The 144,179-nt window shown below is 47.2% G+C and overlaps 2 long non-coding RNA genes and 1 other non-coding gene across 3 annotated transcripts in view; 2 read left to right on the top strand and 1 right to left on the bottom strand.

Annotated features, from left to right (window-relative positions):
* LOC139273716 (uncharacterized) overlaps positions 1 to 4,873 on the top strand; it is a 16,922-nt gene extending 12,049 nt beyond the window's left edge. The window contains exon 3 of the long non-coding RNA XR_011595322.1: positions 1 to 4,873. This exon is cut by the window's left edge and continues 617 nt beyond it. This is a non-coding gene — a long non-coding RNA (uncharacterized lncRNA).
* Positions 4,874 to 60,551: 55,678 nt separating this feature from the next.
* On the top strand, positions 60,552 to 87,457 carry LOC139273710 (uncharacterized). Its single transcript, XR_011595306.1, has 5 exons — positions 60,552 to 60,632; positions 61,414 to 61,500; positions 71,172 to 71,286; positions 79,601 to 79,689; positions 86,389 to 87,457. It is a non-coding gene; the product is annotated as an uncharacterized lncRNA (long non-coding RNA).
* A 16,899-nt stretch (positions 87,458 to 104,356) lies between these two features.
* On the bottom strand, positions 104,357 to 104,470 carry LOC139274415 (U5 spliceosomal RNA). Its single transcript, XR_011595474.1, has one exon. It is a non-coding gene; the product is annotated as a U5 spliceosomal RNA (small nuclear RNA).
* Positions 104,471 to 144,179: the final 39,709 nt, after the last annotated feature.

The raw sequence follows: 144,179 nt of genomic DNA, 5'->3' as shown, positions 1-144,179 counted from the left end.
ACCTGGCGACATTATTGTCAGAAATTAAAAGATGCATCACTTCTATCGAGTTGGCAAACAATGCTATTAAATTAGGACTTGCATTGACAGAGGGAACACATGTTAAAACTGTAGACGTCTTTAAAAAAAAAGAATGAATGTGCGCACGAGAAACTTGCTAAGAGATCCTCTGGGACCTCTGAGAAAGGTATTGATCAACTACAAGTTAAAATAGCTGGCTTTGTGTTAACCGAGGCTGATGATGAAATTGATGAGTGGCCACTGACTCAGCGCCCAACGGCGCCTCCCGCACCCCCTGGCCTCTTGCTCCAGTCCTCTTCCCAACACCCTCCACCTAACACTCCGGTAAAAAGAGTTAGGAACAACCACATATCACCAAAGCAACAAACCCAAACTGACTCCTCATCCTCTGATAGCGATTCGGATCCCCAGTTTACAAGCAATACAGCCGAAAGGACCAGATCTCACACTCGAAAGGGCAGAACTATATCTCAACATCACAAACAGTCCCGTAAATCTTCTAGTCAACCTACCAGTCCAAGTTGTGAAAGACATAGCAAACACCCCCGCCGATCGAGACGCAGAACTGTCAAGCAGTCAGACAGCTCTGAAACATCCTCCGGCCTGGAAATGATTTCCAAGATCCCAAAGTCCCGACACCAATTCCCTGTCAGACCAATGCCAAACCCTGATGCACAACAAGCTGCAGACCACCTCTCTATAGATGTCTGTGATCTTCAAACAACTATTTGATTGCTCACGCTATCCGGACAGATGGAAAGGGCAGTTAAATATTATTGGCAGAAAAAGAAAGGGGAGGGGGGAGGTGCGCCCCCAACCCGGGTCAAAACTGAATACGTGACTAGAAAGGAAGAGCCATCTCGGGAGGAAGGATCAATAGAACCGCAGTGTTGCATACAGGATTGGATGGATAAGCAAGGATACGGTTATACTAAACAACCAAACGGCCCGAGCCCTGCTAATAAACCTCCCTATTGTCCCCGGCATGGTATGGGAAGAGGCCGGGACTGGGTAAGAGGAATTGACTGTTTTAATTGTGGGCAGGAAGGACATTGGAATAAAAATTGCCCCTACCGTCAGCATGGAAAAGGAAGAGGAGGAAGAACAGGGGGGCAAGGGGGGAGAGGAGGATCTTACACTAACTTCTCCCAGAACAACCCCTTTGGTCAATTGTCCCCCGATTGACTACGCAGCTTGATTGTGCAGGGATCCTCCCCGGACGACGAACCCATTCTGAATGAGTGGCAACCCTTTTTGATAGATACGGGAGCCTTCATGTCTTCTGTACAATCAAAGCTTAAACTCCCTGCTTCTACTGAAACACAGGAACTTTCAGGATCCCTGGGACAAATCTCGACATTCCCAGTGTCAGAACCGGTTAAAATGGGTTACCAGGAAGAATCGGTGGAACATCGAGTTGTTATCACAACCAATCTGGACTGTAACTTGATGGCTAGAGACCTCCTTTGCAAATTCCAGTTGCATTTGGAGTGTGGAGATAACGGGATTATTGTAAAACAGGAAACCCTTAAGCGGCAGTATTATACCACTAGAACCCCTCAGTGGTGGTCTCTGGACCTGCCGCAGGCACCCTGTCACGTGACCCTAGCATACGATCCCAGTGGAAAGAATCAGGACCTGCAGAACTTTTATCAGGATCACGAAGGGGAAGTGAAGGGAATTCTATTAAGGGCTAGAGTGACTGGACTGGAAAGAGAGGCAGATTTTGTGGAAGTGGATAAGAATCTGTGGAAACAGCCCCTAACAATGGCACCGCATATTGCTTGTGAAGTATTAGCCCCTCACCATGCTAAAGATTTGGGAGTTATGGTACGCAAGGCCATAGATGAGGCTGACCCTACCAGCCGGGATGTGCAAATTTCATGGGGACCCCGAGAAGGTCTTAACGACTCTACAGCATCATACTGGCTCCGGCATACCTGACTATGTGTGGGCAGAGAACCCCTCCCAAGTGGGTTATACTCCCATTGATCCGATTGAGATCTCAGTGCAGGGCAATCCGACAGAACCCACTGAAATCACAGGCAATCCTAAAATGACTTTTTGGCACTATACTGCAATTAATCCGGCCTGTTTTCTTACTGAGCCACCCCAAGATGAGGAAGAACCCAGTCATGATTGTTTATGTTTGTTCACGGAAGTACTTCTATTAATCCAGAAGATAGACGAATCTCAGGATACGCCATAGTAAACCAGGAGAATCAGGTCTTGGAATCTGCTGCTTTGAAACCGCCTATTCTGCTCAACAAGCTCAACAATTCGCCCTCACCCAAGCCTGTATCTTGGCCAAAGATCTCAAAGTCAATATCTATACCGACTCTAGGTATGCCTTTGGGGTGGCGCATGATTTCGGACAATTATGGAAAAATAGGGGATTCCTAACCTCACAGGGGAATGAGATATCTCATAAACAGTTAGTATCTGATTTGTTGCAAGCCCTCATGTTCCCCAAACGCATTGCCATTGTACCAAGAGGCCAAACAGGCCTCTCATGACCAACAGATGGTAGTGCCCAAAATTATGAGTCAGACTAAAAATCCTGCGAAGGATAAGTTAGCCTCGGAAAAACCAATGCCAACCATCCAAGATGTTATAAAAGCACAGGGGGACGCTCCTGAAAAAGATAAACTGTTGTGGAAATATTATGCATGTACTTATGACAATGTTTCTAAACTCTGGACCACTCCCGCGGAACAGACTTGCATGTCTGACGAGTTGGCTTCATGGGTTATAGAATGTCTGCATTTTGCTACTCATTGTGGAGCAAGGGCAACAAGTGATACGCTTTTGGCTACTTGGTGGCACCCTAAACTCCAGGCGCTCACCCAGAACATCAGTAGTCGTTGCCTGGTTGGCCAGCAACATATTCCAGGGAAGGGAGTCCCCTGTGATTGGGGTAAAACGCCCCTACCCGAAGGTCCCTTTGAGACATTTCAGTTGAACTACATTGAGTTGCAAAAAGTTCAGTGTTACAGATATGTGTTAGTAATAGTAGATGTGTTTAGCAGATGGATTGAAGCCTACCCTAACCTGGACGATAAGACTCAGACTGTTGTTAAGGTGTTAATGAGGGAAATTGTTCCTAGATATGAGATCTCAGCTAGACTGATGACCACCTATGTTCTTTCTCTGACTCAGGCTCTGCGACTAGTTCACAACCAGGTTCAAGATGCTCACCTCGACCTCCCAGTTTTACCTGAATTGTCCCTCGTGGCACCAGGGAAGTATGGATTCGGAAGGGATTAGAGCCACAATGGGAGGGGCCTTTTTAGGTGTCACTCACTACCCCCACTGCAGCCAAGGTTGAGGGGAAAAGTGCCTGGGTTCACCTGCACCACTGCAAGCTCATCACCATTTAAACAAATTTTGCTGGTTAGTCTAATTCCTGTTTCTGTTCCAGATCTCCTCCTCCCTATAGCTGAACAAGGCAGTTGAAGGAGGATCAGTTTGAACTCTTACCTGTCAGAAAGCCAAATACACTGACGGAGACCTGAAGGGAAACGTGAAAACAGAACTCTTTTTATCAGCTAAATAATTGGACTATTTATAAGATGAGACTGTGTCTGTATGCTACTGTCTGCATAATAGTGTTGATATATGACAGTTTTGGTGAACGGGAAGGAAGACAAAGGCGAGAGCTCCATGTAAACACCTTTTTGTATATGTCTTACGTTTATGCGGAAAAAGGGCACTTCACTAGATGCTGGGTGTGTTCACATATCCCTATACATTCCAAAGGGGGAATTCCTTTGCGCACCGTTCCCCTGACCCTAACTGAGACTGTTAGATGGATTCAAAGAAACGATATTGGAACAGGTAGCTCACCGCACTGCTGAGGCTCTGGAGGGCATCACAGCTGAAATGGTAGCGATAAGGACCGTAGCATTACAAAACCGAATGGCCCTCGATTACCTGTTAGCTGAGAAAGGGGGAACGTGTGCCCTGATAGGATCTGAATGTTGCACTTACATTCCTGATAGTTCAGAAAACATAACCCACCTTGCCGATCACATAAGGAGGGAGGTGAAAAAGTTATCCACACCAGCAAAAGAACTTAGCAGGTTTGATTGGTTTCTGGGTGGATCTTGGAGATCCTATCTAATACATGGGGCAATTGTTCTCATCATAATAATTACCTGCTGTTTGATTGTTGGTTGCCTTAACCTCTGCTGTAAAGCAATGACAAGGTTAGCAGACCCTCTTGTGGTCAAGGGTTCCCGGGTTATGATCCAACAAACTAGAGAACTACTCAACAATGCAATACTCATAGAATGATCCTAAATGTTATCATAGAATGATAAAAGGGGGGATGTGGATATCTGAACGGAATATATGGAATTAAGGACAGTAAAGTAAACGGGATATATGAAAATGTATAAGCCATGGAAGAATAGCTGGGAGAATGTCAGATTGCAAATAGTGCAACATCAGCATAGCTAACAGTCTGTCTCAAGGTTTCAAGTCACTAATCCTGCCAATAATATATAATTGTAACATGAAATACATCTGCAGAATTGCAAGGTCTCAGTAAATAGTCACACCATTAGATTGAAACATTTGGAGGCAATACTTGAGCTTTCAAGAAGAACATCTCATATAGATTGACTAATGAGTGGCTGAGTTAGACTGTCAATCCATTTGTATTTTGTTATCTGATTTCAAAACTGTATAACTGTTAACGCTTTACGATGTAACTTCACCTATCCGTAGGGAGTGTGTACGCTCTATCCAGAGAGTATATCTTCTGTCTGATAGGTCTTACTGGCCGGTAATAAAGACTGCTTTGTTCAAAGCACAAGAGGTATTCGACTCAGTAATTTTACTGAACCAGATTGAAGTAAAAGAATCCAGGAATTAACAGGGGTGGCTCAGTAAGAAAACAGGCCGGATTAATTGCAGTACAGTGCCTAAAAGTCAGTTTAGGATTGCCTGTGATTTCAGTGGGTTCTGTCGGATAGAGGGCCAGTCCACATTGCCCTGCACTGGGATCTCAATTAATGGGAGTATAACCCACTTGGAAGGGGTCCTCTGCCCACACATGAGGATCCACATAATCAGGTATGTCCAAGCCAGTATGATGCCGTAGAGTTGTTAATACTTTCTCGGGGTCCCCATTAAATTGGACTGTTCGGCCATGTTTTACAATTTGCACATCCCGGCTGGTAGGGTCAGCCTCATCTATGGCCTTACGTACCATAACTCCCAAATCTTTAGCATGGTGAGGGGCTAATACTTCACGAGCAATATGCGATGCCATTGTTAGGGGCTGTTTCCACAGATTCTTATCCACTTCCACAAAATCTGCCTCTCTTTCCAGTCCAGTCACTCTAGCCCTTAATAGAATTCCCTTCACTTCCCCTTCGTGATCCTGATAAAAGTTCTGCAGGTCCTGATTCTTTCCACTGGGATCGTATGCTCGGGTCACGTGATCGGGTGCCTGCGGCAGGTCCAGAGACCACCACTGAGGGGTTCTAGTGTTTTAATACTGCCGCTTAAGGGTTTCCTGTTTTACAATAATCCCATTATCTCCACACTCCAAATGCAACTGGAATTTGCAAAGGGGGTCTCTAGCCATCAAGTTACAGTCCAGATTGGTTGTGATAACAACTCGATGTTCCACCGATTCTTCCTGGTAACCCATTTTAACCGGTTCTGACACTGGGAATGTCGAGATTTGTCCCAGGAATCCTGAAAGTTCCTGTGTTTCAGTAGAAGCAGGGAGTTTAAGCTTTGATTGTACAGAAGACATGAAGGCTCCCGTATCTATCAAAAAGGGTTGCCACTCATTCAGAATGGGTTCGTCGTCCGGGGAGGATCCCTGCACAATCAAGCTGCGTAGTCAATCGGGGGACAATTGACCAAAGGGGTTGTTCTGGGAGAAGTTAAGTGTAAGATCCTCCTCTCCCCCCTTGCCCCCCTCCTCTTCCTCCTCTTCCTTTTCCATGCTGACGGTAGGGGCAATTTTTATTCCAATGTCCTTCCTGCCCACAATTAAAACAGTCAATTCCTCTTACCCAGTCCCGGCCTCTTCCCATACCATGCCGGGGACAATAGGGAGGTTTATTAGCAGGGCTCGGGCCGTTTGGTTGTTTAGTATAACCGTATCCTTGCTTATCCATCCAATCCTGTATGCCACACTACGGTTCTATTGATCCTTCCTCCCGAGATGGCTCTTCCTTTCTAGTCACGTATTCAGTCTTGACCCGGGTTGGGGGCGCACCTCCCCCCTCCCCTTTCTTTTTCTGCCAATAATATCTAACTGCCCTTTCCATCTGTCCGGATAGCGTGAGCAATCAAATAGTTGTTTGAAGATCACAGACATCTATAGAGAGGTGGTCTGCAGCTTGTTGTGCATCAGGGTTTGGCATTGGTCTGACAGGGAATTGGTGTCGGGACTTTGGGATCTTGGAAATCATTTCTAGGCCGGAGGATGTTTCAGAGCTGTCTGACTGCTTGACAGTTCTGCGTCTCGATCGGCGGGGGTGTTTGCTATGTCTTTCACAACTTGGACTGGTAGGTTGACTCGAAGATTTACGGGACTGTTTGTGATGTCGAGATATAGTTCTGCCCTTTCGAGTGTGAGATCTGGTCCTTTCGGCTATATTGCTTGTAAACTGGGGATCCGAATCGCTATCAGAGGATGAGGAGTCAGTTTGGGTTAGTTGCTTTGGTGATATGTGGTTGTTCCTAACTCTTTTTACCGGAGTGTTAGGTGGAGGGTGTTGGGAAGAGGACTGGAGCAAGAGGCCAGGGGGTGCAGGAGGCGCTGTTGGGCGCTGAGTCAGTGGCCACTCATCAATTTCATCATCAGCCTCGGTTAACACAAAGCCAGCCATTTTAACTTGTAGTTGATCAATACCTTTCTCAGAGGTCCCAGAGGATCTCTTAGCAAGTTTCTCGTGCGCACATTCATTCTTTTTTTTTAAAGACGTCTACAGTTTTAACATGTGTTCCCTCTGTCAATGCAAGTCCTAATTTAATAGCATTTGTTTGCCAACTCGATAGAAGTGATGCATCTTTTAATTTCTGACAATAATGTCGCCAGGTTGCAATTAAATTTTTTATCCCCTTTTCCTCGTCCCCTTCTCCAAATTAATCCCTGTGCTTTTTTTTTTTTACCTCTACGCTTCTAGTGTCACTTAGAGGCCACTGGTCATCCCCTAATAATTTGTTCAGGGCTCCTGATAATTTTCTAAAGTCTTCAGCTCTTTCAGGAAAAGAAAGGAGAGGGGGGAGGTGCGCCCCCAACCCAGGTCAAGACTGAATACGTGACTAGAAAGGAAGAGCCGCCTCGGGTGAAGGACCAAAACCCGACCCAAGGTGATACCAGATGGAACCGCAGTGTTGCGTGCAGGGTTGGGTGGATAAACAGGGATACGGTTATATCAAACACCCAAATGGCCTGGGCCCTGCTAATTACGGACCACCCTACTGTCTCCGGCCTGGTATGGGAAGAGGTCGAGGCTGGGAAAGACGAGATGGATGCTTTATTTGTGGGCAAGAAGAACATTGGAATAGAAATTGTCCCTCCCGTCAGCACAAAAAAGGAAGAGGAGGGAGGCAAGGGGGGAAGAGGACGGGGATCTTACACTAACTTCTCCCAGAACAACCTCTTTGGCCAACCGTCCCCCGATTCGTATTGACTACGCAACTTGATTGTGCAGGGACCCTCCCCGGATGACGAACCGATGATATTGTTAAAAATTCGGAATGAGTGGCAACCCTTCTTGATAGATACGGGAGCCTTCATGTCTTCTGTACAATCAAAGCTTAAACTCCCCACCTTCACTGAAACACAGGAACTGTCAGGATTCCTGGAACAAGTATCTACATTCCCGGTGTCAGAACCGGTTAAAATGGGTTACCAGGAAGAATCGGTGGAACATCGATTTGTTATCACAACCAATCTGGACTGTAACTGTGAATGTTTAAAAATGTATAGAGACATTGAAGTTGAGAACGTGGGAATTGTATAGGGACAGTATAAGCTAACAAAGAATTCATGGAGGAATAGCCATGATATCTCAGACTCGAGACTGCAAAATGTTACAACACTAACACATATTGAAACAAAACCCACAGCTTGCAGAAAAACCTCAAGGTCTTATTAAATCATGTTATTAACCTGAAACATTAACAGAAGGTCTTTGTTTAAAATCAGACCATACTTAGGTCGGCTTATGAGTTGACAAAGGGAAAGAGGGATCAAAAGGGATAGGCTGAACTAGGATGTCACTCTGGCCCTATCTTGTTATCTTTTGCCGAAAATGTATAACCGTCGTCCCTTTACAATGTAACATCACTTGTCCGTAGGAAGTGTGTACGCTCTATCAAGAGAGTACTCCTTCTGTCTGATAAGTCTCGGCCGGTAAGAAATAAAGACTGCTTTGTTTAAAGCACAACGGTATTGGACTCAGTGATTTCACTGAACCAGATTGAAGGAAAATAACTCAGAAATCAACATTGTACCTGCCTTGTGAGTGATTGATGGGACACTGCAGAGGGAGCTTTCCTCTGTATCTAACCCGTACTCTACCTGCCCTCGTTGTGTTTGATGGGACAGTATAGTGGGAGCTTTCTGCTATATCGAATCCGGACTGTACCTGCCCGAGGAATGTTTGATGGGGCAGTTTAGAGGGAGATTTGTTCTACATCGAACCCGTGCTGTACCTGTCCTGGCATTGTTTGATCGGGGAGAATAGAGGAAGCTTTACCCTCTGCCTAACCCATGCTTTACCTGCCCTTGGAGTGTTTGTTGGCCGGTGTAGAGCAAGCTTTACTCTGTATCTAACCTGTGCTGTACCTCCCCTGGGAGTGTTTGTTAGGGAAATGTAGAGGGATTTTTACTTTGTACCTAACCTGTGCTGTACCTGTTCTGGCATTGTTTGATGGGCCAGTATAGAGGGACCTTTACTCTGTATCCAACTTGTGCTATGCCGGCCCTGGGAGTATTTGATGGGACAGTGTAGAGAGAGCTTTACTAAGACCCGAGGTTGCAAGCCATCAGATCCAGGGGGCTTTTCCACCTTTCATCCCATTATTTTACTGAGCACTTTTTCTTTAGTGATTGCTTTAAGTTCCTCCCTCGCTATAGCCGCTTGATTATCTATTATTGGGGTGTTTTTAATGTCTTCTACCGTGAAGACTGATACAAAATATTTGTTCAAAGTCTCTGCCATTTCCCTGTTCCCCATTATTAATTCCCCAGTCTCATCCTCTAAGGACCAACGTTTACTTTAGCTACCCTATCCTTTTTACATACCTGTAGAAGCTCTTTTTATATTGCTTGCTAGTTTACTCTCATAATCTACCTTCCCTCTCTTTATTATTTCTTTAGTCATCATTTGCTGTTTTTAAAAACATTTGCCAATGCTCTGGCCTCCCACTAACCTTGGCCACTTTGTATGCCATTGTTTTCAATTTGATACCATCCGTTACTTCCTTCATTAACCGCGGATAGTTCTCTCGTCGCTTAAAGTCTTTCCTTCTCACCAAAATATATTTGCTCGTGGCTCAGGTAGTAATCCAGAGATTATTGCCTTTGTGGTTCTGCTTTTTAATTTAGCCCCTAGCTGCTCAAAATCCTTCAGCAGAACCCCTTTCTTTGTTCTGCCTATGTCATTGGTACCTACGTGGACCACGACAACTGGATCTTCCCCCTCGTACTCCAATCCCTCTTCAGCCCAGAGGAGATGTCCTGAACCTTGGCACCGCGCAGGCATCACAGCCTTCGGGACTCACGCACTCGGCTGCAGAGAACAGTATCTATCTCCGAAACTATACTGTTTCCGATCACTACAACATTTCTTTTTACTCCCCCTACTTGAATAGCCTCCTGTACCACGGCACTGTGGTCAGTTTGCTCATCCTCCTTGCAGTCCCTGCCCTCGTCCAAACAGGGAGCAAGAATCTCGTACCGTTGGACAATTGCAAGGACTGAGGCACCTCCATCACTATCTCTTGGGTCCGCACAGCTGCCTCGCTTGTAGCCACACCATCCTGTCCCTAACCACGGACCAAACTTAAATTAATTAATCTAAGGGGTGGGACTGCTTCCTGGAACACAGGGTCCAGGTAACTCTCCCCCTCCCTGATGTGTCGCAGTGTCTGCAGCTCGGACTCCAGCTCATCAACGCGGAGCCGAAGTTCCTCGAGTAGCCAACACTTACTGCAGATGGGGTCAACCAGCTCCCACATGCAGCAGCAGTAACACATCGCCTGCCCTGCCATCTCTAATGTATTTAATTAATTTTTCACATTTTGAAAGTTTAGATTTTTAATCCCAGCTCTTAATTTAAACCAATGCTGAAGAAAAGAGAGAAAAACTGACCAACCAATCACTTCCCTGCTTTTCTGCGACATCACATTGTGAATCTTTTTACTTCTTATCCTCCCAGGTCACTTGGTGCTGTTTCGGCTGTCTGCTCGGCTGACTCACGCCCTTTGTAGACTTACCGCTGCTCCCGCTCTTGTGCCCTTTCCAAAGGGATGGGCGCAAGTCTTTTTTTCTACTCGTGTTGGTTCTTTCATCATCTGCTGCAGGCACAGTCTAGCAGCTGTCCTTCAGCACTCGGCCAGCTCAGTCAGTAGTGGTGCTACCGAGCCAGTCTTGATGGACATTGAAGTCCCCCACCCAGAGTACATTCTGTGCACCTTGCTACTCTCAGTGCTTCTTCCTAGTGGTGTTCAACATGGAGGAGTACTGATTCATCAGCTGAGGGAGGGCGGTGGGTGGTCATCAGCAGGAGGTTTCCTTGTCCATGCTTGACCTGAAGCCAAGAGACTTCATGGGGTTTGGAGTCAATGTTGAGGACTCCAGGGCCACACCCTCCCGACTGTATACTACTGTACCGCCACCGGTGGGACAGGACATACCCAGGGATGGTGATGGAGGAGTCTGGGACATTGGCTGAAAGGTATGATTCTGTGAGCATGACGATGTCAGGCTGTTGCTTGACTAGTCTGGGCCATCTCTTCCAATTTTGGCACAAGTCCCCAGATGTTGGTGAGAAAGACTGGGCTGGGTGTGCTGTTGTCGTGTCCGTAGTCGGTGCGGAGGTCGATGCCGGGTGGTCCGTCCGGTTTTATTCTTACTGTTTTTCGTAGCGGTGGATTAATTGATGAATCAATATGATCTTATTGAATGGTGCAGCAGGCTCGAGGGGCCAAATGGCCTACTCCTGCTTCTAGTTCTTATGTGCTTATTCCCTAACCCAGATCCTGTCTCTATATTAAGAGCAATGATCCCAACACTGACCCTGGGGGACACCACTGTTTACATCCCTCCAGTCTGAAGAACATCCATTAACCACTACTCTCTGTTTTCTGCCCTTTACCCAACTTCCTCTCCACGCAGCCCCACTCCCTTTAATACCATGAGCCTTAATTTGATCAACAAGCCTCCTGTCCGGCACCTTATCAAACAATCCATATGACAATCCATCTACACAACATCCACTGTATTTCCTTTCTCACTACACTGTGTTATTTCCTGCAATCATCCCTGCTGTCTGTCCTGAATGAATCCCTTTTACTACCAAATGTTGCAACGTTTACTTCTGTAACCAGAATCTACCCGCGCAGGGGTAAAGCGCTCTATCAATGACACCAGGAGCCCAGACACGGGACCGGGCTGTGCTCTGAACAGGCGCATTGCCAGTGGTGGAGGTGGTCTGAGGTGGAAGAGACATTCCGCGAGTCAGTAGGAGCTTGTGGGCTCAGCGGAGGAATTAGACCCCTGGGTGGGCTGGGCAGCTTCATAAACACCTGGTGTAGGCCCCAGGCACCTAATATGAGCCGGCAGGACACATGTTTGACCCGCGATGATGGACCCGACTGCTCGGGGTAAATAGCTGAATTCTTAGACACGATCAGCGTGCCTGCGTGGCCATCTTGGTACAGGAACAGAGGGTGGGCGGGGCTTTAGGGTCTCAGTGACCTCGAGAGAAAATCATTTCCTCATTTATTCTCAGTCTGCACAGACGGGATGTAGAACTGAACCCAACCAGAGAAGAGGAAGTGAGAAAACTGCAGATGGAAGAAAGAAATGATGGAGGTGGTGCGATGAGTTTGGATTTCAGCACAGGGTGGAGGGAGAGTGTGTGGGATGGGAATTTACAGCTTTGGGGAACAAGAGAGGAAAGAATGTTCCATAAAAAGTAGGATTGTCTGTCCTCAATTTCTATCCTGCACTTCCAGTGCTGACTTTCGTAAACACCTTTTACAGGATATTAGAAGAGGAGGATTTACAGACAGAAAACTCAAATCAATTATATCAAGATCTGACAGAGTCACTCGATTCACTTGAATATCATCGGCCTTTGAATGTGAAAGGAGAAACGTTTGTCTGCTCTGTCTGTGGGAAAAGATTTCAAACATCAGTGTGACTGGAAAAGCACTGAGACACACACACCCGAGTGAGAGTGTTCCAGTGCACTGACTGTGGAAAGAGCTTCAACCAGTTACACAGCCTGAAAAAACATCGCATCATTCACAGCGGGGAGAAACCATACACGTGTTCTGTGTGTGGACGAGGCTTCAACTGATCGTCAAACCTGGAGAGACACAAGGACACCTGCACCATGGAGAATCCTTGGAAATGTGGAGACTGTGGGAAGGGATTCAATTGCCCCTCTGCACTGGAAACTCATCGACGCAGTCACACCAGGGAGAGGCCGTTCACCTGCCCCGCGTGTGGGAAGGGATTCACTCGTTCATCCCACCTCACTGAACACCAGCGAGTTCACACTGGGGAGAGGCCGTTCACCTGCACTGTGTGTGGGAAGGGCTTCACTTATTCATCCAGCCTGCTGGCACACCAGCGAATTCACACTGGGGAGAGACCGTTCACCTGCTCCGTGTGTGAGAAAGGATTCACTTGTTCATCCAGCTTGGTGAGACACCAGCATGTTCACACAGGGGAGAGGCCGTTTACCTGTCCCGTGTGTGGGAAGAAATTCACTGCATCTTCACACCTCATTGAACACAAGCATGTTCACACTGGAGAGACCGTTCGTCTGTACCGTATGTGGGAAACGGTTTGCTAAATCATCTCATCATCTGAGACACCAACGCATTCACACTGGGGAGAGGCCGTTCATCTGCTCCGAGTGTGGGAAGGGCTTCACTCGTTTATCCAACCTTCAGTCACATCAGCGAGTTCAAAAGTGACTGCAGGGGTTGGACTCTGCTTTTATTGTTGCCGTTAATCACATCCAGGACTGAACCATGTTCACTCAGACAGTTGGAGTTTGTTGCTGCTGGTATAATTAATCCCTATAACTGGGCTGGAGTTTAATTTTCTGGATATCATAGAATCATAGAATGGTTACAGCACAGAAGGAGGCCTTTCGGACCATCGAGCCCGTGCCGGCTCTCTGCAAGTCCCACTCCCCACCCTTTCGCTGTAGCCCTGCAAATGTTTTATTTCAGGTACTTATCCAATTCCCTTTTTGAAAGCCACGATTGAATCTGCCTCCACCAGCCTTACAGGCAGTGCATTACAGATCCTAAACACTCGCTGCTTAAAACAAAGTTTTTTCTCATGTCGCCTTTGGTTCTTTTGCCAATCACCTTGAATCTGTGTCCTCTGGTTCTCAATCCTTCCGCCAATGGGAATATTTTCTCTCTACTCTGTCCAGACCCCTCATGATTTTAGAGCACCTCTATCAAATCTCCTCTCAACCTTCTCTGTTCTAAGAAGAACAACCCCAGCTTCACCAGTCTATCCATGTAACTTAAGTCCCTCATCCCTGGAATCATTCTTGTAAATCTTTTCTGCACCCTCTGTCAAACAACGATCAAATAAATCAGCTTTGTTTCCTACATACAGTGAGTCGATTCCTTGATTTCTCCACGAGGAGACTAATTGATGTCCTGTTATCGACTGTTCCTTTTCTCCTTTGTATTTATAAAGTGCCTTTCACGGCCTCTGTTTTAGTGATGTTGGTTGAGGGATAAATGTTAGCTTGGACACCAGAGAGATTTCTTCGAAATAACGTCATGGAATCTTTTATGCCCTCTTGAGAGGTCAGATGGTTCTGATTCTCAGAAGATCAAGATGTAGGTCAGTTTGGGTGGAGATAAGAAATAATAAGGGAAAGAAGTCACTGGTGGGAGTAGTCTATGGGCTCCCTATCAATAGCTACACTGCAGGACAGCATATATATGAAGAAATAATGGAGGCTTATAAGAAAGGTACTGCAATAAGCATAGACGATTTGAATCTTTATATTGATTGGATATATCAATATAAAGATTAGGTGGCCTTGAGGAAGAGTTCATAGAGTGTATTCGGGATGTTTTCTTAGAACAATGCGCTATGGAACCAACCAGGGAGCAGACTATTTTAGAATTGGTAATGTGTAATGAGACTGGGATTAATTCATGATCTCATAGTAAAGGATCCTCTTGGGAAGAGTGATCATAGTATGGTAGAATTCCAAATTCGGTTTGAGGGTGAGAAACTTGGGTCTCAAAATAGTGCCCTGAAAAATAAAGGCAATTACAAAGGAAGGGTAAGACAGTAGATAAGGAGTGGCAGACATTTAAGGAGATATTTCATAGCTCAGAAAAGATATATTCCAATGAGAAAGAAAGACTCTAAGAAGGATGAACCATCCGTGGCTAACTAAGAAGTAATGGGTGGTATCAAATTGAAAACAAAGGCATACAATGTTGCGAAGATTAATGAAAGGCCAGAAGATTGGGAACTTTTTAGAAAATAGTAAAGGACGACGGAAAAAAAAAGGGAATAGATTGAGAGTAAACTAGCAAGAAATATAAAAACAGACAGTAAGAGCTTCTACAGGTATATAAAAAGGAAGCGAGTAGCTTAGTTGGTCCTTTTAGAAGATGAGACTGGGGAATTAATAATGGGAAACAAGGAAATGGCAGAGAATTTGAATAAATATTTTGTATCGGTCTTCACTGTAGAAGACACTGAAAGCATCTCAATAATTGATAATCAAGGGGCTATTGGGAGGAGAGAACTTAAAACAATCACTATTGCTGGGGAGAAAAGGTACTAGGCAAACTAATGGGACTAAAGGTGGACAAGTCCCCTGGTCCTAATAGCCTGCATCCTCGGGTCTTAAAAGAAGTGGCTGCAGAGATGGTGGCCACATTGGTTGTAATCTACCAAAAATCCCTGGATTCTGGAGAGGTCCCAGCAGATGTAATTCCCCATTTAAGAATGGAGGGAGACAGAAAGCGGGAAACTGTAGACCAGTTAGACTAACATGTCATTGGGAAAATGCTAGAGTCCATTATTTAGAAAATCATTATGCAGTCAAGCAGAGTCAGCATGGTTTTATGAAAGGGAAATCATGTTTGATAAATTTGATGGCGTTCTTTGAGGATGTAACGAACAGGGTGGATAAAGGGGAACCAGTAGATGTCATGTATTTGGATTTCCAGAAGGCACTCGATAAGGTGCCACATAAAAGGTTACTGCACAAGATAAGAGCTCATGGGATTGGGGGTAATATATTAGCATGGATAGAGGATTGGCTAACAAACAGAAAACAGAGCGTAGGGATAAATGGGTCATTTTCAGGCTGGCAAACTGTAACTCGTGGGGTGCCACAGAGATCAGTGCTGGGGCCTCAACTATTTACAATCTATATTAATGACTTAGATGAAGGGATCGAGTGAATGTAGCTAAACTTGCTGATGATACAAAGATAAGTGGGAAAGCAAGTTGTGAGGAAGATGCAAATAAAGGGATATAGATCGGCTCAGTGAGTGGGCAAAAGTTTGGCAGATGGAGTATAATGTGGGAAAATGTGAGGTCATCCACTTTGGTAGGAAAAATAAAAAAGCAAATTATTATTTAAATGAGGAGAGATTAGAAAATGCTGCAACACAGAGGGATCTGCGGTACTTGTGCATGATACACAAAAAGTTAGCATGCAGGTACAGCGTAATTAAGAAGGCAAATGGAATGTTGACCTTTATTGCAAGGGGGATGCGTATAAAAGTAGGGAAATCCTGCTACAACTACACTGTTGTTGAGACCACACCTGGAGTACTGCGTACAGTTTTGGTCTCCTTATTTAAGGAGAGATATACTTGCATTGGGGGCAGTTCAGAGAAGGTTCACGAGGTTGTTTCCTGAGATGAAAGGGTTGTCTTATGAAGAAAGGTTGAGCAGGTTGAGCCTATATTCATTGGAGTTTAGAAGAATGAGAGGTGATCTTATTGAAACGTATAAGATTCTGAGGGGGCTTGACAGGGTAGATGCAGAGAGGATGCTCCCCCCTGTGGAGGAATCTAAAACTAGGGGTCATAGTTTCAGAATAGGGGGTCGCCTATTTAAAATAGAGATGAGGAGGAATTTCTTCTCTCAGAGGAACATGAACCTTTGGAATTCTCTGCCCCAGAGAGTTGTGGAAGCTGGGTCATTAAATATATTTAAGGTGGAGATAGACAGATTTTTGAACGATAAAGGAGTCGAGGGTTATGAGGAGCGGGCAGGGAAGTGGAGTTGAAGGCAAGATCAGATCAGATCAGCCATGATCTTATTGAATGATGGAGCAGACTCAAGGGGCCAAATGCCCGACTCCTGCTCCTATTTCTTATGCTCTTATGGGGCCTCATGTGAAAGACGGCACCCCTGACAGTGCAGCGCTCCATCTGCACTGCATTGGAATGTCGGCCGAGATTTTATGCTCCATGCTCTGGGGGTGGACTTGAACCCACAACCTACTGACTCAGAGACTACCACTGAGCCATGACTAACACCGCATTGCTCGGGATTATTTGAGTTCTCTTGCCGTCTGTTACTCCCACAGATAAGTCCGAGCTCCCCATACCTTCAAGAGTGCCTCTCCTAGCCTTGCAATCAGAGAATCATAGAAATTTACAGCACAGAAGGAGGCCATTCAGCCCATCATGCCCGTGCTTGCTGACAAAGAGCTTTCCAGCCTGATCCCACTTTCCAGCTCTTGGATCGTAGCCTTGTAGCTTACGGCACTTCAAGTGCATATCCAAGTACTTTTTAAATGCTATGAGGATTTCTGCCTCTACCACCCTTTCAGGCAGTGAGTTTCAGACCCCCACCACCCTTGGTGAAAATATTTCTCCTCAAATCCCCTCTAAACCTCCTACCACTTACTTGAAAGCTATGTCCCTCGGTTATTCAACCCTCTGCTGAGGGAAATAGGTCCTTCCTATCTGCTCTATCTAGGCCCCTCATAATTTTATACACCTCAATTAGGTCTCCTAAGCCTCCTCTGTTCCAAAGAAAACAACCCCAGCCTATCCAATCTTTCCTCATAGCTAAAATTCTCCAGTCCAGGCATCATCCTCATAAATTTCCTCTACCCTCTCTGGGGCAGTCACATCTTCCCTGTACTGTGGTGACCAGAACTGCACGCAGTACTCTAACTGTGGCCTGAGTAGTATTTTATACAGTTCAAGCATAATCTCCCTACTCTTCTATTCTGTGCCTCGGCTAATAAAGGCAAGTATCCCGTATGCCTTCTTAACCACCCCCCTTTGTCCCTCTACACTTCTCAGTGTCCTACCATTTATTGTGTATTCCATTTCCTTGTTAGCCCTCCCCAAATGCATCACCTCACACTTCTCCGGATTGAGTTCCATTTGGCACTGTTCTGCCCACCTGACCAGTCCATTGATATCTTCCTGCAGTCTACCGCTTCTTCATTATCAAGCACAGGGCCAATTTTTGTATCATCTGCAAACTTCTTAATCATACCTCCTATATTCAAGTCCAAATCATTTATTATATATATATATCAAAAAGCAAGGGACCAAGTACTGAGCCCTGTGGAAGCCCACTGGAAACTGCCCTGGGATGGTAGAGAAGGAGATTTATTCTGTATCTAAACCAGGCTGTAGTTGGCCTGGGCGTGTTTGATGGGGAGTGTAAAGGGAACTTAACTCTGTACCTTGCCTGTGCTATATATGACCTGGGAATGTTTGATGGGACAGCGCAGAGGGAGCATTTACTCTGTCACTAACCCATGTTGTATATGCCCTGGGAGTATTTGAAGGGTCAATGTGGAGGGAGCTTTACTCTGTATCTAATCCCTGCTGTACTACATGTCTTATTACATTAATATACTTGCAGAAATGGCATATAATGAATTTCAACATTGACAAATGTGAGATATTGCATTTTGGTAACAGAAATAAGGAGGTCACATATTAGTTGGAAAACCAGAATCTAAATGGGGCAGAAGAGCAAAGTGATCTCAGAATACAAATGCAAAAATCACCAAAGGTAGCGACATAGGTTAATAAGGCCGTTAAAAAGAGCAAACCAAGCACTCGGGTTTATTTCCAGGTGGATTGAATTGAAAAGTAGCTAAGTTATGCTGAACTTGTATCAAACCTCGTTTAGACCACATTTGGAGTACTGTGTACAATTGTGATCTCCATATTATAAAAAGGATAGAGGCATTGGCGAGGGTGGAAATTAGATTTACAATTATGATACCAGAAATGCGAGGTTATGCCTATTAGGAAAGAATGAAAAGGCTGGGTCTCTTCCTCTTGAAAAGAGAAGGTGACTTTAAAAAAAATTTGTTCATGGCAAGGCCAGCATTTATTACCTATCCCTAATTGCCCTTGAGAAGATGGTCGTGAGCCACCTTCTTGAACCGCTGCAGTCCGTGTGATGGAGCGGCGAGGTCAGGGCGAAGGAGCGGCGAGAGATTGTAGAGGGACATGACCGTGGCCCAGGAGAGGCGTGAGTTTGGGGCTCAGAAGAGGCGAGGGCCCAGGGGCAGCACAGGCCGTCCACACTGCGACATACGTGCGCATTAGGTCCGTGCAGCAGAGCTGGTCTCCAGTCGTTTTGGTTAATCCTTGCCACTGGACCAAGACCTAGCTCTGTCAAGCCCGTGTGGTGGCTGGTGTGCAACGGTCACCACACGTTAAAAAAAATCCACGTACAGGCATCTTTCAACCTTCAACATGTAGTACGGGACCTGGTATTTTAGGTCCTTCATTGAAACACCTGTGAACTTTTTGACTTGGAAGCAAGTCATCCTCAATTCGAGGGACTGCCTATGATGATGATGAGGGAGGGAGTGCCAGGATTTTGACCCAGCGACGAAGGAACGGTGATATTCTTACATATCAGGATGGTGTGTGACTTGGAGGGGAACGTGCTGGTGGTGGTGTTCCCATGTGCTTGCTGCCCTTGTCCTTCTAGATGGTAGAGGTCGAGGGTTTGGGAGGGGCTGCCGAAGAAGCACTCTCATATCTCCACCTGTTTCTTTCTCAATTTCTCTCTCTCCCCCCACCTTGTTCTCTCTCTCTCTAATTCACATTTGCTCTATTAAGAACATAAGAAATAGGAGCAGGAGTAGGCCATTTTGCCCTTTGAGCCTGCTCCGCCATTCAATAAGACTTCTACCTCTCTCATTTCTCTCTGCCTCACTGTCTCTCACTCTTTCCACCTTTCTCTTCTCTGCTTCTCTGTTCCTCTTTCTGCTATGCTCTCAGTCTACCTCTCTCCGCCTCTTTTGCCCCTCTCTCTTTTTGCCCCATTCTCTTCTCCCTTGCCATCCCGGCCAATACCTTCTCTTCCTTTCCTTTCTTTCTCTGCCTCATTCTGTCTCTCCCACTCCCCCTTTTGGATTTAAGTCTCACTTACTTTGCTGTCTGTTTGATCTCACTCTGTCAGCTCTCTCTCCCTTCTGTGTCAATCTTTGTCTCACTCATTCGCTCTCTCTCCCTTCGTGCAGATTGGAAGGTACCAAATATAACCCCACTATTTAAGAAAGGAGGGAGAGAGAAAACAAGGAATCACAGACCAGTTAGCTTGACATCAGTAGTAAGGAAAATGCTAGAATCTGTTATAACGATGTGGTAACAGGGCACTATTAAAAATAATAACAGGATTGGGCAGAGTCAATACGGATTTATAAAACTGAAATCATGTTTGACAAATCTGTTAACATTTTTTGAGGTGGTAACTAGCAGAATAGATAAGGGGGGAACTAGTGGATGTGGTGTATTTGGATTTTCAGAAGGCATTCGACAAGAGATAATTAAACAAAATTCGAGCTCATAAGATTGGGGGTACTATACTCGCATGGATTGAGGATTGGTTATAAAATCATAAAATAGTACAGGACAATATAAGCTTAAACCAGAGTGAGTAATAGAATAGGTTAGATTATAATGTGTGATGTTTATACCTATAATTATGAAACTATAAGAAATAACTAACAGCAGGCAGGGGAGTTTAGGGATAATCAGAAAATTGCTGAAGAAAAATAACTGCTGGGAACCAGGGAAAGTGTCCTTGTAAATCACAGATTAGAGAAGTTCCAGCTTCTTTTCCCAGCTTCCTGCCAAAACCCAGCAGAGAAGACAAAGAAGAGTCAGGTGCCAGAGATGGATCACTGCAGGGTATAAAAGTGAGGGGAGACTGATGTAAGGGGGCAGTCGGGACTGGAGACACCGGAGATCAAGCTCAGGGCGCCCGAGGTTCCATCCAGCGGGCTGACCTTGTGTCATTTACTGTGGACACGAGCATGGATTGAGGATTGGTTAATGGACAGAAAACAGAGTCGGAATAAACGGGTAATTTTCGGGTTGGCAGGCTGTAACTAGTGGAGTGGTACCGTAGGGATCAGGGCTTGGGCCCCAGCTATTCACAATCTATATCAATGATTTGGATGATATCCAAGTTTGCTGATGATACAAAGCTAGGTGGGAATGTAATTGTGAGGATGATGCAAAATGCAAAGAAACTTCAAAGGGATATAGATGGGCTAAGTGAGTGGGCAAGAAGATGGAAAATGGAATATAATGTGAAGTTATCCACTTTGGTAGGAAAAATAGAAAAGCAGAGTAGTTTGTAAATGCTGAAAGATTGGAAAATGCTGTTCAGAGGGTCCTGGGTGTCCATGTATATGAATCACTGAAAGTTAACATGCAGGTACAGGAAGCAATTAAGAAAGCAAATGGTATGTTGACCTTTATTTTAAAAGGATTTGAGTGTAAGAGTAAAGATGTCTTACTGCAATTACATACTGCCCTGGTGAGACCACATTTGAAGTATTGTGTACAGTTTTGATCTCCTTGCCTAAAAAAGGATATACTTGCCATTGAGGAATGGAGGTTCACCAGATTGATTCCTGGGATGGGGGATTGTCCTATGAAGAGAGATTGAGTAGATTAGGCCTATATTCTCTGTAGTTTAGAAGAATGAGAGGTGATCTAATTGAAACATACACAATTCTTAAAGGGCTTGACAGGGTAGATGCAGGAAGGATATTTCCTCTGGCTGGGAGTCTGGAACCAGGAGTCACAATCTCAGAATAAGTGTCGGCCATTTAGGACTGAGATGAAGATAAATTTCTTCACTCAGAGGATGGTGAATCTTTGGAAGTCTCTCCCCCAAAGGGCTATGGATGCTCAGTGTTTGAGTATATTCAAGGCAGCTTGATACATTTTTGAATATTAAGGGGTGAAGGGATATGAGGAAAGTGGAGTTGAGGTAGAAAATCAGCTATGATATTATTGAATGGTGGATCAGGCTCGAGGGGCTGAATGGCCTGCTCCTATTTTTTGTGTTCTTATAACATAAGTGGATTGGAGTCACTGTTAATCTAGTGGAAAACTTGCTTTAGGTTCTAACCTCTGCTGCACCTCTGACACAGTTGACTACTCCATCCTCCTCCAACGCCTCTCCATCAATGTCCAGCTAGGTGGGACTGCACTCGCCTGGTTCCATTGTTGCCTATCTAACCGTAGCCAGAAAATATCGTGCAATGGCTTCTCTTCACACTCCTGCATTGTTACCTCTGGTGTCCCCCAAGGATCTGTCCTTGTTTCCCTCTTATTTCTCATCTATATGCTGCCCCTTGGCGATATCATCTGAAAACACGGAGTCAGTTTCTACATGTACGCTGACGATACCCAGCTCTACCTCTCCACCACTTGTCTTGACCCATGCTTGGTATCTAAATTGTCAGATTGCTTGTCCGACATCCAGTACTGGATGAGCAGAAATTTTCTCCAATTAACTATTGGAAAGTCCGAAGCCATTATCTTTGGTCCCCGCCACAAACTGCGTTCCCTAACCACTGACTCCATCCCTCTCTTTAGCATCAATCTGAGGGTGAACAAGACTGTTCACAACATAGGTGTCATATTTGACCCTGAAATGAGTTTCCAGCCACATATCCGCGGCATAACTAAAACCACCTTTTTCCACCTCCATACCATTACCCACCTCCGCTCCTGCCTCAGCTCTTGTGCTGCTGAAACCCTCATCCATGCCTTTTTTACCTCTAGACTACTCCAACTCACTCCTGGCCGGTCTCCCACATTCCTCACTACGTAAGCTTGAAGTCATCCAAATCTCAGTCCCCCATGTACTAACCCACATCAAGTCAAGATCACCCATCACTCCTGTGCTTTCTGACCTCCATTGGCTCCCAGTTAAACAAAGCCTCGATTTCAAAATTCTCATCCTTGTTTACAAATCATTCCATGGTCTCGCTCCTCCCTATCTCTGTAATCTTTTTCAGCCTCACAACCTCACAAGATATCTTGCTCCTCAAATTCTGGCCTCTTGAACATCCCTCATTATAACTGCTCAACCACCATTTTCCAATTCTCTCTGGCTTTAGATATGGTGCTGGAGGACTACTAATGTGGTACTTTTGTTTAAGAAGGGAGATAGGGATAGGCTGAGTAATTACAAACCAGTCAGCCCAACTTCAGTGGTAGGAAAATTATTGGAAAAAATCCTGAAGGACAGGATAAATCTTCACTTAGAAAGACACGGCTTAATCAAGGACAGACAGCACGGATTTGTTAAGGAAAGGTCGTGTCTAACTAATTTGATTGAATTTTTCGAGGAGGTAACCAGGAGGGTGGATGAGGGCCAAGCGTATGATGTAGTGTATATGGATTTTTCAAAGCTTTTGATAAAGTCCCACATGGCTGTTTGGTCACGAAAGTAAAAGCCCATGAGATCCAGGGCAAAGTGGCAAGTTGGATCCAAAATTGGCTCAGAGGCAGGACGCAAAGGGTAATGGTTGATGGATGTTTTTGTGACTGGAAGGATGTTTCCAGTGGGGTTCTGCAGGGCTCAGTACTAGGTCCCTTGCTTTTTGTGATATACTTGAATATAGACTTGAATATAGGGGGTATGATTAGGAATTTTGCAGATGATACTAAAATCGGCTGTGTGGTTGATAATGAAGAAAGCTGAGGACTGCAAAAAAATATCAATCAACTGGTCAAAACTGTGGCAAATGGAATTTAATCCAGAGAAGTGTGAGGTAATGCAAGTGGGGAGGGCTAACAAGGAAAGGGAATACACATTAAATGGTAGGACACTGAGAAGTGTAGAGGAACAAAGGGACCTTGGAGTGCATATCCACAGATCCCTGAAAGTAGCAGTACAGGTAGATAAGGTGGTTAAGAATGCATACGGAATGCTTGCCTTTATTAGCCGAGGCACAGAATACAAGAGCAGGGGGTTATGCTTGAACTGTTTTTTTTTAAAAAAAGCTGAGTACTGCGTGCAGTTCTGGTCACCACATTAAAGGAAGGACATGATTGCACTGGAGAGGGTACAGAGGAGATTTATGTTGCCGGGAGTGGAGAATCTTAGCTATGAGGACAGATTGGATAGGCTGGATTTGTTTTCCTTGGAACAGAGGAGGCTGAGAGGAGACCTCATTGAGGTGTATAAAATTATGAGGGCCTAGATATAGAGGATAGAAAGGACCTATTTCCCTTAGCAGAGGGTTCAACAACCAGTGGGCATAAATTAAAATAATTGGTAGAAGATTTAGAGGGAATTTGAGGGGAAATTTATTCACGCAGAGGTTTGTGGGATTCTGGAACTCACTGCCTGAAAGGGTGGTAGAGGCAGAAACCCTCACCCACATTAAAAAAATACTTGGATGTGCACTTGAAGTGTCGCAACCTGCAGGGTTACAGCTGGATAGCCTCTTGTTGGCTGGCACGATGTGCCAAAATGGCCTCCTTCTGTGCTGTAAACTTCTATGATTCTACTTCCAATATAAATAGCTGTGACGTGGTGCATTTTGGTAGGTGGAATAAGGAGGCCAGGTACTCAGCTGTGTCAGCTGTGGCTCAGTGAGTAGCACTCTCACCTCTGAGTTATAAGATTGTGGGTACAATTCCCACACCAGGGATTTGAGCACAAAAATCTAGGCTGACAATCCAGTGCAGTGCTGAGGGAGTGCTGCACTATCAGGTGCCGTCTTTCAGAAGCGACGTTAAACCACAGCCCCATCTGCTCCCTCAGGTGCATGTGAAAGGTCCCATGACACTATTTCGAGGAAGTGCAGAGGAGTTATTCCCGGTCTCCTGGCCAGTATTTATCCTTCAACATTACAAAAACAGATTGTCTGGTCGTTATCCCCGAGAGGATGAGATGGGGAATTAATAATGAAGAACAGGGAAATCGCAGAGATGTTGAACAAATATTTTGCATCGGTCTTCATGGTAGAAGGCATTAAAAACATCCCAATATTGGATAATCAAAGGACTGTATGGAAGGAGGAACTTAACACTATCACTAATGAAGTAGTATTCGGTAAAATAATGGGACTAAAGGCAGACAAGTCCCCAGGACCTGATGGCTTACATCCTGGGGTCTTAAAAGAGGTGGCTGCAGAGATAGTGGATGCATTGGTTGTAATCTACCAAAATTCCCTGGATTCTGGGGCGGTCCCATTGGATTGGAAAACCGCAAATGTAATGCCCCTATTTAAAAGAAAAAGGAGGCAGACAAAAAGCAGGAAACTATAGACCAGTTAGCCTAACATCTGTCGTTGGGAAAATGCTAGAGTCCATTATTAAGGAAGCAGTAGCAGGACATTTGGAAAAGCACAATTCAATCAAGCAGAGTCAGCATGGTTTTATGAAAGGGAAATCATGTTTGACAAATTTGCTAGAGCTCTTTGAGGATGTAACGAGCAGGGTGGATAAGAGGGAACCAGTGGATGTGGTTTAATTGGATTTCCAGAAGGCATTCGATAAGGTGCCACATAAAAGGTTACTGCACAAGATAAAAGTTCACGGGATAGGGGGCAATATATTTGCATGGGTAGAGGATTGGCTAACTAACAGAAAACAGAGAGTTGGGATAAATGGGTCATTTTCAGGTTGGCCAACAGTGAATGGTGGGGTGTCGCAGGGTGCTAGGTCCTCAACTATTTACAATCTATATTAATGACTTGGATGAAGGGACCGAGTGTAATGTAGCCAAGTTTGCTGATGATACAAAGATGGGTGGGAAAGCAAGTTGTGAGGAGGACACACAAAATCTGCAGGGGATATCGATAGACTAAGTGAGTGGGCAAACATTTGGCAGATGGAGTATAATGTGGGAAAGTGTGAGGTTGTCCACTTTCGCAGAAAGAATTAAAAAGCAAATTATTATTTAAATGGAGCAAAATTGCAAAGTGCTACAGTACCGAGGGACCTGGGCATCCTTGTGCATGAAACACAAAAAGTTAGTATGGGGTACAGCACGTAATCAGGAAGGCAAATGGAATGTTGGCCTTTATTGCAAGGGGGATAGAGTATAAAAGCAGAGAAGTTCTGCTACAACTGTACAGGGTATTGGTGAGGCCACACCTGGAGTACTGCGTACAGTTTTGGTCTCTATATTTAAGGAAGGATATACTTGCATTAGAGGCTGTTCAGAGAAAGTTCATTAGGTTGACTTATGAAGATGGGTTGAGTAGATTGGGCCTATTCACATTGGAGTTCAGAAGAATGAGAGGTGATCATATCGAAACATACAAGATAATGAGGGGGCTCGACAAGGTGTATGCACAAAGGATATTTCCACTCATAGAGGAACTAAAACTAGGGGACATAGTCTCAGAATAAGGGGCCCATTTAAAACTGAGATGAGGAGGAACTTCTTCTCTGAGGGTTGTAAATCTGTGGCATTCTCTGCCCCAGAGAGCTGTGGAGGCTGGGTCTTTGAATATCTTTAAGGTGGAGATAGACAGATTTTTGAGTGATAAGGGAATACAGGGTTACAGGGAGCGTGCAGGGAAGTGGAGCTGAGTCCATGATCAGAACAGCCATGATCTTATTGAATGGCGGAGCAGGCTCAATGGGCCGAATGGCCTACTCCTGCTCCTATTTCTTATGTTCTCACCACATTGCTGTTTGTGGGAGCTTGCTGTGTGCAAATTGGTGCTGCGTTTCCCACATTACAACAATGACTACGCTCCAAAAGTACTTCATTTGCTTTAAAGCTTTGTTTTGAGATGTGTGGTGGTGGTGAAAGGTGCAATATAAATGCAAGTACTCCATTTTCGGGAAAAAAGTATCTAAATGGTGTTGAGGAGCAAAGAGATCTAGGGCAGGGGGGTCAATTATTTGGGCTGGAGGGCCACTTAACAAAGTTTTGGTGAGCTGTTGAGTGCCGCCTACCAATATTCCACCAATCGCTGGGTCCCGCACAGACTGATCCCCAGCTCCTGCCACTGGAAGAGACACTGCGCATGTGCAGCTGCATCGTGCCCGGCTGTGCAGCACATTTAAAGGGACCGTGCACAAAAAAATAAAACATTGCATAAACATAAATTCATGTAGTAGTCAGATGCTATCTTACATACACAACTTGTATCCGGTACTGCTTATAAATGAAACATAGAAACATAGAAAATAGGTGCAGGAGTAGGCTGTTCGGCCCTTCGAGCCTGCACCACCATTCATTATAATCATGCACTTCAGTACCCCATTCCTGCTTTCTCTCCATACCCCTTGATCCCTTTAGCCGTAAGGGCCACATCTCATTCCCTTTTGAATATATCTAACGAACTGGCCTCAACAACTTCCTGTGGTAGATAATTCCACATGCTCACAACTCTCTGAGTGAAGAAGTTTCTTCTCATCTCGGTCCTAAATGGCTTACTCCTTATCCTTAGACTATGACCCCTGGTTCTGGACTTCCCTAACATCGGGAACATTCTTCCTGCATCTAACCTGTCCAATCCCGTCAGAATTTTATATGTTTCTATGAGATCCCCTATCATTCTTCTAAATTTCATTGAATATAAGCCTAGTCGATCCAGTCTTTCTTCATATGTCAGTCCTGTCAGCCCAGGAATCAGTCTGGTGAACCTTCGCTGCACTCCCTCAATAGCAAGAATGTCTTTCCTCAGATTAGGAGAACAAAACTGTACACAATATTCAAGGTGTGGCCTCACCAAGGCCCTGAACAACTATAGTAAGACCTCTCTGCTCCTATACACAAATCCTCTCGCTATGAAGGCCAACATGCCATTTGCCTTCTTCACCGCCTGCTGTACGTGTATGCCAACTTTCAATGACTGATGTACCATGAAACCCAGGTCTCGTTGCACCTCCCCTTTTACTAACCTGTCATAATTCAGATAATCTGCCTTCCTGTTTTTACCACCAAACATTTATCTACATTATATCGCATCTGCCATGTATTTGCCCACTTACGTAACCTGTCCAAGTCATCCTGCAGCCTCTTAGCATCCTCCTCATAGCTCACACTGCCACCCAGCTTAGTGTCATCTGCAAACTTGGAGATGTTACATTCAATTCCTTCGTCTAAATCATTAATGTATATTGTAAATAACTGGAGTCCCAGCACTGAACCTTGCGGTACCCCACTAGTCACTGCCTGCCATTCTGAAAAGACCTGTTTATTCCTACTCTTTGCTTCCTGTCTGCCAACCACATCAGTACATTACCCCCAATACCATGTGCTTTAATTTTGCACACTAATCTCTTGAGTGGGACCTTGTCAAAAGCCTTTTGAAAGTCTAAATACGCCACATCCACAGGCTCTCTCTTGTCCATTCTACTAGTTACATCCTCAAACAATTCTAGACGATTTGTCAAGCATGATTTCTCTTTCATAAATCCATGCTGACTTGGACCGAATCAAAGATAAAAGTTGAAAATGTTGTGGTATCTTCTGGTCTCTGTAAATCAGTGCTGTGAAATAGAACTGTAGCCCCTTTAGAGCCTATGTCAGCATCATTTTCCCACCTCAGTCATCATTATGTCCCTCTGCAAAGATTACTAATGCCGTCCCAATTTGTGCAAGATGAGAACTCCCCTGCCATTGTACCGGGAGAAGAAAGATGCAGCGCCAGTCACTTTCTTCGGTAAAAGATTTGTGGAGATGAGCAGCCATGACTCCACTCTAAATTGCATAGGGCATATTCTAGTACGCAGTGCATTCTGGGTACTGATGTCTGCCATTGGCGCCTAGAATTACTCAACGGATCCTTTTTAAGATCAGGCCAGAGAGAATCGCTTTGGCGAATTATTAATTTAAATGAAGTATTACTATGTTTTTTCCTTGGCTGCAGTTCGGGTCTGTCTCCGACTCATGAGAAGTGAAAATGGATAGACGAATTTGCAGCTCGAGATCTGGCTCGCGTTCTATTTCTGTCCCATCCAGCAGGACGGATAGAATGTCTTGGGCCAGATATGGCCCATGGGCTGTATTTTGCCCACCAGTGATCGAGGGGAACAGATGCACAAATCATTAAAAGCAGGTTAACAAGGCAATGGAAATGTAAATAAAGCACTGGGTCTCATTTCTAGAGTAAGAGAATTACAAAGCAGAGAAGTTTTGTTAAACATATATAGAACTTGATTAGACCACACTTGGAATACTGTGTTCAGTTTTGGTCTCCATATTATGAAAAAGATATACAGGCACTGTGGCTGTTGCAAAAAAGATTTCCAAGGATGACACCAGAAGTGAGAGGTTATAAGTATCCAGAATGGCTGAATATGCTGGGGCTCTTTCTCTAGAAAAGAGAAGGCTCATAGAGATCTTTATAATTATGTAGCTGTTTGTTAGGGTAGATGTAGAGAAGATGTTACCACTTGTGAGGAGTCTAAAACTAGGAACTAAATATAAGATAGTCACTAATAAATCCAATAAGAAATTCAGGAGAAACCTCTTTACCCAGAGAGTGGTTTGAATGTAGAGCTTGCTAGCACGTGGAGTTAAGGTGAATAGCTGAGCGCCTTTAAGGGGAAGCTAGATACGTACATGAGAGAGAAAGGAATAGAAGGATATGATAGGGTGAGGTGAACTAAGGTGAGAGAATGCTCGTGTGGAGCATAAACACCGTCATGGACATGTTGGGCAGAACGGCCTGTTTCTGTGAAGTAAATACTATGTAATTTTATAGTGAATTCTGAAAAGACATGGTACAGCACTCGAAACAATCTTCAGCAATGAGCTGGGTATCACAAAGGGTCAAAATACTGACCTTTCACCCCTACCAATCTGAAGGACTTGTGTAAAATGAATGTGGTGAGTTCAAACAGAGTCCTTGGTGAGAGGTCAGATTTGTACCAAACCAGGCCCGAAATTGGCAGATGGACTGACGAACAAGTGCCTTTAAAAGTCTGCTTAATCCCTTTCAGTCCACCTACACCCTTCACCCATGTGTGTGTTTCAGCATGTTTGTGTGTGTTTGTCTTTGTGTGTCAATATACAGACACAGAACCCAACCTAACAAAAATCAGTCAGTCTGAGTCTTGAATGTTTCAGTTGAGCTCCAGCTTTTTGGGGGAGAGATTTCCAGATTGCGACTGACTTTTGTGTGAAGAAGTGCATTCTGGCCTCACTCCTGAATGGCCTAGCTTTAACTTTTAAGTTTATTCCCCTTGTTCTGGACTCTCCCACCAGATGAAATAGTATCTCTCTATCATCTTAAACGTGTCAATGATATCATCCTTCATTTTCTATCTTCAAGGAAGTAAAAGACTTGTCTATGCCACCTGCCCTCATAATTTAATCCTTTTAGCCCCGGTATCAATCTGCTGCACCCCCGCCAAAGCTAATACATCATTCGTGAGGTCCAGAACTGAACACAATTCTCTCGATGGGCTCTTCCTTTGCATGGTTTAGTTTGCGCGGATGCAATTCATCCAGTCCTGAGGATTTATCGTTTCTACATTTTCCTAGTTTATAAATTCAGGAACAGAAATGGTCTGGAGTAGGGCTGGGGACAGAGTGACAGTAGTAATGCCAAGGTAATGAGGATGTGCCCTGGGAGTGCTTGATAGTGACACTGGAGATAAACTGGAGGAAGGAACATCGGAACAGGAACAGGCCATTCAGCTCCTCGAGCCTGTTCCCCCATTCAGAGAGATCAGGGCTGATCTGTCTCTTAACTCTGTAGATACTGGATTCTTTTCCCTTCAATCTGTTTCAGCGAATTCACTGACACACGAACACTTTTAGTCTTAGCAACATAAGACCTTTATTAGAGATTCTCCGGCCGGGACCTGTTAATATAAAGGGAACACCCTCGATTTGAGCCTGTCCACCTCTCTCCTGACAAGGCCCGTAACAGTACAAAAGCTCAATATTTATACATTGTTACAGCAGAACGTATTTGAGTGACACTCAGTTTATACAATCATTGGTCGACTTCCCCCAATAGCATACCCAATTGCAGGCTAACAACTCTCCAAATAGGGCGGGCTCCAGGGATGTGTTTATAGTTTCGATTTTACATAGCATTTCCCTATTTTATGGCTGGTTATTAGCAGCCCCTCGTCTGACTCATGCCTGACTTTGCTTTTTGCGTAACTCGTGTTTGACCACAACTCTGAGTAACCCCTTTTTGTGTCGACATTGCAAATATCTCAGCTTGACATTTTCTTTTAGCCATCTTCCCATGATCCTATTCAACTGACACATTCACAACTCTTCTATTCACATTCTCAACTCCTTCCACCTGCTTTACCTCCGTATCCTTTTATACCCCTCCCCCGAAAAATCTCTGCTCATCCACAGCTCCGAGCTTCTCGCCGTTAGAGAAGTGTATGTGTGTCAATCTTTGTAGCTGTGTATGTGTTTATGTATATATTTTGATATATGAATGTGTACGTGCTTGTGTATGTGCTTCTGTGGGTATGTCTCTACGTGTGTGTATGTGTCTGTGTGAGATTGTCTCTTCCTCCTTGTTCTGTTGCTCACTAAATGCAGTTCAGTATCAATGTGTCTCGGCCATTCACCTCCCCAGAAAGTGCTGATTTTCTGTTTCAATTGGTGCATTCTGATTCTGGTATTTAACAGCAGAAAACAACTGCTGTAGAGTCTCAGCAAATGAATCTCTATTTGGATTATTTCACCGGTCCTGGCAAGTGCTCCATAGGAACAGGAGTAGGCCATTGAGCCCCTCGAGCCTGTTCCCCCATTCAATGAGATGATGGCTGATCTGTGACCTTACTCCATATACCCACCTTTGACCAGATCCTTTAATACCTTTAGTTAACAAACAGCTATCAATCTCCGATTTAAAATTAACAACTGATCTAGCATCAATTGGTGTTTGAGGAAGCAAGTTCCAAACTTCTACCACCCATTATGTGTACATGTGTTTCCTCATTTCACTGCTAAAAGTTCTGGCTCTAATTTTTAGACTGTCCCGAGTCCTAGAATCCCCAACCAGCGGAAATAGTTTCTCTCTCTCTACCCCATCTGTTCCGTTTAATATCTTAAACTTCGATCAGATCAGCCCTTAACCTAAATTCTAGGGGATACAGCCCTAATTTGTGTAATTTTTCCTCATACCTTAAATCTTGGAGTCCAAGTATCATTGTGGTAAATCTACGCTGCACTCGCTCCAAGGCCAATATAACCTTCCTAAGGCATGGTGCCCAGAACTGCTCACAGTGCTCCAGGTGTTGGCTAACCAGGGCTTTGTATAGCTGCAGCATAACCTCTACCCCCTAGTATTCTAGTGCTCTAGATGTAAAAACCAGCGTTCCATTAGCCTTTCTGATTATTTTCTGGACTTGTTCATGACATTTTAATGATCTCTGTACCTGGACTCCCAAGTCTCTGTGGACCTCCACTGTTTTTAGCTTTTTACCATTTAGAAAGTACCCTCTTGTATCCTTTTTAGGTCCAAAGTGGATGACCTCACATTTGTCTACATTGAAATCGATTTGACGCAGTTTTGCTCATTAACTTAATCTATCGCTATCCCTTTGAAATTTGATGCTTTCAACTACACTGCCTGCAATGCCATCTTTTTTTTGTGTCAGCGGCAAATTTAGATATATGACTTTCTATTGCCATCAACTAAGTCATTAATAAATACTGGGAATAGTTGAATCCCCAACACAGATCCCTGTGGGACACCACATCCTGCCAACTTGAGAACCAACCTTTGTCCCTACCCTCTGTTTCCTACAGCTCAGTCAATTTCCTAACCAGGTCAATAATTTGCAATGAATTCCTACTATCACCAAATTCCTCCACCCTGCTTGCGATCCACTTATCTGTGATGTTACAAGAAAAAGCTATATTCCAATCTGGTGATTATTTACCTTACTCACCGAATACCTACCAGTGAATTCGTACTATCACCAAATTAATCCACTCGGCTTGTGTGAACGATCCAGTGATGGATTCCCACAAGCCCGAGCTCTCTCTCTAAATCTACTGGGCCTTGTTTTCCATTATTTTTGACAGCCCGTGTCTGTTTTTGAAGCAGTTTGGTCATTTTGTGCATTTATCTGAAACTTTTGAATAATCGGCAAGCGACACGTACTGATCTGCTGAGTTTATTTCCAGAGGACACCTATGCTGCGAGGGAGCAGGTTTCATAGACAGGTTAAAATAGAATAAACCCAAACTCACATTCCAGAGATTGACGGGTACAAAAAAAACCTACACTCTCATACTAGAAGCTGACAGGTAGAGTAAAACCCGCACTCGCATAGCAGAGACTGACAGGTACAGAATTAAACCCACATTCCCATAGCATAAACTGATAGGAACAGAATTGAACCCACACTCACATAGCAGAAACTAAGAGATACAGAATAAAACACACACTCACATAGCAGAGACTGACAGGTACAGAATAAAACCCACACCCAGTTATCAGAACAATAATATGCAGCAAGTAAAACCCATAGTCCCCTATCATAGTCCCTGACAGGGACAAACTCACACACCAGAGACTGACGGAAAGAGTAAAACTCTCTAGGAAATCCCACTCCAGTGTCCGGCTCACCGAATCATTTTATTGGTAATTCGGATTATAATTAAAATTCTCTCAATGTGGCCCATTTAATTAGTGATAAAAGCAACTTGTGAAACAATCCCATTTTTGCTGATTTAAATAGTGACAAAAAGATGGTCTGAGCATGCACTAAATACATGCTGCTCCCCCCTCTCACCGCCTAGTGTTTAAACCGACGGGAAGGGCCCATGTGAGCTCCCCTCCCCCAGCTCTGTCAGCGGCTGCCGTTTCCTCTGTACTGGGCTGATGATCGTTGAACACATCAGGGAGCGGAGATATCTCGGGCCCGAGTAAGGGAGCAAACAGCAGCCTCCTTACAGCAGCTCATCACATTGGGACTGTGTCCACAGATGGGCTTTGAGTCGGGGTAAGTTCAGCGGCAGTCGGGGGCTGTCTGTAAGAGGTGGTGTGGAGCAGGAATTAGTTCTGGAACATGGAGTGAGTGGGGGAAGGGAGAGGCCATTCTCGAGCTGTGTGTGTACGGTGTAAGGTAACAGAGAAAGTAAATCACCTCGCTCTTTCAAATCAGTGCTGCTTTCTTTCCCCAAATCAGTAGTGAATGTTCCTGATTCAGTTCCAATCTCACAGTGTCTGTTGTTCTTGGACATTGAACAGTGGAAACACAGCCTGACTGAGGAGTGTCACAAAGTGCATCTATTGCAGGCACCAGGAGAGGAGTGTGAAAGGAGACATTTCAATAATCGGTTATTTTGTTTCGGTGTGTTGAATTCTCTAGAACCGTGTTGCTGGTGATCGAGAGATACATTGTCGCTCCCTCAGATACATCTGTGACATTCTGTTAACTGTACAGGCTCTCGGCTCTGTTTCATTAGACTGAAAACAATTGTTGTACAGCCCAGATACCTGTGCTTATAATCCAGGAAGCGATTCAGAATTTTACAGATTGTCCCATGGAAGTGGGAGATATAAACCTGGACTGTGCCAGTCGGGTGTTCCCATTCATGGACCAGTGCTGGGTTTGGGTTGTGTCTGGATGCTGATAACTTACTATAGAACCGTCTGACACAGCTGGTGTGGGGAATCTGATCACTCGCCACACCTCCGCCACGACCGTCCCGCTCCTCTGCTCATGGTCGTGGCGGAGGTGTGGTGAGTGATCGAGGTGGAGGGGCATTGAGGGATTGTGGCTGAGATTCAGTGGGTGATCGTGGCGGAGGTTCGGCGAATGTTTGGTGTGGATGTGCGGTGGGAGATCATGGCGGAGGTGCGGCGAATGTTTGTGGCGGAGGAGCGCGAGAGATTGTGACGGAGGTGCGGCGAATGAGGGTACAGGGCCCAGAAGAGCTGATGGCCCAGGGGCAGCACAGGCCAGCCCACACTGGGTCTGTGCGCACTAGGTCTGTGCAGCCGAGCAGGTCTCCAGTCCTGGTCAATCCTTGCCACTGGATAAAGTCCTAGCTCTGTCAAGCCTGTGTGGTGGCTGATGTGCAACGGTCACCACACGTTAAAAAAATCCACGCACAGGCATCTTCCACCCTTTCAATTGGAGTCAGGACTGGAATATCAGGTCCTTCATTGAAACATCTGTGAGCTCACGTGGAAGCAAGTCATCCTGGTTCGAGGGACCGCCTATGATGATGATGATGATGAGAGTATCTGAGTGCCGCTGTACTGCAGTGAGGTCAGACAATGTCACTGTTTGTATCGCGCATTCCTCTCTCCAGATACTTTACTTTATTATAAAGAAACACATTAATTATAACTTTATTGTTATAGTCTACAGGCACCTGTCCATGACTTGTACCTAATATTTTTCTCATATTATTATTCTCAGAGCAAATTACTTCACCCCCAGAATAAATGTGATCTTTCCGCCACCTGGAACACAAGGAACAGTGCAGGCAGCTCCTTCTCACACACAGTAAGTATATTATCACTCACAGAGCGCAGAGACACAGAACTGACCTCAATCATATTGTCACAGGTAGCAGAAGCTGTCTAGTCCCACAGTGATCCGAATCCCAGAGTTACATTATGAATCCCACAGTCACTTGGAACAGTACAATAAGATGTTGTTTCAAAGTCCAAACATAACGCTCTGAGAGGCAGATCCATTTTCACTCCCTTACTCACACACAAGGACTGACTGACACGGTGTCAATCCACAATGGGGTCTGTACACTGACTCTCAAACCCAGCAACTAACATACAAGAGCAGAGAAACGGAGGTAATGGACTGAACCAAATCTCCTCCTGAGATAATCACAGATAATCTCAAACTAGCATAGGCCGAAAGAAGGAACAGAATCCAACAGTCACACAGCAAGAATAGCTGACAACAAGAGACTGTCAATTACATAATAACTCTCGCACTCATACACATCACCATTCTAACAGAGACATAGTGAACCCCACACCCACAAACAGTGCCAGGGATTGAGAGACACAGAATGGACCCCACACCCACAAACAGTGCCAGGGATTGAGAGACACAGAATGGACCCCACACCCACAAACAGTGCCAGGGATTGAGAGACACAGAATGGACCCCACACCCACAAACAGTGCCAGGGACTGAGAGACACAGAATGGATCCCACACCTACAAACAGTGCCAGGGACTGAGACACAGAATGGACCCCACACCTACACACAGTGCCAGGGACTGAGAGACACAGAATGGATCCCACACCTACAAACAGAGCCAGGGACTGAGACACAGAATGGACCCCACACCTGCACACAGTGCCAGAGACTGAGAGACACAGAATGGATCCCACACCTACAAACAGAGCCAGGGACTGAGACACAGAATGGACCCCACACCTACACACAGTGCCAGGGACTGAGACACAGAATGGACCCCACACCTACAAACAGTGCCAGGGACTGAGAGACACAGAATGGACCCCACACCCACACACAGTGCCAGGGACTGAGACACAGAATGGACCCCACACCTACACACAGTGCCAGGGACTGAGAGACACAGAATGGATCCCACACCTACAAACAGTGCCAGGGACTGAGAGACACAGAATGGACCCCACACCCACACACAGTGCCAGGGACTGAGACACAGAATGGATCCCACACCTACACACAGTGCCAGGGACTGAGAGACACAGAATGGATCCCACACCTACAAACAGTGCCAGGGACTGAGAGAGACAGAATGATACATACTCTCGGGCACAGTGAATGACGGATTGAGATTGAATCACAATCACATATGGTAACACACTGACTGACTGGCAGATATCGGTTAAAATCCACACTCACATATCGAAAAGTGACTGGTGCAGAGTAAAATGGATATTCACATAACTTTTATTCTGTACCTCTCAGTTTTTGTTAATACATTCTGTAAACCAGCTGATACAGAATAAAATACATACTTGCATCCCAGAGTCAGACAGCTATAAAGTAAAACACACACTCACATACCAGAGACTGGAAGATATGACTAATATCCACACTCCTGTACAAGAAACTGGCAGGTACTGATTAAAATACACAATCACATCCTGGAAACTAACAATTGGAGAGTAACAACAACAGACAAATACCAGAAATTGACAGATAAAGATTAAAACCAAACTCGCATTCCAAAGACTGACAGATACAGAGTAAAGCCCACACTCACACCACAGAGAGTGACACATACAGTCTATGACACACTCACACATGAGAAAATGACAGCTACAGAGTCAAACCCACATTCACACCCCAGAGAGTGACAGCTACAGAGCAAAATCAACAACCACATATAAGATACTGATCGATGCAGAGTCAAACACACGCTCACATCCCACAGCCTAACAGGTACAGATTAAAACAGACTCACACATCAGAAACTGACAGATACAGCACAAAAGCAGCACTATCACAGCAGAAACTGACAGGTACAGATTAAAACCCCTATTAATATACTAGAAACTGACAGGGACAAAATAAAACCCAACTCAGATTTGAGAAAATGAAAGTTGCAGAGTACAACCCAGACTCATATCGCAGATATTAACATACAGAGTAAAACTCTCACTTTCATCCCAGAGCTTGAATGATAGAGGAAAACCACACTTGCATACCAGAAACTGACAGATAGAGAGTAAAACTCACACACTCACATCAGAGACTAACAGATACAGAGTAAAATCCACACTTGCATCACACAGACAGACAGCTATAGAGTAAATTCTGCACTCCCATATCCGAGACTTAGCTATACAGAGTAAAACTTACACTTACATAAAAGACAATGAGAGATACCCACTCTCAGATATCATAAACTGACAGATACAGGCTAAAATCCACTCTCGCATATCAGAAACTGCCAGGTACTGATTAAAGCCCACGTTAACATACGAGAAAATGACAGGTACAGAATAAAACCCCACTCACATACCAGAGTCTGAATGATAAAGTGTAAAATCACACTCGCATAGCAGAGAAAGACAGCTATAGAATAAAACCCACTCACATACCAAAGACGTGACTGATACAGAGTAAAACGCACACTCACATCCCAGAGACTGAGAACTACATAGTTTTACCTACATTCCTATACCGGAAACAGACAGGTACAGACAAAAACTTAACACTCACATCCCAGAAACTGGCAGGTACAGAGGAAAACCCATGTTACAAATTCAGAAAATAACAGGTACAGAATAAAACTCACATAACAGAAACTGACAAGGACAGAATAAATTCCCAATCACATATGAGAAACTGACAGGTACAGGATAATACCCACATTGACATACCAGAGACCGACAGGTACAGAGTAAAATCCACACTCACATCCCGGAGACAGGCAAAAACAGAGTGGAACTTGCAGTCACATTCCAGAAGCTGACATGGTGTATAATAAAACCCACTTTTGCCCACCAAAAACTGAAGAAAGAACAACACTCACGTAGCAGATACTGACAGCTGTAAGAGAATAAGAAATAGTAGGCGGTAAGGCCGCTCGAGCCTGCTCCACAATTCATTACATTCATGGCTGAACTTCACCCTGAACTCCTGCCTGATACCCATTTCCCTTGATTCCCTTTGTTCTCTGTCTTGAATATACTCAATGACTGAGCGTCTCAGACCTATGTGTATAGAATTCCAAAGATTCACATCCCTCTGAGTGAATACATTGCTCCTCATCTCAGTCCTAAGTGTCCAATCCCTTATCCTGAGACTATGACCCCTAGATCGAGACTATCCAGCAAAGGGAAACATCCTCACAGCATCTACCCTGCCAAGACTTCTAAGATTTTTTTTAGGTTTCAATGAGCTCAGCTCTCATTCTTCTAAACTCCAGAGTGTATAGGTGCATTTCACTCAATCTCCCTATCCCAGGATTCAATGTTGCACCCCCTCTAATATCCTTCCTTAGGCAATGAGACCAAAACTGTGCCCAGTAATCCAGGTGTGGTCTCACCAAAGCCCTACATAATTGCAGCCACATTTCTTTACTCTTATACTCCAAACCCCTTGTAATAAAGGCCAACGTATCCTTTACCTTCCTAATTGCTTGCAGTAGCTGCAAGTTAACTATATGTGATTCGTGTACAATGACACTCAAATCCCCCTGAATAACTATATTTGCTAGTCTCTCCTCTTTTAAACATTCTGCTTTTTGATTCATATAAAATTTAACACACACTCACATCCCATAGTCTGAATTATACAGTGTAAAACACACACTCACATCCCATAGTCTGAACTATACAGTATAAAACCCACACTCACATCCCATAGTCTGAACTATACAGTGTAAAACACACACTCACATCCCATTGTCTGAACGATACACTGTAAAGCACACATTCACATCCCATAGTCTGAACTGCACAGTGCAAAACACACACTCACATCCCATAGTCTGAACTATACAGGGTGACAGATTGAGCAGAGACAGCGGCCTCTGAGCTTCCAGATCCACCTCCAAACTTCACACTCGAGCATTGAAATATTTGCCTGCTCCCCCCCCACCCCCGGCCACTCGTCTCCCCGCCCAGTGTTTAAACCGACGGGAAGGGCCCATGCGACCTCTCCTCCCCCAACTCTGCCAGTGGCTGCCATTTCCTCTGTGCTGGGCTGATAATCGTTGAACACATCAGGAAGCGGAGATATCCTGGGCCAGAGTAAGGGAGCAAACAGCAGCCACCTTACAGCAGCTCATCGCGTTGGGACTGTGTCCGCAAATGGGCTTTGTGTCAGGGAATCGGGGGCTGTTTGTAAGAGGCAGAATGGAGCAGGAAGTAGTTCGGGAACGTGGAGTGAGTGGGGGAAGGGAGCGGGCTGTGTGTGTACAGTGTAAGGTAACAGAGAAAGTTAATCACCACACTCTTTCAAATCATTGCTGGTTTCTGTCACCAAACCAGTAGTGAATGTTCCTGATTCAGTCCCAATCTCACCGTGTCTGCCCTTCTTGGACATTGAACAGTGGAAACACAGCCTGACAGTGAGGATGTGAGGAGTATCACAAAGTGCATCTATTGCAGGCACCAAGACAGAAAGTAGACATTTCAAATTTGGTAATTTTGTTTCAGTGTGTTGAGTTCTCCAGAACCGTGTTGAAGGTGATCGAGAGATACATTGTCGCTCCCTCAGATACATCATGATCCGGGCTCTGTGACATTCTGTTGACTGCACAGGCACTTAACTCGGTTCCAATAGACTGAGAACAATTGTTGTACAGCCCAGGTACCTGTGGTTATAATCCAGAAAGCGATTCAGAATTTTACAGGTAGTTCTATGGGAGTGGAGGATATAAACCTCGATTGTATTAATCGGGTGATCCCATTCATGGACCAGTGCTGGGTTTGAGTTGTGTCTAGATGCTGATAACTTTCTATAGAACCGTCCTACACACCTGGTGTGGAAAATCTGAGTGCTGCTGTACTGCAGTGAGGTCAGACAAGGACACTGTTTGTATCACGGTTTCCCCTCTCCAGATACTTTACTTTATTATAAACATATACATTCATTACAACTTTATTTTATATTTTCCCCATCAGTTGTCCATATCATAACTAATATTTTTATGGTATTATTATTCTCAAAGCAAAATACTTCATTGAGCCAGTATAAATATGATATTTCTTCCACCCAGAACACAAGAAAAAGTGCAGGCAGCTCCTTCTCGCATACAGTAAGTACATTATCACTCACAGAGCGCAGAGACACAGAACTGACCTCAATCCTGTTATCACAGGCAGCAGAAGCTGTCAGTCCAACAGTGATCTGAAGTGGCTGAGTTTCATTGTGAATCTTACAGCCACACAGAGCGGTAGGATCAAATGCTGTTTCACCATTGAAACATATCACATTCATATACCAGATACTGAAATATACAGAATAAAACCCACACTTGCACACCAGAAACTGATGGGTATAGATTAAACCCACACTCATCGACCAGAAACTGACAGGTACAGATTAAAACACATACTTTTTATCAGAAACTGATGGTTACAGATTAAACCCCACACATAGACCAGAAACTGACAGCTATGGGATAAAACCAACACTCAAATACCAGGAACTGACAGGTACAGATTAATCCCCACTTTCACATATCAAAGACTGAAAGGTACATCTGAAAACCACTCTCTCATTACCAGAAACAGACAGATACAGAATATCACCCACACTCACATACCAGAAACTAATAGGTACAGATTAAAGCCCACAATAATAGACCAGAAATTGATAGGTGCAGATTAACCCCACACTCATATACCAAAAACTGATATGTACAGATTAAACCCACACTCACATACCAGAAACTGACAGATACAGGTTAAACCCCACATTCATATATCAGAGATAGACAGGTACAGAATAAAATGCACACTCTCATACCATAATCTGACACCATCAGTTCCGGTGAGATCCAGACCGCTGTGCGCCTGCTGCTGCCCGGGGAGCTGGCCAAACATGCCGCGTCGGAAGGGACAAAGGCGGTGACCAAGTACACCAGCTCCCAGTAAAACTCCACGCTGTCCTGAGAGAACAAACCAGAAACACAACGGCTCTTTTAAGAGCCACCCACAACCTCTCTGAAAGACCTAAAGCACATCACCCTTTAGACTCAATTTACTGTAATTATTTCCTGAACAAGTGTGTTTGGGAACCTTTGCAGTTCCAGCTGTGGAGTTAGTTTTGAATTCTCATAAGCAGCTTCACTGTCTGGTTCGACGTTAGGACCGCTGTTGAATTTCCCGCCATTCAAGCTACAAACACGATTCCTTGTCGCTCGTTCCCATTTACAGCGCCTGCCGAGGAATTAAGAGCTTGTTTAGGGAATGAGGCTCAGATTTCAGTCACCTCATTCTCTCGCAAGCCCTTTACAAGTTTATTTTTCAATTCCTGTTACGGTCAATCCGTTTATTAACCCGGGACTCCCTGCAATGTAAAAACCCAGAATGGGAGTTCATACAGAGACCAGAACGGGAGCAGTGTGAACACTCTATCCCTCTTCCCTTTTCACAGAAGGGCTCCCAGTTCTGGTCTCACTCCCGCCTGTGCGGAAGATCAATCCTTGATTTGTGATTCCCAACTTTTACACAGTTTGAGCTGGAATGTGTCCTGTTACAGAATCAGTGAGGATTGATTGCCGTCCGTTACAGACAGATTGACAGTGAACGCGAATTTAATTTTGATTGTAACAGCCTGGAATTAGTAAGGGAAATATGGAATAAAATAAAATGAAGTAAAACCTGTTTGTAAACCTTTGGCTAATGGTGCATTTGTTAACATAATCCGCACTTTAAAAAATTATTGGCGGTGTTTTTGAAATTAAAAATCGTTCGAGGTATGACTGTTGAGGACAGGAATTTCCGCCCTCGTTTCATTGGTGGTCTCAACAGACAATGGGTAAGGCGAGAGATTAACATTCAGCGGCGATTTCAGTAAAGAATCATCATGACTGGAGGAGGTAAAGGAGGCAAAGGACTGGGTAAAGGCAGAGCCAAATGGCACCATAAAGTGCTCCGTAATAACATCCAGGGCATCACCAAACCAGCCATCCGCCTCCTGGCTCGCCGTGGCCGTGTCAAGCGGATCTCGGGCCTGATCTACGAGGAGACCCGCGGGGTGCTGAAGGTTTTTCTGGAGAATGTGATCAGGGATGCGGTCACCGACACTGAGCACGCCAAGCGCAAGACTGTCACTGCCATGGATGTGGTGTACGCTCTGAAACAGCAGAGCCGTACTCTCTATGGATTCGGCGGCTGAATAACGTGACCCTTTCCCCCAAACACAACACAAAGGCTCTTCTCAGAGCCACCCACCTCCTCACAGAGAGAGCAGTGACCTGGGGAACGGGGGCGAGATAGTTGATTTACATTTTGTTCTGTATAGATATGTTTTTTGCCAAGATCTATATTGTGGTGTTAGGTGTTTTAAATCAGCATATACACGATGGACAGAATGTCCTTTTAGTCTTCAAATCATAGACATTTACGGGGCATTCCAGATGAAGGTAATACTGAAAAAACTAATGTAGTTAGAACATAAGAACATAAAAACATAAGAACATAAGAAATAGGAGCAAATGTAGGCCATACGGCCCCTCGAGCCTGCTCCGCCATTTAATACGATCATGGACTCGGGTCTACTTCCCTGCCCCATATTCCCTTTTTCCCTTATTATTAAGAAACTGTCTGTTTCTGTCTTAAATTTATTCAATGTCCCAGCTCTCTGAGGCAGCGAATTCCACAGATTCACAATCCTCAGAGAAGAAATTTCTCCTCATCTCAGTTTTAAATGGGCGACCTCTTATTCTAAGATTAAGCCCTCTAGTTCTAGTTTCCCCTAGCAGTCGAAACATCCTCTCTGCATTAAGACCCCTCATAATCTTATATGTTTCGATAAGATCACCTCTCATTCTTCTGAATTCCAATGAGTAGAGGCCCAACCTACTCAACCTTTCCTCAAGTCAACCCCCTCATTCCGGAATCAACCTTGTGAAACTTCTCTGAACTGCCTCCAAAGCAAGTATATCCTTTTGTAAATATGGAAACCAAAACTGCATGCAGTATTCCAGGTGTGGCCTAACCAATACCCTGTACAACTGTAGCAAGACTTCCCTGCTTTTATACTCCATCCCCTTTGCAATAAAGGCCAGATTCCATTGGCCTTCCTGATCACTTGCTGTACCTGCATACTAACCTTTTGTGTTTCATGCACAAGTACCCCCAGGTCCTGCTGCACTGCAGCACTTTGCAATCTTTCTCCATTGAAATAATAACTTGCACTTTGGCAGAAAAAAAATCAAAGAGCATGACCTCACACTTTCCAATATTATACTCCATCTGCTAAATCCTTGCTCACTCACTTAGCCTGTCTATGTCCTTTTGCAGAATTTTTGTGTCCTCCTCATCCATTGCTTTTCCTCCCATCTTTGTATCGTCAGCAAACTTGGCTGCGTTACACTCGGTCCCTTCTTCCAAGTCATTAATATAGATCATAAATAGTTGGAGTCCTAGCACTGATCCCTGTGGCATCCCATTGGTTACTGATTGCCAACCTGTGAATGAACCATTTATCCCCACTCTCTGGTTTCTGTTTGTTAGCCAATCCTCTATCCATGCTAATATATTACCCCCAACCCCGTGAACTTTTATCTTGTGCAGTCAGTAACCTTTTATGTGGCACCTTGTCAAATGCGTTCTGGAAGTCCAAATACACCACATCCACTGCTTCCCCATTATCCACCCTGTTCGTGACATCCTCAAAGAATTCTAGCAAATTTGTCAAACATGACTTCCCCTTCATAAATCCATGCTGTTACATCCATGTTACAGCAGTGACAGATAAGAAAGGTGTTGAATTAAACGATGGAGACATTGCCCTCATAGAAGGACTCCTAAGTCCTGATCAGAAGTGACCCTCAGGCAATCTCGGTTACAAACCGGTCAATGTCTCGAACATGTAGAAATGTAGATCGACAAACACAGCTGTTCAGATTATTGAATGTATATATAGAAAAAAACGTGAATGAACCTTCCTCATAAGTCCGGCCGTCATTAACCATTTTTGCCTGAGAGCAGAATAGAAACATAAAGAACGGAGTATAAATCGGGAGTATAAATTGTTGACCTAATTCAAGAATTTGAGATTGTGGCGAGCAATAAATCTGATTGGATGTTTAAAGATACCAATCAGAGAGATACAGAACAATGGAAATTGACAACGCAGCCAATGAACCAATCACAGTCATTGCCTTCACCCATCCCTCATTAGCATAGGGCTGTGGGCGGAGTGTGGGGCTGCCTATATAATGCGAGCCCAGAGCAAGATTTCCTTCATATCTGTGCCTGACTGAACAAGACGATGCCTGAGGAAAAGAAACCAGCTTCGAAAAAGGGTGCCAAGAAAGTCATCAAGAAAACACCACCAAAGGGCGGCAAGAAGCGCCGAAAGTCGAGGAAGGAGAGTTATGCTATCTACATCTACAAAGTGATGAAGCAGGTTCACCCAGACACCGGCATCTCCTCCAAAGCCATGGGCATCATGAACTCGTTTGTGAACGATATTTTCGAGCGCATTGCGGGTGAGGCTTCCCGCCTGGCCCATTACAACAAGCGCCGCACCATCAGTTCCCGGGAGATTCAGACCGCCGTGCGCCTGCTGCTGCCCGGGGAGCTGGCCAAACACGCCGTGTCGGAAGGGACAAAGGCGGTGACCAAGTACACCAGCTCCAAGTAAAACTCCACGTTGTCCTGACAGAACAAACCCCAAACACAACGGCTCTTTTAAGAGCCACCCACAACATCATTGAAAGAGCTGCACAAACACATCAGCCTTTAGACTGAATTTACTGTAATTATTTCCCGAACAAGTGTGTGTGAGAACCTTTGTAGTTCCAGCTGTAGATTTAGTTTTGAATTCTCATAAGTAGCTTCACTGACCAGCTTGACCTTGGCGTCGCTGGAATTTCCTGCAGTGAGTAAACTACAAACACGGTCCCTGGTCGCTTTCCCTTTGTTCTCAGACCCGTTCATTCACAGCGCCTGCCGACGAATTTATTTTGGGGGACGGGGAAACTCCGATTTCAGTCACATTCTCACTCAAGCCCTTTTCACGTGTTTTTTTATTCCGTTGCGCTCAGTCCATTTATTAACCCGAGACTCCCCGCAGTGTAACAACCCAGAATGGGAGTTCTTAGAGACTAGAACAAGGGCAGTTTGAACACACTGTCCCTCTTCTCTTTTTACAGAAGGACTCTCCGTTCTGGTCTCACCCCCACAGCAGCTCCTGTGAAAACAAGTTCACTTTTACAAAGATGGAGCTGGAATGTGTCCCGTTATAGAATCAGTGGGGACTGAGTCCCGCCCGTTACAGACAGTTTGAAACTGAAGCCAAATTTAATCCTGATTGTAACAGGTTGGAATTTGCAAGGGGAACATGGAATAAGACAAAAGGAAACAAAGTGTTTTGAAGTATTTGGCTAATGGTGAAGTTACTAACATAATCCGCAATTTTAACAATTATTGGCGGGATTTTTGAATTTAAAAAATCGTTAGGTTCTGGCTGTTGGGAACCAGTAATTTCCGCCCTCTTTTCATTGCTGGACTAAACAGGCTGTGATTGGTCATCGGAAACAGCCAATGAAATCCACGACAGAGTGGCCAATCACAAGTTTGCTCCCTGCATCCATCCAGAAGGTATAAGAAGGGCAGATATAGGAGGCGTTTCTCATTCCTTGTCTGAAACTGCGGATCGTGGAAATGTCTGGAAGAGGAAAAACCGGCGGTAAAGCTCGGGCCAAGGCCAAGTCTCGCTCCTCCCGGGCTGGACTGCAGTTCCCTGTGGGCCGTGTTCACAGGCTCCTGCGAAAGGGGAACTACGCTGAGCGTGTGGGTGCCGGAGCCCCGGTCTACATGGCTGCTGTGCTCGAGTATCTGACCGCTGAAATCCTGGAGCTGGCCGGCAATGCGGCCCGCGACAACAAAAAGACCCGCATCATCCCTAGACACCTGCAGCTGGCCATCCGCAACGACGAGGAGCTCAACAAGCTGCTGGGAAAGGTGACCATCGCTCAGGGCGGGGTGCTGCCTAATATCCAGGCTGTGCTGCTGCCCAAGAAAACCACCACTTCGTCCAAGACCAAGTAAAGCGGACAAGATTTAAACTAATAACCCAAAGGCTCTTTTCAGAGCCACTCACAGTATCTGTGAAAGGGCTGCTTACTGTATTAATGGAGACCTTGTGTTCAGGTACCAATAAATTGGTATTTTTCAGTTCCTGGTATCTGCATTACGGTTCTCTGCTCGCGCAAACTGTTTTAGTTAGCAGCTAATAATTAAACTACAGTTGTCAGAGACTCAAAAATTGTATAAATACCGCAACCGGTTCCCTAAATATTATTTAATCTATCAATGAAAGCTGTATGAAGAAATTAGGCGGTTATTAAAAGGGCCTAGTTTAATTCTGGTCTGGTTTGAGAGTTTGAATGCTGGTTCTGTTCCCAGGATCTCCGGCCGTTCCGGGCTGTGTATTTCTCCTAAGCCGGTCAGTTTAGGCCTACACTGAGCAGCCAAGCGCAAGACGGTCACTGCCATGGATGTGGTGTACACTCTGAAACGGCAGGGCCGCACTTTCTATGGATTCAAGCGACCCTCTCCCCCAAGCACAAAGCAAAGGCTCGTCTACGTGCTACCCACCGCCTCACGGGGGGAGGGAAGGGGATGCAGGGAGGGAGATATAGTTCATTTAAATTTTGTTCGGTTTAGATATATATTTTTCGCCAAGGTCTATATGTTTTAAATCAGCATATGCACGATGGACGGAATATCCTTTTAGTTTCAGAATTATAGACATTTATCATAGAAGCTTACAACACGGAATGAGGCCACTTCGGCCCATCGTGTCCGTGCCGGCCAACAAAAGGCTATCCAGCCGAATCCCACTTTCCAGCTCTAGGTCCGTAACCCTGCAGGTTACGGCACTTCAAGTGCACGTTCAAGTAGTTTTAAATGTGGTGAGGTTTTCTGCCTCTACCACCCTTTCAGGCAGTGAGTTTCAGACCGCAGCCACCCTCTGCGTGAAGATATTTCCCCTCTAAATCCTCTACCAATTACTTGAAATTTATGCTTCCTGTGCTAAGGGAAATGGGCCCTTTACGGCACAGAAGGTACGGCATATTCCAGGTGAAGGTAACACTGAAACAACTAATGTAGTTACAGCAGTGACAGATAAGAAAGGTGTTGAATTAAATGCTGGGAGGAAGGCAGCATCAGGGCGGAAGGACAGTGAGGGCCTTTTGCCTCATAGAAGGACTCCCAAGTCCTGACCAGAAGTGACCCTCAGGCAATCTCGGTTACAAACCGGTCAATGTCTGTCGAACATGTAGACATCTAGATCGATAAAGAACAGAATATGGCTCGGGAGGGGATGTAAGTGATGACATAATTCAAGAATTTGAGATTGTGGCGAGCAGTAAATCTGATTGGATGTTTAAAGAGACCAATCAGAGAATTACAGAACAATGGAAATTGACAACGCAGCGAGTGAACCAATCACAATCGTTGCCTTCACCATCCCTCATTAGCATAGGGCTGTGGGCGGAGTGTGGGGCTGCCTATATAATGCGAGCTCCGAGCTAAGTTTACGTCATGTCTGGGTTGAATTGAACAAGACAATGCCTGAAGAGAAGAAATCAGTTACTGCCAAGAAAGGCGCCAAGAAAGTGATCAAGAAAACACCACCGAAGGGCGGTAAGAAGCGCAGGAAATCGAGGAAGGAGAGTTACTCCATCTACATCTACAAAGTGATGAAGCAGGTTCACCCCGACACCGGCATCTCCTCCAAGGCCATGGGCATCATGAACTCTTTTGTGAACGATATTTTTGAGCGTATCGCGGGTGAGGCTTCCCGCCTGGCCCATTACAACAAGCGATCCACCATCAGCTCCCGGGAGATCCAGACCGCCGTGCGCTTGCTGCTGCCCGGGGAGCTGGCCAAGCACGCCGTGTCGGAAGGGACAAAGGCGGTGACCAAGTACACCAGTTCCAAGTAAAACTCCACGCTGTCCTGATACAACACCAGAAACCCAACGGCTCTTTTAAGAGCCACCCACAACGTCTCTGAAAGAGCTGCACAAACACATCACCCTTTTAACTCAATTTACTGTAATTATTTCCTGAGCAAATGTTTGACAACATTTAAAGTTGAGTTAGATTTGAATTCTCATAAGCGATTTTACTGTCCGGTTCAACCTTAGCTTCTCTGATAAATTTCCCTCCCAGTAAACTGCACACACTGTCCCTGGCCGCCTGCCAATGAATTATGATCTTGCTTTCGGAGGTGACATTCAGACTTTAGTCACCTCATTCTCTCTCAAACCCTTTACAATATAAAAAAAATTCTAGTTCGGTTCAACCCGCTTATTAATCCGAGATTCCGAGTGCAACAGCCCAGACTGGGAGTTTTTACAGAGACCAGAACAGGGAGTTTGAACCCTGTGTCCCTCTTTTTTCACAGAAGAACTCCCAGTTCTGGTCTCACTCCCGCCTGTGCGGAGGATCGATCCATGATCTGTGATTCCCAAATTGTACAAAGATTGAGCTGGAATGTGTCCCGTTACAGAACGTTTGAAACTGAACCCGAATTTAAACCTGATTGTAACATCCTGGAATTTGGACGGTAATATGGAATACGGCAAAAGGAAATAAAAAGTGTTTGGAAATCTTTGGCTAATGGTGAATTTATCATAATCCGCATTGTAAAAATTATTGGCGGGGTTTTTGAAATTGAAGATTCGTTGGAAGTCGAACAGTAATTTTCGCCCTCTTTTCATTGGCGGGCTAAACAGACGGTGATTGGTCAGCGGAAAAGACCAATGAAATCCACTTCAGAGCGACCAATCACAAGTTTGCTCCCTGCATCCATCCAGAAGCTATAAGAAGGGCAGATGTGGGAGGAGTTTCTCATTCTTTTTCTGTGGATCGTGGAAATGTCTGGAAGAGGAAAAACAGGCGGTAAAGCTCGCGCCAAGGCCAAGTCTCGCTCCTCCCGAGCCGGACTGCAGTTCCCTGTGGGCCGTGTTCACAGGCACCTGCGAAAGGGGAACTACGCTCAGCGTGTGGGTGCCGGAGCCCCGGTCTACATGGCTGCTGTGCTCGAGTATCTGACCGCTGAAATCCTGGAGCTGGCCGGCAACGCGGCCCGCGACAACAAGAAGACCCGCATCATCCCCAGACACTTGCAGCTGGCCATCCGCAACGACGAGGAGCTCAACAAGCTGCTGGGAAAGGTGACCATCGCTCAGGGCGGGGTGCTGCCGAATATCCAGGCTGTGCTGCTGCCCAAGAAAACCACCACTTCGTCCAAGACCAAGTAAAGCGGACAAGATTTAATCTAATAACCCAAAGGCTCTTTTCAGAGCCACCCACAGTATCTGTGAAAGGGCTGCTTACTGTCTTAATGGAGTCAGAGCCCTTTAATTCATGTACTGATAGATTGGCCTGTTTTAGACCTGTAAACATAGAAAATAGGTGCAGGAGCAGGCCGTTCGGCCCTTCGAACCTGCACCACCATTCAATAAGATCATGGCTGATTATTCCCTCAGTACCCCTTTTCTGCTTTCTCTCAATATCTCTAGCCATAAGGGCCACGTCAAACTCCCTCTTGAATATATCTAACGAACTGGCATCAACAACTCTCTGCGGTAGGTAATTCCACAGGTTAACAACTCTTGAGTGAATAAGTTTCTCCTCATCTCAGTCCTAAATGATTTACCCCCTTATCCGTATGCGGGAGTTTTCAGTTCCCGGTCTCTGCATTACGGTTCTCTGATCACACATACATTCTTCCCGTTAACAGCGAATAATTGAACTACAGTTGTCACTCAACAATTGTATAAATACCGCCACCGGTTCTTTAAATATTCTTTAATCTGTCTGAAAACGAAAGAGTCGGCGATGATGAATTAATGTAGTAATAAAAGGGCCTAGTTTAATTCTGGTCTGGTTTGAGATAGTTTGAATGCTGGTTTTGTTCTCGGGAGCTCCGGCCGTTCCCGGGCTCTGTATTTCGCTGCTAAGCCAGTCAGTTTAGACCGCACTGCATCAGCGAGCGATGCACAACATACAGGATCCGGGTCCATTGCAGTGCTTCCCAGATCTGCCTGCCCCCATTCTCCGGCAACACCGAATGAGGAAATCTATGCTCTGCCCCGGGGAAGTGGAGGTCAGAGCGACGCAAAGCCGATGTCAGTTTCCGAAAAAATTAAAGGGCTCATCAGTTAATCGTCAATAACTCCCATGTGAACGGAGCTGGTATATGAACACACGATCAGTAATCAGTCCCACACCCTCTGCCCGTCCCTACAATGGGTTAATGAACACGAAGCTCTGGTAATAGGAGATGGCAGCTCTTTCCTTTGCTGATTTGTTGGCTCTGAAAAGAGCCGTTGTTGCACTTGGTGCTGAAGCTTGGAGCCGAGGCAGGGGGAGTCTAAGCGCGCTCCCCGCGGATGCGGCGGGCGAGCTGGATGTCTTTGGGCATGATGGTGACTCGCTTGGCGTGGATGGCGCATAGGTTGGTATCCTCAAAGAGCCCCACCAGGTAAGCCTCACTGGCCTCCTGCAGGGCCATGACGGCCGAGCTCTGGAAGCGCAGGTCGGTCTTGAAGTCCTGAGCGATCTCCCGCACCAGGCGCTGGAAGGGCAGTTTGCGGATCAGCAGCTCGGTGGATTTCTGGTAGCGGCGGATCTCCCTCAGAGCCACGGTGCCGGGTCGGTAGCGATGAGGCTTCTTCACTCCGCCCGTGGCCGGAGCACTCTTCCGGGCCGCTTTGGTCGCCAGCTGTTTGCGAGGAGCTTTCCCTCCGGTGGATTTGCGCGCTGTCTGCTTGGTCCTGGCCATTTTCTGAACGGATCTCAACACAATCTGGGATACAGGAACTGTTAATGCGGAGCCTCCTCTGGGGCCTCCTTTTAAAGTGTGTGAGGGTCCGCCCCGGGGCTGTGATTGGCTGCAACCCGACCGCCAATCAAGTTTGACCCAAGCACCGAGAGTGAAAATGAAGGGCGGGGATTACTGGATCCTGATTGGCTGAACTGAAACTGACAGTTGGTCAATTTCAAAAAGCCCGCCAATTTCAGAATATCAACCAACAGAGATTAAATAAAATCTAATTTCCCGCCAGCAATTTAAGAATCCCGCTCTTTATAACGGCGATTGTGCCCCATTATAAGTCACCAATCCCATTCTGTCACATTCCGGTTTGAATTCTGAAGCCTCTAGCTTTCTGCAGCCGCCAATTTCAAACCGTTTTCCCACAATAGAACCGAAACACAGCGCTCCGCACAAATCCTAACAGACTCGGAATTCATCTTCAAGACTTCCAGGAACCAGAAGCTTTTAAATAAGGTCCCGTTACAATTAACAATCGCGAATATTCCCGCCTATATACAGCCCCTTCCCTGTCAATCTCAGACCTTGTTCCATCTCCCCACACTTCCTCTCACAGACGGGTTCAGCAGTTTACAAACACCTTATTCCAGCTGATTTGGAGACTGTGGTGTTTGGGGTTTGAGTTGTGAGGCGGGGTATCTCCGCCAGTATCACCGGCTCACAGACTCTCCCCCTGAATCTGTGAAATGACAATGACCAGGAACTGAGACTGGAGCCGAACACATCCCCAGTTACAGTGAGGCCCGGGCCGGACATCCCATTCTGTGTGTTTTATTGCAGACACTGGGGGAGGGGTGGGTGCAGCCAATGTCAGCGAGTCACCAGGGATCCTGGCTTCATGTTCAATGATTTCTGTCTGAAATCTGAGCCCGGCCCCGGGACAGGGATCATTTGATTCGGGGATCAGCTCTTTTCTGAGAGGCGTGGGTGGCTCTGAGAAGAGCCTTTGGGTTCAGATGTTTACAAGTTGCACTTTTTATTTACTTTTTGTGCGCTGCTTTCTTGGGTCTTGCTGATTTGGCCTTGGCCCTCGGTTTTTCCACCTTTTTGGCCGCCTTCACCTTTGCGCCCGAGGCCTTCTTGGGGCTCTTGGGCTTCGCTGCAGCCGGCTTCTTCCCAGCCGCCGCTTTCGCTGACTTTTTTGCTGTTAGCGCCTTCTTGGTGCTCGTTTTCTTGGCTGGAGATTTCTTGGCTGCTGGTTTCTTGGCCGGAGATTTCTTGGCTGCTGGTTTCTTGGCTGCTGGTTTCTTGGCTGGAGATTTCTTGGCTGCTGGTTTCTTGGCTGGAGAGTTCTTGGCTGCTGGTTTCTTCACCTTCCTTCCCACTTTACCCTGGTTTTCCTTCTTATCGACTTTGAAGGAGCCCGAGGCGCCCGTGCCCTTGGTCTGCACCAGGAAGCCATTTGTCACATTCCTCTTGATACTGAACCTGATCTGGGACCCGCGCTTCTCCACATCCACGCCTTTGGCCGTCAGAGCCTTCTTTATCGCGGCCAGGGACATCCCCTTACGATCGCTGCCATCGGCCACAGCCTTGAGGATCTGTTCGCCCAACGTGGGACCGGCTGGCTTGGAGCGGGGAGCCGCCTTCTTCTTGCTGGGAGCCTTGATTTGAGTGGCGGCGGCAGGAGGGGCCGTTTCGGCGGCTGCAGTGTCAGTCATGTCTGCGACTCTGTGGAAAATCTCTCTGACAGTCAAAGCTCGGTCAGGAATGAAACGGGAGGCGGCGGCACAGAGCAACTTAAAGGCAGCGAGCGGACGGGGCGGAGACATCCTGCTGTCAGCTCCCCGCCCCTCCAGCCTCTCTGTGTTTCTCTCTCCTCATTAACTGTCCGATTCCAATTCAACCCGGGCCCTCCAGATTCCCAGACTGGCCTCTTTCTGTTCCGAACACCGGGATGTTTGCTGTCGAGAAAGTTTCATCCGAATTGAAGGCAGCAATTTGGATTTAAACCCGTTTCATTGCTGCACTGATCGCGCTCTCTCACCCGATCGCGGATATTTTTTCTGTTTTTTGATTGAAATTTGAAATCAAATCAAACTTGACGTTTAATTCCCACTTTAGACCTGAGCAGGGGAGCAGGGCGATCCTGTGACAGGGAAATCTTTGAATTTTACACAAGAGGGACTCTGGAATCCGGCGATGAGACGGACACACAAACACAGTGATATTAGTCTCACCGGGCCGCCCCTTTAACACACTCTCGCTCACACAATGTTCACATCTGCACATTCACAACACAAACTGTCCCAGATTTACAGCTCCCAGCACAGAGTTTCCTCTCCGCTCGGCCTGTGCTGCCGATTCTCGGGGTTAGTTGTAGTTTCCCAGCTCACTAAGTGTTAAACACTCCGAGGCCGGCGCTTCTCACAATATCTGTTCCCCAGATTCAGGAGCAGGAGCCAATCACAGCAGTGGCTGGCTTAACCCATATCTGCTGTTAAGTTGTTATATTGTTCGAATGCAGAAACATGTTTGATTAACATGAAAATATAAATTATATGTTCACCGTCCCTCCAGCATTTCTTTGTCTCTCTCACCTCCTAAGCTGAGGGACATTTAACAGTCACTAGTGTCCTATCCATCCCATGCTCATCACCCAGAGACGTGTCTCCATATTACGCTCAATACTAGTGTCAGACATTCATGTACCGCACTACGAAAGATAGAGAGAGACACACACACACTTTATCAGTCTTACACTTGGTATCAGTGTTCCCATATTACGCTCAATACTAGTGTCAGACATCCATGTACAGCACCAGAGAGAGAAACAGAAACAGTATCAGGATTGTACTTCCAATAGTGTTTCCACATCATGCTCAATAGCGTTATCACGCCTTCACAGACAGTACAAGAGAAAGAGGATTGTAACAGAGTCAGAGATAGGGGGAAGAGTGCTGAGCGCGAGACAGCAAAGATCGAGGTCGGGCGGTGAGACACAGAAACATGCACAGTATCAGTTCCAGACTGACCTGTGAGGTCCGGTTTTATCCTGAAAGTCCCCATTGGGGAGATAGAGATGCAGTCCCCTCTCTCACTGATATTGTACCACAGAGGGAGACATTATTAATTCCACACTGTGGGACAGTGTCAGAGAGTGAGAGAAACAATGCCCCACATTTAACCCTCGCTTCCCTGTTGTAGTCTCTGTAATTTTGCAGCTCAGGGCTGTTCGGTATTATTCTCAGTGACCGAGTGTTTCACTCCAATTAAATTAACCTGGGACTTTTACTGTCAGATATTAACTCCTGCACAGTCCCAGCAAACACTCCTGCTCCCTCGTCCCTCCGATGTTTCTGCAGGATTGCTTTGTGAAGACGGGCTCACGAAGAGAAAAACACCCTGCATGGCATGATCCAAAATTGAGCATCTCAAAGGGACAAGGTCCCCAGCTTTAAACATTCTCTGTCCTCCAGGCCTCCATAACCAGTGCCTGCCAAGAGATACTTGGTCACTCAACCAGAAAACACCAGGACTGGTTTGATGAGAATGATCAGGAGATCCAAGAACTAATAGATCGCAAGCACAGAGCATTTCTGAGCCTCAAGCAAAAACACAACTCGGGAGCAGCAAAGCAACATTACAGGTAGCTCAAGTCTGAGGTCCAACAAAAAACCTGGGACCTAACAAACAGCTGGTGGATGGAGAAAGCACAGGAGTTACAACAACTAGCCAACAGCCATGATGTGCTAGGATTCTTCATCGCAGTCAAGGCCACCTATGGTCCAAACACCCAAGGCCCCACCCCACTGCTGGCCAAGAACGGGGAAACCGTCAAGGACACCAAGGCTGTCAGGGCCTGCTGGAAAAGGACTTCAAAGATCTCCTCAATCAAGACTCTGCCTTTGAGTCGAGTGTTCTCAATTCCATCCCGCAGCTTGCGACCCACCACCACCTCAGCGAAACCCCAATGGTGCATGAGGTTGGAAAAACCATAAGACAGCTCAAGAACAACAAGGCTATGGGAGCGGATGGAATCCCTGCTGAGACACTAAAGTATGGTGGAGAGGCACTGTTGACGCAGATACATGACCTCATCTTTCTCATCTGGAGTGAGGAGAGCATGCCGGGAGATCTCAGAGATGCAGTGATCATGACCAGCATTAAAAAAGGGGACAAGTCCACTGCGGCAATTACAGGGGAATCTCCCTGCTATCAACCACTGGGAAGGTTGCTGCTAGAGTCCTCCTCAACCATCTTCACCCTGTGGCCGAGGAGATCCTCCCAAAGTCACAGTGCGGATTTCGTCCCCTATGGTGCATAGAAACATAGGAACATAGAAAATAGGTGCAGGAGTAGGCCCTACGAGCCTGCACCACCATTCAGTAATATCATGCCTGATCATTCAACTCAGTACCCCTTTCCTGCTTTCTCTCCATAACTCTAGATCCCTTTAGCCGTAAGGGCCATATCTAACTCCCTCTTGAATATATCCAATCAACTGGCATCAACAACTCTCTGCAGTAGGGAATTCCACAGGTTAACAACTCTATGAGTGAAGAGGTTTTTTCTCATATCGGTCCTAAATGGCTTACCCCTTATCCTTAGACTGTGACCCCTGGTTCTGGACTTCCCCAACATCAGGAACATTCTTCCTGCATCTAACCTGTCCAGTCTCGTCAGAATTTAAAATGTTTCTATGAGATCCTCTCTCATCCTTCTAAACCCCAGTGAATAAAAGCCCAGTCAATCCAGTCTCTCCTCATATGTCAGTCCAGCCATCCCCGGAATCAGTCTGGTGAACCTTCGCTGCACTCCCTCAATAGCAAGAACGTCCTTCCTCAGATTAGGAGACCAAAACTGAACACAATATTCCAGGTGAGGCCTCACCAAGGCCCTGTCGAACTGTAGTAAGACTTCCCTGCTCCTATACTCAAATCCCCTAGCTATGAAGGCCAACATACTATTTGCCTTCTTCACCACCTGCTGTACCTGAATGCAAACTTTCAATGACTGATGTACCATGACACCCAGGTCTCATTGCACCCCAGCCCCCCCTCCCCATTACCTAATCTGACGCCATTCAGATAATATTCTGCCTTTGTGTTTTTGCCCCCAAAGTGGATAACCTCACATTCATCCACATTATACTGCATCTGCCATGCATTTGCCCACTCACCTAACCTGTCCAGGTCACCCTGCAGCCTCTTAGCATTCTCCTCACAGCTCACACCACCACCCAGTTTAGTGTCATCTGGAAACTTGGAGATATTACACTCAATTCCCTCATCCAAATCATTAATGTATATTGTAAATAGCTGGGGTCCCAGCACTGAGCCCTGTAGCACCCCACTAGTCACTGCCTGCCATTCTGAAAAGGACCCGTTAATCCCGACTCTCTGCTTCCTGTCTGCCAACCAGTTCTCTATCCACGTCAGTACATTACCCCCAATAACATGTGCTTTAATTTTGCACACCAATCTCTTGTGTAGGACCTTGTCAAAAGGCCAAATACACCAGCTCCACTGGTTCTCCCCTGTCCACTCTACAAGTTACATCCTGAAAAAATTCCAGAAGATTAGTCAAGCATGATTTCCCTTTCATGTTGACTTTGACCGATCCTGTCACTGCTTTCCAAATGCGCTGTTATTTCATTTTTAATAATTGATTCCAACATTTTCCCCACTACTGATGTTAGGCTAACTTGTCTATAATTATCCATTTTCTCTCTCCCTCATTTTTTAAAAAGTGGTGTTACATTAGCTACCCTCCAGTTCATAGGAACTGATCCAGAGTCGATAGAATGTTGGAAAATGACCACCAATGCATCCACTATTTCTAGGGCCACTTCCTTACATACTCTGGGATGCAGACTATCATGCCCCGGAGATTTATCGGCCTTCAATCCCATCAAATTCCCTAACACAATTTCCCGCCTAATAAGGATATCCTTCAGTTCCTCCTTCTCACTAGACCCTCGGTCCACTAGTACTTCCAGAAGAGTATTTGTGTCTTCCTTCATGAATACAGAAGCAAAGTATTTGTTCAATTAGTCTGCCATTTCTTTGTTCCCCATTATAAATTCACCTGAATCTGACTGCAAGGGACCTATGTTTGTCTTTACTAATCTTTTTCTCTTCACATATCAATAAAAGCTTTTGCAGTCAGTTTTTATGTACTCGGAAAGCTTCCTCTCATACTCTATTTTCCCCCTCCTAATTAAACCCTTTGTCCTCCTCTGCTGAATTCTAAATTTCTCCCAGTCCTCAGTTTTCTGCTTTTTCTGGCCAATTTATATGACGCTTCCTTGGATTTAACACTATCCTTAATTTCCTTTGTTAGCCACGGTTGAGCCACCTTCCCCATTTTATTTTTACTCCAGACAGGTATGTACAATTGTTGAAGTTCATCCATGTGATCCTTAAATGCTTGCCATTGCCTATCCACCATCAACCCTTTAAGGATCAGTTGCCAGTCTATTCTAGCCAATTCACATCTCATACCATCGAAGTTACCTTTCCTCAAGTTCAGGATCCTAGTCTCTGAAGTAACTGTGGCACTATCCATCTTAATAAAGAATTTTACCATATTATGGTCACTCTTCCTCAAGGGGCCTCGATCAACAAGATTGCTAATTAGTCCTTTCTCATTACACATCACCCAATCTAGGATGCCCCCCCACCCCCTCTAGTTGGTTCATCGACATATTGGTCGACAAAACCATCCCTAACACACTCCAGGAAATCCTCCTCCACTGTATTGCTACCAGTTTGGTCAGCCCAATCTATATGTAGATTAAAGTCACCCATGATAACTGCTGTACCTTTATTGCACACATCCCTTATTTCTTGTTTGATGCTGTCCCCAACCTCACTACTACTGTTGAGTGGTCTGTACACAACTCCCACTAGCGTTTTCCACCCTTTGGCAACATACCACCCTGCAGTCTTGATTGTGGCCACAGAAACGTCTATCTATTCCCCTTACAATAGAATCCCCTACCACTATAGCTCTCCCACTCTTTTTCCTGCCCTCCTGTGCAGCAGAGCCACCCACGGTACCATGGACTTGGCTGCTGTTGTCCTGCCCTGATGAGTCATCCCCCCCAACAATACCCAAAGTGGTGTATCTGTTTTGGAGGGGGATGACCACAGGGAAATCTGCACCACCTTCCTTCCACTGCTCTTCCTGTTGGTCATCCATTCCCTATCTGTCGTGTAACCCTGACCTGTGGTAAGACCAACTCACTAAACGTGCTATTCATGGCATCCTCAGCATCGTGCATGCTCCAGAGAGAATCCACCCGCAGATCCTGTGCCACAATGCAGTCTGTCAGGAGCTGCAGCAGAGTACACTTCCTGCTAATGTAGCCATCAGGGACACTGGAAACATCCCTGCATTCCCACATAGCATAGGAGGAGCATGACACCTGTCCGAGCTCTCCTGCCAAGGCTTAACCCTTAGATCAACTTAATTTGGAAACAACAATGATAAAGGTTACCTACTGATAGGGAAAAGAAAAAGAAAAACTACTCACCAATCACCAGCCAATCATTTACCCCCTTGGCTGTGACGTCACCTTGCGATTTATTCTACTTCTTTGTTTACCTTCTGCAGCTGCACCTGCACCAGCTGGCCTCTCCGACTGTTGGGCCTTTTATAGGCCTCTCCGATGCTGCCCCAGACTCCCGCTGCTCGAACACCCGCCTCTCCGACTGTTGGGCCTTTTATAGGCCTCTCCGATGCTGTCCCAGACTCCCGCTGCTCGAACACCCGCCTCTCCGACTGTTGGGCCTTTTATAGGCCTCTCCGATGCTGCCCCAGACTCCCGCTGCTCGAACTCCCGCCTCTCCGACTGTTGGGCCTTTTATAGGCCTCTCCTATGCTGTTCCAGACTCCCACTGCTCGAACGCCCGCCTCTCCAATGCCGAGCCTTTTATAGGCCTCTCCGACACTGCTCCAAACTCCCGCTGCTCGAATTCCCACCTCTCCAATGCCAAGCCTTTTATAGGCCTCTCTGACGCTGCACCGGGGCACAATGGACATGATATTTTCAGCGCGACAGCTGCAGAAAAAATGCAGGGAGCAGCGCCAGCCCTTATACATGGCCTTTTTCAACCTTACAAAGGCCTTTGTCAATGTCAACCACGAGGGTCTATGGAACTTCCTCCTCCATTTCGGATGCTCCCAAAAGTTTGTCAACATCCTTCAGCTGCTCCAAAGGACATGCAGGCCATGATCCTTACCAATGGATCCATTACAGACCCAATCCACGTCCGGACCGGGGTCACATATGGCTGTGTCATTGCTCCAACCCTCTTCTCAATCGTCCTTGCTGCCATGCTCCACCTCACAGTCAACAAGCTCCCCATTGCAGTGGAACTAAATTACATAACCAGTGGGAAGTTGTTTAAACTTTGCCGCCTCTAGGCCAGGTCCACGATCACCCCAACCTCTGTCGTTGAGCTACAGCACGCAGATGACACCTGCGTCTGCACACATTCTGAAGTTGAACTCCAGGATATAGTCGATGTAGTTACTGAGGAATTCAAGAGCATGGGCCTTACGCTAAACATCTGAAAGACAAAGGTCCTCCATCAGCCTGTCCTTGATCCACGGTGCAGCCCTCGACAACATGGATCATTTCCCATACCTCGGGAGCCTTGTATCAACAAAAGCAGACATTGATGACGAGATTCAACACCCCCTGCAGTGTGTAAGTGCAGCCTTCGGCCGCCTGAGGAAAAGAGTGTTCGAAGACCAGGCCCTCAGGTCTACCACCAAGCTCGTGTTCTACAGGACTGTGGTAATACCTGCCCTCCTGTATGGCTCAGAGGCATGGACCATGTACAGCAGACACCTCAAGTTTCTGGAGAAATATCACCAATGATATCTCTGCAAGATCGTACAAATCCCCTGGGAGGGCAGGTGCACCAATATCAGCGTCTTTGTCCAGGCTAACATTCCCAGCATTGAAGCACTGACCACACTCGATCAGCACCGCTGGGCAGGCCACATAGTTCACATGCCAGACACGAGACTCCCAAAGCAAGTGCTCTATGCGGAGCTCCTTCATGGCAAATGAGCCAAAGGTGGGCAAGGGAAACATTACAAGGACACCCTCAAAGCCTCCCTGATAAAGTGCGACATCCCCACTGACACCTGGAAGTCCCTGGCCAAAGACGGCCCTAAGTGGAGGAAGTGCATCCGAGAGGGCGCTGAGCACTTCAAGTCTCATCGCTGAGAGCATGCAGAAACCAAGCGCAGGCAGCGGAAAGAGCGTGTGGCAAACCAGTCCCACGCACCCCTTCCCTCAACGACTGTCTGTCCCACCTGCGACACAGTCTGTGGCTCTCGTATTGGACTGTTCAGCCAACAAAGAACTCACTTCAGGAGTGGAAGCAAGTCTTCCTCGATTCCGAGGGACTGCCTATGATGATGATAATGATAAACATTCTCTGTCCTTGCTCCCCAGGCCCAGTTCCTTTGCTCAGATTCTGCTAAAAGTAAATTGGGAAAAGTTCACTTTGATTTTTAAAGGCTGAATTATTGCAGAGAGCTGCGCATGCGGGGATAAGCCCCGCCCCCTGTGTCGATTTCCAGTGAGCAGAAGAGCGCATGCGCCCTCCCCTCCCCCAGCCTGTGAGCGCCATTCACTCAGTGAGCGGAAGCAGATGGTTTAAACAGCCGGGAATGGAGACACCGAGGTCCCGCGGTAAGGCAGCGAGCAGCAGCCTCCTTACATCAGCACATCGGTTTGGGAGCGTGTCCGCAGATGGGCTCAGAGATCGGCACTGAGTCCGGGGGAAGTTCAGGGGGAGTCGGGGTCTGTGTATAACAGGCGGAGTGGAGCAAGAACTGGCCTGAGTGCGTGGAGTGAGTGGGGGAAGGGAGAGGCCATTCTCGGGCTGTGTGTGGACAGCGTGTGTCCCGGGTAAGGGAGACAGAATGGGAAAGATCTGCTGTTTACAATCATTGCTGCTTTCTCCCTGCAAACCAGTAGTGAACGTTCCTGCTTTAGTTCCAGTCTCACTGTGTTTGTTGTCATTGGACAGCGAGCAGTGGAAGCAGAGCCGGACACTGAGGATTTATACAAGGAGCATCTATTGCAGGCACCGGGTGAGAAATGTGAAGGACACGTTTTAAACAGCGGCTCTTTGTTTTTGGTTGAACGGTTAGTGCCCTGGGAGAGGGGAGCAGCAATCTGAGCTGTGTAAAAGTCCGTGCTCCATCGGGTAGTCCCATTCCTGAAGCAGGGCAGGGGTTGGGTTGTGTCTGGATGTCAGTAAATTGCTGTAAATCTGCCCAACACACTTGGTGTGCAGAAGCTGAGTGCTGCAGTACTGCAGTGGAGTCAGACACTGACACTGTTTGTATCGCTGGCTTCCCTTTGTGAATGTTCATAATGAATATTAAGTGAACGATTACATTCATCACTTTAGTCTTTTCTACCTCTCCTGTTCTTGAATGATCAGAGATACATTTTCTTCTTACAGGCAAGGAATTGAAGGAACCGGAAATGTGAAGTTTCTTCCACCTGAGACATTTGGAACAGTGTAACCAGCTGCTTGTAAACACAGTAGGTACGGTACCTATCACAGTGTCATCATCACAGCAGTCCCTTGAACGAGGGTAACTTGCTTCCACATGAGTTCACAGATGTTTCAATGAAGGACCCGATATTCCAGTCCTGAACTCCAATTGAAGGGTGGAAGATGCCTGTGCCTGGTTTGTTTTAACGTGTGGTGACCGTTGCAAATCAACCACCACATGGGCTTGACAGAGCTCGGCCTTTATCCAGTGGCAAGGGTTAACCAAGATGACTGGAGACCTGCTCTGCTGCACGGATCTAATGCGCACACATATCACAGTGTGGGCTGGCCCATTCTGCCCTGGGCTTCTAGTGTGCAGGTACACAGACAGGTTATCCGAATTAAACATGTTTGTGGTGCTGAATGGCCTCCTCCTATTCCTGTGTAACAGGCCCGAGGGGGTTAATAGTCACCTCCTGTTCCTAATTTAACAGACTGGAGATACTGAGTGGTCTTCTCATGTTCCTAATGTAATAAACACGAGGGACATAATGGCTTCCTCCTGTTCATATGTAACAAGGTCTAGGGGCAGAATGGCCTCCCCCTGTACCTTTGTATCAGGCTAGAATGGGATGAATGGTCTCCTTTAGTTCTTATGTAACAGGTTCCAGGGGCTGAATAGCCACTTCTATTCCTGTGTCACAGACTCCAGGGGCTAAATAGTCTCCTCCAGTTCCTATGTAACAAGCTCGAGGGGCTGAATGCCCTCCTCCTGTTCCCCTGAAACAGTCCCACGGGGATGAATGCTCTTGTCCTATTCCTAATGTAACAGACCCGAGGGGCAGAATTGCTTCCTCCTACTGCTTTCTAACTCCAATTGCTGAATAGCCCTCTCCAGTTCCTAATGTAATCAGCTCGAGTTGCTGTATGGCCTCCTCCAGTCCCTATATGATATCCTCGAAGGGTTGAACGGCCTTCTCCTGTTCCCATGTCACAGGGTCAAAGGGCTGAATGGCCTGCTTGTGATCCTAATTTAACATGCTTGAGGGGCTGAATATCCTCCCCCAGTTCCTATATAACATGTGCGAGGGGCTGAAAGACCTCTTCCAATTCCTTTAACAGGCTGGAGGTGCTGAATGAGCACCTCCTGTTCCTGGTTAACAGTTCCGAGGGGTGGAATTGACCTACTCCTGTTCCGATGTAACAGACCCAAGGGACTGAGGGTCTTCTCCTGTTCCTAATGTAAGAAGCACGAGGGGATGAAAAACTTCCTGCTGTTCCCATGTCACAGAATCAAAGGCTGAGTGGTCTGCTTGTGTTTCTAATGTTAGAGAGGCTGAATTTCCTCTTCCCATATAACAGAATGGAAGGGCTGAATGGCATCCTCCTGATCCAATGTAACAGGCTCGAGGGGAAGAATAGCCTCATCCTGCTCCTGTCTAACAACATTCAGTGCTGAACAGCCACCTCCTGTTCCTGTGTAATAAGTTAAATGGGATGAGTGGCCTCCTCCAGTTGCAATATAACATGTACGACTGGCTTATTGGCCTCTTCTAGTTCCTATAACATTGTCGGTGGGCTGAATGGCCTACTCCAGTTCAGATGTGAAAGGCTCCAGAGGATGGATGGCCTCCTCTATTCCTGTGTAACAGTATCCAGTCGATGCATCGCCTCCACCAATTCCTTTATAGCAAGGCTGTGGTTCTGAATGCCCACCTCCTGTTTCTATGCAACAAACTTGAGGGTCTGAATGGCTGCCTATTCATTTGTAACAGGTTTGAGGGGCTGAATGGTGTCCATCTATTCCTGTAAAGCAAACTCCAGGGCTAAAAGGCCCACTCCAGTTCCTAATGTAACAGAGTCGAAGGGCAGAATGGCTTACTGTTCCTGTGTAACAGGATCCAAGGACTGAATGGGCCTCCTCCACTTCTAATGAATGGCCTCCCCCTGTTCCAAATGTAACAGACACGAGGAATTGAATGGGCCTCCTCCAGTTCCAATGTAACAGGCTCGAGGGACTGAATGGTCTCCTCCTGTTCCTTATGAAACAGACTCGAGGGACTGAATTGCCTCCTCCTGTTCCAATGTAACAGACTCGAGGGACTGAATGGCCTCCTCCTGTTCCAATGTAACAGACTCGAGGGACTGAATGGCCTCCTCCTGTTCCAATGTAACAGACTCGAGAGACTGAATGGCCTCCCCCTATTCCTTATATAACAGGCTCATAAGAACATAAGAATTAGGAACAGGAGTAGGCCATCTAGACCCTTGAGCCTGCTCCGCCACTCAACAAGATCATGGCTGATCTGGCCGTGGACTCGGCTCCACTTACCCGCCCGCTCCCCGTAACCCTTAATTTCCTTATTGGTTAAAAATCTATCTATCTGTAATTTGAATACATTCAATGAGCTAGCCTCAACTGTTTCCCTGGGCAGAGAATTCCACAGATTCACAACCCTCTGGGAGAAGAAATTCCTTCTCAACTCGGTTTTAAATGAGCTCCCCTGTATTTTGAGGCTATGCCCCCAAGTTCTAGTCTCCCCGACCAGTGGAAACAACCTCTCTGCCTCTATTTTGTCTATCCCTTTCATTATTTTAAATCTTTCTATAAGATCACCACTCATCCTTCTGAACTCCGAGTAAAGACTCAGTCTACTCAATCTATCATCATAAGGTAACCCCCTCATCTCCGGAATCAGCCTAGTGAATCGTCTCTGTACCCCCTCCAAAGCTAGTATATCCTTCCTTAAGTAAGGTGACCAAAAGTGCATGCAGTACTCCAGGTGCGGCCTCACCAATACCCTATACAGTTGCAGCAAGACCTCCCTGCTTTTGTACTCCATCCCTCTCGCAATGAAGGCCAACATTCCATTCGCCTTCCTGATTACCTGCTGCATCTGCAAACTAACTTTTTTTTGGGATTCATGCACAAGGACTCGCTGGAAAAAAGGCAGAGTGTCCGTAAGCAGCTCTTGACGCTGCTGGCCGACGACGGCTCTCTCGTCTCGGATCCGGAGGGCGTCAACAACAGGGTCCGTGAATATTACGGGGCTCTGTTCTCTCCGGATCCGTCCAGCGAGGAAGCGCGTAGAGTTTTGTGGGAGGACCTGCCGAAGGTCAGCCCGGAGGGCGCCGAAAATCTGGAAGCTCCGCTAAGCCTGGCGGAGCTGACCGGTGCCCTCGCCCGGCTCTCGAGGGGAAAATCCCCGGGGCTGGACGGGCTGACCGTGGAGTTCCACAGGGCGTTCTGGGACGTCCTGGGGAGCGACTACGCGCGGGTCCTGGGGGAAAGTCTGGCGACCGGGGAGATGCCCCTCTCTTGGCGCAGGGCAGTCATCGTCCTGCTGCCTAAGAAGGGCGATCTCCGCCTCCTTAAGAACTGGCGCCCGGTCTCCCTCCTCAGCACGGACTACAAAATCTTCGCCAGGGCGATGTCTGCTCGCCTTGGTGCCGTGCTGGACCACATGATTCACCCCGACCAGTCATACACGGTCCCGGGCCGGACGATCCACGACAACATCCATCTGGTCCGGGACCTCATCCATTGCTCCCAGGAGGCTGGTCTGTCGGTCGCCTTCCTATCCCTCGACCAAGAGAAGGCGTTCGACAGGGTGGATCACGACTATCTGCTCGGAACTCTGCGCGCTTTCGGGTTCGGGACGCATTTCGTCGCCCGGATCCGACTTTTGTACGCCGCCGCGGAGTGTCTGATTAAGGTTAACGGGTCCTTGACGGCGCCCCTTCGCTTTAGGAGAGGGGTGCGCCAGGGATGCCCCATGTCCGGCCAGTTATACGCCGTTTGCGTGGAGCCTTTCCTGCGCCTCTTGCGGACGAGGTTGACGGGACTGGCTCTGCAAGGGCCGGGCGTGGAGGTCGTCCTCTCGGCTTACGCCGATGACGTGCTCCTCGCGGTAGAGGATCCCGCTGACCTGCGGAGGATGCGTGAGTGCCAGGAGATTTACTCGGCCGCGTCCTCCGCCAGGATCAACTGGGAGAAATGTTCCGGACTCCTGGTGGGTCAGTGGCGGGTGGACTCCCTGCCGGAGGAGCTCAGGCCTTTTGCCTGGAGCACGACCCATCTCCTCTATCTGGGAGTCTACCTTAGCCCCGACGAGGAAGCCTGGCCGGCGAACTGGCAGGAGCTGGAGGCCAAGGTCGCCGCTCGCCTAGGGCGCTGGACAGGACTGCTCCGAGTGCTGTCCTACAGGGGTCGAGCGCTAGTCATAAACCAGCTGGTGGCCGCAATGCTGTGGTACCGGCTGGTCACTTTGACCCCTCCCCCTGCGTTTGTCGCCAAGATACAGAAGAAGCTGGTGGACTTCTTCTGGAACAACAGGAAGCACTGGGTCTCTGTCGCGGTCTTGAGTCTCCCGCTTGAGGAGGGCGGTCAGTCGTTGGTGTGCGTCAGCGCCCAGCTCGCGACTTTCCGTCTTCAGACCCTGCAGAGATACCTTTACGTCGAGCCCCCTCCTAGGTGGTGTGCTCTGGCGAGGTATTTCTTCCGCCAGCAGCTCGACCTCAATTATGACACGCAGCTCCTGTTTGTGAACTTGGGGGGTGCCAGGACCGCCCTCCGGGAGCTGCCTGTCTTTTACAGGGAACTCATCAGGGTCTGGAACAAAGTCTCCACCAAGCGCAGCTCTCCGCCGGCTGGAGTGGCGGCCGTCCTGCAGGAACCGCTGCTCGGGAATCCGTACCTCCACGGCCGAGGCTTCATGTGGCGGTCGGAAGAGAGGGCTGTGGCTGGTGAGGTGACCAGGGTCAGGGACCTGCTCGATGGCGGAGGAGCGGGCTGGATGGCGCCAGTCACGCTGGCGCGGCGCCTAAATTCTGCCAACGTCCGCCGCGCGGCCGATGCCATCGAGTCGCTAAAAACAGCTCTGGGCCCTGACTCCGTTAGGTGTATCGAGGAGGCTCAAGCACGTGGGGAGATCCCGTCCGAACTGACCCCCGTCCGGACGGAATTCCTCATCGGCGCCAAACCCCGGAACCTCCCTCGGGGACCGGCGCCTCACAACTTGAGCCGCCTCGGGGAAATCCCCTCCGTGCCTTTCAGTTCCGCGCGGAGGGGTTTCCTGTACGGGCTGCTCCTGCACACCCTCAACTTTGCCATCCTCGCCGGCCGTCCGGACACGCCATGGCGTACCATCTTGCCGTCCGGAGGAGGCGGGGGTCCCCGATGGAGGGCACTCTACGCAGGGGTCCTCCCACTATTCATCGGGGACTTGGCCTGGAGGGTGGTGCACGGAGCAGTGCCGTGCAACAAATTTTTAAGCCGGTTCACGGACTCCCAAGCCGCCTGCAATTTCTGCGGTCTGGAGGAGTCCGTGTTCCATGTTTTTATTGAATGCACAAGGTTGCAGCCCCTGTTCCACTATTTGAAGGGGCTGCTCCTGAAATTCTGGCTGCACTTCAGTCCCACTCTCCTGATCTTTGGGCACCCTGTGCGGAGGGGAGCGGGTAGGTCCGAGGGCCTCCTCGTAGGACTGCTCCTGGGCACGGCCAAGGGTGCCATCAGCCGGTCCAGGCAGCGGGCGGTCGAGGGGGTCGTTCAACCTGACTGCCTGCCTCTCTTCCGCTCTTACATCCGATCCAGGGTGTCCTTGGAGATGGAGCACGCGGTGTCCACCGGTACGCTCGCGGCCTTCCGCGAGAGGTGGGCACCGGAGGGACTGGAGTGCATCATCACGCCCGGCAACCAAATTTTAATTTGATTTTACGTTTTAAAGTTTAATTTGTTTTAATTGCCGGTGTTTTTAGTGTCCCCCTCTCCTTTTATAGGGGGCACTGGAAAAATTTGATTTTAGCGCCCAAAAAAAAAAAAAAAAAAAAAAAAAAAAAAAAAAACCAAAAACCAAAAAAAAAGGGGCTTGAAAATGTCTGCTGTGTCACCCAGGTCGGGTGGCACAGTTTAATGTTGTTTATGTTTTGCAGGTAGACTCCTAAAAGAGTTTCATGCACAAGGAATCAGCCGGTCCAGGCAGCGGGCGGTCGAGGGGGTCGTTCAACCTGACTGCCTGCCTCTCTTCCGCTCTTACATCCGGTCCAGGGTGTCCTTGGAGATGGAGCACGCGGTGTCCACCGGTACGCTCGCGGCCTTCCGCGAGAGGTGGGCACCGGAGGGACTGGAGTGCATCATCACGCCCGGCAACCAAATTTTAATTTGATTTTACGTTTTAAAGTTTAATTTGTTTTAATTGCTGGTGCTTTTAGTGTCCCCTTCCCTTTTATAGGGGGCACCGGAGAAATTGTGATTTTAGTGCCCAAAAAAAAAACAAAAAAACACAAAAAAAAACCAAAAAAAGGAAAAAAGGGCCTTGTAAATGTCTGGTGTGTCACCCAGGTCGGGTGGCACCGTTTAATGTTTTATGTTTTCACAGGTAAACTCAAAAGAGTTTCATGCACAAGGACCCCCAGGTCCCTCTGCATCGCAGCATGTTGTAATTTCTCCCTATGCAAATAATATTCCCTTTTGCTGTTTTTTTTCCAAGGTGGATGACCTCACATTTTCCGACATTGTATTCCATCTGCCAAACCTTAGCCCATTCGCTTAACCTATCTAAATCTCTTTGCAGCCTCTCTGTGTCCTCTACACAACCCGCTTTCCCACTAATCTTTGTGTCATCTGCAAATTTTGTTACACTACACTCTGTCCCCTCTTCCAGGTCATCTATGTATATTGTAAACAGTTGTGGTCCCAGCACCGATCCCTGTGGCACACCACTAACCACCGATTTCCAACCCAAAAAGGACCCATTTATCCCGACTCTCTGCTTTCTGTTAGCCAGCCAATTCTCGATCCATGCTAATACATTTCCTCTGACTCCGCATACCTTTATCTTCTGCAGTAACCTTTTGTGTGGCACCTTATCGAATACCTTTTGGAAATCTAAATACACGACATCCATTGGTACACCTCTATCCACCATGCTCTTTATATCCTCAAAGAATTCCAGTAAATTAGTTAAACATGATTTCCCCTTCATGAATCCATGTTGCGTCTGCTTGATTGCACTATTCCTATCTAGATGTCCCACTATTTCTTCCTTAATGATAGCTTCAAGCATTTTCCTCAAGACAGATGTTAAACTAACCAGCCTATAGTTACCTGCCTTTTGTCTGCCCTCTTTTTTTTAAACAAAGGCGTTACATTAGCTGCTTTCCAATCTGCTGGTACCTCCCCAGAGTCCAGAGAATTTTGGTAGATTATAATGAATGAATCTGCTATAACTTCCATCTCTTTTAATACCCTGGGATGCATTTCATCAGGACCAGGGGACTTGTCTACCTTGAGATCCATTAGCCTGTCCAGCACTACCCCCCTAGTGATAGTGATTATCTCAAGGTCCTCCCTTCCCACATTCCTGTGACCAGCAATTTTTGGCATGGTTTTTGTGTCTTCCACTGTGAAGACCGAAGCAAAATAATTGTTTAAGGTCTCAGCCATTTCCACATTTCCCATTATTAAATCCCCCTTCTCATCTTCTAAGGGACCAACATTTACTTTAGTCACTCTTTTCCGGTTTATCTATCGGTAAAAGCTTTTACTATCTGTTTTTATGTTTTGCGCAAGTTTACTTTCGTAATCTATCTTTCCTTTCTTTATTGCTTTCTTAGTCATTCTTTGCTGTCGTTTAAAATTTTCTCAATCTTCTAGTTTCCCACTAACCTTGGCCACCTTATACGCATTGGTTTTTAACTTGATACTCTCCTTTATTTCCTTAGTTATCCACGGCTGGTTATCCCTTCTCTTACCGCCCTTCTTTTTCACTGGAATATATTTTTGTTGAGCACTGTGAAAGTACTCCTTAAAAGTCCTCCCCTGTTCCTCAATTGTGCCACCGTTTAGTCTTTGTTTCCAGTCTACTTTAGCCAACTCTGCCCTCATCCCACTGTATTCCCCTTTTTTAAGCATAGTATGCTCGTTTGAGACACTACTTCCTCACCCTCAATCTGTATTACAAATTCAACCATACTGTGATCACTCAATCCGAGAGGATCTTTGACTAGGAGATCGTTTATTATTCCTATCTCATTACACAGGACCAGATCTAAGATAGCTTTCTCCCTTTGTAGGTTCTGTAACATACTGTACGAAGAAACAATCCCGTATGCATTCTATGAATTCCTCCTCAAGGCTACCCTGTGCGATTTGATTTGACCAATCGATATGTAGGTTAAAATCGCTCATGATTACTGCTGTTCCTTTTTCACATGCCTCCATTATTCCCTTGATTATTGTCTGCCCCACCGTGAAGTTATTATTTGGGGTCCTATAAACTATGCCCACCAGTGACTTTTTCCCCTTACTATCTCTAATCTCCACCCACAATGATTCAACATTTTGTTCATTAGAGCCAATATCGTCTCTCACAACTGCCCTGATATCATCCTTGATTAACAGAGCTACCCCACCTCCTTTCCCTTCTTGTCTATCTTTCTGAATTGTCAGATACCCCTGTATGTTTAATTCCCAGTCTTGGCCACCCTGCAACCATGTTTCTGTGATGGCCACCAAATCATACCCATTTGTAATGATTTGTGCCATCAACTCATTTACTTTGTTTCGAATGCTGCGTGTGTTTAGGTAAAGTGTTTTAATACTCGTTTTTAAACCATGATTTTTAGTTCTGACCCCTCCTGCAGCCCCTTTATATTCATACATATTGTCCCTTCCTATCACCAGGTTCGAGGGACTGAATGGCCTCCTCCTGTTCCAATGTAACAGGCTCGAAGGACTGAATGGCCTCCCCCTGTTCCTAATGTAACAGGCTCGAAGGACTGAATGGCCTCCTCCTGTTCATTATGTATGAGGTTCGAGGGACTGAATGGCCTCCTCCTGTTCCTAATGTAACAGGCTCGAAGGACTGAATGGCCTCCTCCTGTTCATTATGTATGAGGTTCGAGGGACTGAATGGCCTCCTCCTGTTCCTTATGTAACAGGCTCGAGATACTGAATGGCCTCCTCCTGTTCCTTATGTAACAGACTCGAAGGACTGAATGGATTCCTCCTGTTCCAATATAACAGACTCGAGGGACTGAATGGCCTCCCCCTGTTCCTTATGTAACAGACTCAAGGGATTGAATGGCCTCCCCTGTTCCAGTGTAACAGACTCGAGGGACTGAATGGCCTCCTCCTGTTCCTTATGTAACAGGCTCGAGGGACTGAATGGCCTCCTCCTGTTCCTTATGTAACAGGCTCGAGATACTGAATGGCCTCCTCCTGTTCCTTATGTAACGGACTCGAAGGACTGAATGGCTTCCTCCTGTTCCAATATAACAGACTCGAGGAACTGACTGGCCTCCCCCTGTTCCAGTGTAACAGGCTCAAGGGACTGAATGGCCTCCTCCTGTTCCTTATGTAACAGACTCGAGGGACTGAATGGTCTCCTCCTGTTCCTTATGCAACAGGCTCGAGGGACTGAATGGTCTCCTCCTGTTCCTTATGTAACAGGCTCGAGGGACTGAATGGCCTCCTCCTGTTCCTTATGTAAAGGCTCGAAGGGATGATTTTCCTCCAGGTTCCATGTGCTGAAAGGCCTCCTCAAGTTCCAAGATCCAGGGACTGTTCTTCCCCGTTGTTTTGGAAATAGCATCGGGCAGTAAACAGGAGCTCAATGCTTCTTGCCCGCCAACTCTCTGATCGGGCTCCTCGCACTGATTATGTTTTATCATCTCGCTCAAACGTTCCCAAATGTTGCTTTCTTTTCCATCACCTCTAGGGTTATTAGCCAAGTTTGCATCGAGCAAATCGTGATCTCACCAGTAACAGCACTTTCCCGACGGTTATCCACGAGGCTGCTTCTGACATTTTCTTCTGTGTAAATGTTAACCACCGTAAGTAACTGAAAAGTTTCATTTCTACAGCAACAACAAACACTTGCATTTATGACAGATACCGAATAAATCCCACACTCACTCCCTGTACCCCTGACTGATAGATACAGAGCGAATCCCACACTCACTCCCTGTACCCCTGACTGATAGATACAGAATGAATCCCACACTCACTCCCTGTACCCCTGACTGACACATACAGAGTGAATCCCACACTCACTCACTGTACCACAGACTCAGATACAGAGTGAATCCCACACTCACTCACTGTACCACAGACTCAGATACAGAGTGAATCCCACACTCACTCACTGTACCACAGACTCAGATACAGAGTGAATCCCACACTCACTCCCTGTACCCCTGACTCTCAGATATAGAATGAATTGCACACTCACTCACAGTACCCCTGACAGCTATGGTTTATATCATGTACTAATAGCTCGTCTCTACTCCAAATATTTCTGAATCTCATTCATCCAATATAATGCGAAAAACTATTGTCTGTTGGGGTAGTCTCTGATCTGTAAATTTCACAGATGTAGGATAAAACAACTCGCATACCAGGAACTGACAGGTACAGAGGAAACACCCACTCACTTACCCCAGAATGAGAGATACAGAATAAAACACACTCACATACCAGAAACTGACAGATACAGAATAAAACCCACACTCACATACCAGAAACTGACAGATACAGAATAATACCCACACTCACATACCACAAACTGACAGATACAGAATAAAACCCACACTCATATACCGGAAACTAACAGGTACAGAGGAAACACACACTCGCTTACCCCAGATTGAGAGATACAGAATAAATCCACATTCACATTGCACAAACTGATATATAAAGGTAAAAATCCACACTCAGATACCAGAAACTGACACCCCGCACATCTACCACAAACTGACAGGTACAAAAAAAACACAATCACATCCCAGAAACTGACAGGTACATATTAATTCCTACACTCACACAGCAGAAACTGACAGGTACAGAATGCAATCCACACTTAGATATCAGAAAGTGACCAGTGCAGATTAAAACCAAAGTCACATATCAGAAACTGACAGGTACCAATTAAATCCGAAACTCCCATGCCAGAATCTGATAGGTACAGAATGCAATCCACACTCTGATCCAAAAAACTGACAGATACTGGTCAATATCCACATTCACATGCCAGAAGCTGACGATATAGGTTAACGTACACACTCATCTACCAGAAACTGACCAGTACATGATAAAACACACACTGACATAACAGAAACTGACAGATACAGATAAAGACCACACTCAGATACCAGAAACTGACAGATACAGAATAAAACCCACACACACATACCAGAAACTGACCGACTGACAGAAATGAAGGACAGTATCCAACTAAAAACAAGGGCGTACAAAGTGGCCAAAACTAGTGGGAGGACAGAAGACTGGGAAGCTTTTAAAAGCCAGCGAAGAATGACTAAAAAAATTATTAAGAAAGGGAAGATAGACTATGAAAGTAAACTAGCACAAAATATAAAAACAGACAGCAAGAGTTTCTATAGGTATATAAAAAGGAAAAGAGTGGTTAAGGTAAATGTTGGTCCCTTAGAGGACGAGACCGGGGAATTAGTAATGGGGCACATGGAGATGGCAGAAACTCTGAACAAATATTTTGTATCAGTCTTTATGGTAGAGGGCACTAACAATATTCCAACAGTGTATAGTCAAGTGGCTATAGTGGGGAGGAGATGGTACTCAGTAAGGTAATGGGATTAAAGGCAGATAAATCCCCTGGACCTGATGTCTTGCATCCGAGGGTCTGAAGAGAAGTAGCGGCAGGGATAATGGATGCATTGGTTGTAATTTACCATAATTCCCTGGATTCTGCGGAGGTCCCAGCAGATTGGAAAACTGAAAATGTAACGCCCCTATTTCAAAAAGGAAGCAGACAAAAAGCAAGAAACAATGAACCAGTTAGCCTAACATCTGTGGTTGGGGAAAATGTTGGAGTCCATTATTAAAGAAGCAGTAGCAGGACATTTGGATAAGCGAAATTCGGTCAGGCAGAGTCAGCATGGAATAATGAAGGGGAAGTCATAGAAACATAGAAAATAGGTGCAGGAGTAGGCCATTCGGCCCTTCGAGCCTGCACCACCATTCAATAAGATCATGGCTGATCATTCACCTCAGTACCGCTTTCCTGCTTTCTCTCTATACCCCTTGATCCCTTTAGCCGTAAGGGCCTTATCTAACTCTCCCTTGAATATATCCAATGAACTGGCATCAACAACTCTCTGCGGTAGAGAATTCCACAGCTTAATAACTCTCTGAGTGAAGAAGTTTCTGCTCCTTTCAGTCCTAAATGGCTTAGCCCTTCTCCTTAGACTATGTCCCCTGGTTCTGGACTTCCCCAACATCGGGAACATTCTTCCTGTGTCCAACCTGTCCAGTCCCGTCAGAATTTAAAATGTTCGAGATCCCCTCTCATCCTTCTAAATTCCAGTGAATACAGTCCGAGTCGATCCAGTCCCTCGTCATATGTCAGTCCTGCCATCCCGGGAAGCAGTCTGGTGAATCGTCGCTGCACTTCCTCAATAGCAAAAACATCCTTCCTCAGATTAGGAGACCAAAACTGAACACAATATTCCAGGTGAGGCCTCACTAAGGCTCTGTAGAACTGCAGTAAGACCTCCCTGCTCCTATACTCAAATCCCCTAGCTATGAAGGCCAACATACCATTTGCCTTCTTCACCACCTGCTGTACCTGCATGCCAAATTTCAATGACTGATGTACCATGACACCCAGGTCTCGCTGCACCTCCCTTTTTCCTAATCTGCTGCCATTCAGATAATATTCTGCCTTTGTGTTTTTGCCACCAAAGTGGATAACCTCACATTTATCCACATTATACTGCATCTGCCTCGCCTTTGCCCACTCACCTAACCTGTCCAAGTCACCCTGCAGCCTTTTAGCGTCCTCCTCACAGCTCACACTGCCACCCAGCTTAGTGTTATCTGCAAACTTGGCGATATTACACTCAATTCCCTCATCCAAATCATTAATGTATATTGTAAATAGCTGGGGTCCCAGCACTGAGCCCTGCGGTATCCCACTAGTCACTGCCTGCCATTCTGAAAAGGACCCGTTTATTCCGACTCTCTGCTTCCTGTCTGCCAACCAGTTCTCTATCCACGTCAGTACATTACCCCCAATACCATGTGCTTTAATTTTGCACACCAATCTCTTGTGTGGGACCTTGTCAAAAGCCTTTTGAAAGTCCAAATACACCACATCCACTGGTTCTCCCTTGTCCACTCTACCAGTTACATCCTAAAAAAATTCTAGAAGATTTGTCAAGCATGATTTCCCTTTCATAAATCCCTGCTGACTTGGGCTGATCCCAACACTGCTTTCCAAATGTGCTGCTATTTCATCTTTAATAATTTATTCCAACATTTTCCCCACTTCTGATGTCAGGCTAACCAATCTATAATTATCCATTTTCTCTCTCCCTCCTTTTTTAAAAAGTGGTGTTACATTAGCTACCCTCCAGTTCAAAGGAACTTATCCAGAGTCGATAGACTGTTGGAAAATGATCACCAATGCATCCACTATTTCTAGGGCTACTTCCTTAAGTACTCTGGGATGAAGACTATCAGGGCCCAGGGATTTATCGGCCTTCAATCCCATCAATTTCCCTAACACCATTTCCCGCCTAATAAGGATTTCCTTCAGTTCCTCCTTCTCACTAGACCCTCGGTCCCCTAGTATTTCCGGAAGGTTATTTGTGTCTTCCTTCGTGAAGGCAGAACCAAAGTACTTGTTTAACTCGTCCGCCATTTCTTTGTTCCCCATTATAAATTGACCCGAATCTGACTACAAGGGACCTACGTTTGTTTTCACTAATCTTTTTCTTTTCACATATCTATAGAAGCTTTTGCGGTCAGTTTTCACGTTCCCAGCAAGCTTCCTCTCATACTCTTTTTCCCATCCTAATTAAACCCTTTGTCCTCCTCTGCTGTATTACAAAATTCTCCCAGTCCTCAGTTTGCTGCTTTTTCTGGCCAATTTATATGCCTCTTTCTTGGATTCAACACTATTCTTAATTTACCTTGTTAGCCAGTGTTGAGCCACCTTCCCTGTTTTATTTTTACTCCAGACAGGGATGTTGAAGTTCATCCATGTGATCTTTAAATGTTTGCCATTGCCTATCCACCGTCAACCCTTTAAGTATTACTCGCCAGTCTATTCTAGCCAATTCATGTCTCATACCATCAAAGTTACCTTTCCTTAAGTTCAGGACCCTAATCTCTGAATTAACTGTGTCACTCTCCATCTTAATGAAGAATTCTACCATATTATAGTCACTCTTCCCCAAAGGGCCTCGCACAACAAGATTGTTAATTAGCCCTTTCTCATTACACATCACCCAGTCTATGATGGCCAGCCCTCTAGTTGATTTCTCGACATTGGTCTAGAAAACCATCCCCAATACACTCCAGGACATACTCCTCCACCGCATTGCTACCAGTTTGGTTAGCCCAATCAATATGTAGATTAAAGTCGCCCATGATAACTGCTGTATCTTTATTGCACGCATCCATAATTTCTTGTTTGATGCTGTCCCCAATCTCACTACTACTGTTTGGTGGTCTGTACACAACTCACAACTAGTGTTTTCTGCCCATTGGTATTCCGCAGCTCCACCCATACCGATGCCACATCATCCAGGCTAATGTCCTTCCTTATTATTGCATTAATTTCCTCTTTAACCAGCACTGCCACCCCACCTCCTTTTTCTTTCTGTCTATTCTTCCTAAATGTTGAATACCCTTGGATGTTGAGTTCCCAGCCTTGGTCACCCTGGAGCCATGTCTCCGTGATGCCAATTACATCATATCCGTTAATTGCTATCTGCGCAGTTAATTCGTCCACCTTATTCCGAATACTCCTCGCATTGAGGCACAGAGTCTTCAGGCTTGTCTTTTTAACACTCTTTGTCCCTTTAGAATTTTGCTGTAATTTGGCCCTTTTTGCTTTTTGCCTTGGGTTTCTCTGCCCTCCACTTTTACTTTTCTTCTTTCTATCTTTTGCTTCTGTCCCCATTCTACTTCCCTCCATCTCTCTGCATAGGTTCCCATCCTGCTGCCATATTAGTTTAACTCCTCCCCAACAGCACTAGCAAGCACGCCCCCTAGGACATTGGTTCAGATCCTGCCCAGGTGCAGACCATCCGGTTTGTACTGGTTCCACCTCCCCCAGAACCGGTTTCAAAGTCCCAGGAATTTGAATCCCTCCCTTCTGCACCACTCCTCAAGCCACATATTCATCTGAGCTATCCTGCGATTCCTACTTTGACTTGCACGTGGCACTGGTAGCAATCCTGAGATGAATACTTTTGAGGTCCTACTTTTAATTTAGCTCCGAGCTCCCTAAATTCGTCTTGTAGGACCTCATCCCGTTTTTTGACAAAAATTGCTGGATTTCTTTGAGGATGTAACGAACAGGGTGGATAAAGGGGAAGCAGTGGATGTGGTGTATTTGGACTCTCAGAAGGCATTTGACAAGGTGCCACATAAAAGGTTACTGCACAAGATAAAAGTTCATGGGGTTGGGGGTAATATATTAGCATGGATAGAGGATTGGCTAACTAACAGAGAACAGAGAATCGGGATAAATGGTTCATTCTCTGGTTGGCAACCATTAACTAGTGGGATGCCACAGGGATCAGTGCTGGGACTCCAACTATTTACAATCTATACTAATGACTTGGAAGAAGGGACTGAGTGTAACATAGCCAAGTTTGCTGATGATACAAAGATGGGAGGAAAAGCAATGTGTGAGGAGGACACACAAAATCTGCAAAAAGACATAGACATGCTAAGTGAATGGGAAAAAATTTGGCAGATGGAGTATAATGTTGGAAAGTGTGATGTTATACACTTTGGCAGAAAAAAATCAAAGAGAAAGTTATTATTTAAATGGAGAAAGATTGCAAAGTGCCACAGTACAGCGGGACCTGGGGGTACTTGTGCATGAAACACAAAAGGATAGTATGCAGGTGCAGCAAGTGATCAGGAAGGCCAATGGTATCTTGGCCTTTATTACAAAGGGGATGGAGTATCAAAGCAGGGAAGTCTTGCTACAGCTATACAAGGTTTTGGTGAGGCCACACCTGGAATACTGCATGCAGTTTTGGTTTCCATATTTACAAAAGGATATACTTGCTTTAGAGGTAGTTCAGAGAAGGCTCACTAAGTTGATTCCAGGGATAAGAGGGTTGACTTATGAGGAAAGGTTGAGTAGGTTGGGCCTCTACTCATTGGAGTTCAGAAGAATGAGAGGTGATCTTATCGAAACGTATAAGATTATGAGGGGGCTTGACAAGGTGGATGCAGAGAGGATGTTTCAACTGATGGGGGAGACTCGAGCTAGAGGGCATGATCTTACAATAAGGGCCACCCATTTAAAACTGAGATGAGGAGAATTTCTTCTCTCAGGGTTGTAAATCTGAGGAATTCGCTGCCTCAGAGAGCTGTGGAAGCTGGGACATTGAATAAGTTTAAGACAGAAATAGACAGTTTCTTCAATGATGAGGGGTTATGGGGAGCGGGCGGGATAGTGGAGCTGAGTCCATGATCAGATCAGCCATGATCTTATTGAATGGCGGAGCAGGCGCGAGGGGCCATATCGCCTACTCTTGTTTCTATTTCTTATGTTGTTATCATACAGAATAAAACCCATACTCACATGTCAAAACTTGACAGGTACACAATAAGTCCCAACTTACGTAGCAGAGATTGACAGGTGCAGAATAAATCTCACAATCACTTCACAAAAACTGACAGGTACAGAATAAAACACACACTCAAATACCAGAAACAGAGAGTTACAGAATAAATCCCACATTCACATAGCAGAAACTGACAGGTACAGTATGAAACCCACATCCATGTATCTGAACAATAATATGCAAGTAAAACCCATACCTGCCTATTAGAAACTGACAGCGAAACACTCACACACCAGAGACTGATGGAATGAGTAAAACAGTTTAGGCACTCTTACCCCAGTGTCAGGCTCACACAATCGTTTTTTCAGTAATTCGGATGATAACTAACATGTTCTCAATGTGGCCCATTTAATTAGTGATAAAAGCAACTTGTGAAACAATCCCATTTTTGCTAATTTAATTTGAGACAAAAAGATGGTCTCAGCATGTGCTAAATATATGCTGCTCCTCCCCTCCCCACACAGTGCTTAAACCGACGGGAAGGGCCTATGCGAGCTCCCCTCCCCCAGCTCTGTCAGCAGCTGCCGTTTCCTCTGTGCTCGGCTGATGATCGTTGAACACATCAGGGAGCGGAGATACCCCGGGCCCGAGTAAGGGAGCAAACAGCAGCCTCCTTACAGCAGCTCATCACATTGGGACTGTGTCCACAGATGGGCTTTGAGTCGGGGTAAGTTCAGCTTTAGTCGGGGGCTGTCTGTAAGAGGCAGAGTGGAGCAGGAACTAGTTCTGGAACATGGAGTGAATGGGGGAACGGAGAGGCCATTTTCGGGCTGTGTGTGGACAGTGTAAGGTAACAGTGAAAGTAAATCACCTCGCTCTTTCAAATCATTGCTACTTTCTTTCTCCAAATCAGTAATAAATGTTCCTGATTCAGTTCCAATCTCAGTGTCTGTTGTTCTTGGACAGTGAACAGTGAAAACACAGCCTGAGAGTGAGGATGTGAGGAGTTTCACAAGTGCATCTATTGCAGGCATCAGGAGAGGAGTGTGACAGGAGACACTTCAAAAATGGGTTATTTTGTTTTGGTGCATTGAATTCTCAGAACAGTGTTGCTGATGATCGAGAGATACATTGTCGCTCCCTCCGATACATCGGGTAACTGGGACATTCTGTTAATGACACAGGTCCGCAACTCGGTTCCAATAGACTGAGAACAATTGTTGTACAGCCCAGGTACCTGTGGTTATATTCCAGGAAGCAATTCAGAATTTTACAGGTAGTTCCATGGGAGTGGGAGATATAAACCTGGACAGTGCCAATCGGGTGTTCCCATTCATGGACCAGTGCTGGGTTTTGGTTGTGTCTGGATGCTGATAACTTACTATAGAACCATCCTACACACCTGGTGTAGTGAATCTGAGTGCCACTGTACTGCAGTGAGGTCAGATGACACAGATTCCTCTCTCCAGATACTTTACTTTATTATAAACAAACACATTAATTATAAATCTTTTTATATTCTCTCCATCACCTGTCCATATCATAACTAATAGTGTTCTCCTATTATTATTCTCAGAGCAAAATACTTCACCAAGCCGGAATAAATTTGATCTTTCCTCAACCCGGAACACAAGGAACAGTGCAGGCAGCTCCTTCTCACACACAGTAAGTACATTATCACTCACAGAGCGCAGAGACACAGAACTGACCTCAATCATATTGTCACAGGCAGCAGAAGCTGTCAGTCCCACAGTGATCCGAATTTGCAGAGTTACATTATGAACCCCACAGTCACTTGGAGCAGTACAATAATATGTTATTTCAAAGTCCAATCATATCGCATTGAAAGGCAGATCCAATTTCACTCCCTTACTCATGCACACAAACAGATAGACACTGACACAGTGTCAATCCACACTGGTGTCTGTACACTGACTCTCAAACCCAACAGCTAACATACAAAAGCAGAGAAATGGAGGTAATGGACTGAACCAAACCTTCTCCTGAGACAGTCATCGATAATCGCAAGCTATCATCCGCCTTCAGCAGGTGGAGAAGGAACCAAATCCAACAGTAACACAGAGCAAGAATAGCTCAGTACAAGAGACTGTCAATTATATAATGAATCTCACACTCGCACATCACCAGTCTAACAGATACATAATCAATCCCACACTCTCACACATCACCAGTCTAACAGATACATAATCAATCCCACACTCTCACACATCACCAGTCTAACAGATACATAATCAATCTCACACACGCACATCACCAGTCTAAAAGATAAATAATCAATCCCACACTCACACACATCACCAGTCTAACAGATACATAATCAATCCCACACTCACACATCACCAATCTAACAGATACATAATCAATCCCACACTCTCACACATCACCAGTCTAACAGATACATAATCAATCCCACACTCTCACACATCACCAGTCTAACAGATACATAATCAATCCCACACTCTCACATCACCAGTCTAACAGATACATAATCAATCCCACACTCTCACATCACCAGTCTAACAGATACATAATCAATCCCACACTCTCACATCACCAGTCTAACAGATACATAATCAATCTCACACACGCACATCACCAGTCTAACAGATAAATAATCAATCCCACACTCACACACATCACCAGTCTAACAGATAAATAATCAATCCCACACTCACACATCACCAGTCTAACAGATACATAATCAATCCCACACTCACACATCACCAGTCTAACAGATACATAATCAATCCCACACTCACAAACAGTACCAGAGACTGAGAGAAACATAATGATTCATACACTCAGACACATTGAATGACAGATTGAGAGAGAATCATAATCACTTCCAGTACCTGAGATTGACTGACCGTGAAACTCACACTCCCAAACCAGGCCCTTACAGCTACAGACAAATACTCACATTCGCATACCAGAGACAGATAGTTGGAGAGTGAACTCCAGTCACTCACCAGAAACTGACAAGTACGGAAAAAAAACACTTTTGCATTCCAGAGACCGATAGATACAGAGTAATACCCACACTTACATTCCAGAGACTGATAGATACAGAGTAATACCCACACTCGCATTCCAGAGACTGATAGTTACAGAGTAATACCCACACTCACATTCCAGAGACCGATAGATCCAGAGTAATACCCACACTCACGTTCCAGAGACTGATAGATACAGACTGAAAATAACACTCATAACAAAAAACTTACAGGTTCTGATTAAAACCCTTACTCAAATATCAGAAACACAGATACAGAATAAAACCCACACTCACTTCCCAGAGACGGACAGATACAGAATAAAACACATACCAGAGAGTGACAGATAGAGAGTAAAATCAGCACTCACCTGAAAGTGACTGTCTGATTCAATGTCAAACCCACAATACCACATCTGTACCAGACACTTAAAGGCACAGAATGAAATCAACATTCATATAATAGCAACTGATAGGTACAGAAAACATACACACATTCACATACCAGTGACAGACAGGTAGACTGCACACTCACATAACAGAAACTGTGATATAGAGAATATAACCCCACTCATAACAGAAACAGACAGGTACAGCTAAAAAGTGCCACACTCACACACAAGAGACTGACAGTGAAATCCACATTCATACTTGAATAAAACCCACATGCACATCCCAGAGACTGACATTCACAGATTAATACCCACACTCACATACCATAGACTGATTGATACAGAGTAAAACCCACACTCACATACCATAGATTGATGGATACAGAATAAAACCCACACTCTCATACCATAGACTAACAGATACAGAGTACAACCCACACTCTCATACCATAGACTGACAGATACAGAGTGAATCCCACACTCGCATACCATAGACTGACAGATACAGAGTGAATCCCACACTCGCATACCATAGACTAACAGATACAGAGTAAAACCCACACTCTCATACCATAGACTAACAGATACAGAGTACAACCCACACTCTCATACCATAGACTGACAGATACAGAGTAAAACCCACACTCACATACCATAGACTGATGGATACAGAATAAAACCCACGCTCTCATACCATAGACTGACAGATAAAGAGTAAAACCCACACTCACATACCATAGACTGACAGATACAGAGTGAATCCCACACTCGCATACCATAGACTAACAGATACAGAGTAAAACCCATACTCACATACCATAGACTGACAGATACAGAGTAAAACCCACACTCACACCAAAGACTAATAGATACAGAGTGAAGATCACACTCACATCCCAGAGAATGACAGCTGTAGAGTAAAATCCACACACACATAAAAGTGAGTGACAGATAAAGAATAAAACGCACACTAACATCCCAGAGAGTGAAAGATACAGACAAAAATACACATTCATGTTACCGAGATTGACACATACAGATAATACCCAAACCCATATACCAGAAACTGACAGATACACAGAAATACCCACACTCAAATCCCAGAGACTGACAGATAAAGAATAAAACTCACACATACATCCTCGAGAGTGATAGATACAGACTGAAATATGCACTCCCTTACCAGAAACTGGGAGGTATTGTATTGATTAAAACACTTACTCATATAACACAAGCTGACAGGTACAGAGTAAAATCCACACTCACACAAGAGATACTGAAAGGTGCAGAATGAAACAACAATATCAACTTATAGTTTCTAGCATATAAATATCAGGTACAGGACAAAACCCACACTCGCATACCAGAAACTGGGAAACACAGAATAAAACCCACACTCACATACCAGAAGCTGACAGGTACAGAGTAAAACCCACACTCACATCAGGGAAACTGAAAGGTGCAGAATGAAGCTCCACTCAAATACCAGAAACAGAGAGGTACAGACAAAAGCCCATATTACCTGAAACTGACCAAGAGTAAAACCCACACTCACCTACCAGAGATTGAAATTTACAGATACAATCCACACATATACCAGAGACTGAAAGGTAGAGTGTGAAAATCTCACACACACACCAGTAACTGACAGATACAGATTAGAACCCACACTCACATATCAAACACTGAAAAACAAAGAGTAAAACCGCACTCACAAAGAAAATCAACACTCAAATACCAAAAGTTGACAGTGCTGGAGGAAAACCCACAATGACAGAGTAGAAACAGTCATGGACAGAGTAAAATGCACACTCACATTTCAGAAACTGATAGGTACAGAATACAGCTCGCATTCACATAACAGAAACTGACTGGGATAGAGACATCGCAAATTCATCATCATAGGCAGTCCCTCGAAATGAGGATGACTTGCTTCCACGCCAAAAAGGGATGAGTTCACAGTTTTTTCAGTGAAGGACCTAATATTCCAGATCCCAATCTACATCTTGAAGGGTGGAAGATGCCTGTGCGTGGATTTTTTTAACATGTGGTGACCGTTGCACACCAGCCACCACATGGGCTTGACCGAGCTAGGTCTTGGTCCAGTGGCAAAGAGGAATCGCAAACTAACATACCAGAGACTGACAAGTATAGAGTAAAATCCACACTCACACAACAAAAACTGATATATACAGAGTAAAATTCACACTCACATACCATAGACTGAGAGATAGAGTAATACCCACACACAAATATCAGAAACAGACAGGCACAGGTAAAACCCACACTCACATATCAGAAAATGACAGGGACTGTGTAAATCCAACACTCACATACCAGAGAATTTCAGATACAGAATGAAACCCACACTCACTTACCAGTAATTGACATGTACAGAGTGAAAACCTCTCTTCCATACCATAAACTTACAGGTATAAAGGAAAAGCCACACTTGCTAACCAAAGACTGACCGATACAAAATAAATACTACACTCACTGGTAGGCATAGTCTATAGGCCCCCTAACAGTAACTACACTGTTGGATGGAGTATAAATCAAGAAATAATGGAGGCTTGTAAAAAATAAATGGGAATAATCATGGGCAATTTTAATCCTCATATTAATTGAACAAACCAAATAGGCCATGGTAGCCTTGAGCATAGCGTGTATCTGGGATAGTTTCCATAAACGGTACATTGTGGAACCGACCAGGGAGCAGGCTACCTTAGATCTGGTACAGTGTAATGAGAACATAAGAACATAAGAAATAGGAGCAGGAGCATGCCATTTGGCCCCTCAAGCCTGCTCCGTTATTTAATAAGAACATGGCTGGTCTGATCATGGACTCATCTCCACTTCCTTGCCCGCCCTTCATAACCCTTTATTCCCTTATCACTCAAAATACTGTCTATCTCTGCCTTAAATATATTTAATGACCCAGCCACCACAACTCTCTGGACAGAGAATTCCACAGATTTACAACCCCTCACCTCAGTTTTAGATGGGCAACCCCTTATTCTGAAACTATGTCACCTAGTTCTAGATTCACCCTATGAGTGGAAATATCCTCATTGCATCCACCTTGTCAAGCCCCCTCATTATCTTATGTTTCAATAAGATCAGCTCTCATTCTTCTGAACTCCAATGAGTATAGGCCCTTCATAATCATCATCAACCCCCTCATCTCCGGAATCAACCTAGTGAACCTTCTCTGAACAGCCTCCAATGCAAGTATATCCTTTCTTAAATAAGGAGACTAAAACTGTATGCAGTACTCTAGGTTTGGCATCACCAATACCCTGTCCAGTTGTAGCAGGACTTCTCTGCTTTTATACTCTATCCCCCTTGCAATAAAGGCCAACATTCCATTTGCCTTCCTGATTACTTGCTGTACCTGCGTACTAACTTTTTGTGTTTCATGCACAAGGATGTCCAGGTCCCTCGGTACTGCAGTACTTTGCAATTTTTCTCCATTTAAATAAAAATTTGCTTTTTTATTTTTTCTGCCAAATTGGACAACCTCACATTTTCCCACATTATACTCCATCTGCCAAATTCCTGCCCACTTACTTAGCCTTTCTATATCCTTTTTCAGATTTTGTGTGTCCTCACAACTTGCTTTCCCACCCATCTTTTAATCATCAGCAAACTTGGTTACATTACACTCCGTCCCTTCATCCAAATCATTAGTATAGATTGTAAATAGTTGAGGCCCCAGCACCAATCCCTGTGGCACTAGTTAATGTTTGTCAACTGGAAATTGATCCATTTATCCCGACTCTCTGTTTTCTATTAGTTAACCAATCCTCTATCCATGGTAATATAATATCCTCAACCCGTGAACTTTCAACTTGTGCAGTAACCTTTTATGCGGCACCTTATCGAATGCCATCCAGAAATCCAAATACACCACATTCACTGGTTCCCCCCTTTCCCACCCTGCCCATTACATCCTCAAAGAACTCCAGCAAATTAGTCAAACATGATTTCCCTTTCATAAAACCATGCTGACTCTGCTTGACTGAATTATGCTTTTCCAAATGTCCTGCAACAGATGTTGGGCTAATTCGTCTTGTAACACTGTTGTGAAGCACCTTGGGACATTGTACTAAATTAAAGGTGCTATATAAATAAAATATATTATTAATAAAGGAAAGCTACAGGTTTGTGCGCTGCCATCGAGATTCATGGAGCTTTAGCACCCATGTGTGGCCATCTTTGCAAAAGAGCAATGTGTGGGCAGGGCTTCAGGGTCCCAGTGAACCCAGCCAGAGTCAGCACCTTCAGGGGAGGAGAGCGAGGGGCACCAATGAGTGTAGAACTGAACCCAGCCAGAGTCAGCACCTTCAGGGGAGGAGAGGGAGGGGCACCAATGAGTGTAGAACTGAACCCAGCCAGAGTCAGCACCTTCAGCGGAGGAGAGGGAGGGGAACCAGTGAGTGTAGAACTGAACCCAGACAGAATCAGCACTTTCAGGGGAGGGAGAGGGAGAGGGAGAGGGAGAGGGAGAGGGAGAGGGAGAGGGAGAGGGAGAGGGAGAGGGAGAGGCACCAGTGAGTGTAGAACTGAACCCAGCCAGAGTCAGCACCTTCAGGGGAGGAGAAGGAGGGGCACCAGTGAGTGTGGAACTGAACCCAGCCAGAGTCAGCACCTTCAGGGGAGGAGAGAGAGGGGCACCAGTGAGTGTAGAACTGAACCCAGCCAGAGTCAGCACCTTCAGGGGAGGGGAGGAGAGAGAGGGGAACCAGTGAGTGTAGAACTGAACCCAGCCAGAGTTGGTGGTGAAAACTGGGTGCGGAGGATAAGCTGTCTTCAGACATTCGATGTGTTTGAATTTCAGGACAGGGAGGATGGAGAGTGTATGGGATGGGGATTTAGAGCTTTGGAGGAACACTGGAGGCAAGAATGTTCCATGAAATCTAGAATTGTTTGTTCTTAATTTCTGTCCTGTACTTACAGTAATGATTTTTGTAAACTCCTTTTCCGGGGTATCAGAAGGGCAGGATTTGCAAACGGGAAACTCAAACCAAACATCAGATCAAGATCTGACAGAGTCACTCGATTCCTCAGGACCTGAATATCATCGGCCTTTGAATGTGGAAGGAGAAATGTTTGTGGGAACAGATTTCAAACATCAGTGTGAGTGGAAAAGCACGGAGACACACTCACCCGAGGGGGAGTGTTCCAGTGCACTGCCTGTGGAAAGAGCTTTAACCAGTTACACAGCCTGAAAAAACATCTCACCTTTCACAGCGGGGAGAAACCATATACGTGTTCTGTGTGTGGACGAGGCTTCAACTGATCAACCTGGAGCGACACAAGGACAACCACACCATGAAGAAACCGGGGAATGTGGGGACTGTGGGAAGAGATTCAGATCCCCATCTGAACTGGGGAAAAAAGTCACACTGCGAAGAGGCTGTTCATCTGCTCCATGTGTGGGGATCGATTCACTTGGTCAAGCGACATGTTGACACACCAGCGAATTCACACCGGGTTGAGACCGTACACTTGCCCCGTGTGTGGGGAGGGATTCACTTGTTATTCCAACCTTCTAACTCACCAGCGAATTCACTCTGGGAAGAGCCCGATCACCTGCTCTTTGTGTGGGGAGGGATTCGCTCGGTCATCCCATCTAATGGTACACCAGCGAGTTCATACTAGGGAGAAGCTGTTCACCTGCTCCGTGTGTGGGAAAGAATACGTTCGGTCATCCTACCTGCTAAGACACCAGCGAATTCACAAGTGATTGCAGGGTTTGGATTCTGCTGTTATCCCAAACTGAATCATGTCCATTCTGACAGTTGTGGTTTCTTTCTGCTGATATTGATGACCCCGAACTGGGCTGGAGTTTAATATTCTGGATATTTGACCATTTAATAAACGGGAAAAGGGTCAGATAAAAATAATGCTGATTGTGTTTGCATCCATACTTAACTCTTTTTAAAGAGATTCCTTCAAATACTGGAAGTTGCAACAAATGGAGCTAAACTTTGTTAACAATTGATAATAAAATGAATTGAATCTGCGGGTTGGTTTTGGTTTTCTCTGGGATGGAGCCAGACATGATGTTCCTTGAAATACCGCCGGTGTCCAGTAGATGATGCTGTTTCTCCAACTAACTCCGACTGTGCGGAGAGTGACTGCCCCCGAGAGCATGAGGAATGTGGGCAACTCGGGGTCAGACACTGAACTCACTCATCCCACAGGGACCTGACGCACTGCCCCCTCCCTGGGGCAGCCGCAGGTCAGACACTGAACATACTGCATCCCACAAGGACATCACTCACTACTTCCTCGCTGGGGCAGCCCAGGGTCAGACACTGAACATACTGCACCCCACAGGGACATCACACGCTGTCCCCTCCCTGGGGCAGCCGCAGGTCAGACACTGAACATACTGCATCCCACAAGGACATCACACACTGCCCCCTCCCTGGGGCAGCTCAGGGTCAGACACTGAACATACTGCACCCCACAGGGACATCACACACTGCCCCCTCCCTGGGGCAGCTCAGGGTCAGACACTGAACATATTGCATCCCACAAGGACATCACTCACTACTTCCTCGCTGGGGCAGCCCAGGGTCAGACACTGAACATACTGCACCCCACAGGGACATCACACGCTGTCCCCTCCCTGGGGCAGCCGCAGGTCAGACACTGAACATACTGCATCCCACAAGGACATCACACACTGCCCCCTCCCTGGGGCAGCTCAGGGTCAGACACTGAACATACTGCACCCCACAGGGACATCACACACTGCCCCCTCCCTGGGGCAGCTCAGGGTCAGATACTGAACATACTGCCCCCCACAGGGACATCACACACTGCCCCCCTCCCTGGGGCAGCTCAGGTCAGACACTGAACATACTGCCCCCCACAGGGACAGCACACTCTGCCCCCTCCCTGGGACAGATCGGGGTCAGAACTTGGAATGGGAAGGGGAGGATCCAGTTGTTGTCGACCATGTAGGAACCAACGACGTAGGTAGGACTAGGAATGAGTTTCTGCTGAAAGAGATGGAGGAGTTGGGGTCCAAATGAAAAAGCTGAACCTCAAAGGTAATAATCTCTGGATTGTTACCTGAGCCCCACACCAATTGTTACAGGGATAAGCAGATTAGAATGTTAAATGTGTGGCTCAAATGGTTAGGTGGGAGGCAGGTGTTTTGCTTTACGCACACTGGAACCAGCACTGGGCAAAGAGGGAGCTCTTTCCTTGTGATGGGCTCCACTTGAACTGGGCAGGAACCAGTGTCCTGGCGAATCGAATAACTAGGGCAGTAAACAGGGCTTTAAAATAATTAAGGCAGGGTGGGGAGATCCAGGAAAGTACAGCACGGTTTCGATACAGAGAAAAAGCAACAAGAGAAGAGACATGTCAAGGCTCTAGAGCAGAGCAGAATTTTGGGTAAAAATAAGCAGAATGGGTCAGGAAGGGACAGAGAGAGTAACAAAGGTAATAGGGCATTACTGACTGAGGAGACATCAAGGAAAAATAGAAGAAAGTCGAAGCTAAAGGCACTATATCTGAATGCATGAAATATTCACAATAAAATAGATGAATTAATAGCACAGATAGAAATTAATAGGTTTGATCTAATAGCCATTATGGAGACATGGTTGCAACGTGACCATGGTTGGGAACTAAATATTCCAGAATACCGAACTTTTAGTAGAAATGGCAAAATGAAAAAGGAGAGGGCGCAACCCTGATAATAAAGGATGGGCTAAAGACAGCAGAGGGAAAGGATCTGAGCTCGGAAAATCAAGAAGTAGGATCAGTTTGGGTGGAGCTAAGAAACAGCAAGGGGCAGAAAACATTGGGAGGGGGGGGATGTTTATAGTGGTAATGTAGGGCACAGTATAAATCAGGAAATTAATGGTGCTTGTAACAAAGGTAATACAGTAATCATGGGGACTTTCATCTGCATATAGACTGGGAAAACCAAACTTGCAGTAATAGTGTGGAGGATGAATTCATGGAAGGTATACAAGATGGTTTTCTAGATCAATATTTTGAGGAACCAACTAGGGAACAGGCTATTTTAGATCTAGTATTATTCAATAAGAAAGGGTTAATTAATAATCTTGTAGGAAAGTGGCCCTTGGGGAAGAGTGGCCATAACATGATAGAATTTTGCATTAAGTTTGAAAGTGATTTACTTAAATCCAAACTATGATCTTAAATCTAAACAAAGGAAACTATGTAGGTATGAGGGGAGAGTTGGCTAAGGTAGATTGAGAAACTACATTAAAAGGTATAATGGTAGAAAAGGAATGGCTAGCATTTAAAAAATTAATTCATAATTTACAACAAACATACATTCATTTAAGGCACAAAAAACCCCACAGGTATAGTGGTCCAATCGTGGCCAACAAGAGAAGCTAAAGATAGTATTAGATGAAAGGAAGATGCTTATAATGTTGCCAAAAAGAGCAGTAAGCATAGGAAGATTTTAGAATTCAGCAAAGGAGGACCAGGAAATTGAGGAAAAAAAAGGCAACTAGAATAAGAGAGTAAACTATTGAGGGACAACATAAGAGACTGCAAAAGCTTCTATAGGTATGTAAAAAGGAAAAGATTAGCAAAAATAAATGTGGGTCCTCTACAGGCTGAGACAGGAGAAATTATAATGGGGAACAAGGAAATGGCAGAGAAATTAACCGCATACTTTGTGTCTGTCTTCATGGAAGAAGGAGCAAAAAAATTGGAGAACCCAGGTCTAGTGAGAATGAGGAACTAATAGAAATTAGTATTAGTAAAAAAATGGTATTGGCGAAAATAATCGGACTGAAAACCGATAAATCATTTGGATCTGATGCCCTACATCCTAGAGTATTGAAAAGGGTAGCTATAGAAATAGTGGATGCATTGGTTGTCATGTTCCAAAATTCCATAGATTCTAGAACGGTTCACATGGTTTGGAAGGTGGCAAATGTAACTGGGCTATTTAAGAAAGGAGGGAGAGAGAAAATGGGGAACTGCAGACCAGTTAGCCTGACATCAGTAGTAGGGAAAATGCTGAATTCTATTATTAAGGATGTGGTAACAGGCACTTAGCGAATATTATTAGGCAGAATCAACACGGCTTTATGAAAAGGAAATTATGTTTGAGAAATCTGTTAAGAGTTTTTTGAGGTTGTAACTAGCAGAACAGATACGGAGGAACCAGTGGATGCGCGTATTTAGATTTTCAGAAGGCATACGATAAGGTGCCATATGAGGTTATTGAACAAAATTAGGGCTCAAGGGATTGAGGGCAATATACTAGCATAGATTGAGGATTGGTTAATGGACAGAAAACAGAGAGTAGAAATAAAGGGTTCATTTTCAGATTAGCAGGCTGCAACTGGTGGTGTACCACAAGGATTGGTGCTTGGGTCTCAGCTATTCACAATATATATCAATGGATGAGAGGACCAAATGTTAAACAGTTGGACGTCTCTGGCCCAGCATCCTTGGGACCTGACTAGTGCCGGACCATAGCATTTTCCGGACCACGGGAGGTCAGCTGCTGACAGCAACCCGGACGTGTTCTGTCATGCATGGGGAGAGAAGGGACGGGATGGGAGAGAAGCGGCGGGGCGAGAAGCAGCAGAAGCGTTTGGGCGGGGGGAGAGAGAGCTAAGCCGCCGACCCTCGCGCTGAGCCACGACAGCGGCAGGGGGAGAGCGGGCGGCGGCAGGGGGTTGTAATGGTTCACATTAAGGACACACATAATATAATAACAAGGCATTGTTGTGTGTAATGTACCACATTATAATGCCAGAGACCCGGAGAATTTGAAGGGAACTTGATGAATGGTCTGAGAATAATTGTGTTATGGGCAGGAGGGTAAGACTGACCACTGGCTGTGCTCCTAGAAGTGCAAATACACCCCGCTCTTACAGCTGTGCGGGACAGAGGAAACAGACAGAAGGGCGGATATCGAATGACAGACTTTCCAACCTGCTGTCCATTCCATTATAACCAAGTACCGCGACCTCTGCTGCAGACCCGGGGATCACAGGATGGGGTAAATAACAACCATTGCAATGAAATGAAGAGACACCTGATCAGTGAACTCCTGGTAAACTAGGGAAGTGAGTCGGAGCTGGAAATCCAAATAGAGAAATACTAATGATTAAAAAGGGTTAGATTCCAGAACTTCCTGTTCATAGAGTTAAACCCGTGGGGCTAAGGACGCGGGAGTAAAACTGTGAGTGAGGCCTTGATGGCTGTGACGGCTCCCGTGAGACTCCGCATTAGATCCCAGCAGAGAATCCGGCTGTAGATCCCCACAGACCATATAGGGAGTGCAAGGTACTGAAGGATGCTATCACGGCTCTTTAAAGAGAGGAAACATTCCCGATAAACCATTACACACAAAGAGATAGTCCCAGAGATTAGGAACACATGGGAACAGCTCTTGGAGTTTGTCCACAGCTGAATGGGATCTTGAGATCCGGTGTCGATTGTGGAAATTCAGCGCCAGGATCAATTGCTCTGAGACTCTCTTCGCCGAATTCGCTGATCTCCGGCCACTCTGAGCAAAGCCGAGCCTCTCCGCGGCATGGCCAATGATTCCGGCAGGGGATGGTTTGTAAAGTTAGCTCATACTTCACCTGGGAGTGCGTGATCCTTAATGTACAGAGATTTCTGTCCTGTATTCATACCATGCTGTACATTGTGTGATTCATTGGATGGTGTCAGAGGAGCGGCAGGTTGCTTCGGCCTCATGCTGTATCTGAGTTCGATGAACGACTATACAGTGAGATTTACTCTGTATCTAACCCTGTCTAGCTGCCCTGGAAGTTTTTGATGTAACTGGGTCGAGCGAACTTTACCCTGTATCTGAAACGTATCTAACACGTACTGTACCTGACTTGGGAGTGTTTGCTGGGTAGTTTACATATGGTTTACTCTGTATGTAAGCCAAGCTGTACGTGACTTGGGAGTGTTTGATGGGACAGTGTAGGGCAGTGGTGGGCAAAATACAGCCCGTGGACCATATCCGGCCCGCCATGTCATTCTATCCGGCCCGCTGGATGGGTCAGAAATAGAACGTGAGCCGGAGCTCGAGCTGCACATTCGTCTATCCACTTTCACTTCGCATGGGTCAGAGACAGTCCCGAACTGCAGCCAAGGAAAAACCATAGTATTACTTCATTCAAATTAATAATTCGCAAAATCGATTCTCCCTGGACCGATTAAAAGGATCTGTTCCGTGAGTCTGGGCACCAATGGCGGACGTACGTACCCAGAATGCACTGCGTACTAGAATATGCCCCATCCATTTTAGAGTCATGGCTGCTCATCTCCACAGATGTTTTACCGAAGAAAGTGACTGGCGCTGCATCTTTCCTCTCCCTGTATCCAGAGTATGACGGCAGGGGAGTTCTCATCTGTCACCAATTGGGCCGGCATTAGTAATCTTTGCAGAGGGACATAAGGATGAGTGAAGTGGGGAATTGAAGCTGATATAGGCTCTAAAGAGGCTACAGTTCTATTTCACAGCACTGATTTACAGAGACCAGAAGATACCACAACATTTTCAACTTTTATCTTTGATTCATTTCTAGGCCGTATCGAATTCATGTTGTGTATGTACGATAGCATCTGACTACTATCTGATTTATGTTTATGCAATGTTCATGTTGATCAAATGTTCCCTCTAATTTTTTTCCGCACACTGTCCCTTTAAATTTGCTGCTCGAATACTAGGCTGCCGCACATGCGCAATGTCTCTTCCAGCGACAGGTGGGGAGTGGCCTGCGCGGGACCGCGCGATTGTTGCTGACCGTGCGGCCACGCGCCTCAGGACCAACATTGGTGGGCAACCCTTAACAGCTCAACAAAACTTGTTAATTGGCTCTTCAGCCCATATAATTGCCCAGCCCAGGTCTAGGTGATGGAAGCCATGGCAAGTTACTGCATCTTGTAGATGGTACACACTGCAGCCACGGTGTACCAGTGCAATGTTAACAAATATAAACAGCAATCCCAGCCGCCCAGATCAGGTATAACTGCCGTCTATTCTGGGTTGTAACGGTCCACATTAAGGACACACATGAGATAATAACAAGGCATTGTTGTGTGTATTGTACCACATTGTAATGCCAGAGTCCCGGAGAGTTTGGAGAGAACTTGATGAATGGTCTGAGAATAATTGTGTTATGGGCAGGAGGGTAAAACTGACCAACGGCTGTGCCCCTGGAAGTGCAAATACGCCCCGCTCTTACAGCTGTGTGAGGCAGAGGAAACAGACAGAAAGGCGGATATAGAATGACAGACTTTCTAATCTTGTGTCTGTTCCTTAATAACCATGTAGCGTGACTCTGCTGCAGACCCGGGATCGCAGGATGGGAAAATAACAACCTTTGCAAAGAAATGAAGGGACACCTGAGTAGTGAACTCCTGATAAACTAGGGGAGTGAGTCGGAGCTGAAACTCCAAATGGAGAAATACCACTGATGAAAAAGGATTAGATTCCAGAACTTACTGATCATAGAGTTAAAGCTGTGGGGCTGAGGACACAGGAGTAAAACTGTGAGTGATGCCATGCTGGTGTGACTGCTCCCGTGAGACAACAAACTGGATCCCAGCAGAGGATCCATCTGCAGATCCCCACAGACCATGTAGGGAGTGCAAGGCACTGAAGGATTCTATCACGGCTCTTTAAAGAGAGGAAACATTCCCGACAGACCATTATACAAAAAGGGATAGTCCCAGAGAGTCAGAGCACATGAGAACAGCTCTTGGAGTCTGTCCACAGTTGAATGGGACCTTGAGGTCCGGTGTCGCTTGGTGGAAATTCAGCACCAGGATCAATTACTCTGAGACTCTCTTCGCCGAATTCACTGATCTCCGGCCACTCTGAGCAAAGCCGAGCCTCTCCCCACCATGGCCGGTGATTCCAGCAGGGAATGTTCATTTTTACAGCAAAGGGCTTTCACCCACTGGTGGGCTTTCTGAGTTTACTGGCTCTAGTTATATTCTGCAACAATCTGAATCTACCCAGCATCTCCCGGGGTGTAATTTTCAAACTCTAACACTGTGCTGGGATGGCATTGTAGTATCGGCCAAAGGCAGTACAATGGCCTCAGACACAGACTCAGAGAGCCTCCCAATACACCATGGTTTCACTCCCCACACCAGCCCCATTGTAGTATCGGCCAAAGGCAGCACATGGGCCTTAGACACAGACTCAGAGAGCCTTCCAGTACAACATGGTTTCATGCCCCACACCAGCCCCATTGTGGTCTCTCTCAGGAGGATTTAGTGCCCCATTTGCAGGGTCAGGAGTATTTTCCGTGGTGTGAGCCGATAATATAAAGAACTGACGCTGAATTTATGAGATAATAAAGCAAGAGGGATGGAGCTTACCAATCCCAGCACAACATGTCCCCTCTGTACAGTGCGGGGAGACACGGGGCAGTCCCTCAGACTTCCTTCATGTGGACCGTGGCCACAACTGATGTAACCGGTGAGACAATGGGTTCTGTTTGATTCTAAAATATGGGACGGTGGCAGCTCCGGAGTGTCTGAGGATAGAGCAGGCCACTCCTTCACAGAATGGGAAACACAACCTGTCAGCTCAAATTTAATTCACATCTTTGGCGTTTGCTTAATGGAAGGATGTTTGTGTGAAAGATTATAACATTCCTTATTCCCGACTCTCAATGATGTATTACTGGAGAAGATGAAATTGGAATTAGGATTAAAATGTTCCTTGATAAAGATTTCAGATCTTTGTCGCTGGCAGTTCTGCACTAATGGAGAGGGAAGATGATTCGAGCCAGGCCTGGTCCAGATTTAATTTCACAGCAGGACTTCAGACTGGTTACAGGAACACTTCCTGCTCCCAGTCTCTGAGACACTGGCTCCTCACACTGGGACACTGTGTGTCCACAGTCTCACCCAGTCTCTGAGACACTGGCTCCTCACACTGGGACAGAGCGTGTCCACAGTCTCATTCAGTCTCTAAGACACTGGCTCCTCACACTGGGACAGAGCGTGTCCATAGTCTCATTCAGTCTCTGAGACACTGGCTCCTCACACTGGGACACTGTGTGTCCACAGTATCACCCAGTCTCTGAGACACTGGCTCCTCACACTGGGACAGAGTTTGTTCACAGTCTCTGAGTCACTGGCTCCTCACAGTGGGAGCACAATTGTTATTCGCTGTCCCTATTTATACTCCTCTATCCCTCGCTCCTGGGGTTCTCTCACCACTCGGAAGGTTGCTGCTTGCGAGGAGATTTGCCTCCGGAGGTTTAGAGGGATGTCTGCTCGGTCCTGGCCATTTTCTGGACAGCTCGTTATCTGCAAAACACTGAGGAGACCTCCAGGCACTAGAGGCAGTGCGGGGAAGTGGCAAAGGCTGATGCTGGTATCAAAGGACTGAGGTTTGAGATAGACTGGGGAAACATGGGCTTCACAAACTGAAAAGGAGAAGCTGGAAGGAGCTGGGAAAAAAATTGTTATGCGGGTGGAAAAGCGGGACTTCGAAACATCACTTTAAGTTAAATTGTGAGAGAAGGACTCTGGGACACGGGGTAACACTGGGAGATGATAAACTTAGGACCAATCTCAGGAATTCTTCTCCACCCAGAGAGTGAGCAACATTTGGAGCGGACTTCGTGTGGAGCTGGAGGTGACACTCACTGCCAAGGACAACCACCTCCCACTGGGGCCTGGGCTGTTCTTTCCACGGGCCTCCTGTCATCAGGACAGTCGAATATTCAGCACAACACTGCGAGCTGGAGCTGGCACCATCCAAAGCGGAAATATTCTCCACCTCTGCATCCTTCCCATCGATACCCTTACCCAACAAATATTTGTCAATCTCAGTCTCAAAGGCTCCAACTGACCCACAGCCTGAAGAAGAGTATTCCATATTTGCACTACCGTTGTGTGAAGAAGTGTTTTTCAACACAGCACCGAACTTTAAGGTTATGCACCCTTCTTCTGGACCAGAGGAAATGGTTTCTCTCCATCTACTCTATCAACTTATCCTAACATTAAAAAAACTCAATCAGTTCACCATTAACCTTCTATACTCAAGGTAATATAGGCCAGGTTTGTGAAATCTGTCCTCTTAAATTAACCCTCTGAGCCCCGGGTATTAGTCTGGTGAATCTGCCCTGCACCCCCTCTTTCCTGAGATGTGCTGTCCAGAACTCAGTACTCTAGATGGAGTCTAACTAGGGCTCCATACACCACAAGCAAAACATCCTGCCCATTGTATTCCAAATGCCTCGAGATAAAGGACAACATTCCTTTATCCTGTTTGATTCTTTTTTCCTTATCTACCGGCATTCAGTGATTTTTGTGCCTGGGCACTTAAAACCCCTTCTTCCTCCACACTTCCTAGCTTCCCACCATTTAGAAAATACTCTGATCTATCTTTGTGGGTGGAAAAGCGGGACTTCGAAACATCGCTTTAAGTTAAATTGTGAGAGAAGGACTCTGGGACACGGGGTAACACTGGGAGATGATAAACGTAGGACTAATCTCAGGAAGTTAATCTTCACCCAGAGAGTGAGCAACACTTGGAGCAGACTCCGGGTGGAGCTGGAGGTGACACTCACTGCCAAGGCCAACCTCCTCCCACTGGGCCTGGGCTGTGCTCTCCGTGGGCCTCCTGTCCTCAGGACCATCAGGCCGGATGGTCCTGTGTTGTATTTCACACAGTAAGAACAATCCGAAGAGTGTGTGAATGTGAGGCATCAGTGTGTGAGGAACCGACTTCCTCAGATACTTGCTGTTGTCAGAAAGTTTCACAAATGAAATGCAGATTGCCCATGTCATTGCTGCAGTGATTTCACCGCCAGATTCCCCGCCCTGCCCCCACCCAAGGCAGGATCCCAATATTGGGCGGTAACTGGACCGTGTGCTTCCGCCACATATTGGATTCGGGAAACCCGGAGAAAACTCTGCCGGGATCATGGTGGGGTCACTCTGGATGTCTATGAGCCAAGGGATGAAATCCAGCCTCCAGGACAGATGTTTGTCTTTCCGCATTCGGGAGTAAAGTAGCGCCTACACAGAGCACACAGAGCAAAACAGGTTGAGCAGAATCCGAATGGAGCAACGGAACTCGCCCAATGTTCCCTCCATTCATTGTTCTCTCTCCGCACCGCCCAGGCCCTATAAGGGTTGATCCGCATTCAGGGCCTTTCACTGCCTCTGGGTCACTGCACTTGTGGCAGGCGAGGCTCCCTGGCGCCATCTGCTGATAAGGACTCAACACACCCTCGGGCTCTTTCCCCGCCGCTGGGTCACTGCACCTGCCTCGGGCCAGCGCGGTTCTCTGGCGCCCTCCACTGGCCCGCTGTGTATTGTAAGATTGGTCTTTCCCCACCGGTGAGTCTTTGTACATTTCTTTACTTTACATTTCAAGGTACGATTCTTAATATCCAGGATACATTGTGGTACGTTCATCAAGTTACATTACATGTGTCACCATACGGTACACAGTAAGGGTACAGTTACATTTGTTTCCAACATGTATTATGCAACAGAACTTGCATTATACATGGCACTACATAGGTTTTTGCAGATCATGGTGCTCTATCTATACAAAAGGTTTACCATTGCAGCCCGAGGGGAGTTTTATACTGATTCCAGCCCCTGGGTTTTCCGTGGCAGAAGAGCTTTAAACTGTGGCCCTTCCCCACCGTGCCTTTGCGGCGACTGCACCAATTTTTAGTGCGTCCCTCAGCACGTAATCCTGGATCTTGGATTGCGCCAGTCTGCAACACGCAGACATGGACATCTCCTTGATCTGGAAGGCCAGCAAGTTTCGGCAAGACCAAAGTGCGTCTTTCACCGAATTGATGGCCCTCCAGCAGCAGGTGATGTCTGTCTCGGTGCGTGTCCCTGGGAACAGCCTGTAGAGCACAGAGTCCTGTGTTATGGAGCTGCTTGGGATGAACCTCGACAGCAACCACTGCATCTCTTTCCAGACCTGCCTTGCAAAGGCGCAACCTTGAAGGAGATGGGTGACAGTCTTGTCCGCCCCGCAGCCGACTCGGGGGCACCATGCCGTGTTGCTGAGACGTTGGCTGTGCATGAATGCTCTGATGGGTAGGCCCCTCCTCACCGCCAAACAAGCTATGTCTTGGTGCTTGTGTGAAAGCTCTGGCGATGAGACGTTCTGCCAAACCAGTTCGACAGTCTGCTCAGGGAACCACCCGACAGGGTCCACCATCTCCTTCTTTTGTAGGGCGTCCAGGACCTTACGTGCTGACTACTGTTTTATGGCTTTGTGGTCAAATGGGTTTTTTGTGAAAAACTTTTCCATGAAGGACAGGTGGACAGGCATGGTCCAACTGGTGGGGGCGTTTCACAGCAGCGTGGACAGGCCCATCCTTCGCAACAAAGGGGACAGGTAGAACCTCAGCACGTAGTGACACTTGGTGTTTACGTACTGGGGGGCTGTGCACAGCTTGATGCAACCGCACACAAAGGTGGCCATCAGGAAGAGGGCCACGTTCGGAACATCCTTTCCACCACTGTCCAGAGATTTGTACATTGTGTCTCTGCGGACACAGTCCATTTTGGAACTCCAGACAAAGTGGAAGACAGCCCGGGTGACTGCCGCGGCACAGGACCGAGGGATGGGCCAGACCTGTGCCACGTGTAGCAACCCCGAGAGTACCTCACTCCTGATGACCAGATTCTTTCCTGCCATGGAGAGGAAGCACAGCTTCCACCATCCTAGTTTTTGCTTCACTTTGGCGATACGCTATTCCCAGTTTTTGGCGCACGCCCAATCCGCTCCGAACCATATTCCCAACACCTTCAGGTAATCTGGCTTAATGGTGAAGGGAATAAAGGATCGGTCGGCCCAGTTGCCAAAGAACATGGCCTCGCTTTTGCTGCAATTGACCTTCGCTCCTGAGGCCAGTTCAAACTGGTCGCAGATTGTGAGCAATTTTCGGACCGACTGCGGATCCGAGCAAAAGATGGCTACATCATCCATGTACAGGGAGGTCTTGACCTGAGCGCCTCTGCTGCCTGGGATTGTCACCCCTCTAATGCCTGCATCCTTCCTGATGGACCCAGCAAAGGGCTCGATACAACACACAAACAAGAGAGACGAGAGAGGACAGCCTTGCCTGACTCCAGATCTGATCGGAAAGCTTTCAGTTTCCCACCCGCTGATTAGAACTGCGCTACTGATGTCTCTGTAGAGCAGTTGGATCCAATTGCGGAATGCCGCCCCAAACCACATTTTGGAGAGCACGTCCATCAGGTACGTGTGCGATATCCTGTCAAATGCCTTCTCCTGGTCTAAGCTGATTAAGCAGGTGTCCACCCCACTGTCCTGCACGTAGGCGATCGTATCCCTGAGTAGCGCCAGGCTATCAGAGATCTTCCTGCCAGGGACAGCGCAGGTCTGGTCCGGGTGAATCACCAGCTCAAGAGCAGACTTGCGCCTGTTGGCGATGACCTTTGCCAGGATCTTGTAGTCCACATTGAGCCGTAAAATGGGCCACCAGTTTTTGATTTCCTCCCTTTCCCCCTTCTGCTTGTAGATGAGGGTGATGATGCCTTTCCTCATTGATTCTGACATACTGCCAGCCAGAAGCATACCCTCATACACTTCCAGCAGGTCTGGGCCCATCCAGTCCCACAGAGCCGAATACAACTCGACCGGTAAGCCATCGCTTCTGGGAGTTTTACTCGTCGCAAGGGACCGGACGGCCTTTGTCATCTCGTCCAGAGTTAACGGGTGGTCCAGACTCTCCCGCTCACTGTCGTTTAGGACCTCCGTGATAGACGACAGGAACGACTGGGAGGCAGTGTGGTCTGTGGGCTTGACGTCGTACAGCCTGGCATAGAAGGATTTGCTGATCCTCAGCATGTCAGGCTGCGAAAACGTCACAGAACCGTCTTCTCCCTTTAGGCTGGTGATCACAGAGCTCTCCCTGTGTACCTTTTGTAAGAAGAAGCGCGAACATGTCTCATTCTGCTCGATGGAGCAGACTCTGGAGCGGAAATGATTTTGGGGGACTCTGAGGCAAAGAGGAAGACTTGCTGGCCCTTCACCTCTTCGAGTTCCTCTGCGACATTGACTCCCATCGACTGCAACAGGAGCAGGTTTTGCATGCTCTTCTGGAGTTGGGACAATTCCCTCTGTCTCCCTCTCGCCTCCTGAACACCTTTGAGGATGAAGAACCTCTTGATATTTGTCTTGATTGTTTCCCACCAGTGCATCGGGGAATCGCAGAGGGGTTTTACGGTTCTCCAACCTTTGTAATCCCTCTTGAGTTCCTCCACGTTTTCCGGAGTCAACAGTTTCACGTTCAGCTTCCATATCCCTCTGCCAACTTTCTGGTTTTCCTGTGGGCAACAGTCAGCCAGTAGGAGGCAGTGGTCAGAGAAGAACACCGGTGTGACATCGATGGATCTGACCTTGAGTGTGTGGGACACAAACAGGCAGTCTATTCTGGAACGGACGGACCCGTCTGGTCTCGGCCAGGTGTATCTGTGCGGTGCTCCGTCTGCAGAGTTGCTGAAGATGTCGCACAGCTTGGCGTCTTTTACAGCATCCATCAGGAGTTTGGACGTGGCGTCCAGTTTTCTGTCGGCTCTGCTGGATCGTCCAGCCGTATTGATGATGCAGTTGAAGTCACCACCCAGAATGACCGGCCTGGACGTCACCAGCAGCAGTGGGAGCTGTTGGAAGAGGGCCAGCCACTCGCTTCTGAGAGGCGAGGCATACACGTTAATTAGCCTTAAAGGGGAATTTTTGTTCATTACATCTGCTACGAGGAGGCGGACGCCCACCACCTCCTTAACTTCAGTGATGGTGAAGTGGCCTCCCCGCAGCAGAATGCCTAGGCCGGAAGACCAGCAGTCGTTGCCTCCTGACCATATGGATGGTCCATGGGCCCACCATCGTGACCACTGCCGGTAACTGCTGAAGTGCAGCAGCCCCCACTCCTGCAAGAACAGCAGGTCTGCTTTGACCTTGGCGAGGTACCCCAAGGTGGAAACACATTGTGCAGTGGATTTTACGCTACGCACGTTAATAGATGCAATTTTTAAATCTATGTTTAAGTTACAGGTTACAGTTCAAAACATTTACATTTCAAATAAACTGTCCTTTACGTTGGAGACCTGTCCAGTGGCCGGTTCCTGCAAACATAGATTTTCAAAGTAAAAGTCTACTTCACCTGGGCTGGCATACTGGTCTTTTTTTTAAATTTCAAAATATACTTTATTCATATAAAAATTTGTACAGTACATTCAAAAGCAGTTCAGTACATTTAGCTGCGGTCAGCAATCCCATACACTATATTTGGGTGCTGACAGCAGTTCCATTCGATACATTTCCTTGCTTTTCATTTCAAGTACAATTCGGTACAATACGGGATACATTGTAGTACATTCGACAAATTACATTACATGTGTCACTATACCGTACACGGAATGGGTGACGGTACATTTACATTTTTTCTTTTCAACGTGCATTATGAAACAGACCTTGCATTGTACATGGCACTACATAGGTGTTTATAGATGATGGTGCTCCATGTACACAAAAAAGAAGTTACAAGTACGGCCCGAGGGAAGTTTTGAACTGATTTCTGCCCCCGGGTTTATCGTGGCAGAAGGGCTTTAAACTGTGGCCCTTCCCCACCGTGCCCTTGGGGCGGCTGCACCAATTTTAAGTGCGTCCCTCAGCATGTAATCCTGGATCTTGGATTGCACCAGTCTGCAACACGCAGACATGGACATCTCCTTGCTCTGGAAGACCAGCAAGTTTCGGCAAGACCAAAGAGCGTCTTTGACTGAGTTGATGACCCTCCAGCAGCAGGGATGTCTGTCTCAGTGTGTGTCCCTGGGAACAGCCCATAGAGCACAGAGACTTGTGTTCTGGAGCTGCTTGGGATGAACCTCGACAGCAACCACTGCATCTCTTTCCAAACCTGCCTTGCGAAGGCGCAATCCTGAAGGAGATGGGTGACAGTCTCGTCTGCCCCGCAGTCGACTCGGGGGCACTGTGCCGTGCTGCTGAGACGTCGGCTGTGCATGAAAGCTCTGACGGGTAAGGCCCTCCTCACCACCAACCAAGCTATGTCTTGGTGCTTGTGTGAAAGCTCTGGCGATGAGACGTTCTGCCAAACGTGTTCGACAGTCCGCTCAGTGAACCACCCGACAGGGTCCACCCTCTGCTTCTTTCGTAGGGCGTCCAGGATGTTACATGCTGACCACTGTTTTATGGCCTTGTGGTCAAAGGGGTTTTTTGTGAAAAACTTTTCCATGAAGGACAGGTGGGCAGGCAACACCGGGGACAGGTAGAACCTCAGCATGTAGTGACACTTGGTGTTTGCGTACTGGGGGTCTGTGCACAGCTTGATGCAGTCGCACACAAAGCTGGCCATCAGGATGAGGGCCACGTTCGGAACATCCTTTCCTCCACTGTCCAGAGATTTGTACATCGTGTCTCTGCGGACACGTTCCATTTTGGACATCCAGACAAAGTGGAAGATGGCCCGGGTGACTGCTGCGGCACAGGAGCGAGAGATGGGCCAGACCTGTGCCACGTGCAGCAAACCCGAGAGCACCTCACTCCTGATGACCAGGTTCTTTCCTGCCATGGAGAGGAAGCGCAGCTTCCACCATCCCAGTTTTTGCTTCACTTTGGCGATACGCTCTTCCCAGTTTTTGGCGCATGCCCCGTCCGCTCCGAACCATATTCCCAACACCTTCAGGTAATCTGGCTTAACGGTGAAGGGGATAAAGGATCGCTCGGTTGCCAAAGAACATGGCCTCGCTTTTGCTGCGATTGACCTTTGCTCCCGAGGCCAGTTCAAACTGGTCGCAGATTGTGAGCAATCTGCGGACCGACTGCGGATCCGAGCAAAAGATGGCCACATCATCCACATACAGAGAGGTCTTGACCTGAGCGCCTCCGCTGCCTGGGATCGTCACCCGTCTAATGCCCGCATCCTTCCTGATGGACCCGGCAAAGGGCTCGATACAACACACAAACAAGACAGACGAGAGAGGACAGCCTTGCCTGACTCCAGATCTGATCAGAAAGCTTTCAGTTTCCCACCCGTTGATTAGAACTGTGCTACAGTTATACAGGGTATTGGTGAGACCACACCTGGAATACTGCGTGCAGTTTTGGTTTCCATATTTCCGAAAGGATATACTTGCTTTGGAGGCAGTTCAGAGAAGGTTCACTAGGCTGATTCCAGAGATCAGGGGGTTGACTTATGAGGAATTCAAATGAATGAGAGGTAATAGTATCGAAACGTATAAAATTATGAGGGGGCTTGACAAGGTGGATGCAGAGAGGATGTTTCCACTGATGGGGGAGACTAGAACTAGAGGGCATAATCTCAGAAGGGATTATCTCAGAAGGGGCCGCCCATTTAAACAGAGATGAGAAGGAATTTCTTCTATCAGAGGCTTATAAATCTGGAATTTGCTGCCTCGGAGAGCTGTTGATTTTTGGACATTGAATAAATTTAAGACAGAAATAGACAGTTTCTTGAGTGATAAGGGGTTATGGGGAGCGGGCGGGGAAGTGGAGCTGAGTCCATGATCAGATCAGTCATGATCTTATTGAATGGCGGAGCAGGCTGAAGAGTCATACTCCTATTTCTTATGTTTAGCTCTGTCAAGCCCGTGTGGTGGCTGGTGTGCAAAGACCACTACACGTGAAAACAATCCACGCACAGGCATCCTCCCACGCTCCAAGATTTAGTTCGGGATCTGGAGTTTTAAGATTCTTCTGAAAGCTGGCGACCCCCAGGTGGGCAAGTTAACTCCCACAAACAAATGCTTTAGTACGACATTCACAACTACAACAAGTACAACCAATACCCAAATCACCAGTAGTTATTACAACCTGTATAAAACCACACCTACTACATAACGCAAAGATCAGTCTGTTTTTGAACAATAAGACAGCCCCACTAAAGCAGGGCCTCGAAAAATTAATTAAAACTCTGAATGTTACTCTCCACGGAAATCTTTAGTAAAAGGCGAAAGATTTATACGATCTGAAGAGAAACCAGAGTATACTAATTATTCACGCGCAGCTCCTCGCCCCCAAGCGACGGCTTGCCTCTTTAACGTTGTGCTGAGCCGCTAGAACTAACTTCTAGAAAAGATATATTACCACAAATCAATACAGCGCGAGGGAAAGTAACTGAAAACTTCAGTGTCCGTGAAAATCAGTTAAACCTGAAGTTTATTTTAGTCTCTTGCTAAGTATTATGAAGAACATTGTGGGTATGTAAATGAGCTTGAGCTTTGTGTGGGCTGGGTTTACAGTGACGTGTCCAATTCTTCGGTACAACTTTACTTCGGGTTTTTATTCTCTCTCGGTGTGTTTGAAGCTTAAGGTAAACATTTTGGATCAGTGCGGTTTCTGCTAGTGAGCAAACGTGTTTTAGTTCATACAGGAAGCCATTAACACAATGAGAGCAGACACAGCTCAGAGCCGTGCACTGTCCACGTCTAGTATCTATTCCACTGATTTCAATGATATAAACCAGACTTGTTGATGTATTAGTCTGAATTTTTTTAAATTTCAAATTATACTTTATTCATATAAAAATTTGTACAGTACATTCAAAAGCAGTTCAGTACATTTAGCTGCGGTCAGCAATCCCACACACTACATTTGGCTGCTGACGGCAGTTCCGTTGGATACATTTTCTTGCTTTTCATTTCAAGTACAATTCGGTACAATACGGGATACATTGTAGTACATTCGCCAAATTACATTACATGTGTCACTATACAGTACACGGAATGGGTGACAGTACATTTACATTTTTTTTTCTTTTCAACGTGCATTACGAAACAGACCTTGCATTGTACATAGCACGACATAGGTGTTTACAGATCATGGTGCTCCATGTACACAAAAAAGAATTACAAGTACGGCCCGAGGGGAGTTTTGTACTGATTCCTGCCCCTCGGTTTACCGTGGCAGAAGGGCTTTAAACTGTGGCCCTTCCCCACCGTGCCTTTGCGGCGGCTGCACCAATTTTAAGTGCGTCCCTCAGCACGTAATCCTGGATCTTGGATTGCGCCAGTCTGCAACACGCAGACGTGGACATCTGCTTGCTCTGGAAGACCAGCAAGTTTCGGCTAGACCAAAGAGCGTCTTTGACCGAGTTGATGGCCCTCCAACAGCAGGTAATGTCTGTCTCAGTGTGTGTCCCTGGGAACAGCAAGTAGAGCACAGAGTCTAGTGTTACGGAGCTGCTCGGGATGAACCTCGACAGCAACCATTGCATCTCTTTCCAAACCTGCCTTGCGAAGGCGCAATCCTGAAGGAGATGCGTGACAGTCTCGTCCGCCCCGCAGCCAACTCGGGGGCACCGTGCCATGTTGCTGAGACGTCGGCTGTGCATGAACGCTCTGATGTGTAAGGCCCTCCTCACCGCCAACCAAGCTACGTCTTGGCGCTTGTGTGAAAGCTCTAGCGATGAGACGTTCTGCCAAACGAGTTTAACAGTCAAAAAATTCCAGAAGATTCGTCAAGCATGATTTCTCTTTTATAAATCCATGCTGACTTGGACCGATCCTGTCACTGCTTTCCAAATGTGCTGCTATTTCATCCTTAATGATTGATTCCAACATTTTCCCCACTGCTGATGTCAGGCTAACCAGTCTATAATTACTCGTTTTCTCTCTCTCTCCTTTTTAAAAAAGTGGTGTTATATTAGCTACCCTCCAGGTCCATAGGAACTGATCCAGAGTTGATAGACTGTTGGAAAATGTTCAACTATCAGGCACCGGGATTTATCGGCCTTCAATCCCATCAATTTCCCTAACACAATTTCCCGCCTAATAAGGATATCATTACGTTTCTCCTTCTCGCTAGACCCACTGTCCCCTAGTACATTCGGAAGGTTATTTGTGTCTTCCCTCGTGAAGACAGAACCGAAGTATTTGTTAAATTGGTCTGCCATTTCTTTGTTCCCAATTATAAATTCACCTGAATCTGACTGCAAGGGACCTACGTTTGTCTTCACTAATCTTTTTCTCTTCACATATTTACGAAAGCTTTTAAAGTCAGTTTTTATGTTCCCTGAAAGCTTCCTCTCGTACTCTATTTTCCCCCTCTTAATTAAACCCTTAGTCCTCCTCTGATGAATTCTAAATTTCTCCCAGTCCTCAGGTTTGTTGCTTTTTCTAGCCAATTTATATGCCTCTTCCTTGGTTTTAGCACTATCCTTAATTTCCCTTGTTAGCCACAGTTGAGCCACCTTCCCCATTTTATTTTTTACTTCAGACAGGGATGTACAAGAGCTGAAGTTCATCCATGTGATCTTTAAATGTTTGCCATTGCTTATTCACCATCAACCCTTTAAATATCCTTTGCCAATCTATTCTAGCCAATTCACGCCTCATACCGTCTAAGTTACCTTTCCTTCTGCTGTGTATCTGTAAAGCATGCACTCCCATGTTCCACCGGCAGGGAGCTCATCCCCTGAAGTCCCAAGGGATCCAGCATCCCTTGGGAGCACTGTAAATAAGCTGGCCCCTCAGACCTGTTCCTCACTCTGGAGTGTCTTATTAAAGACTGAGGTCACTGTTACTTTAACCTCCCTCTGTGCAGTCTCATCTGTGTTAGGAACACAATAACTGGTGGCGAGAATACGAATCCAACGCAAAGATGCAGCAAACAGTGGGCATCCTGGAGAAGGTCTCGGAGGGTGAGGACTGGGAAGCCTTTGTCGAATGGCTAGACCAGTACTTTGTAGCCATGGAGCTGGACGGAGAAGGAAGCGTTGAAAAAAGGAGAGCGATTCTCCTCACACTCTGCAGGGCACCGACCTACAGCCTCTTGAAGAATCTTCTGGCTCCCGTGAAACCCACAGATAAGTCATATGAGCTGTGTACACTGGTTCGGGAGCATCTTAACCCGAGGGAGAGCGTGCAGATGGCAAGGTATCAGTTCTACACGTGCCAGCGATCTGAAGGTCAGGAAGTGGCGAGCTATGTTGCCGAGCTAAGGCGACTTGCAGGACAATGTGAGCAAATGCTCAGAGACTTATTTGTACTGGGCATTGGCCACGAGACTATCCTATGAAAACTTTTGACTGTAGAGACACCGACCCTCAGTAAGGCCATTGCGATAGCACAGGCATTTATGTCCACCAGTGATAACAGCAAACAAATCTCTCAGCACACAAGTGCGAGCAATGTTCATAAATTAACTGGAACTGTGTTTGCGAGCAGAAATGTGCAGGGCAGAACCCACGAGCCCGCAACTGCCAGCAGGCTTCAGGTGGCCCAGATGACTCAGAGTCCCCAACAAAGGATGAATGCAAGGCAATTCACACCTTGTTGGCGTTGTGGAGGCTTGCATTCAGCCTATTCATGAAGCTTCAAAGGGTATGTTTGCAAGAGCTGTGGAACAATGGGGCACCTCCAACGAGCTTGCAAACGAGCTGCAAACTCTGCAAAACCTGCTAACCACCTCGTGGCAGAGGAAGATCAGTCCATGGCGTATCAAAGCAATTTCGAGCCTCAGAGAGAGGAGGCAGATGCTGAAGTACACGGGGTGCACATATTTTCGACAAAATGTCTACCTATAATGCTAAACGTAAAATTGAATGGCTTACCTGTAGCCATGGAATTGGACACTGGTGCAAGCCAATCAATCATGAGTAAAAAGATGTTTGAGAGACTGTGGTGCAACGAGGCATTCAGACCATCCCTGAGCCCCATCCACACAAAACTGAGAACGTACAGCAAAGAGCTTATCACCTGTCCTGGGCAGCGCCATGGTCAAGGTCACCTACGAGGGCACAGTGCATGAACTGCCACTCTGGATTGTCCCGGGCGATGGCCACACACTGCTTGGAAGGAGCTGGCGGGGCAAAATCCGCTGGAACTGGGATGACATCCGAATGCTATCACATGTTGATGAGACGTAATGTACCCAGGTTCTTAACAAATTTCCTTCCCTTTTTGAGCCAGGCATTGGAAACGTTTCTGGGGCGAAGGTGCGGATCCACTTGGTCCCAGTGGAATGACCCATTCACCACAAGGCGCGATGAGGGAGAGAGTGGAAATTGAGCTGGAGAGGCTGCAATGCGAGGGCATCATCTCCCCTGTGGAATTCAGTGAGTGGGCCAGCTGGTTGTTCCAGTACTCAAAAGTGATGGCACAGTCAGGATTTGTGACGATTATAAAGTAACTATTAATCGTTTCTCGCTACAGAACCAATACCCACTACCTAAGGCAGATGACCTATTTGTGACGCTGGCAGGAGGCAAGACATTCACCAAGCTCGACCTGACTTCAGCCTACATGATGCAGGAGCTGGAGGAGTCTTCGAAGAGCCTCACCTGCATCAACACGCACAAGGGACTATTCATCTACAACAGATGCCCGTTTGGAATTCGGTCAGCTGCAGCGATCTTCCCGAGAAACATGGAAAGCCTACTCAAGTCGGTACCACACATGGTGGTCTTTCAGGAAGACGTATTGGTCACAGGTCGGGACACCGCCAAGCACCTACAAAACCTGGAGGAGTTCCTCCAGCGACTGGATCACATAGGGCTGCGGCTGAAGAGGTTGAAATGCATCTTCATGGCAACAGAAGTGGAGTTTTTGGGGAGAAAGATCACGGCGGATGGCATTCGGCCCACAGATGCCAAGACACAGGCTATCAGGAATGCACCCAGGCCACAGAACATCACGGAGCTGCGGTCGTTCCTGGGACTCCTCAACTATTTTGGTAACTTCCTACCGGGGTTAAGCACCCTTGTAGAGCCCCTACATGTGTTATTGCGCAAAGGTGAGAACTGGGTATGGGGGAAAAAACCAAGTAATTGCTTTTGAGAAAGCCAGAAACATTTTAGGCTCCAACAAGATGCTTGTATTGTATAACCCGTGTAAAAGACTTGTGCTAGCCATGAACTCATTGAATGGCGGTGCAGGCTAGAAGGGCTGAATGGTCTGCTCCTGCACCTATTTTCTATGTTTCTATGTTTCTATGTGACGCATCGTCGTATGGAGTCGGGTGTGTATTACAACAAGCTTACATTGCGGGGAAGTTGTAAGCTGTCGCCTATGCTTCCAGGAGCTTGTCTATGGCTGAGAGGGCCTACAGCATGATTGAGAAAGAGGCATTAGTGTGTGTGTTCAGGGTAAAGAAAATGCATCAGTACCTGTTTTGCCTCAAATTTGAGCTGGAAACCGATCACAAGCCCCTCACATCCCTGTTCTCTGAAAACTAGGGGATAAATACTCATGCCTCAGCCCACATACAAAGGTGGGCACTCGCACTATCAGCGTATAACTATACCATCCGCCACAGGCCAAGCACCGAGAACTGCGCGGATGCTATCAGTTGGCTACCATTGCCCACCACGGGGGTAGAAATGGCGCAGCCTGCAAACTTGTTGATGGTGGCGCAGCCCACAGACTTGTTGATGGTCATGGAAGTGTTTGAAAATGATAAATCACCTGTCACGGCCGCCAGATTAGGACTTGGACCAGCCAAGATCCTCTGCTGTCCCGAGTAAAAAACTGGTTACTGCATGGGAGCTGGGCCAGCATCCTCGGTGAAATGCAAGAGCCAATCAAGCCATTCCAGCGGTGAAAGGATGAGCTGTCCATTCAGGCAGACTGCCTGTTGTAGGGTAACTGAATAGTGCTGCCAAAAAAGGGCAGGGAGATGTTAATCTCGGATCTTCACAGCACACACCCGGGTATAGTAATGATGAAAGCGATAGCCAGGTCCCACGTGTGGTGGCCTGGTATCGACTCTGACTTAGAGTCCTGTGTATGACAATGCAGCATATGTGCTCAGTTGAGCAACGTGCCCAGAGAGGCACCACTAAGTTTGTGGTCCTGGCCCTCCAGACCATGGTCGAGGATCCATGTCGACTATGCAGGCCCGTTTCTCGGTAAAATGTTCCTGGTGGTGGTGGATGCTTTTTCAAAATAGATTGAATGTGAAATAATGTTGGGAAGCAACACCACCACCATCATTGAAAGACTGAGGGTCATGTTTGCCACCCACGGCCTGCCTGACATACTGGTCAGTGACAACGGGCCATGTTTTACCAGTGCTGAATTTAAAGAATTCATGACCCGCAATGGGATCAAACATGTCACCTCGGCTCCGTTTAAACCAGCCTCCAATGGGCAGGCAGAGCGGGCAGTACAAACAATCAAACGGAGCCTTAAACGAGTAACAGAAGGCTCACATCAAACCCGCCTGTACCGAGTACTACTCAGCTACCGCACGAGACCGCACTCACTCACAGGGGTGCCTCCGGCTGAGCTACTCATGAAAAGGACACTTAAAATCAGACTCTCGCTGGTTTACCTCAACCTGCAGGCGGCAGCAACAAAATGTAAACAATGGTCGCGCCACTGTGTCACGGGAAATTGATCTGAATGACCCTGTGTATGTGCTAAACTATGGACATGGTCCCAAGTGGATTGCGGGCATGGTGATAGCTAATGAAGGGAGTAGGGTGTTTGTGGTCAAACTAGACAATGGACAAATTTGCAGAAAGCACCTGGACCAAACGTGGCTGCAGTTCACAGACTGCCCTGAACAACCCACAGCAGACATCACCTTTTTCGAGCCCACAACACACACTCAACAGATCAATGACACCACGCCGGACCAGGAAAGCGAACCCATCACGCCCAACAGCCCAGCAAGGCCAGGCTCACCTCGCAGCCCTGCAGTGCAAACAACATGCCAGCCCAGCGAGGGCACAGCCAACACACCAGAACAGACATTTATACTGAGGCGGTCCACTAGGGAAAGAAAGGCTAAGCATGGGCAAGGAAACCTCCGACTGATTACCACCTACCGCTCTCCCTCAGCTGGTGAATCAGTACCCCACTATATTGAACACCACTTGAAAGAAGCACTGAGAGTAGCAAGGATTGATTGAGTCCTGAAGGACATAGCTGCCAGATTGGGCCTGCGACACAATCATCACAGCCCCAGGAGATAGCTGCAGGGGTTTCTCAGGGCAGTGCCCTAGGCCCAATCATCTTGAGCTGCTTCATCAATGACCTTCCCTATGACCATCATAAGATCAGAAGTGGGAATGCTTGCTGATGACTGCACAGTGTTCAATGCCATTCGCAACTATTCCGATAATGAAGCAGTCCATACCCACATGCAGCAAGATCTGGATGAGATTCAGGCTTGGGCTGATAAGTGGCAAGTAACATTCACGCCACACAAGTGCTATCTCCAACAAGCCAGAGTCTAACCATCATCCCATGACATTCGATGGCATTACCATCGCCGAATCCCCCACCATAAGCATCCTAGGAGTCCATTGACCAGAAATTTAAATGGACCAGCCAAAAAAATAATGTGGGCAACAAGAGCCGGTCAGAGGCTGGGCATTCTGCGGCAAGTGTCTCACCTCCTGACTTCCCAAAGCCTTTACACCATCTACAAGGCACAAGTCAGGAGTGTGATGGAATGCTCTCCACTTGCCTGGATGAGTGCAACTGCAACAACACTCAAGAAGCTCGACACTATCCAGGGCAAAGTAGCCTGCTTGATTGGCATCCCATCCACCACCTTAAACATTCACTCCCTCCATCACCGACATACTGTGGCTGTCATGTGTACCATCTACAAGATGCACTGAAGCAATTCACCAAGGCTTCTTTGGCAGCACCTCCCAAACCCACAACCTCTACCACCTAGAAGGACAAGGTCAGTAGGCGATTGGGAACACCATTACCTCCAAGTACCCCTCCAAGTAACACACCATCCTTATTGGAAATATATCGCCGTTCCTTCATCGGCGCTGGGTCAAAATCATGTAACTCCCTCCCTAACAGTACTATGGGAGTTCCTTCACTAACTGCAATGGCACCAGCGACCTGAAAGACTTGCACGGGATTTGGACCAGCAAGCGCCAAATCCAGGTCACCATGAAAGTGGATGCCTGCAAAACCATCCTGCACCCACCCCCTCCAGCTTTGCCATCGGAGGAAGTCGGGGCTACATGGTGTACGCTGGCCAACCCAACGTGTGCTGGACCTGCGGGAAGGCAGGCCATGTGGCGGAAAGCTGCAAAACTGTCATCTGCCGAAACTGCAAGAACGAAGGCCACCAGACAAAGGACTGTAAGGATACCAAGTGCTGCAACCTCTGTGGTCTGGCTGGGCACCTTTACAAAAACTGCCCCAAACACAACTTCAGCTATGTGCAGGCAGCAAAGAACATTGCACGAGAGGAGGAGGAAGCTGAGGAACACAACGCTCCAGAGGAGACCTACACCCTCCCCCGACCAGTGCCCTGGGCAAAGAAGCAATCACCCTCGTGGACTCGGAACAAGTCAGGGAGGAAGAGAAGCCTGCTACGGCGAGCTGCGAGAAACCAGCACCCAGCAGTGAAGCTCTCCCCCAGCGCACCGAGTCCAGGAACGAGGAGACAGCAGATGATGAAGCGGGATGGGAGACCATCAAGAAAAAGGCCCGCTAGCGTAAGGAGAACAGGCAAGCAAGGGCCCCTGCGGAAACGAAAGGGAAGAGGCGGCTAACGTCCACAACAGACAGCAGTGACGGCAGCTCGTCTGATGATGAAAGGCGAGACAAAGCCCCTCACTACCGCCACCAGAACAAGAGGCAATACGCCAACCCACAGCCACAGGCGACCGGGAGCAGTGAAGTGACCAGCACAGCCCCGCTCCGGAAACCCGGGCGCAGCGAAGCACCCAGCTCACATGAGCTCCGGAACACCGGGAGCAAAGAAGCGACCAATGCAGACCAGCTCCGGGACAACGGGAGCAGTGAAGTGCCCAGCACACCCCACCTCCGGAATACCGGGAGCGACACAGCAATCGAAGCACACCAGCTCGAGAGCGCTGCGACTGATGAAAAGAGGGAACCACCAACACCAGGCGAGGACAGTGCAGAGGACATATCGGACTTTCTGACAACACTGCACCAGTTCCCCGGTCGAAACACTCCCACGGCAGAGGACGACAGGGGACTGGTGCAGAGGACTAGCAGAGTGAACAAGGGAGACCCAGTGGATGTGGTGTATTTGGACTTTCAAAAGGCTTTTGACAAGGTCCCGCACAAGAGATTGGTGTGAAAAATCAAAGCGCATGGTATTGGGGTTAATGACTGACGTGGATAGAGAACTGGTTGACAGAAGGAAGCAGAGAGTTGGGATAAACGGGTCCTTTTCAGAATGGCAGGCAGTGACTAGTGGAGTGCCGCAGGGCTCAGTGCTGGGATCCCAGCTCTTTACAATATACATCAATGATTTAGATGAAGGAATTGAGTGTAATATCTCCAAGTTTGCAGATGACACTAAACTGGGTGGCGGTGTGAGCTGTGAGGAGGACACTAAGAGGCTTTAGGGTGACTTAGACAGGTTAGGTGAGTGGGCAAATGCATGGCAGATGCAGTATAATGTGGATAAATGTGAGGTTATCCATTTTGGGGGCAAAATCATGAAGGCAGAATATTATCTGAATGGCAGCAGATTAGGAAAAGGGGAGGTGCAACGAGACGTGGGTGTCATGGTACATCAGTCATTGAAAGTTGGCATGCAGGTACAGCAGGCGTTGAAGGCGGCAAATTGTACGTTTGCCTTCATAGCTAGGGGATTTGAGTAGAGTAGCAGGGAGATCTTACTGCAGTTGTACAGGGCCTTAGTGAGGCCTCACCTGGAATATTGTGTTCAGTTTTGGTCTCCTAATCTGAGGAAGGACGTTCTTGCTATTGAGGGAGTGCAGCGAAGGGTCACCAGACTGATTCCAGGGATGGCTGGACTGTCATATGAGGAGAGACTGGATCAACTGGGCCTTTATTCACTGGAGTTTAGAAGGATGAGAGGGGATCTCATAGAAACATATAAAATTCTGACTGGATTGGACAGGTTAGATGTGAGAAGAATGTTCCCGAAGTTGGGAAGTCCAGAACCAGGAGACATAGTCTTAGGATAAGGGGTAGGCCATTTAGGACTGAGATGAGGAGAAACTTCTTCACTCAGAGAGTTGTTAACCTGTGGAATTCCCTGCCACAGAGAGTTGTTGTTGCCAGTTCATTGGATATATTCAAGAGTGAGTTAAATATGGCCCTTACAGCTAAGGGGATCAAGGGGTATGGAGAGAAAGCAGGAAAGTGGTACTGAGGGAGTGATCAGCCATGATCTTATTCAATAGCACTTCAGGCTCGAAGGGTCAAATGGCCTACTCCTGCATCTATTTTCTATATTTCTATGCTTCTATGTTTCCAAGGGATCCAATTAGAAAACTGGTGTTGGAAATAGATGTGACCTAATTTGATCCCATGTCAGGCATTTTCAGGCAGACTCCAGAGCTCACAGTGCTAACACTAATTGCTTAAGAAGGGAAAAAGGGATATGCCGAGTAATTACAGGCATGGCAGCCTAGCCTCAGTGGTGGGAAGATTATTGGAAAACTTCTGAAAGACAGGACAAATCTACATTTGGAAAGACAAGGATTAATTAGGGACAGCCAGCACGGATTTGTTAAGGGAAGATCGTGTTTGACTAATCTGATTGAATTTTTTGAGGAGGTAACCGGGAGGGTCGATGAGGGTAGTGTAGTATATCTGGACTTTAGCAAAGCTTTTGATAAGGTCCAACATGGTAGACTGGTCAAGAAAATTAAATCCCATGGGATCTCGGGCAAAGTGGCAAGTTGAATCCCAAATTGGCTCAGAGGTAGGAAGCAAAGGATAATGGTTGATGGATGTTTTTGTGACTGGAAGGATGTTTCCAGTGGGGTTCCACAGGGCTCAGTACTGGGTCCCTTGCTTTTTGTGGTATACATCAATGATCTAGATTTGAATATAGTGAGTATGACTAAGAAGTTTGCAGACAACACTAAAATTGGCTGTGTGATTGATAATGAAGAGGAAAGTCATCGACTGCAGGAGGATATCAATCTACTGGTCAGGTGGGCAGAGCAGTGACAAATGGAATTAATTTAGAGAAGTATAAGATAATGCACTTTGGGAGGGTTAATAATAAAAGGGTATACACATTAAGTGGCAGGCCACTTAAAAGTGTAGATGAACAAAGGGACCTTGGACTGCATATCTATACATCCCTGAAAGTAGCCAGCCAGGTGGATAAGGTGGTTAAGAAGGCATACAGAATGGTTGCCTTTATTGGCCGAGGCTTAGAAAACAAGAGCAGGGAGGTCATGCATAAATTGTATAATATGCTGGTTTGGCTACAGCTGGAGTACTGCGTGCAGTTCTGATCGCCATATTATAGGAAGGACGTGATTGCACTAGAGAGGGCGCAGAGGAAATTTACTAGGATGCTGCCTGGAATGGAGAATACATGGAGGGATTGGATAGGCTGGGTGGCCAAACTGGCGGCACAAAAGATTGAAGGCTTTGGCCAAAACGCAAGTGTTATATATGTATACTTGCATTTACTCTGTACAGCCACAAGACAGCTCAACCCCTGGAGTTCCAAGGGATCCCATAATCCCTTAGGAGCACAGATATTTAAAGAGGCTTCACTGGTTCGAGAGGCACTCTGGAGACCTGCAATAAAAGACTACGGTCATACGTTGCTTTGAGCTCACAGTGTTCAGTCTGACTCTTTCTCCATACACAACAACTGGCGACAAAGTACAGATAGCGAAGCCAAAGATGCATGAACAGTCGGCATCCTGGAGAAATTTTTAAAGGGAGATGATTGGGAAACCTTTGTGGTGTGACTCGACCAATACTTCGTGGCCAACGAGCTAGATGCGGAAGAGAGTGCTGCCAAACGTAGAGCGATCCTCCTCACCGTCTGTGGGGCACCAACATATGGCTTCATGAAGAATCTGCTCACTCCAGTGAAACCCACGGAGAAATTGTATGACGATTTGTGCACAGTGGTCCGAGAGCATTTGAACCCGAAGGAAAGTGTTCTGATGGCGAGGTACCAGTTCTACACCTACAAAAGGTTGAAGGCCAGGAAGTGGCGAGTTACGTCACCGAGCTAAGACGCCTTGCAGGACATTGCAAATTTGAAGGACGCTTGGAGCACATGCTCAGAGACTTTTTCCTACTTGACATTGGCCACGAAACCATACTTCACAAACTTTTGACTGTAGAGACCCCAACCTTGAGTAAGCCCATAGCGATAGCCGAAAGTGATGTTTTCGAATCGTAACGTACATGGTAGATCGCACATACCTTCAGCTACACGTCTGCAGATGTCTCAGAGTGCACGATCAAGGGTGATGAATGCAAGTCTATTAACACCTTGTTGGTGTTGCGGGGGTGATCATCATTTCCATTCATGCCGATTCAAAGGATACGTTTGCAAGGGCTGTGGAACAATGGGACACCTCCAACGAGTGTACAGGCGAGCTGCTAAGCCTGTTAAACCTGCAAATCACCACGTTGCAGAGAAGGACAGATCCACGGAGGATCACGACAACCCAGAGCCTCAGATAGAGGAGGCAGAGGTACATGGGGTGCACACATTCACCACGTGTTGTTCCCCGATAAAGCTGAATGTTGAACTAAATGGACTCCCGGTATCAATGGAGCTGAACACGGGAGCAAGCCAATCCATCATGGGCAAAAAGACTTTCGAAACATTGTGGTGCAACAAGGCCTCAAGGCCAGTCTTAACTCCAGTTCGCACGAGACTAAGAACTTACACTAAATAACTAATCCCTGTAATCGCCAGTGCTACCGTAAAGGTCTCCTGCGATGGAGCGGTGCACAAACTACCACTCTGGATGTTACCGGGCGATGGTCCCACGCTGCTCGGCAGGAGCTGACTGGGAAAGATACGCTGGAACTGGGATGACGTCCGAGCGCTATCGCCCGTTGATGATACTTCGTGTGCCCAGGTCTTAAACAAATTTCCTTCACTGTTCGAACCAGGCATCGGGAAATTCCAAGGGGCAAAATTGCAGATCCACCTAATTCCGAGGGTGTAACCTATCCATCACAAAGCGAGAGCAGTACCGTACATGATGAGAGAAAGGGTAGAGATTGAGCTAGACCGGCTTCAACGAGAGAGCATTATTTCAGTGATTGAGTTCAGTGAGTGGGCCAGTCCTATCGTCCCAGTCCTCAAGAGAGATGGCGCCATCAGAATCTGTGGCGATTACAAAGTAACTATCAATCATTTCTTCCTGCAGGACCAATACCCACTACCAAAAGCCGACGACCTCCTTGCAAAGCTGTCAGGAGGAAACACGTTCATGAAGCTGGATCTGACTTCAGCCTACATGACACAGGAACTGGAGGAATCATTGAAGGCCCTCACCTGCAACAACACACACAAAGGTATTTTTGTTCATAACAGGTGCCCGTTTGGAATCCGATCAGTGGCGGTGATATTCCAGAGAAACATGGAAAGTTTACTGGTCAGTCCCGCACACCGTGGTTTTCCAGGTCGACATCTTGGTCACAGGTCAGAACACAGTCGAGCATCTGCAGAACGTGGAGGAGGTTCTTAGTCGACTCAACCACGTGGGGCTCAGGTTAAAATGTTCGAAGTGCGTTTGCCTAGCGCCTGAAGTGGAGTTCTTGGGAAGGAGAGTTGCGGGTGATGGCATCAGGCCCACCAACGCGAAGACGGAGGCAATCGAGAATGCACCGAGGCCACAGAATGTAACGGAGCTGCGGTCGTTTCTGGGACTCTTGTACTACTTTGGTAACTTCTTACCAGATCTCAGCACACCCCTAGAACCACTGTATGTCTTACTACAAAAAGGGGGCGAATGGGTTCGGGGCAAAAGCCAAGAAAATGCCTTTGTAAAAGCGAGAAAATTGTTATGCTCAAACAAATTGCTTGTGTTGTATGATCCATGTAAGCATGTGATGTGTCATCATATGGCGTCGGGAGTGTATTGCAACAAGCTAATGATTTGCTTTTGCATCCAGGAGTCTGTCTAAGGCTGAGAGAGCCTACAGCATGATTGAAAAAGAAGCATTAGCATGTGTCTATGGGTAAAGAAAATGCATCAATACCTGTTTGGGCTAAAATTCGAATTGGAAACTGACCATAAGCCACTTATATCCCTGTTTTCCGAGAGTAAAGGGATAAATACCACGCATCGGCCCACATCCAGAGATGGGCACTCACATTGTCTGCATACAATTATGCCATCCGCCACAGGCCAAGCACAGAAAACTGCGCCGATGCTCTCAGTCGGCTGCCATTGCCCACCACGTCGGTGGAAATGGCGCAGCCTGCAGATCTAGCCCTGGTTATGGAAGCATTTGAGAGTGAGCAATCATCTGTCACCGCCCAGCAGATCAAAACCTGGACAAGCCAGGACCCCTTATTATCCCACGGAGCTGGTCCAGTGTCCCAGTGGAAATGCAGGAAGAGATAAAGCCGTTCCGTGGTGCAAAGATGAAATGTCTATACAGGCAGACTGCCTTCTGTGGGGCAATCGAGTAATGGTCCCCAAGAAGGGCAGAGACACCTTTCAGGAACTTCCAATGACCTCCATAGTACCCACTCAGGTATCATGATGATGAAAGCGACAGCCAGATACCACGTGTGGTGGCCCGGTATCAATGCGGACTTAGAGTCCTGCCTTCACAGATGTAATACATGCTCGCAGTTAAGCAATGTACCCCGGGAGCCGCCACTAAGTTTATGATCTTGGCCCTCCAAACCATGGTCTAGGGTACACGTTGACTATGCAGGCCCGTTCTTCGGTAAAATGTTCCTTGTGGTTGTAGACGCGTACTCCAAGTGGATTGAATGTGAGATAATGTTGGCTAGCACGTCCGCTGCCACTACTGAAAGCCTGCGGGCCATGTTTGCCACACACGGCTTACCCAATGTCCTGGTGAGTGACAACGGACCATGTTTTACCAGTACTGAGTTCAAAGAATTCATGACCCGTAACGGGATCAAACATGTCCCATCTGCCCCGTTTAAACCAGCGTCCAATGGTCAGGCAGAGAGAGCAGTGCAAACCATCAAGCAAGGCTTGAAGAGGGTAACTGAAGGCTCACTGCAGACTCGCCTATCCCGAGTCCTGCTCAGCTACCGCACAAGACCCCACTCACTCACTGGGATCCCACCTGCTGAACTGCTCATGAAAATAGCACTTACGACAAGGCTCTCGTTAGTTCACCCTGATCTACATGAACAGGTAGAGAGCAGGAGGCTTCAACAAAGCACATACTATGATAGCGCAAATGTGTCACGCGAGATTGAAATCAATGATCCTGTATTTGTTTTAAATTATGGTCAAGGTCCCAAGTGGCTTCCCGGCACTGTCGTGACCAAAGAGAGGAGTAGGCTGTTTCTGGTCAAACTTTCAAATAGACTCATTCACCGGAAACACTTGGACCAAATCAAACTCAGATTCACGGACTATCCTGAGCAACCCACCTTGGACCCTACCTTCTTTGATCCCCCAACCTACACACCAGTGGCAACCGGCACCACAGTTGACCATGAAGCAGAACCCATCATTCACAGCAACCCTGCAGGGCCCAACAAATGATTCAACAACACCAGCTTTCACACCGAGACGATGAACCAGGGCAAGAAGGGCCCCAGATCGATTCACATTATAAACAGTTACACTATTGACTTTTGGGAGGGGGGGGGCTGTTGTTATAAAAGTATACTTGCATTTACTCTGTACAGCCACAAGACAGCTCAGCTCCTGGAGTCCCAAGGGATCCCATAATCTCTTGGGAGCACAGGCATTTAAAGAGGCTTCACAGGTTGGAGAGGCACTCTGGAGACCTGCAATAAAAGACTACGGTCACACGTTACTTTGAGCTGACAGTGTTCAGTCTGACTCTTTCTCCTTACACAACAGCAAGCCGAAAGGACGATGATACACACCGAATGGCGGCCAACCGAGTGGCGAACCAGGGGGTTCGAAATACCATTCAAGTGACTGCTAAGAAAGCGGGAAGAATAACGACAATCGACTGGTCCTTCTTTATCTAGAACATCCTGCTTGAAGCGTGCAGCATGAAGATTGCAGAGATCTTCGCCTTGCATAAATTTCCGAAGAGAGGCTACTTTGATGTAACCTTCAGAAACGTCACCCAATGCCTAAAATTCCTGAAGGCATTGAAGGAGATGGCTGAACCACTGTGGTCAATGGTGACTGCAGAACCACTGTTTCCTTCCATCGCAGAGGAAGCACACAATCACAGTGCATATGTACAACCCTCACATCCCAGTCACTGATGTGCTGACATTCCTCGCCAGATAGGCAAAGCGTGGACGTGAATGACTGGTATGGGATTTGGACCAGCAAGCGCCACATCCAGGTCACTTTAAAAACAGACACCAGCGGAACCATCCTGCATCCGCCCCCCCACCCCAAGTTTCGCCATCGGGGGAAGTCGGGGCTACATGGTGTATGCCGGACAACCCAATGTGTGTCGGACCTGCGGGAAAGCAGGCAACGTGCCTGCAAGATGCAAAGCAGTCATCTGCCGCAAGTGCAAGAAGGAAGGACACCAGACAAAGGACTGCAAAGAAAGCAAGTGCTGTAACCTTTGTGGTCAGGCTGGACATCTGTACAAGGCCTGCCCCAAGCATAATTTCAGCTTTGTGCAGGCGGCAAAGAACATGGTGACACGTGAGGAGAAGCTGAGGAGCGCAACGCCCCAGAGGAGACCTACGCCCCCCACCCCCCACCCTCCACCAAGACACCGTGCGAACAAACGACCACCCTAGTCGACACTGACCGATAGGAGGAAGGGAAGTCTGCTATGGCAAGCCGCCAGACACTAACACCCAGCAGTGAACTCCCCTCCCCGGGACACCGAGTCCATGGACGAGGAGGGAGCAGAAGGGGAACAGGATTGGCAGCTCATCACCAAGAAAAAGAAGAAGGCCCACAAGCCTAAGGAAAAGCGGCCTCCTGCAGAAATGAAAGGCAAAAGACGACTACTGTCCATGACGGACAGCAGTGGCTGCAACTCTTCCAATGACGAAGGGTAGTGAGGCAAAAGCCCCCACTACCACCATCAGAAGAAGAGGCAAAACGCAAATGTGACCAGCGCAGCCCAGCTCCGGGACACCGGGAGCAGTGAATTGCCCAGTACACCACAGCTCCGGGAAACTGGGAGCAGTGAAGTGCCCAGCACACCCCAGCTCCGGGACACCGGGAGCAGTGAAGTGCCAAGCACACCCCAGCTCTGGGACCCCGGGAGCAGTGAAGTTCCCAGCACACCCCAGCTCTGGGACCCCGGGAGCAGCGAAGTGACTGATGCACCCCAGCTCCGGATTTCTGGGAGCAGCAAAGTGACCGATGCACCCCAGCTCCGGAATACCGGGAGCGACGATGCAACCAATGCACCCTAGCTCTCGAACATTGTGAGCGACGACACCACAGGGGATGAACAGAAGGAACAACCAACACCAGGCGAGGGCAGCCCAGTTGACATGGAGGACCTCCCGTCAGCGGTGCTGGTGTCTCCTTGTCGAAGAACCCCGAAGCAGAGGACAACCCATATCTCAACCCATGTGCAGTAGAAGATTTTACAGCTAACCTATGTATGTGGGACCAGGCCACAGGGCTAAAGAACTGCGCGTTATAATGTAATGTTTGGACTGTAATCACCAATTTTAAAATGGGTTTAAAGATTGCATCCATTAATGGGCGTAGTGTTAAGTCGGCTACACGATGTGTTTCCACCTTGGGGTACCTCGCCAAGATCAAAGCAGACCTGCTGTTCTTGCAGGAGTGCGGACTGCTGCACTTCAGCAGTTACCAGCAGTGGTCGCACAGACCATCCATCTGGTCAGGAGGCAACGATTGCCGTTCCTCAGGCCTGGGCATTTTACTGCGGGGAGGCCACTTCACCATCACTGAAGTTAAGGAGGTGGTGGGTGGCCGCTTCCTCGTAGCAGATCTACTGTATAAATATGTTCCTCTAAGGCTAATTAACGTGTATGCCTCGCCTCTCAGAAGCGAGCGGCTGGCCCTCATCCAGCAGCTCCCATTGCTGCTGGCGACATCTAGACTGGTCATTCTGGGCGGTGATTTCAATTGCATCATCGATATGGCTGGACGATCCAGCAGAGCCGACAGCAAACTGGACGCCACGTCCAGACTTCTGATGGACACGGTAAAAGATGCCAAGCTGTGCGACGTCTTCAGCAACCCTGCAGATGGAGCACCGTGCAGATATACCTGGTCGAGACCAGACAGATCCGTCCATTCCAGAATAGACTTCCTGTTTGTGTCCCGCACGCTCAAGGTCAGATTCACCGATGTCAAGCCGGTGTTCTTCTCTGACCACTGCCTCCCACTGGCCGAGTTCCACCCACAGCAAGACCAGAAAGTTGGCAGGGGGATATGGAAGCTGAACGTGAAACTGCTGACCCTGGAAAACGTTGAGGAACTCAAGAGGGATTACAAAGGTTGGAGAACCATAAAACCCCTCTGTGATTCCCTGATGCACTGGCGGGAAACAATCAAGATGAACATCAAGAGATTTTTCATCATCAAAGGTGTTCAGGAGGCGAGGGGGAGACAGAGAGAATTGTCCCAACTCCAGAAGAGTATGCAAAACCTGCTCCTACTGCAGTCGATGGGAGTCGATGTCGCGGAGGAACTGCAAGAGGTGAAGGGCCAGCAAGCCTTGCTCTTTGCCTCAGATTCCTCCAAAATCATCTTCCGCTCCAGAGTCTGCTCTGTCGAGCAGGATGCGACGTGTTCGCATTTCTTCTTCCAAAAGGTACACAGAGGGAGCTCTGTGATCAACAACCTAAAGGCAGAAGACGGTTCTGTGACGTCTTCACAGCCTGACATGCTGAGGATCAGCAAATCCTTCTATGCCGGGCTGTACGATGTCAAGCCCACAGACCGCACGGCCTCCCAGTCTTTCCTGTCGTCTATCTTGGAGGTCTTAGATGACAGCAAGCGGGAGAGTCTGGACCACCTGTTAGCTCTGGATGAGCTGACAAAGGCCGTCCGGTCCTTCGAGATGAGTAAAACGTCCGGAAGCGATGGCTTACTGGTCCAGTTGTATTCGGCTCTGTGTGATTGGATGGGCCCAGACCTGCTGGAAGTATGCTTCTGGCCAGCAGTATGTCAGGCTCGATGAGGAAAGAACATAAGAGGATAAGAACATAACAATTAGGAGCAGGAGTAGGCCATCTAGCCCCTCGAGCCTACTCCGCCATTCAACAAGATCATGGCTGATCTGGCCGTGGACTCAGCTCCACTTAGCCGCCCGCTCCCCATAACCCTTAATTCTCTTATTGGTTAAAAATCTATCTATCTGTGATTTGAAAATATTCAATGAGCTCGCCTCAACTGCCTCCTTGGGCAGAGAATTCCACAGATTCACAACCCTCTGGGAGAAAAAATTCCTTCTCAACTCGGTTTTAAATTGGCTCCCCCGTATTTTGAGGCTGTGCCCCCTAGTGCTAGTCTCTCTGACCAGTGGAAACAACCTCTCTGCCTCTATCTTGTCTATCCCTTTCATTATTTTAAATGTTTCTATAAGATCACCCCTCATCCTTCTGAACTCCAACGAGTAAAGACCCAGTCTACTCAAGGCTTCATCACCCTCATCTACAAGCAGAAGGGGCAGAGGGAGGAAATTAAATTGATGAAGTTGGACCCTACTGGGATCGAGTAAGGAGATTTGTGATGGAATTATGCAAACAATTACAATTACATGATCTGAATGCACACGCCAGGGATCAGCAAGTGATCAAGGACTTGGAAACTGGCACCAAGGAACAAAAGGCTCAGATACCACAGGTTGGGAGCAAGGTAATGGTAAAAATAAACCACAAAAAGCCAGGATTCTCACCAAAATGGATAGGCCCTCACCAGGTAATAATGGTAAGGGACACGTGCGCGTGTGTGGTGATAGGTGGAACCGGACGGTGGAAACATTGGACACAGTTAAAAATGTTCTGCATAACATGAGACCCTAACTGACCGGTAATGACCGGGAAAACATGTCGTGTTTTACAGAACCTTAGTCCTAGTAGGAGGATACTGGGAAACCCCATCTTACTCCACGACCCAGCGGTAAGTTGCCTAGATGGTTATCAAGGAAATATTTCCACTACAAACTCAATCATTTGCAGAAGACACCAAAGGGGACTACTTGAAGTGGAATGGACAAGCCCGGATAAGGGACACTCATGGCAGAACTAATCATTGACATGCATGAATAGCTCGGACCAAGGAAATCCACACAAGTGTGTGTGGGTAAGATGTAACCTCACCAGGGAGGCAGAGGGGACTACCCCCATACCCATCAGGGAATCACAATGCGATAATGTTTCCTTCTGGGGAATGTTTGTGTGTAAGGTAGAGATCCCAACCACCACAATAGCCCCAACCACAGCGATCCCAGAACCCCCAGAATGCCCAAACATGACACAGGGGGCAAGCAGGGGATTAGCAGTGAAAATAACTAAAGACAAAATCCACTTAGAGGTACGCCAAAGGGTAATTACGGTATTGTTAAACCTAATGGATATAATGATCCCACTGTTTTGCAGTAACAAAACTATAAACTTATATAAAAACCTAACCCTAAGAGCCCTTGAGGGGCCCGAATACAAGACTATGAAGTTCAATGTAAAAAAGCCGAACAAAAACGGGAAAAGCGGGAGGAGAAAGAGGGGAATATTAGAAATGGTGGGCACGGGATACATGGTGGGTGTTGCGATGATTAATACAACAGATCTTCAAACAATAACAGAGCAGGTCATCACTCTCACACAGATCTTAAAAGGACTGCTGGAAAAGGGTGATGATAACGAGAAAATGCAGACCGAGCAAGGGGATGGGGTGGAATGGGAACGGCTACAGGTTGCCACCTCATTGACCAAGGGCTCAAGGGAGCAGTAAAGAAAATCCAAAGAGGAACTAATATAACCAGATAACCATATAAGACGAGTGGCACCTGGAAGAAGGGAAGAACTGGGTCCTTGATCATGCATTGGTACAACCAATCACGTCACTGTTAAGCTCCGTCCACAAGCACACTCATGTGCTAAAACCTGTATAATTAAGGTGTAATCTGAACAGCTCGATGGAGATCCTCACTCAGGTGGCAAGGACGTGAGATTCACCCCCTGCACGTGCTGGAATAAAAGATCGTTGAAACTTATTCAAGGTATCCATCTATTAAATCCGGGCTTGTTAAGAGAGGAGAAGGGTGAGTCTCCCTTTCCTTTTCCTTTTCCTGGTACAGCACGGGTCAGATATAGAGTAAAGCTGCCACTACAATGTCCCATCAAACACTCCCATGGCTGGTACAGCACGGGATTAGATACAGTGTGAAGTTCCCTCGACACTATCCCATCAAACAGTCCCAGGGGCAGGTACAACATGGCTCAGATACAGAGTAAAGCTCCCTCTACACTGTCCAATCAAACATTCCCAGGGGCAGGTACAACATGGCTCAGATACAGAGTAAAGCTCCCTCTACACTGTTCCATCAAACACTCCCATGGTAGGTACAGCACGGGTTAGATACAGAGTAAAGCTCCCTCTACACTGTCCCATTAAACACTCCCAGGGCAGGTGCTGCACGTGTTAGATACAGAGCAAAGCTCCCTCTACACTGTCCCATCAAACACTCCCAGGGCAGGTAGAGCACGGGTCAGATATAGGGTAAAGCTCCCTCTACACTGCCCCATCAAACACTCCCAGGGCAGGTATAGCACGGGTCATATACAGGGTAAAGCTCAAACTACACTGCCCCATGAAACACTCCCTGGGCAGGTACAGCACGGGTCAGATACAGGGTAAAGATCCCACTACACTATCCCATCAAACATTCCCAGAGCAGGTACATCACGGGGTTAGATACAGAGTAAGTCTCCCTCTACATGCTCCGTCCCTTCTGCCGCTAAAACCCTCCAGGCTTTTGTCACTTCCAGGCAGGACCGATCCAATGCTGTCGTGTCCCAACTCCCATCTTGCTCCCTCCATAAACTTAAACTCACCCAAACTCTGTTGCACATAACCTAACTCGCAACAAGTCCCTTTCACACATCACCCCTTGCTTGTTAAACTGCATTGGCTCTCTGTCCAGCAACGTCTCGATTTTAAAATTTTCATTTTCGTGTTCAAATCCCTCCATGTGGTCGTCCATGCCCTGTCCATGAAAAGCCCGTGAGTCCTATGATCCACCCAGAACTAGGTCCCTTGCTTTTTGTGGTATATATCAATGATTTAGACTTGAATGTCGGGGGTATGATTAAGATTTCAGGTGATACAAAAATTAGTCGTGCAGTTAAAAAGAAGAAGACATCTTCAGACTGCGGGAAGATAGCAAGGGATTGATCTGGTGGGCAGAACAATGGCAAATGGAATTCAATCCAGAGGGAGGGCTAACAAGGCAAAGGAATACACATGGAATGGTAGGATACTGAGAGAGGAACAAAGGGACCTTGGAATGCATGTCCACAGAACTCTTTTTGGGAGGAAACTAAAACATTAAATCATTAAATCTTGTCCCCCCGATCTGGGGGACACACCAAACATTTTCAAGGCCCTTTTTTTTGCTTTTTGTTTTTTTTTGTGGTTTTTTTTTTAGTTTTTTTTTTGGGGCACTAAAATCATATTTTTTTTCTCCAAGTGTCCCCTATAAAAGGGGAAGGGGACACTAAAAACACCGGCAGTTAAAACAAATTAAACTTTAAAATATAAAATCAAATTAAAATTTGGTTGCCGGGCGTGATGATGCACTCCAGTCCCTCCGGTGCCCACCTCTCGCGGAAGGCCACGAGTGTACCGGTGGACACCGCGTGCTCCATCTCCAAGGACACCCTGGCACGGATGTACACGTGGAAGAGAGGCAGGCAGTCAGGCTGAACGACCCCCTCGACTGCCCGCTGCCTGGACCGGCTGATGGCACCCTTGGCCGTGCCCAGGAGCAGTCCTACGAGGAGGCCCTCGGATAGGAAAAAACATGGAACACGGACTCTTCCAGACCTCAGAAATTGCAGGCGGCCTGGGAGCCCGTGAACCGGCTTAACAATTTATTGCACGGCATTGCTCCGTGCACCATCCCCCAGGCCAAGTCCCCGATAAGTAGTGGGAGGACTCCCGCATAGAGTGCCCTCCATCGGGGACCCCTGCCTCCTCTGGACAGCAAGATGGTACGCCATGGTGTGTCCGGACGGCAGGTGAGGATGGCAAAGTTGAGAGTGTGCAGGAGCAGCCAGTACAGGAAACCCCTCCATGCAGAACTGAAAGACACGGAGGGGATTTCCCCGAGGTGGCTCAAGTTGTGAGGTGCCGGCTCCCGAGGGAGGTTCCGGGGTTTGGCGCCGATGAGGAATTCCTTCCGGACGGGGGTCAGTTCGGACGGGATTTCCCACGTGCTCGAGCCTCCTCGACACACCAAACGGAGTCGGGGCCCAGAGCTGTTTTTAGCGACTCGATGGCATCGGCTGCACCGCGGACATTGGCAGAATTTAGGCGCTGTGCCAGCGTGTCTGGCGCCATCCAGCCCACTCCTCCGCCATCGAGCAGGTCCTTGACCCTGGTCACCTCACCAGCCACAGCCCTCTCGTCCGATCGGCACCTAAAACCTCGGTCGTGGAGGTACGGATTCCCGAGCAGCAGCTCCTGCAGGACAGCCGCCACTCCAGCCGGTGGAGAGCTGCGCTTGGTGGAGACTTTGTTCCAGACCCTGATGAGTTCCTTGGAAAAGACAGGTACTCCTGGAAGGCGGTCCTGACGCCCCCCAAGCTCACAAACAGGAGCTGCATGTCGTAGTTGAGGCCGTGCTGCTGGCGGAAGAAATACGTCGCCAGAGCACGCCACCTGGGAGGGGGCTCGATGTAAAGGTATCTCTGCATGGTTTGAAGATGGAAAGTCGCGAGCTGGGTGCTGACGCACACCAACGACTCACCGCCCTCCCCAAGCAGGAGACTCAAGACCGCGGCAGAGACCCAGTGCTTCCTGTTGTTCCAGAAGAAGTCCACCAGTTTCTTCTGTATCTTGGTGACAAACGCAGGGGGAGGGGTCAAAGTGACCAGCCGGTGCCACAACATGGCGGCCAGCAGCTGGTTTATGACTAGCGCTCGACCCCTGTAGGACAGCACTCGGAGTAGTCCTGTCCAGCGCCCTAGGCGAGCGGCGACCTTTGCCTCCAGCTCTTGCCAGTTCGCCGGTCAGGCTTCCTCTTCGGGGCTAAGGTAGACTCCCAGATAGAGGAGATGGGTCGTGCTCCAGGCAAAAGGCCTGAGCTCCTCCGGCAGGGAGTCCACTCACCACTGACCCACCAGGAGTCCAGAACATTTCTCCCAGTTGATCCTGGCAGAGGACGCGGCCGAGTAAATCTCCTGGCACTCACGCATCATCTGTCGGTCAGCGGGATCCTCTACAGTGAGGAGCACGTCATTGGCGTAAGCCGAGAGGACGACCTCCATGCCCGGTCCTTGCAGAGCCAGTCCCGTCAACCTCGTCCGCAGGAGGCGCAAGAAAGGCTCCACGCAGATGGCATATAACTGGCCGGATATGGGGCATCCCTGGCGCACCCCTCTCCCAAAGCGAAGGGGCGCCGTCAAGGACCCATTAACCTTTGTCAGACACTTCACGGCGGCGTACAAAAGTCCGATCTGGGCGACGAAATGGATCCCGAACCCGAAAGCGCGCAGAGTTCCGAACAAATAGTTGTGACCAACCCTGTCGAACGCCTTCTCTTGGTCGAGAGATAGGAAGACGACCGACAGACCAGCCTCCTGGGAATGATGGATGAGGTCCCGGACCAGATGGATGTTATCGTGGATTGTCCGGCCCGGGACCGTGTAGGACTGGTCGGGGTGGATCATATGGTCCAGCATGGCACCAAGGCGAGCAGACATCGCCCTGGCGAAGATTTTGTAGTCCGTGCTGAGGAGGGAGACCGGGCGCCAGTCCTTAAGGAGGCGGAGATCGCCCTTCTTAGGCAGCAGGACAATGACTACGCTGCGCCAAGAGAGGGGCATCTCTCCGGTCGCCAGACTTTCCCCCAGGACCCGTGCGCAGTCGCCCCCCAGGACGTCCCAGAACGCCCTGTGGAACTCCACGGTCAGCCCCTCTATCCCCGGGGCTTTTCCCCTCGAGAGCCGGTCGAGGGCACGGGTCAGCTCTGCCATGCTTAGCGGAGCATCCAGATTTTCGGCGCCCTCCGGGCCGACCTTCAGTAGGTCCTCCCACAAAACTCTAAGCGCTTCCTCGCTGGACGACTCCAGAGAGAACAGTGCCCCATAATATTCACGGGCCCTATTGTTGACGCCCTCCGGATCCGAGACGAGAGAGCCGTCGTCGGCCAGCAGCGTCAAGAGCTCCTTACGGACACTCTGTCTTTTTTCCAGCGAGTAGAAGAAGGGGGAGCCGCGGTCCAGATCCCGCAGGAACCGGATCGGCGACCTCACGAACTTGCCTCGGGTCCTGACGAGCTGCAGGTCCTTCAGCGCGGCCTTCTTCACTTCGTACACCAACCGCAGGGCCGGGTCCTCGACGACTTGACCGAGACGGGACTCCAGCTCGAGCACCTCTTTTTCTAGGTGCCCGACCCTGGCCGCCCGCCTCTTGGACGACCCCCTCGCGTACTCTTGACAGAAGACATGGACGTGAGCCTTGACCACGTCCCACCATAGCCTCAAGGAGGGGAAGCCCCCCTGCTTCCTTCTCCAGTCGGACCAGAATCGACGGAACGAGTCCTGAACCGCACGTCCTCCAGCAGCCGGTTGTTAAAATGCCAGTACGCGGACCCCGTCCTCGCGCGGAGCGAAGTGAGCTCTGCCCACACCAGGTGGTGGTCCGAACATGGCACCGGTCGCATGGAGGCCGCCGGGACGCAGGAAACGTACACCCGAGACACGTAAAAGCGGTCGACTCTGGACCATCCTACTCCAGGCCTCACCCAAGTAAAGGCGCTGGAGTCGGAATGGAGATTTCGCCAGACGTCCACTAAGTCGAAGGACCCGACCAGGTCCCTCAACTTCTCCATCGCCGTCATGCTCTGCGGGGCACTGGAGCGGTCCCTTGCCTCGAGGGTGCAGTTAAAATCCCCCCCGAGGACAATGCAGTCGCCGACGTCGACGGAGCCAAGAAGAGCGGACACTTCTTCGAAAAAGTGCGCTTGCCGCGGGCCGGGCTGAGGGGCGTACACGTTCACGAGATGGAGCGGCACATCCCCCAGGCAAAGCGTGACATGCAGCAAGCGGCCTGGCACGGGCTCCTCGACCCCCAAGATCTCCGGCTGAAAATGCAGGGCCAGCAAGATGGCCACCCCACAAGAAGTGGCGGCGAATTGGCTCATGCGGACCTCTCCTTGCCATTCCAGGAGCCATGTGGCTTCATCTCCCGGAATGGTGTGGGTTTCTTGCAGGAAGCACACCACATATTTCCCCTCCCGCAGGAGTGAAAATTTGTTAAATCTACGGCGTGCCTCTCTGCCGCCTTTGATGTTGAGGCTGGCTATGGTTATCTTCATGACAAAAGCATAGTGCAACCTCTACCTAACCTATTGTGGGGGTGGGGGGAGTGGAGTCGTTTGTTGACCTCCACTCCTTCAGCAGCCCAGCGAGGAACCTTTTGAGCCGGCGCAGCTCAAGGCCTTGCACCTTTGATAAGGGCCCGCACGCGGCCATGGTTTTAGCGGCGGCGCGGACGGACGCAATGAGCAGCCCCGGCTCGGACCATCTTTCCCGGGCCAGATGGGCTTGGTCGCGGCGACCCCGGCACTGGACGAAAAAGTCCCGGAGTTCCTTTACAGGAATGAGGGAGGACTCAGCGGCGGGCACGAGGAGATCCACCACCTCACTGACGATGGACTCGAGATCTTCTCCCTCATCCCCCACCGAGTCCCCGTTCCCCTCCGGGAGGTCGCCGCCAGCAGCCGGCCCGTCGAACGCACGAGGTATGGCAAACGGCCCGGCCGCTCCATCTGGCCCTGGCTCTGCCCCGATCCCACCCCCAGGATCGTCGGCAGAGGAGTCCCCACTGGGCTCTTTTAAAAGTGGTGCCGGGTCAGGAAGCGACAGCGGAAGGGGTTCCTCCTCCGCCCCAGGAACCGGGGAACACGGAGAGACCTGGTTTAGGAAATTCTCCAGGTCCTCCAAGTTCCCCAGCTCTAAAGTAGGGGGCGAGGGTTGGTGTTCTTCCCCCTCCTCGCCGCCAACCCCGGCCCAGCATGTGGATGTATATTAAAAAATTTTAAATTTTCATTTTCTGCCGAGTCGTGCAAGTCCCGGGGGAAGTTGGATGAAGGCTGGGCGGGCTCAGGTTCGGCCTTTTCAGACCCGCCCACCTCAGTCCCCGGGACGCACGACCCGGCGGCTACGCATTCCTCTGCTGGCCCCACACCCCCCACGACAGGTAGATCTTCCACGCCATCCCTGGGAGGCAGAGGCTCGGCAGCCTCGACTGTCTCACCCTCCCCGGGAACAGACTCCTCTCGCCTACGGCGCAGTTTGGGGGCGCTGGTGGGGGACGTGGGACACGCGGCAGGCACCGACTGCTCCGCGGAGGGATGTTGTTCCCCCCTCTGCCTCATTAGAGCGGCGCCTCCTTTTGTTCCTGGGGGGGCGCAGAGGCAGGGAGACCTCCATGTCTGCCGAGGCCTCCCGCTCCACTCCCCCCTTTTTCTTATCTTGTCCGCACCCGAGCCCCTCTGTGATATTGGTCAAGGGCTCAGGCACGGGCTCAGGGCATCCCGCGATCGCCGGTGACAGGGTTGGGCTGAGCGCAGTGATCAAATTGTCTGGCGCACTGAGGGGACCCGCCTCGAGATGTTTCGCCTTCCTCCGCGCCTTCTTTCCAATCAGACGCTCTCCCTTCCCCCCCGCCAGAGGCCGTGAAAACAAAGGCCCCCGACGATGCCTGCGCACCTACAGCAACTGGCATGTGGACGCAACTAGGGAGAGGGGTGGCGGCGGCGCCAGCCTTGGCCGCCTTCGATGGTTTGGCGGCCTTGGAGGCGGGGCAGTTCTTGCGAACGTGCTCCACCTCCCAACAGGCATGGCACCGCACGCTGTCCGATGTCCAGAAGACGCGATAGGCAGTCCCCTCGTGCACCACATTAAAATTACCCTCTGTCGTCTCCTCCCGCGCCAGCCGGACAAAAAGCTGGCGGCGGAAGGAGAACACATGGTGCAGGCTGTTCTCCCTGAGGCCGAGCGGTATGGGGTTGATCCCCGACCTTACCTCCCCCAGTTGGTGTAGGTGAGGGAGAAGGAACTCAGCGGGAACAAAGGGCGGGACGTTTGAAAGGATGACCCTCTGCGCGGCGGCCTCGAGAGGGTCCACTGGCAGGAACCTCCCGCTTACCGTGAGCCCTTTTTCAAGGGCCAGGGACACCGCCCACTCTGACCCCAGGAAGAACACCGCCTTCCCAGACATCTTGGAGGCTGCGACAATGGCCGAGGGGCCGACTACCCCAGCCCTCGCCCGCACACACTCCTCAATGCTCATTGTGGGGTGAGTGTAGCTCTTGACCCCGTGTTTCTTTGTTATTAATCTGAAAGGTGGCAGGGCAGCAGGAGGCGCAGGAGGCGCCGTGGATGTGGACGCCGCCTGCGCATATGTCTTTGCTGGCCCCGCCACTGGCGTGGATGGGGTCGCCATCACGGGGTCCCTTTAAGGGCTACACCCACCCCAAAGTCACAGGCCTTAATGTTCTTAATTGGCCTCGTTTAAGTGTGTGAGCAGAGGAGCTCTCAATGAGGCACACCTCTCCCCTGGTTGACAATTGGGGAGGGGCCTTGCTCCCTCTGCTCAGTTGTCTTAATTGTTTTTTCAATTAGGAGAAAGGGGCTCTCAGAGAGAGAGGGGAGAGTCAGAGATTGACAGAGAAAGAGTGAGGGGGGTGGGAAAGAGGGAAGCTGTGAGGGCAGGTCTCCCCTCACAGCGATGGGTGGGTGTTTCTTGGGGTGCACTCCCCAGATGATGGAAAGGCAAAAAAACACAGTCTTTGTAGACTGTCTTCGGGTGAGGGGAGAAGATGTCTTCACCTGGGGCAGCTGGAGCCACCCAGGCACACACTCCCAACGATGTTAAATAGGGTAATTAATAGTTCTTCAGCCAGGTAGCTCCAGCTATCCCAGGCTAGGCAATGGGGGAGGGGTGCTTCAGTGGTGTGAGGCCTAGTTGTGGGCCAGACCCCCACACACACTTCCACACACACACACACCCCGCGATGTTCCGGCCCTCGAAATGGTCTTCTTTCTTCCCTCCAACGACACAACAAAGTCTTTAGGGGAATGCACCAAAATACACCCACCTCTTGATGATTAAGTCTTTCCCTCCTTCCACACTAGATAATTGTTGTTCTTTTTCCCCCTCTTTCTAACTCTTTGTAACAGTATTAAAAGTTGTTGAATTTTCTGCTCTCCTCCTCTCCCTCTGGATGAATTGGAATTGTAGAAAGCCCCTTACTCCTCTTCCTGGGCTGTTTCACAGGGCTCACTCCAGGCTTTCCAGGCAGGAGCAACAGCATGGAGTTCCTTCTCTCACAGCAACAGAGCTCCAAGTGAATAGGCCACGCCTCCAAAGCTCCACCATTGGTCCACAGATTCCCTGAAAGTAGCAGGCCAGGTGGATAAGATGGTTAAGAAGGCATACGGAAGGCTTGCCTTTATTGGCCGAGGCATAGAATATAATAGCAGGGAGGTTATGCTTAAATTGTATAATTCTTTAGTTAGGCCACAGCTGGCCACAGCTGGAGTATTGTGTGCAGTACTGGTCGCCGCATTATAAAAAGGATCACCACTAAACCTTGCTGGTGGTGATCCAACTCTAACAATATTGGTATTGACAATTCGCTAACATTATTAGTGGTGTCCCTACTCCAACATTACTGCTGGTGATCCTACTCTAACAGTCCTAATGGTGACCTTGGGATGGGTGGATCCAGTGACACATTCCTCTGAGTGTGTTCATAATATAATCTAACATTACTAGTGGTGACTCTGCTCTTGCATGACTGCTGGTGACCTGACTCTAACATTACTGGTGGTGACCCTACTCCAACATGACTGGTGATGACTCTACTCCAACATTACTGGTGATGACTCTACTCTAACATTACCAGCTGATACAAAAGCAAAACGCACTTATTTGTACTGCAAAACCGGCCAAGCGCCCCCACCCCTTATTTCTGATTGGTCGCCATGGAGGATAAGCCACACCCTGAAGTTTCACAGGAATGTGTCACTGGATCCGCCCACCCCAAAGTCCCATGCACTTTGCAAATTCTAACTCGATTCACATTGACTTCCTGAAGCGACAGAGGACAGAGCTCCCCAGAAGACAGTAACCGCCAGCCAAAGTCACATACCCAAGTCCAAGTACTTCCCTCCCCCAGCCAAAGTCCCGGACCCAAGTCCAAGTCAATGCCTCCCCCAGCAGAAGTGCCTTACCCAAGCGCAAATACATCTTCGCTCTCCCTCCATAGATCGCGCAATGTGCATGGATTGTGAAGAGGTTTATTGGGTATGAAGTAAATATTGACAGTGTCGTGACTTCTGGATATCATCCACTCCAACGATGTCCTGTTTAGGGGGTTGGAAGAACTTGGCCCATCTTTCCTGAGTTCCCTCTCTCCCCTCCAATACACCCTGTCTCTCTCTTCCCTAGCCTCTCTCGCTTCCAGCCTCTCTCACTCGAAGTCCAAAGGCCCTCCGACTCTCGGCCACAAGGCCCTCTGACTTTCGGCCCCAACGACCACCAACTCGCCATCCCAACACCCTCAGAGTTAACATTTCAGGTCAATGACGAAAGGCCGATGACCCTGTTTCTCTCTCCACAGATGCTGCCTGACCCACTGAGATTCCCAGCATTTTCTGTTTTTCTATCTAACGTTATTGGTATTTGCCCAACTCTATGATTGCAAATGGCGATTGGACTCTAATGTTAATGCTGTCGATTATACTCTGACCGTACTGTTATTGACACTAATCTATCATTACTGATATTGAACCAAACTAGCACTATTTGTGGAGGGGCACTACTTCAACATTAATGGTGCTGACTCTACTCTAACATTACTGGGGATGACGTAACTCTAATATTAGTGATGGAGACCTAAATATAACATTACTGGTAGTGACGCTACTCTAATATTACTGGTGGTGACTGTAGAATAACATCACTGTTGGTGAGTCTGCTCCAATGTTAATGGTGGAGACTCTACTTTCACATAGGTGACATCGACCCAAATATAACCGTAATAGTGCTGATCCTATTCTAAAATTACTGGTGGAGAATCTACTCAACATTTTGTTGGGCAAAAATTTGGCAGATGGAATATAATGTTGGAAAGTGTGAGGTCATGCATGTTGGCAGAAAAAAATCAAGCAAGAGCAAGTTATTATTTAAATAGAGAATGATTGCAAAGTGCTGCAGTACAGCAGGACCTGGGCGTACTTGTGCAGAAAACACAAAAGGTTAGTATGCAGGTACAGCAAGTGATCAAGAAGGCCAATGGAAACTTGGCCTTTATTGAAAAGGGGAAGGAGTATAAAAGCAGGGAAGTGTTGCTACAGTTATACAGGGTATTAGTGCGGCCACACCTGGAATACTGCGTGAAGTTTTGGTTTCCATATTTACGAAAGGATATACTTGCTTTGGAGGCAGTTCAGAGAAGGTTTACTAGGTTGATTCTGGAGATGAGGGGATTGACTTATGAGGAAAGGTTGATTAGGTTGGGCTTCTACTCATTGGAATTCAGAAGATTGATAGGTGATATTATCGAAAAGTATAAGATTATGAAGTGGCTTAACAAGGTGGATGCAAAGAGAATGTTTCCACTGATTGGGGAGAGTAGAACTAGAAGGTATAATCTTAGAATACGGGGCCACCAATCTAAAACTGAGATGAGGAGAAATTTATTTTCTCAGAAGGTTGTGGGTCTGTGGAATTCACTGCCTCAGAAAGCTGTGGAAACTGGGTCACTGAATACATTTAAGACACAGATAGACAGTTTCTTAACCGATAAGCGAATAAGGGACTATGGGGAGCGGGCAGGAAAGTGGACCTGAATCCATGATCGGATCAGCCAAGATCGTATTAAATGGCGGGGAAGGCTCGAAGGACCTTATGGCCTACTCCTGCTCCTATTTCTTATGTTCTGATGTGTTTATTAATCGTCGTATTGACGCTATTCTAAAATTACTGGTGTTGATAATACTCTCTCATTATTGGTATTGACTCTAATCTATCATCATTGATCTTGACCCTATAATCTAACATTACTGGCGGTGAATCCACGCGAACATTACTGGTGGTGACTCTACTCTATAATTAATTGAGGTGACCTTATTCTATCATTACCACTGGTGATCCTACATTTACATTACAGGTGCTGACCCTACACTAACATTGTTGGTGGATCCTCTACTCTAACATTACTATAAGAACATAAAAACATAAGAAATAGAAGGAGGAGTAGGCCAAATGGCCCCTTGAGCCTGCTCCGCCATTTAATACGGTCATGGCTGATCCGATCATGGACTCAGGTCCACTTCCCAGCCCGCTCTCCATAGCCCTTATTCCCTTATCGTTTAAGAAATTGTCTATTTCTGTCTTAAATTTATTCAATATCCCAGCGTCCACAGCTCTCTGAGGCAGCGAATTCCACAGATCCACAACCCTCTGAGAGAAGACATTTCTCCTCATCTCAGTTTTAAATGGGTGGCCCCTAATTCTAAGATTATGCCCTCTAGTTCTAGACTTCCCTATCAGTGGAACATCCTTTCTGCATCCACCTTGTCAAGCCCCCTCATAATCTTATACATTTCGATAAGATCACCTCTCATTCTACTGAATTCCAATGAGTACACGGCCCAACATATTCAACCATTCCTCATAGGCGAACCGCCTCATCTCCGGAATCAACATTGTGAACCTTCTCTGAACTGCCTCCAAAGCAAGTATATCCTTTCGTAAATATGGAAACCAAAACTGCACGCAGTATTCCAGGTGTGGCCTCAACCAATATCCTGCACAACTGTAGCAACACTTCCCTGTTTTTATATTCCATCACATTTGCAATAAAGGCCAATATTCCATTGAACATTACGAGTGGTGTCCTTAATCTAACATTACTGATGTTGACCCTACTCCAATATTACTGGTGGTGACTCTACTGTAACATTACTGCGAGAGAATCTATTCCAATATTACTGCTGGTGACCCTTATGTAACATAACTGTTGGTGATACTACTCCAACCTTATTGGCCGTGACTCTACTCATTACCAGTGGTAATCCTGCTCTAACCTTACTGGTTGTGACCCTATATGAACGTTAATGTTGGTGACCCTACTCCAACATTAATGATAGTGATTGTACAATAGCATTAATGATGGCGCTCCTACTCTAACATTACTGGTATTTACATTTCTCGAACATTACTAGTGGTGTCCCTGCTGTAACATTACGCATGGTGATCCTGCTCTAACATTACTTGTGGTGACCCTACCGTAACATTATTGAGGTGACCCTACTCCAACATTTCTGGTGGTGACCCGACTCTAACATGACTGGTGGTGTCCATTTTCCTATCTGATTGCAGTAAGACATCATTATTCTTATACTCAAATCCCTTTGTAATAAAGGCCAACATGCCATTTTCTTCCTTAATTCCTTGCTGTACCTGCAAGTTAAATTTCAGAGTTTCGTTTACAAGGACACATAGGTCCCTCTGAATACCAACATTCTCCAATCGCTAAGCATTTAGAAATACTTTGCTTTCTTTTTTTTCTGCCAAATGCTCGAGTAAGTTCGATACGTGACATTATTGATATTGACGGTATTCTAACAGTACTGGTGGTAATTACACTGTCACATTTCTGCTGTTTATTCTGATTTCCCACTATATAGCTGATGGCCTTACTGCAGATTGTGGTGATACAAATTTTGCAGACATCCTGAGGAATCAACTGCTTTGGTCACGCCCCACAGTCCCGTCCCTCGGCACTCACTCCATCCTGCTCCGCAACCTGTGCCCCAGCCTGCACCAAGTCGTTATCAACATTCGTGTTCTGATACACATTCAGTATCTCAAGCTGAGTCAGGTTGTTTCCACCTAGTTGTTGTGTTAAACTCTGAGCTGAGTTTCCGATACAGATCTTCTGCCTGGCAGAGACAGCCGCACACTACGTCCATTAACATCACCTAGCGCCAACACCATTACTATATTGATCACCATAAGTAATGTTAGAATGTCATCATCACCGGTAATGTTAGAATAGCTTCAGCAAAGTTGAGGTAGCGTCACTACCTGTAACGTTATTTTAGGGTCGCTATCATTAACATTAGTGTTGGGACACCTGGGACAAGTAATGTTAGAGTAGGGTCACCACCAGTGATGTTAGAGTAGGATCATCACCAGTAATGTTAGATTAGGATCACCACCAGTAATGTTAGATTAGGATCACCACCAGTGATGTTCGAGTAGAATCGCCACTAATAAAATAGAGTAGGGTCACCAGCAGTAATGTTAGACTAGATTCATCACCAGTAATGTTAGAGTAGAGTCATTACCAGTAATGTTAGAATAGAGTCATCACCAGTAATGTTAGAGCCGGATTTCCACCAGTAATGTTAGAGTAGATTCATCACCAGTAATGTTAGAATAGAGTAATCGCCAGCTATGTTAGAGTTGTGCCACCATCAAAGATGTTGCAGTAATTCACCACCAATAATGTTAGTATACGGTTAACCTCAAATAATGCTAGAATAGAGTTATCACCAGTAATGTTCGAGAAGGGATCGCCACAAGTAATATTAGAGTACAGTAAACCATCTGTTGTATTAGACTAAGATCACCACTGGTAATGTTAGAGTAGGGACGTCATCCTTAATATTAGCATAGAGTTAATAACAGTAATGTCACTAACGAGGCAGGCACCAGTAATGCAAAAGTTAGCACTCATAATGTTGGAGTATTGTCACCAACAGTAATTTCGAGTAGCTTTATTGAATTGCAATAAAAAATACCCAATGGAATTGCTTTTCCACTGGTATGGCGCACTGGTGAAATGGCAGAGATTAACCATTTTGAGCACTGAATGTCTTTTGGAACTTGCACGTTTAACTGCCAACATTATTTCTCTACTCTACGGTACTGGTGGTAACTCTCTACCATTGTTCATGACTCTACTGTACCATTAGTGGTGGTTAGTGTACTGTAACATTACATTACAACTACCTCAGGCCGTCCTTGCTGAAAACCTCTTAAATGCCTTTAATATTTCCATACTCCAAACCACAAAGGATGCCCTTGCTAACCTCCCTCCCTCAATGAAATGCATTTATACATAATCACTGCTATTTTGTAACCTTCTGGGGAAAAATGTTGCTCGCTTTTCTCTCTCATAATTTCCGAATGACAACCGTTTCCAAGATCCAATGGTTTTCAAGAGTGACATCGATAACGTTTTTGTAGGTAAGGGTATTGAGTGGTATTGAGAAAAGGCGATTAAATGGAGTTGATTGCAGATTAACCACGATGCTACTGAATGGGCAACAAACACGAAAGTTTGAATGGCGTACTCCTGTTCCTCTGTTTCCTGTTTACTGCGTCTCCTATTTCCTATGTTTACTTTGTCCTACCTTCATTTCCCCTTTTCTATGTTTCATGTATGTTTTTTTTTATTTACTGATTATTCCGTTTCCTGTTAGGATGTTTCTAGTTAACTATGTTTATTGCTTATGACTTTTCTTATTTCCTATGTTTAGTGTCATCTTAGTGTCCTGTTTCCGACATTACTTGTTTTCTATTTCCTATGTTTCCTTCCTTCCAATGTTTACTGTTTCCCTTTCCCTGTGATTATTGTTATTCCAGTTTTCTTTTATCTATGCCTACTGTTCCCTATGTTTACTGTTTCACTTTCCGTGTGAGTATTGTTATTCCGGTTTCCTTTTATCTATGCTTACTGTTTCCTATCTGTACCGCCTTTACATAGAAACATAGAAACATAGAAAATAGGTGCAGGAGTAGGCCATTCAGCCTTTCTAGCCTGCACTGCCATTCAATGAGTTCATGGCTGAACATGCAACTTCAGTACCCCCTTCCTGCTTTCTCGCCATACCCCTTGATCCCCCGAGTAGAAAGGACTTCATCTAACTCCCTTTTGAATATATTTAGTGAATTGGCCTCAACTACTTTCTGTGGTAGAGAATTCCACAGGTTCACCACTCTCTGGGTGAAAAAGTTTCTCCTCATCGCGGTCCTAAATGGCTTACCCCTTATCCTTAGACTGTGACCCCTGGCTCTGGACTCCCCCAACATTGGGAACATTCTTCCTGCATCTAACCTGTCTAAACCCGTCAGAATTATAAACGTTTCTATGAGGTCTCCTCTCATTCTTCTGAACTTCAGTGAATACAAGCCCAGTTGATCCAGTCTTTCTTGATAGGTGAGTTCCACCATCCCGGGAATCAGTCTGGTGAATCTTCGCTGCACTCCCTCAATAGCAAGAATGTCCTTCCTCAAGTTTGGAGACCAAAACTGTACACAATACTCCAGGTGTGGCCTCACCAAGGCCCTGTACAACGTAGCAACACCTCCCTGCCCCTGTAATCAAATCCCCTCGCTATGAACGCCAACATGCCATTTGCTTTCTTAACCGCCTGCTGTACCTGCATGCCAACCTTCAATGACTGATGTACCATGATACCCAGGTCTCGTTGCACCTCCCCTTTTCCTAATCTGTCACCATTCAGATAATAGTCTGTCTCTCTGTTTTTACCACCAAAGTGGATAACCTCACATTTATCCACATTATACTTCATCTGCCATGCATTTGCCCACTCACCTAACCTATCCAAGTCACTCTGCAACCTCATAGCATCCTCCTCGCAGCTCACACTGCCACCCAACTTAGTGTCATCCGCAAATTTGGAGATACTACATTTAATCCCCTCGTCTAAATCATTAATGTAGAATGTAAACAGCTGGGGCCCCAGCACAGAACCTTGCGGTACCCCACTAGTCACTGCTTGCCATTCTGAAAAGTACCCATTTACTCCAACTCTTTGCTTCCTGTCTGACAACCAGTTCTCAATCCATGTCAGCACACTACCCCCAATCCCATGTGCTTTAACTTTGCACATTAATCTCTTGTGTGGGACCTTGTCGAAAGCCTTCTGAAAGTCCAAATATACCACATCAACTGGTTCTCCCTTGTCCACTTTACTGGAAACATCCTCAAAAAATTCAGAAGATTTGTCAAGCATGATTTCCATTTCACAAATCCATGCTGACTTGGACCTATCATGTCACCATTTTCCAAATGCACTGCTATGACATCCTTAATAATTGATTCCATCATTTTACCCACTACTGAGGTCAGGCTTACCAGTCTATAATTCCCTGTTTTCTCTCTCCCTCCTTTTTTAAAAAGTGGGGTTACATTGGCTACCCTCCACTCCATAGGAACTGATCCAGAGTCAATGGAATGTTGGAAAATGACTGTCAATGCATCCACTATTTCCAAGGCCACCTCCTTAAGTACTCTGGGATGCAGTCCATCAGGCCCTGGGGATTTATCGGCCTTCAATCCCATCAATTTCCCCAACACAATTTCCCGACTAATAAAGATTTCCCTCAGTTCCCCCTCCTTACTAGACCCTCTGACCCCTTTTATATCCGGAAAGTTGTTGGTGTCCTCCTTAGTGAATACCGAACCAAAGTACTTGTTCAATTGGTCTGCCATTTCTTTGTTCCCCGTTATGACTTCCCCTGATTCTGACTGCAGGGGACCTACGTTTGTCTTTACTAACCTTTTTCTCTTTACATACCTATAGAAACTTTTGCAATCCGCCTTAATGTTCCCTGCAAGCTTCTTCTCATACTCCATTTTCCCTGCCCTAATCAAACCCTTTGTCCTCCTCTGCTGAGTTCTAAATTTCTCCCGGTCCCCAGGTTCGCTGCAATTTCTGGCCAATTTGTATGCCACTTCCTTGGCTTTAATACTATCCCTGATTTCCCTTGATAGCCACGGTTGAGCCACCTTCCCTTTTTTATTTTTACGCCGGACAGGAATGTACAATTGTTGTAGTTCATCCATGCGGTCTCTAAATGTCTGCCATTGCCCATCCACAGTCAACCCCTTAAGTATCATTCGCCAATCTATCCTAGCCAATTCACGCCTCATACCTTCAAAGTTACCCTTCTTTAAGTTCTGGACCATGGTCTCTGAATTAACTGTTTCATTCTCCATCCTAATGCAGAATTCCACCATATTATGGTCACTCTTCCCCAAGGGGCCTCGCACAATGAGATTGCTAATTAATCCTCTCTCATTACACAACACCCAGTCTAAGATGACATCCCCCCTAGTTGGTTCCTCGACATATTGGTCTAGAAAACCATCCATTATACACTCCAGGAAATGCACCTCCACCGTATTGCTTCCAGTTTGGCTCGCCCAATCTATGTGCATATTAAAGTCACCCATTATAACTGCTGCACCTTTATTGCATGCACCCCTAATTTCCTGTTTGATACTCTCCCCAACATCACTACGACTGTTTGGAGGTCTGTACACAACTCCCACGAACGTTTTTTGCCTTTTGGTGTTCTGCAGCTCTACCCATATAGATTCCACATCATCCAAGCTAATGTCCGTCCTAACTATTGCATTAATCTCCTCTTTAACCAGCAATGCTACCCCACCTCCTTTTCCTTTTATTCTATCCTTCCTGAGTGTTGAATACCCCTGGATGTTGAGTTCCCAGCCCTGATCATCCTGGAGCCATGTCTCCGTAATCCCAATCACATCATATTTGTTAATATCTATTTGCACAGTTAATTCATCCACCTTATTGCGGATACTCCTTGCATTAAGACATAAAGCCTTCAGGCTTGTTTTTTTTAACACCCTTTGTCCTTTTAGAATTTTGCTGTACAGTGGCCCTTTTTGTTCTTTGCCTTGGGTTTCTCTGCCCTCCACTTTTCCTCATCTCCTTTCTGTCTTTTGCTTTTCCCTCCTTTTTGTCTCCCTCTGTCTACCTGCATTGGTTCCCATCCCCCTGCCATATTAGTTTAACTCCTCCCCAACAGCACTAGCAAACACTCGCCCTCGGACATTGGTTCCGGTCCTGCCCAGGTGCAGACCGTCCGGTTTGTACTGATCCCACCTCCCCCAGAACCTGTTCCAATGCCCCAGGAATTTGAATCCCTCCCTGCTGCACCACTGCTCAAGCCACGTATTCATCTGCGCTATCCTGTGATTCCTACTCCGACTAGCACGTGGCACTGGTAGCAATCCCGAGATTACTACTTTTGAGGTCATACTTTTTAATTTAGCTCCTAGCTCCTTAAATTCGTATCGTAGAACCTCATCCTTTTTTTTACCTATGTCGTTGGTACCAATGTGCACCACGACAACTGGCTGTTCTCCCTCCCTTTTCAGAATGTCCTGCACCCGCTCCGAGACATCCTTGACCCTTGCACCAGGGAGGCAACATACCATCCTGGAGTCTCGATTGCGGCCGCAGAAATGCCTATCTATTCCCCTCACCATTGAATCCCCTATCACTATCGCTCTCCCACTCTTTTTCCTGCCCTTCTGTGCAACAGAGCCAGCCACGGTGCCATGAACTTGGCTGCTGCTGCCCTCCCCTGATGAGTCCTCCCCTCCAACAGTACTCAAAGCAGTGTATCTGTTTTGCAGGGGGATGACCACAGGGGACCCCTGCACTACCTTCCTTGCACTACTCTTCCTGCTGGTCTTCCATTCCCTATATGACTGTGGACCCTTCTCCTGTGGTACGACCAACTTGCTACACGGGCTACTCACATCATTCTCAGCATCTTGGATGCTCCAGAGTGAATCCA

Source organism: Pristiophorus japonicus, chromosome 9 (genome assembly GCF_044704955.1).
Source record: "Pristiophorus japonicus isolate sPriJap1 chromosome 9, sPriJap1.hap1, whole genome shotgun sequence".
In the NCBI taxonomy this organism is placed as follows: Eukaryota; Metazoa; Chordata; class Chondrichthyes; family Pristiophoridae; genus Pristiophorus; species Pristiophorus japonicus.
The sequence above is the reverse complement of the archived record's forward strand: the minus strand, read 5'-3'. Positions and strand labels throughout refer to the sequence as shown.